Source organism: Lithobates pipiens, unplaced genomic scaffold, assembly GCF_037356315.1.
Source record: "Lithobates pipiens isolate NorthernLeopardFrog02 unplaced genomic scaffold, aLitPip1_a1.2 Scaffold_23, whole genome shotgun sequence".
NCBI lineage: Eukaryota > Metazoa > Chordata > Amphibia > Anura > Ranidae > Lithobates > Lithobates pipiens.
The window spans coordinates 324,769,273-324,913,451 of record NW_027507785.1 but is presented as its reverse complement, the minus strand read 5'-3'; the positions used below and the strand labels follow the sequence as shown (position 1 = coordinate 324,913,451).

Genomic DNA, 144,179 nt, shown 5'->3' with positions numbered 1-144,179 from the left:
GGGAGGAAACCGAAGTATCCGGAGGAAACCCTCACAGGGAGAGCATGCAAACTCCAGGCAGGTAGTGATGTGGTTGGCATTCAAACCCTTTTGCTGAATATATAACACCGTTAGTATATGATATTAGATTATCATTATTTTCATTATGTTATTACTATAAAAATGTATAACATTTTTTCTTATTAAAAGCATAACCTATAAGAATACTACAATAACAATATTTTTAAATGAATAGTAACAATAAAAAAGTTTTATTTATCATATTTGGATATTTTTGCAGCAGCTTGTCACTAATACCTAGATTTAGGGAGCACAGACTGTATTATTATAGCAGGGGGGGGGGGGGGGGGGAAGAAAGGCCTACTATAGCCTCTCTTTAATAGATAAAGGGGGGCCCTTTTAGGAATTCTATACGACAAAGCTCTGATACCAGGCAGGTCCTAATAAGGGGTTCTAGTCTCCCCTCCACAGATATACAATACCTGTGTGGCCTAATTCCAACCAAAGTTCCCATCCAAGGACTGGCTGCCCCTGTGACTCCAGGAAGATAGATCCGGGATGGACATCACAAATATTACTTTGAGTGTTTTTTTTTCCCCCCCCTTTTCCTGTTTTAGGACGATGATGAATCTGGCCGACCATTTATCTACAGAGATCCAGAGCAGCGTCACCATAGAATATCTCAATGGGTCCGGCCAGACGCTCAAGAGGAAAGTCATCCGCAACGCGCTGACCTCTCTGGGCCGCAACGAGTTCCGGGAGCTGTGCCTGAAGGTGAGCGATGGGAAACTCCCCCAAAACTTTGTCCTCAAACAGATCCAACTCTTCACCCGCTTCGTCCGAGACGGGAAGAGCTCCATCGTCCTCCAACCAGACAACGTCCAGCTGCTGATCTCCAACTGCCCCTCCGACAAGCTGAAGCACTTCATGAGGACGCTGATGATTAAACACGAAGCCGGGAAGAAGGAGAAGCCGGTAAACGACCGCATGCGGCTGTTGGCCGGGCTCCCCCGCACGTTCGAGACCATCAGCCCCGTGCAGAAAAAAGATGTGGAGCAAGCCAATGAGATGCGAGCCAAAGCCAATACGGAGACCCCCATAAAGAGGAAGGGGCTGAGCAACCGAGGGCCCAATGTAGCCAATGGATGTCCACAAAAACGGGCCAGGACGGAGTCTTCTGAGAACAGTCTGGTGAGTGTCCAATGAATGAAAGTTTGAGAAAAGTGGAAAGATAGCCATGGAGGGTTATCTTGCTGGTATTAAGGTTTGTGTAAATGATCCATTTTCCCTCTACACCCCAGAGGATCTCCACATTCTCCTTGGCTTGTAATGGAAGGAGGATTCAAATTGAAGCTCCACACCAATGCTAAGAGGTTGTCAGAAACCATGAAATCAGATTGAGACAGAAGTACAGTTAAATCACACTTGTTTAATAATAAAAGTAAAAAGAACACGCTTAGTCAAAACATAGTTCAGTTACCGGAATGGATAGTCAGCCAAGCCAGATGTCAGGGATCAATGTAGTGGACCAGCAAGCAGGATCTGGAGCCAGAAGGGATGTCGGCAAGCCTTGACCAGGAGATAGTTTCTGTGACGTTTGGTGAATGCAGAGGTCCATTGGGCTGAACGGCTTAAGTAGGCAGGACTGACAAGCAGGATATCATCAACAGCTGAGTGACTGTGGAGAGATGGGAGCTGGCAATTAGTTGACAGCCGAGCAGCCAGCTTAGAGAAGGAAGGGCTGAGCCCAGCCCTGACAGAGGTACACATACAACTTTATTTCACTAAAAGTCAGGGGTCCAACCCAAAAAGTGCCCAACGTGTTTCTGGGGTCCAAGAGTTCGGCCAAACAAGCTGCTGATGAACTCGCACTGGGAAGAACACCATTGTAGGTCCAGTTCACTTCTGGTTTGTTAACATTATTGTCAATCAAGCCCTGTGGGGCGCTCATATACCCTTGAAACGTATTGGATACTTGGGTTTTTTACCCTGTTGTTGTTTTTTTTTTTTTTATGCAATAAAAATGTATCTGCACCTTTCGGCAGTGGTGTAGCGCTTCAATTTCAATTCTCATTATGATGAATGAAAAGAGTGGGCCAGGGACAGACAGACAGGCTGGAGAGGAAAGGGCTAGAAAGTTCTGGAGGTTCTGCAGCCAGGAAATGAGTCTATCTGACTTGCTGCAGCTTCTAATGCACATCAGAGTAAGCAGCACAAGAGAGGAACTTGTGATGTATATGGTTTAACCACTTGCCAACCGCCTCACGTACAGCGGCAGAGGGGCTCTCCTGTGCTGGATCACATACCTAGTAGGAGATCCAGCGCTTCTGGGTAGGGGGCACACGCCGGCTGTGCTGTGATCTGTCACAGCAAAAGCCAATCAGTCGGCCAATGGATGACCGCCAGCAACAGCTGATTGTCCTGTAGTCCTCCTTGCCAGAGCTCCATCCTGTCAGCGGGGATGTGATAGTTCTTTGTTTCCCTGCAAAGCACTTCCCTTAGTGTCATTAGTACAGTGACAAATTGTTAGCACCGATCACTGTATTGGTGTCACTGGTCCCCACAAAGTATCAAAAGTGTCAGTTAGTGTCAAACTGCTCTCCGCAATATTGTAGTCCTGTTATAAGTCGCTGACCACCGCCATTACTAGTATAAAAGAAAAATAAATAAATAAAAATTCCAGTGTATATATCCCATATATTGTAGACGCTATAACTTTCGCATGAACCAATCAATATACACTTATTGGGATTTTTAATACCCAAAATATGTAGCAGAACACACATTGGCCAAAATTTTATGAAGACTTTTTTTATTGATTTTTTTATTTGATGTGTTTTATAGCAGAAAGTAGAAAAAAAATGTATTATTATTAATGTGTTTTTTTTTTTTTTTTTAACCACTTTGCGCCCACGCTATAGCAAAAAGGGGGTACATGGACGTCCTCCCGCCGCCATAGGCACACTTTATTTGCCGAGTCCTTGGGACTTGGCTGATCACAGAGCAGTATAAAGGGCCAATCGCAGCAGGCTTTTTACCACGTGATCAGCTGTCTGCCAATGACAGCTGATCACGAGAGTAAGCGGAAGCCAGTTTTCTGGCTTTTTTTTTTCTTCACGCTGTCAGCGTGAAGGAAAGATGAAAGCTATTAAATGGCTTCTGTTAGACATCGGCTCCCTTAGTGCCCTCCTGTGCTGCTAACCAGTGCCTCCTGATCAGTGCCACCTCATCAGTGCCCACCAGTGCTGCTAATTAGTGCCCACCAGTGCCTCCTGATCAGTGCCACCTATCAGTGCCTCCTGATCAGTGCTGTCCCACCAGTGCCGCCTCATCATTACCCATCAGAGCAGCCTATCAGTGATGCCCCACCAGTGCCACCTCATTATTGCCCATCAGAGCAGCCTATCAGTGCCCACCAGTGCCTCCTGATCAGTGCTGCTCCACCAGTGCCGCCTCATTATTGCCCATCAGAGCAGCCTATCAGTGCCCACCAGTGAAGGAGAAAAATTACCGGTTTGCAAAATTATATAACAAAATATGACAACGTTTTAGTTTCCTTTTTGAAGGAAAAAAAAAAAAAAAAAATTTTTTTTGTTTAGCAAAAAATAAAAACCGCAGAGGTGATCAAATAACACCAAAAGAAAGCTCTATTTGTGTGAAGAAAAAAAATTATAATAATTATTATAAAAATGTAATTTATAAACAGCGTTGCATGACTGCGTAATTGTCAGTGAAACGCAGTGCCATTTTGCAAAAAATCTTAAATCTTCCAAAGGGCAAGTGGTTAGAAGTGTTTTTATGTTTCCTTTTTATAAGGTGTATGTGTATATGTGACTGTAAATGTTTTCAGATTTCGGAGCTGCGTCCCAGCAAGAAGCCCGCGCTCAGCATGCCGCAACGGATGAAGCTCTCCACCGAACAGTCGCTGGTTCTCAGCACCGTCCTCAGCGGGAAAAACGTCTTCTTCACTGGCAGTGCAGGTTGGTCAGAACCACCTGAAATGGACCGGTCATCTGATATTCTCATGAAAAACTAATATATAGTTCTATTTTCTTTTTTTTTTCCATAATAGTGTGTGTGTTTGTGTGTGTGTAATACAGGGATATGCAATTAGCGGACCTCCAGCTGTTGCAGAACTACAAGTCCCATGAGGCATAGCAAGACTCTTAGAGCCACAAGCATGACAGCCAGAGGCAGAGGCATGATGGGACTTGTAGTTTTGCAACAGCTGGAGGTCCACTAATTGCATATCCCTGGTGTAATATATATACTGCCACCACCGAGGATACCATTCCAGACACCAAAAAGTGTATAGCGCAGTGAGAACTATATGTAAAAAAAAAAAAAAAAAATGTATAAATGTATATGGCGGAGTGAGAACTAATAAATTATTTATATATATAAATTAGTTCTCACTCCGCTATATATACATTTTTTTTTTATTTTTTTACATATAGTTCTCACTGCGCTATACACTTTTTGGTGTCTGGAATGGTATCCTCGGTGGTGGCAGTTGTCCTGTATAATATATAGTATTCTTTCCCTGTTCTTCATGTTGGTATTTTGTTTTCCCTCCAGGCACAGGGAAGTCTTATCTGCTAAAGAGGATCATCGGCGCTCTTCCTCCAAAAAGCACTTATGCCACAGCGAGTACAGGAGTGGCGGCCTGTCATATCGGTGGCACCACGTTACACGCGTTTGCAGGTTAGTAAACATCAAGCTACACGCCAGGCCCAAAGGAGTAATGCCCTGTACACACGGTCGGAAATTCCGACGGAAAAGGTCCAATGGAATTATGTTGTCGGAAAATCCGATGGTGTATGGGCTCTATCGGACTTTTTCCGTTGGAAAATCCAACGGAAAAAATTTGAGAGCAGGATCTAAAATTTTCGGACAACAAAATCCGATCTGACTTTTTCCGACCGTTTTTAGAGAATTCCTATCGGACAAAGTGCCACCCATGCTCAGATAAAATTACGAGACCAAAGCTATTGGCTACTGGCCTCTACGTAGTCCCGTCGTACGCAACCAACGTCACCACGTTCCCGAACGATCGTATTTTTCGACAACTTTGCCTGACCGTGTGTGTGTGTGTAACACCAGTTTCGGCCAAAATCCGCCTGGAAAAAATCAGCTGGATTTTGTGGTTGGAATGTACGACTGTGCGTACAGGGCATAGGACATTAATCCTAATTAAAGCGGGGTTCCACCCTAAAGTGGAACTTCCGCTGATCGGAACCCTCAAAGACAGGTATTTACACCCACTTCCGGGCATAGACTCCCACGGGAGTCTACGCCATTTCCTGTCCTGCCGCGCTGTCTGCTGGGACACACACTGGTCCCACAGACAGCGCGGACAATTCCTATTGCGCTGCACGACTCGCGCATGCGCAGTAGGGAACCGGGAAGTGAAGCCGCAATGCTTCACTTCCTGATTCCCTCACCAAGAATGGTGGCGGCAGCAGCCGAGGGCCTCGGCTGCCGACATCGCTGGAACCTGGGACAGGTAAGTGTCCATTTATTAAAAGTCAGCAGCTGCAGTATTTGTAGCTGCTGGCTTTTAATATTTTTTTTTTCCACAGTGCAGACCCGCTTTAAGAAAAAAAAGAAGAAAGTAAATGTAAGGTTTTCCTTCTCTGTGTAATTATGTAGCACAGAAACATCCCTCTCCTCCTGCTGTAGGCTTCTGCTGCAGGTGCCTCCTATAGCAAGCCATGTGCACTCTAGAGAAGAACCCCCCTTACTGCTGGCCCCACTTCTTTCATTGGAGTCCCTTGGACAATCGTTTTTTTTTGTGTTGTAGGTATCGGCTCTGGGAAGGCTCCCCTGGAGCAGTGTATTGAACTGGCGATGCGGCCCGGAGTCCGCCAGCACTGGATAAGTTGCCGTCACCTGATCATCGATGAGATCTCCATGGTGGAGGGCGAGTTCTTTGACAAGCTGGAGACCGTTGCCCGGTATGTACAGGCCCGTATTGGGAGTTTGTAGACCCAATAACCAGTTGATGAATATTGAAGGGGGACCGTGTCTCTTACAGAGCTGTACGCGGCCGGGACGAACCCTTCGGAGGGATTCAGCTCATCATCTGCGGAGACTTCCTACAGCTTCCGCCGGTCACTCAAGCCTCCAGCCAGACCAAGTTTTGTTTCCAGGTAAGAAGTTTTATCTGACCCCCAAATATGTCTAAAGTGTATCTGAACCCAACAACAAAAATTACTTATATGAGGTGGCTGGATCTAGGGGGGTGCTGGGAGGGCTGCACCCCCCCCCCCCAGATTTCAGTCTACTGCTGTCCACTGTTCTCTACCCCTCAGGGGCTCTTTACCACGTGATTAGGCCATATCCAATCACAGCTGATCATGGTGTAAATGGCAAAAGCCATGTATCGGCTTTTCCTCACTCACGTCTGACAGATGCGAGTAGAGGAGAGACGATCTGTGGCTCTCCTGACGAGGGGTGTATGCATATTGATTATCAGCGCAGGGCCCACCCAGGACACCAGGGATGCCCACCACTGATGACCGCCAGGTATGCCAATCGGTGCCCATCAGTAATGCCTGCCAGTGCCTCCTTATCTGTGGTGCCCATCAGTAGTACACATCAGTGCCACCTTTGAGTGCTGCCTATCGGTACCCTTCATTGCTGCATATTATTGCCCATCATCAGTGCTACCTCATCAGTGCCCATCAGTGAAGGAGAAAACGTACTTATTTACAAAATGTTATAACCAAAAGGAAGAAAAAAAAAAGTTCTAGCTGCAAAGGGTGGGCCAACTCAACATTGACTGGGATGCCATTAAAGCTCATGTGTGTGTAAAGGCAGGCGTCCCAATACTTTTAACAATCTAGTGCAAAATAAAAATAAATAAATTGGCTGGAGTGGTTAAAGAATCCCAAGCGAAAATCTTCTCACAAATCATACAATGTATGGGATGAGTCTGGAGGACGGAGGAGTTGGCTTTAGTTACATGGTTAGTAAGGTTGAATAAAGACACCAGTCCATCCAGTTCAACCTGAGTGAGTGTCTACAATTGTCCCTATCTCTGTACATTGTACATTCACATCAGTCCCTACCCTCAAGAAGCCCACAATCCAAGGTCCCCATTCATATACTAGGGCCAATTTTGGACAGAAGACAATTACCCTACCTTCATGTCTTTGGAGTGTGGGAGGAAACCGGAGTACCCGGAGGAAACCCACGCATGCACAGGGAGAACATGCAAGCTCCAGGCAGGTAGTGTTGTGGTTGGGGTTCGAACCAGTGACCTTATTTACTGCTAGGCGAGAGTGCTAACCACTACACCACTTAGTATCTGAATACTCAAAGTCTACCTGGCAGTGTTGGGTGTTGGGCCACCTATTGTATTTTGCAGGGCCTCCTGTTGCATTTTTTGTAATCTAAAATGTATATAAATCCAGCTAGGATGGTGGGAACCCCTCATAATGGGCACAGCGGGTGTACAGACCTGGGAACTCAGCACAGGGTTGGTGGGAACCCTAATAAGGGCACAGTGGGTGTACAGCCCTGGGAACTTGGCACTGAGATCTTATTATTACAGCCCCTGTCTGGGGATTTGGTTCTCCGGCATCCACCATAATGCGGGAATAACGCTTTCAGGTGGAGTGACCCTTTTAGGATTTGAGTATACGGTACATTGTGGCAGGTATTCCTGGGTCAGTTACACATGAGAAGAAAATGGGGGGGAGAATGGGGGGGTTATATAGATTTAGTATTTTTCCTGAGTAAAATGTTTATCTGTCTAGGGTCAGACCTCAGTGGCCGGAGCTGGGCACCACCAATGTTCTTCTCTAACTCCGTGCTGCTTTTTATTCTTCACAGGCGAAGAGCTGGAGGCGCTGCATCCATCTGACCATGGAGCTGACCGAGGTCAGGAGACAGACAGATAAAACCTTTATTAACCTCCTACAGGCCATTCGGCTGGGCAGGTAAGTCATGGACACTTACAGTCTGCACTGAGTGCTCCGTTTCAGTCATTTCATCAGTGGATCTGTTATTACGGGGGAGGGGGGATTATTCACTATTAAAGTGTATTTAACCCCAGATGGTTGCCATTAGTCTTTTTTTTTTTTTTCCCCAGTTTATTTTCACCTGGTGATCCTGCCAGTAACACGCCTCTGTCCCAGGATGACAAAACTCACTGTACTGTATATGGAGGAGCAGCTTTGTCAGGGGAGGTGTTCTGTAGTTCAAGGGGAGAGCTGGAAACCTTGTAACTGATAAAGGGTGCACACAGGAAGTCATTAACTTACAAGATTCTAGCAGGATCAATAGCTTGAAGAGATTATATATATATATATATATATATATATATATATATATATATATATATATAATTTCATATATTCATAATTTTGTAAACCCGAAAATTCTAAATAATAACTAACTTATGATTATTTTTATTTTGCTTTTGTAAATTCGTAATTTTGTAAATTCGAAAATTCATAAATTTGATAACCCGAAAATGGGAAAGAAAATCCAAAAACTCAAAATAATAACTAACTATTAATTATTTTTATTTTTCCCTTTTGTAACCTGTAAATCATTAATAAAAAGAAATATATATATAAAAAATTTAATTTTATAATAAAAATTAGAAACTTGTTTTTTTTTATTTTTTTATATATTAATATATAAATCTACAGTATATAAAATATTCAGTCCTGGGATGTCTGCCACATCCGCAGACCCATTGGGGTTGATTTGCTAAAACCGGAGAGTGCAAAATCTGGTGCAGCTCTGCATAGAAGCCAATCGGCTTCCAGAGCTTAATTGAACAAGCTGAAGTTAGAAGCTGATTGGCTAACACGTACAGCTGCACCGGATTCTGAGTGCTCCAGTTTTATTAAATCAACCCCATCGGGTGTCTGCACGTGTGCAATCCTGCCCTGCACGTGCACAAAACAACTGCAAATCTCTTCCAGTCTATGGGTGCTGGCAGAGAACTGTTGGAGTCTGTCTACATGTGAAGTGGGAGCTTAGTCATGTGTAGACCTTGCAGAGACTTGGTGTGTCTGCGCATGCGCAGGTTCTCAGCATAGTGGAGCAAGTTAAAGACTCTTGGGCTGGCAGGAAGGCGATGCTGGACTCCATGGAGCGGTAAGTATACAGTGTGTGCTTATTTCCATACAGGGACAATTATCCGGGGTTAGAAATATAATCTTAGCTAGGGTAGAGAAGTTCATTGTCGGGGTTAGTAAAGTGTGCCCCTCCCTGCATATAAGTAAAGTTTTGTGTGTTTTGTTTGTTATATATATATATATATATTAGTTAGTTTTGTTTTATATACTGAGAATTTTCCTCCCATGCCTGGCAGAACATGTGTGATATTTTTGGTTCTTTATCTTGCCTCATCCCAGATGTATAGAAGAGGTGACCAGGCAGCTTCTTCTGACCGCTAACCATAAAATCGAGCGGGATGGGATCCTGGCCACACGTCTGTGTACACACAAGGATGACGTGGATCTGACAAACGAGCGCCGACTACAGCAATTACCAGGTATGGCGATCCACGGCTCCCAGAATCCTCTGCTTCACTTTTTAAGATGCTCTTCTCCATCAGCATCCTTTTAATTTTCCCAAGATCCTCTGTCCTGAGCCATCCGTTACTTGTGTTATCCCTTCTCGATGGTTTACCACCATCCAGGGTGGATTTGATTTAAATCACTAGTAAAAAGGCTTGACTTAAATAAACTCGATTGAAATCATAATTTTTAAAGAACTATCATCTCTGTCCCACAGCGGCTCCCCCTCTGACCCCCGCTGTTGGCTCCCCCTCTGACCCCCGCTGTTGGCTCCCCCTCTGACCCCCGCTGTTGGCTCCCCCGCTGTTGGCTCCCCCTCTGACCCCCGCTGTTGGCTCCCCCTCTGACCCCCGCTGTTGGCTCCCCCTCTGACCCCCGCTGTTGGCTCCCCCTCTGACCCCCGCTGTTGGCTCCTCCTCTGCCCCGCTGTTGGCTCCCCCTCTGTCCCGCTTTTGGCTCACCGACACTCCCATTCACTTTAATGGGACAGCTGGTGATGTGGGGGTAGCACAACAAGGTGAGGGACGTGGCGGCAACAGATGAGTGGACGTCCGCTAACAGGCGCTGCCATGATGGATATGAAATGACAGGTGCTCTTTAAATGTAAGGACTTATTCTTACTGGCAGTTAGAATCTTTAATATTTGCAAACAAAATGAACGTTTCCTATTTAGAATAATCAGCTGTCAGGTTAGTAAAACAGCAATATCAGAACCGATCCAATCATACAGTTTGTAGTGTACATAGATTTGCAACACAATGGGATAAAGGAATATTCCTGAACTTTGTTTTATCTCGTGATTACTGTGAAAATGTGTGAATGTATCAATGCAGTGCATGTTATCTCAACTTGCAGAGCTTGGATTCATTGAATGAGTTTACCAAAAATTTAAATATTGCAGAATATACAGCCTCATGCTTCATTTCATGATGAATAAACTAAATGATTATATCTTAAATAGAAAAGCATTGTATTAAAATAAATTTGATGAAAAATCAAACAAATCAGATTTAATAAATATATTTATTAAATCTGATTTTGTTAGATTTTTCATCAAATACATTTTAATACAGTGCTTTTATATTTAAGATATAATTATTTAGTTTATTCATAATGGTATGTATGTATGTGTAATATATATATATATATATATATATATATATATATATATATATATATATTTTTTTTATCAATCTGTGTGTGTATTTATTAATGTATCTTAAATAGAAAAGCTGTTTATTAAAATACATTTGATGAAGAACAAACAAATCAGATCGAAATAAAAAAATCAATCAGAGATTCTCTCGAGATAGAATCTCTCCGATTTGATTTTTTTTTTTTTTTTTTTTATTTCGATCTGATTTGTTTGTTCTTTATCAAATGTATTTTAATAAACAGTTTTTCTATTTGAGATACTTTAATAAGTTACTTTATTTAAAATTTTTATCCACCCTGCCACCATCACAGGTGACATGCATACGTACGAGGCGTTGGACAGCGACCCGATGCTTGTGAAGACGATGGACGCGCAGTGTCCGGTTGGCCAGCGGCTGCAGTTGAAGAAAGGTGCTCAGGTGAGAACAGATGGAGATTGGTTTTTGTCTTCTCGCATCAAATCCTGAATAAATGATGTCTGCTACACGGAGGGGAGGAAGCCATACTCTAGTGAATGTCGCCCCCTAGAACCCTAGAGCATCTGGGGTGAAACTACAAATCCCATCATGCCCCTGATTTCTAGGGGTCATGCTTGTGTCTTTTTAAGTCTTAATGCCTCCTGGGACTTTTAGTTCCGCAACAGCCAAAGTGCCAAGGATGCCTATTCCCTTCCCTAGAGCACAATAACTTTTCCAATCCAGCTCACCTCTAGGTTATAATCCACAAAGGTGTGGCTTTTCCTTATATTTTTTTTTTTTTTATTATTTAATTTTTTATTTTTTATTTTTTTGCCAGCATCATTGTGTTCTTACATAGCAATCCAAAGCACCGTTTTCCCCAAAATTCCAGTATGAGCAGTGCAAGTATACAGGTGGAGCTCCAAAAAATTGAATATCATCAAAAAGTTCATTTCAGTAATTCAGTTCAAAAAGTGAAACTCGTATATTCTAAAGGTTCAGTACACACAGAGTGATATATTTCAAGAATTTTTTTCTATGGCTTACAGCGAGTGACAACCCAAAATTCAGTATCTCAGAAAATTTAGATCATTGTGGGAAAAGTTGAATATTTGTAGACTCTCTAATTGGTTAATTAACTCAAAACGCCTGTAAACGTTTCCTGAGCCTTTAAATGGTCTCTTGGTCTGGTTAGGTAGGTCACACCAGTGGTTCTCAACCCTGTCCCCAAGTACCCCCCATCAGGCCGTGTTTTGGGAATTTTTCTTAAATGAAATCGCTGTCCAAAACACCAAGCCATTGGCTCTGAATGAAATACTTGTATAGCGCACAATGCGAACTGAATCGCCTCTAGGCTCTGTGGCGAGCTTTGATCATCATGGATGTTGATTGGTAGAGCATTCCATAGCCGAGGACCTTGGACAGCGAATTTCCGATTCCCTCTTGGATTTATACTCTGATTTAATGCACTTGTGCAAGATAAAGGAAAACCTGCAAACATGGCCTGTTGGGTGTACCTGAGGAAAGGGTTGAGATCCACTTGATTACACCAGGGGTTGACAAATTTGCTTGGAATCTAGGAGCCAGCTTAAAAAGTTAGGAGCCAGGTCCGTGACGGCGATCCGGACCTGTCCCTGGCCTGATATGGAGACGAGTGAGGGGAAGATAGCAGCGCCGCCGTCGCCCCCCCCCCCCGTCTCCAAGTCATTGCCCATAGCTCTTAGATGGACATTTTATTAATTTTTTTCAAATGACAATTTTTTTTTCAATTGCATTTTAGTGTAAATATGAGATCCGAGGTCTCTCTGACCCCAGATCTCATATTTAAGAGGACCTGTCATGCTTTTTCTATTACAAGGGATTTTTACATTCCTTGTAATAAGAATAAAAGTGACACAACATTTTTTTTAAAAGAACAGTGGGAAAAAAAAAAGTTAAAATAAGCAGAAAAAATAATAATTTTTAAACGCGCCCTGTCCTGCCCGCATATAAAATCGGTGTTCGAACCACACATAGGAGGTAGCGCCGTGATCGGTAGAGCGAGAGCAATAATTCTAGCCCCAGACCTCCTCTGTAACTCAAAACGTGCAACCTGTAGAATTTTTTTAAACGTCGCCTATGGAGATTTTAAAGGGTAAAAGTTTGTCACCATTCCATGAGCGGGTGCAATTTTGAAGCGTGACATGTTGGGTATCAATTTACTCGGCGTAACATTCTTTCACAATATAAAAAATAATTGGGCTAACTTTTACTGTTGTCTTATTTTTTTATTAACTAAATTATTTTTCCCAACAAAAGTGCGCTTGTAAGTCCGCTGCACAAATACGGTGTGACAGACAGTATTGCAACAACCACCATTTTATTCTCTAGGGTGTTAGAATAAAAAATATATATAATGTTTAGGGGGTTCTAAATAAAGGGAAGAAGAGGCAGGTAATATAAAACAGGCAGAGGCATTGCTGGTTTGTCATACCAACGGCGACCACAAGAGGGCGCCAGATTCCATAAGGAATCATAGGACCGCAGAAGGCCTCAAAGCCACGGCCTAAATTTTCGGCCGCTGGCGGAACGGCCCGACGCGATCACGCTGGGGGGGTCCACAGAGACAGGATACCCCCAGCTGTGCTGCCCCAGGCACGAGGTCGCTATTTCTAGTCGCCAATGCGACCTGGCGCCCGGGTTTTGTCGAGCCCTGGGTTACACAATCATTGGGAAGACCGCTGAATTGACAGTTGTCCAGAAGATGGTCATTGACACCCTCCACAAGAAGGGTAAGTCACAAAAGGTCATTGCTAAAGAAGCTGGCTCTTCACAGAGTGCTGTATCCAAGCATATTAATGGGATGTTGAGTGGAAGGAAAAAGTGTGGTAGAAAAAGGTGCACAAGCAACAGGGATTACCGCAGCCTTGAGAAGATTGTGCCGCAAAGGCCAGCCAAGAATTGATGGGAGATTCACAAGGAGTGGACTACGGCTGGTGTCAGAGCTTCAAGAGCCGCCACCACACAGACGTATCCAGGACATGGGCTACAACTGTTACTTTCCTTGTGTCACACCACTCCTGAACCAGAGACAACGACATAAGCATCTTAAGGAAAAGAAGTATGTGTATAATTTCATGCAAAAGTGAAATAAAATCAAACAATAAAATATAGAAAGAAATTATGACTGCTGAGTGAATAACTGAAGGATGGTGAAAAAGTAAAAAGAGGGAAAGTGTTGGTATCCTCTAGGAGAGAAAAAAAAAAAATATATATATATATATATATATATATATATATATATATATATATATATATATATATATATATATATATATATATATATTAAAAAATAAATAAGAAGTGAATAAATAATAGTCTGGAGGAGGAGTGGAGAGGCACACAATCCAAGTTGCATGAGGTCCAGTGTGAAGTTTCCACAGCCAGCGATGATTTGGGGAGCCGTGTCATCTGCTGGTGTTGGTCCTCTGTGTTCTATCAAGTCCAAAGTCAGCGCAGCCCTCCACCAGGAAATTCTAGAGCACTTCATGCTTCCCTCTGCTGATCAGCTTTTATGAAGATGTTGATTTCATTTTCCAGCAGGACTTGGCACCTGCCCACACTGCCAAAACTACCAATACCTGGTCACATGATCATGGTATCACTGTGCTTGATTGGCCCGCAAACTGGCCTGACCTAAACTCCATAGAGAATCTGTGGGGTATTGTCAAGAGGAAGATGAGACACCAGACCCAACAATGCAAGCGAGCTGAAGGCCGTTATCAAAGCAACCTGGGCTTCCATAACACCTCAGCAGTGCCACCTTCTGATCGCCTCCATGCATTGATGACGCAGTTCATGCAAAAGGAGCCCCGACCATTGGGTGCATACTATACTGTACATGGACAGACTTTTTTCACTAGCCAACATTTCTGTATTAAAAATCCTTTTTGCTTTATTGGTCTTATGTAATATTCTAATTTTATGAAATACAGAATTTTGGGTTGTCACTGGCTGTAAGCCATAATCATCAAAATTAAAAGAAAAATGCTTCATCTATCCCTCTGTGTGTAATGCAAATATAATAAAATATGTAAGTTTCACTTTTTGAATTTAATTACTGACATTTAACTTTTTGCTCTTCTAATTTTTTTTGAGATGCACCTGTATTATGATCACATGCTCTGCTGATACTACTAGGCTTGTGCAATTCGTTTCGTAACTAATCGAAATTCGGCCGAATTTTGCATCTTTCGGACATTCGGATGCATCCGAATGTCCGAATAAAAAAAGAACAAATTACAAGGAATACGAAAGAAATATAACGAATGAATTTGACATGATTCTGTAATTCTTTAACCACTTGCTTACTGGGCACTTAAACCCCCCTCCTGCCCAGACCAATTTTCAGCTTTCAGCGCTGATGCACTTTGAATGACAATTGCGCGGTCATACAACACTGTACCCAAATGAAATTTTTATCATTTTTTTCCAACAATTAGAGCTTTCTTTTGGTGGTATTTAATTACAGCTGGGAGTTTTATTTTTTGCTAAACAAACAAAAAAAGATTCAAAAAAAAACTTTCTTAGTTTGTTATAAAATTTTGCAAACAGGTCATTTTTCTCCTTCATTGAAATGCACTGATAGGCGGCACTGATGGGCACAGTTAAGGTGGCACCGATGGGCACAGATAAGGCAGTACTGATGGGCACAGATAAGGCAGTACTGATGGGTGGCACTAAGGGGCACTAATAGGTACCACTGATGGGCGGCACTGATGGGCACTGGTAGATGACACTGATGGGCACGAATATGTGGCACTGGGGTGCAGCACTGTTGTTGAGGCAGATTTTGGGCACTGGTGGGTGCCACTGTGGGCACTGATGGGGGGGGCAATTTTTTATTAGTTAGGTGGCACTGGCAGGGGGCAGGTGGGCACTGATAAGCTGGCCGTGATCGGGGACTGATGTCCCGATCACTGCTGCCGGTGATCGGCTTTTTTTTTTTCTCCTCGCGCTGACAGCGATTACCGGCTCTGTTGTGTCACATGATCAGCTGTCATTGGCTGACAGCTGATCACGTGGTAAGGGGTCGGGATCGACCCCTTGCTCCGATCTGTGATCAGGCGAGTCCCAGACTCGCTGATCACAGAGCGCGCCGTGCGCGCCCCTCAGGGGGCGCGCAGGCTGCTCGTGCACGGGACGACGTCAATAGACGTCGTCCCGGCAAAGCAGGTCCGCACTGTAGCCGTCATCTCTAGTGGTTAAAGATCTAATGAAACAAAAGGTCAGCTCAAAAGTAAATTTTATAGTCCAATCAGCTAATTTAATTTTGTGCCGGAGGTTGGATTACTGGCAAAGTGCATTCCTGAGAACTGAGTGAGAAGGGGGTTGTATTGTATTTGAGCCGAGGAGAAGAGACGTTGTCATTGTGTGTGTTTCGGCAAACAATAACCAAATCAAAATATGAAATCTGCGCTTAGTAAAAATATTAAGATGAAGAGGATTATTTAAGAAAACAGCGGCTGAACACAATAACCCAGATACTAGGCCTAAATAACAAAAATGTGAATAACAGTGCAGCGCTTACTATTGAATAAATTTACATATAACTAAATACAATAAAATGGATTTTCAATGAAAAACCTTAGTGTTGGTGATTCCGAAAAACTGAACATCGGTGATGAAAGATATTATGCAAAAAATTATTTAGTCGTTAAACCAAAAATATGTTACTGCAAAAAAGTGCATTTACCAAAAATTGTTGCTAAAAAAGCAAACAAAAACATTCAAAAAAAAGTCCCCTGCCTTGAATGTGTGAAGGTGACTTTTCAAGGTGCTGCTGTGAAAAAGTTTACGGGGTCAAGCACCTTCACCTGTGATACACGGGATCAATTTTACTTTTGTTCACCTATATCTCATATGATAAATTATTATCTTCATGTGTATGGGACCTTGAAAAGTCACTTTCACACATTCAAGGCAGGGGACTTTTTTTGAATGTTTTTGTTTTGTGTTTTGTTTTTGTTTGCTTTTTTAGCAACAATTTTTGGTAAATGCACTTTTTTGCAGTAACATATTTTTGGTTTAACGACTAAATAATTTTTTGCATAATATCTTTCATCACTGATGTTTAGTTTTCGGAATCACTAACACTAAGGTTTTTCATTGAAAATCCATTTTATTGTATTTAGTTATATGTAAATTTATTCAATAGTAAGCGCTGCACTGTTATTCACATTGTGTATGTTTAACCACTTGCCGACCGCCGCACGACGATATACGTCGGCAGAATGGCACGGGCAGGCATATGGGCGTATATATAAGTCCCTGCCTTCCCGCGGGTGCCTGCGGCGGTCGGCATTCGTTCGGGAGCGATCCGGGATGAGGGGGCGGCCATTCATTCATGGCCACCCCCTCACGATCGCTCCCGACGAATAGAAATGCTCCGTGACGACATCACTTCCTCTCCTCACAGGAGAGGAAGTGATGTGATCTCTCCTCCGTGTCGGTATTTTTCGTTCCGGCACCGAGGAGAGAGGATCGGTGAGTTGCACCAACACACCACACGTACAGTAGAACATGCCAGGCACACTCACACCCCCCCCCCCCCCCCAGTCACAGTGACACCAATTGCATTTTTTTTTGCATTGGTGTCATTTGTGACTGTAATAACTGTTAGGGCAGTTAGGGTTAGCCCCCTTTAGTTCTAATGTGCCCCCCTAACCCCCCCCAATAAAGGTTTAACCCCGTGATCACCCCCCGTCGCCAGTGTCACTAAGGCTGGGTTCACATTGCAGCGGTTTATGAGAACGGATGTGATTCGCACCGCACTGCAGTGCAAATCACATCCGATCTCTGTGCGATTCGAGTTCAGCCATACAGATAGTATGGCTGAATTCGCGCCGCACCCGCCGCAAATTCGCACGGGACCCTTTTTTTGGTCCGCAGCAGAATCGGATCGCATGGGTGTTCACACCATGCGATCCGAGTTTGCAGATCGCACTGCGATATGCGAACTGATCTGGGGGTGTCATTAACATTTCACTGACACTCCCAGCAGTTCGCATAGGGCAGTGTGAACTGCCGCCGGGAGGCATGCGATGCGGGAACCCGCCGCGGATTCGTGGCGTTCCCGCATCGCTCCAGTGTGAACCCAGCCTAATAAGCAATCGTTTTTCTGATCGCTGTATTAGTGTCACAGGTGACGCTAGTTAGGCAGGTAGGTATTTAGGTTCGCCGCAGCTTTTTATAGCGCCAGGGACCCCCATATACTACCGCATAAAGCCCCCTGATTGCCCCCTAGTTAACCCTTTCACCAGTGATCACCATATAACGGTTACAGGTGACGCTGGTTGGTTAGTTATTTTTTTTATAGTTTCAGGGCACCCGCCATTTATTACCTAGTCTCACTAGTGTACCCCTAAATTTAGGGGTGTCTACTTTCCAAAATGGGGTCATTTGGGGGGCGTTTGTGCCATCTTGGCATTTTATGGCCTTCAAAACTGTAACGCCCTTAGAAAGCCTGAAGGCGGTGCTTGGTTTTCGGGGCCCCGTACGCGGCTAGGCTCCCAAAAAGTCCCACATATGTGGTATCCCCGTACTCAGGAGAAGCAGCAGAATTTATTTTGGGGTGTCATTTCACATATGCCCATGGAATGCGTGAGCAATATATCATTTAGTGACAACTTTGTGAAAAAAATAAATAAAAAAAAAAAAAGTTTGTAATTTTCCCGCAACTTGTGGCAAAATATAAAATATTCCATGGACTCAACATGCCTCTCAGCAAATAGCTTGGGGTGTCTACTTTCTAAAATGGGGTCATTTGTGGGGGTTTTGTGCCATTTTGGCATTTTATGGCCTTCAAAACTGTAATAGGTAGTGAGGCGTGAAGTCAAATATTTACGCCCTTAGAAAACCTGAAGGCGGTTCTTGGCTTTCGGGGCCCCGTACGCGGCTAGGCTCCCAAAAAATCCCACACATGTGGTATCCCCGTACTCAGGAGAAGCAGCAGAATTTATTTTGGGGTGTCATTTCACATATGCCCATAGCATGTGTGAGCAATATATCAATTAGTGACAACTTTGTGTAAAAAAAAAAAAAAAAAAAAAAAATTTTTTTTTTTGTCATTATTCAATCGCTTGAGGCAAAAAAATAAAATATTCAATGGGCTCAACATGCCACTTCTCAATTTCCTTAGGGGGTCTACTTTCCAAAATGGGGTCATTTGGGGGGGTTTTGTACTGCCCTGCCATTTTAGCACCTCAAGAAATGAGATAGGCAGTCGTAAACTAAAAGCTGCGTAAATTCCAGAAAACGTACCTTAGTTTGTAGATGTGACAACTTTTGCGCAAACCAATAAATATACAATTATTGACTTTTTTTTTTTTACCAAAGACATGTGGCTGAATACATTTTGGCCTAAATGTATGACTAAAATTGAGTTTATTGGATTTTTCTAATAACAAAAAGTAGAAAATATCATTTTTTTTTTTTTTTTTCAAAATTTGCGGTCTTTTTCCATTTATATCGCAAAAAATAAAAATCGCAGAGGCAATCAAATACCATCAAAAGAAAGCTCTATTTGTGGGAAGAAAAGGACGCAAATTTTGTTTGGGTACAACATTGCATGACCGCGCAATTACAAGTTAAAGCAGCGCAGTGCCAAAGTGTAAAAAGACCTCTGGTCATTTACCAGCAAAATGGTCCGGTCTGAAAGTGGTTAAAGATTCAATAAACAAACGACTTTCCAAACTACGAATCATTATCACGAATGTCTATACATACATACATACATAAATATCGAATTTCAACTAATACGAACGAATGAATTCGACACTCTACGAATAATAACGAATTATCCGAAAACGTATTAATGTAACATAACGAATATAACAGAACGAAATTATGTATTTTACGAATGACAACGAACCGAAACTAAACGAAATTTTCCATTGTGCACAAGTCTAGATACTACAACTCCCAAGAATCATTGAGCCTGCATACTCTACGTGCCCCGCTCCTTTTCCTGGTCCCCGCTATCGCTCTAGGAACCTGCGGGGAGCGCTGTTATGAATGTGTGCGCTGATTTCACATCACAAAAAGAAACGAGGGGCCCTGTTGCTATGTGCTACCGTATGTCCACTTGTATGGTGGGGCTTGCACCTGGACTCAGTGTGCAGGCGCCGTTCTTCTTCGGAGACTTTCAGAGTCTCCTTCTCCTCCGTACTGCGCAAGTGATGCGCCTGCGCAGTACGGGGCGGACACTATCCGAAATGTATATACTATACTATAGAAATGTCGCTGTTGTGAATGTGCAGAGGATGGTGGTGGATACAGTGCGTGAGGACATGTAGAGGCAGCATAGCCACCCTCATAGAAATGTTCTATTTATTTTCATTTAATTTTTTTTTTTTTCCCCCTCTCTAGGTGATGTTGGCCAAAAACTTGGACGTGGCTCGCGGATTGGTGAACGGGGCCCGTGGCGTGGTGGTTGGCTTTGAGGGTTCAGGAAAAGGTGCGTCAGATAATTCATAAGTCAATTGATGATCAGTTGCAGATTATACAAGGCATAAAGCCTCCCTTCCCCCACCTCCCAGAGGAATACATTTCTATCCTACTTGTTAGTTGGGACTGAATATTCTAGTTCGGAAATTAGCTGTTCAAATTACTTATTACAATCAACTATGACTTCATCTTAACCACATGCCCTCTGGAAGATTTACCCCCCCCCCCCCCACCCTTCATCAGTAGGCAGTGACAATTGCGTGGTCGTGCAACACTACTCAAATACAATTTTGTCCCCTTTTTTTTTTTTTTCAGAAAGCACTTTCTTTTGTGAAATTTGATCACCTCTGCGGTTTTTTTTTTTACGCTATAAACAAAAATAATATGAATTAAAAAAATAAAAAAAAATAAATTATATATATATAAAAAAAATCCCATAGTTTTGTAGACAAGTTTTTGGTGCAAACCAATCAAAATACGCTTATTGTGAGATATTATATTGTGATTGGTTTGCACAAAAAGTTGTCTACAAACTATGGGATATTATTTTTTTTATGTTTTACTAGTAATAGCAGTGATCAGCGACTTATAGCGGGACTGCGATATTGTGGCGGAAAAATTGGACACTAGCTGACACTTTTTGTGGGCACCAGTGACCCTAATACAATATGTGCAAAAAAAAACAATGCACTGTCACTGTACTAATGACACTGGACTGGGAAGGGGTTAACACCAGGGGCGATCAAAGGGTTACCTGTGTGCCTAGCCAGTGCTTTCTCACTGTGGGGGAGGTGCTTTTACTATGGGAAGACATTGATCCATGTTCCTGCTTTTGCAGAGGCACAGGATCCATGCCTTCCCTACTGACAGAATGACAATCTGCCTTGTTTACATAGGCAGACTGCCATTCTGCCAGTGTACTGCATAATTGGCGGGTGCCGGCAGACATTCCAGTCCGCGGTGCCCGCCGCTGGTCTCCCTCTGGGCATGTGCAATTTGTTTGTTTTCCGAATATTATATTATTATTTTTTTTATTTTTTTTTAAACTAATTTCAACAAATTCTTTAATCTGGAAATATCCGCATTGACAAAAACTTGTTTAACGATTTTTTTTTTTTTCCAAATATTTTTAAATTCGAAGATCGGAAAACCAGAAAATCTGAAATCCTAACTAATAACTTGACTAATAAATTAAAAAATATTGGAATTGGCTTTCAAATTTGGCTATTAGAGAACAGGAACGATTAAAAATTTACCCGAAGTTACGAATTATCCTAAATAACGAATGCCGCATTCAGACAAATGGAACGGAACAAATTGATAATAACTTTTTATTTTATTAATTTTGTTCCGTTCCATTTGTTTAAATGCAGCGTTTATTATTTCGGATAATTCATAACTTCGGAAAAATTTGTTACGGTCGCCAACAGCCAAATTTGAAAGGAAATTCCAATACCTATAATTTTAATAGTTGGTTATTTATTGTTGTTCTTTCAACTTTTCAAATTTTCTTCCTTTATTTTAGAATTTTATGATTATCATAACTAAAGACCCAAAAAACAAAAAAGAATAAAAAGGAAACAAACAACAAATTTTTTCGGCAGTTCACATGTCTAGAGCCCGCTGTGTGTGTGTGTGTGTGTGTGATCGGAGCGGGTCACTGGTGGCGCACAACGCGTGACCCCCCCCCCCGACTCAGAAGTGTCAGATCACATATACTAGGTACGTGATCCACTGATGTGTCGAATACTGTCCCCCATTGGATAGTGTCCACCCTGTACTGAGCTTGCGCAGTACGGAGGACAAGGAGACGCCGAAAGTCACGGAAGATGAACGGCACCTGCACACTGAGTCCAGGTTCAAGCCCCACCATCCAAGTGGACATAGAGTTAGAATAAAAAATAGCCAAGCAAAGCGAGGCCGTGCCCGAAGCGTGGCGAGCGAGGCCGTGCCCAAAGCGTGGCGAGCGAGGCCGTGCCCGAAGCGCGGCGAGCGAAGTGCGCATGCAAGGGCCCTGTTACTATGTGCAACCGTATGTCCACTTGGATGGTGGGGCTTCAACCTGGACTCAGTGCGCAGGCGCCGTTCTTCTTCGGAGACTTCTGTGTCTCCTTCTCCTCCGTACTGTAAAAGCCCTGCGCAGTACGGCTCGGACACTATCCGATGGCCGGACCGTTTTTGCCAGAACGCCGGCACAGAGCGGCCGACCCTGCCGCAGTACGTGTATGTGGGGCGGTCCTCTAGTGGTTAACGAAACAGTGGGATAGAAAGTGAGGTGAAGGGTTATATGGTATACATAATGAATAAACTCATTAAAAATAAGACGTATGGGCGGTAACTTGTAGACGGTCACAAATCGGATGGACTTTTTCTGAATGGATGAGCCAGACATCATCATCCAATCAGAAGAAGTCTTGTATTCATTGAAAAAAAAAAAATACAAGGCATTCTGTGAATGGTGGCAGTGCCGGGTAAGCAAAATTCCCCCCTCTCCACCCCCCGTGGCAGATGAGAAGTCGCTTGGCACATAACCCAGAAGATCACGGCAACTACTCCCGTGACTGTCTCCTTCCCCGGCAGTTGCTCGGGTATGAGATCTGGAGACTTGCATTGGACCAAGCTGGACTAATGTAAGTAAACAATACAGGTGACACCTGGACTTCAGCTTTTAATCCCCAAACTCCTACCTGGACCGACCAGGAGGGGGTGTCGGGGTCACACCTCTCTATTATAATACATGGGTGGACAGCAACAATTGTGCAGGAGAAGAGCAAAGAATGCCCAATGCATCATGGGAGCTGACCTTCAGTCACCTCCATCAATGCAGTATTATTTTATTTATGAATTTAAAAAAAAAAAATTATTTTTGGTTCCCAGCCCTGCCCAAGGTGCGCTTCCTCTGCGGCGTCACGGAGGTGATGAAGACGGAGCGCTGGGTCATCAAAGCTCAGGGCGGAGTCTATCTGAGCCGCCAGCAGTTACCGCTGAAGTTGGCGTGGGCGATCTCTATACACAAGAGTCAGGTGAGTCCTATTTCCCGGGGGGGGGGGGGGGGGTGATGTAATGGGAATCCCCAATTATTCACACTTTCCTTCCCATAGGGGATGACCCTGGACTGTGTGGAGATCTCCTTATCACGCGTGTTTGAGTGCGGTCAGGCCTACGTGGCCCTTTCCAGAGCTCGCAGCCTCGAGGGCCTCCGGGTGATGGATTTTGATGCCAAGGCTGTGACCGCCAATCCGTATGTGCTGCAATTCTACGCCAGGATGAAGAAGGAGAGGGCGCTGCAGCAGGTGAGACTCTGCTCCGGTATTGTTTTATGGCGCCCGTGAAGGGAGGCTGTGTTCTGGGGAACTGAAGGTACTACAGCTGGCGGGAGGATTGTGTCCAATCACAGGCTGGGGGGTGGGGAGGTGACCAAGCTGTATCTCCTAACTGCAGAAGAGAAAAGACAGGTCACCAACCTTGCTTAAAGTGCCACTAAACCCCGGTCTGCATTCACTACATCTGGCCTCCCACAGTACATGGAAAATATAAACTGCTAAAATAACTTTTCTCATCAGCAGTATATAGCAGTCTTGTGACTTCTATCGGTGTCTGGTTAAAGCTTGTAGGAGGAGCTTTCATACTGCACTGAGCTGTCCTATGAGGCTGCATGACCCCTGACCCTCTGTCTGGACAGTGCTGATTGGCCCTGTGCTGATCACATCTTCCCAAGAAAAAAACTTTAGCAATACACACCAAACTGAGCATGAGCAGCTTGTCACCTAGCCTCTGTTCTCAGGTGATGGATTGGGGACAGTGGAAGAAGGGGAGGATCAGAGAAGACAGGATCAAACAGCCTTTTTACACAATGTGGACAATTAACCCCTTACGTTCCACCGTGAGTATAACAAGCATGCTTTACTGCAAATGCAGACCGGTTTTCACTGTTGTGGGTTTAGTAACACTTTAAACTGGCCATACATTATACAATTTTCTTATTCAAATTCCTTTTAGATTTATCTTTAACTATGTAGTACAAGGGCCAACCTGATTGCATACACATGGAAAGTGTTTAGGTCTGACTTCATATTATATGATTTTAGTAAATCTAAAGGAACATTGCACAAGAAAACTGTATAATGTATGGCCAGCCTTAATTTATTCATTCTCTGCATTAAAGCGGAGCTCCACCCACTTTTACTACTTTGTCTTAAAGGAAAGACTGCCCCTCCACCACTGCACCACTCCACCCCTCCACCCCTCCATCACTGCACCACTCCACCCCTCCATCACTGCACCACTCCACCCCTCCATCACTGCACCACTCCACCCCTCCACCACTCCACCCCTCCACCACTGCACCCTCCACCCCTCCATCACTCCACCACTGCACCCCTCCACCCCTCCATCACTGCACCCCTCCATCACTGCACCACTCCACCCCTCCACCACTGCACCCCTCCATCACTGCACCACTGCACCCCTCCATCACTGCACCACTGCACCCCTCCATCACTGCACCACTGCACCCCTCCATCACTGCACCACTGCACCCCTCCATCACTGCACCACTGCACCCCTCCATCACTGCACCACTCCACCCCTCCATCACTGCACCCCTCCACCACTGCACCACTCCACCCCTCCACCACTGCACCCCTCCACCCCTCCACCACTCCACCCTCCACCCCTCCATCACTGCACCACTCCACTCGATTTTAGATCATTATTATTTATATTGTGTGTGTGTGTGTGTGTCCCAGACAAAGGGACTCATTCAGAAAGCACCGCGTGACTCACGTATGCGCAGTAGGAAACTGGCAGTGAAGCCTGAAGGCTCCACTGTGGGTTTCCCTTAGTTGGAATGGCGGCGCCTGCACCCAATCTGATGGACGGATTGGCCTGGGGGGTGCAGACATCACCGGCTCCCTGGACAGGCAAGTGTCCTTATTAAAAGTCAGCAGCTACAGTTGGAACACCGTTTTAAGATAATGGTGTGTGCGAGTCTATGGAAGCACACAGCCCAGCTTTAGAGTGTGTCCACATGGGGGGGGGGGCCTCCTTGGCACATGGCTTGCTGAAGGGGCACTTGTAGGAAGGAGGAGAGGAGCAGACCGCACCGGCAGGGGGACTCCAAAAGAGGAGGTTTTGGGGCTGCTCTGTGCAATATCATTACACAGAGCAGGTACGTATAATTTTCTTTTATATATATATATATATATATATATATATGTATATATAATTAATCTCCTGGCGTTTAAGATTTGACTTTTTTTTTTATATTTTTTTGTCCCTCGCAGAGCTGTATGGAATATATATATATATATATATATATATATATATATATATATATATATATATATATATATATATATATATATATATATATATATATATATATATATATATATATACATATATATACATATATATACATACATACATACATACATACATACATACATACATACATACATACATACATACATACATACATACATACATACATATAATTAAAAATCTCAATCACTTTAGATGCAAATTAAAGCATTTCATAAAATTAAAGTAAAAATACTCTCCTTCACAAGCGGCTTCTGGCAAGGATGACGGCAGCTACTTTGCCTTCTACCGGGATCCAGGGAAGGAGATGGAGCAAAACTTTGCAAGAAGTCGCTCCTACACCTCTCATAAGATTTTGGGCAATTGGCGTTCCTAGGATCCTGGGAAAATGCAACCTCCTACAGGAGCGATTAGAAACCCGGGGGTTTTTGTGCCCCCCCCCCCTTCTGTTATTTACTTTCCCTTTGGGGGGGGTAGAATATTTTTTTCCTGTAACGTCTACTTTAATATCTTCCTATTCTACACAATCAGAGTTATCCTGGAGTTAAGATTTGACTTTTTTTCCTTTTTTTTTTCCTTTCTTCCCCGCAGAGCTGTATGGATGATTTCCTGCTGGGCAAGGAAAATTGATGTCTTGACGCTGGTTGTTGCTTTACCTGTAAATATTTATTTAGTGTACAGAACCAAGTTTTATATATTTTTTTTAAATAAAGCTTTTTAAAAAAAAAAAAAAAACTCCTAAAGGGTCTGCCTTTTATTTTCAGTGAATTGAGTTTGGATTTTCAAAATTTACATGGTGTGTCCATTCCCCCTTGTTAACCCTCAAAAGTTGCATGAAAGTCATACCTGAATGCTATACAATGCAACAGTTGTGCAACAGTCCAATATCACTGGTCAAAGTCGTATCCAAGTTGTACCCATCCAAAGTTGCATCAAAATTGCTCATTACATTATGTTAATTGGCTGTCTATATCTGCAGTGCAAGATCATCTCGGGTGCTGCTGTCTAACAGCAAGTCTCACCAGATTTGGGGTGAGATTTGGTGATGTCACGACTGCGCTGCTCACTGTTCTCCTTGCTGGAGAGGAAGCTGTACCTGGGGATTCCGCAAGGGAAGATTCCTCCCACCTTGGACATGGGGGTTTGGACTCCCAGCTCTCAGTGAAGTGAAGGGTAGTAATCGGTGGGGGGCAGGCATTCTTTAAAGGAGTCTCCTCCCAGAGGTGTATGTGTCAGGGTGACAACGCAGACAGTTGATACCCCATAACAGGAAGTGTCTATCTGATTTCTGAGACAGTTGACACCTCCTATATCTGTTTAAAGTGCCGATACTATGCACATTAAAGCGCAACTAAACTCTCTAATTTTTTTTCTGTTTTCAATATGTTTAATGAGGTTTTTGGGTAAACAAGAAAATATAACAAACTTGTTGAATGCCCACCACGCAGGGGCTAGAGACATGTAAAAATGACCAATGAGCAATATCGTTCACTAAGTTATGTGATAATTGTGAGAGTGGGGGATGGTATCCAAAAATGACTACTGTATAAAGTGCCCTATCCCCCAAATTCATTGCCGGAGGGGAAGCTCTTCTCCAGCCCCTCCCCTCCATAGGAGGGAACGGTAGGAGTCAGAATAGTGAGAAACCAGAAAGAGAAAAGCGAGAAGAGCAAAAAGGCAGGAAGGAGGTCAGAGATAGGAGGGGAGGGGGGGGGGACAGGAAATCTCGGACGTGGGCGCCCCACACAAGGGAGTCAGACAAGGCCCAGACAGGACGCTTGGAGTGTGGGGAAACTCATAAGAGATCCATGGTTCCCAGATTTTGAGAAATTTGGCGTGTGAATCATTCACAATGCTGGACATTCGTTCCTGATGTAACATAGCAGTCATATGTGTCCTCACCCCTTGGAAATCTACTCGTTGGGTCTTCCAGGCCTGAGCTATGGTTCGTTTAGCCGCTATGAAGAGGTAAGTGGCCAGCGTCTGCTGAGGAGCGAACAGACCAGGTATTGGACAATGTAGTAGGGCTAGCCTGGCATCCCTTCGGATTGTTAGATGGAAGAGTGTCTGTCTGCAGCAAGCCAAAAACCCTAGACCCAAAACCCCACCAGTATTGGGCAGGACCACCAGGTGTGTATGAACTCCCCTCCGCTGTCCACAGTTGTGAAAGCGTCCGTCAGTACTTCCTGGAAAGGCCTGAGCTGTGCGGGCCGGGAACCCAGTACCTCATGAACTATTTTTAATCCTTCTGCTGCTAACATTAGTAAATGGATAGGAAGGTATATTATGTGTGTTCTGACATCTTTCTATCAGAACCAGAAGTTACTTTTCCAGCAATTTCAGCTCCAGAAGCTCTTCTAATGAAACGGACTACAAGGGCCAGACTTCCCTCCCCAGGACCCTGTCACCAGTTGGCTGGTTATCCTTCCTTGGACCTCTTTTTGGTCGGTCCTGACCGCTGCAGTTCGGGAACATTCCGCAAGAGCTGCAGTTTTGGAGTTGCTCTGACCCATTCATCTAGCGCCATCTGGTCCTTGTCAAAGTCGCTCAAATTTTACACCTACCCATTTTATTTAATTTTTTCAATTTTTTTTTTCTACTTTTCGACATATCAACTTCAGGGGCATAGTGTTCACTTGCTGTCTAATATATCCCACTCACTTTCATGTACCATTGTAACAAGATAATCAATGTAATTTGCTTTACCTGTCAGTGGTGTGTGTGTGTGTGTGTGTGTGTGTGTGTGTGTGTGTGTGTGTGTGTGTGTGTGTGTGTGTGTGTATATATATATATATATAGTGTGTGTGTGTGTGTGTGTATGTATATGTATATATATATATATATATATATATATTATATATAACCAAAAGGTGTCCAAAGACTGCAATATCATTCATAATGATCTCAAACTGTCCCCAGTCCTTGTCCATTGGTTTAACAGATGGTATATTTACCAATGTCTAAGTACAGGAAGATCACACACCTCTACAACTATATTAAAAATGACACTACCCAGGGCTGCCACACTTTGATTCCTCCTGTGTAAGAAATAACCCTAACAGTCTAGGCACCCCTGGCCTTTTCACTGATTGGATTGGTCATTAACAGAAATTGGTTCCTGGGCCCCCCTTGTGATCGGCGATCCGTAGTGTCTGTATTTTCCATTTGGCCTCATTCCAAGCTGCAGCATCACATCCACCTTCCATCCAAACCTCCCCCTGAAGAAGCCCCCAAAAGGGGCGAAACATGTCAGGAGCTCTCACTCCAGTTATTGCTGAGTGACCATTTTGGGTAGATAGGTTATACAGTCATATATACATATGTACAGCCAAATGTTTCTCTGATTGTGTTGTATGTAATAACCTTTTATATATCTTTTTTACATTTTTTGATGTTTTTTTTTTTTTTTTTTTTTTCAGTTATTTGCTATTTTGCCTGGCACCTTAAAAATCCCAACAAAACCTTCCCCCCTGTTCATACTTAGTAATCAGGGATGTTGGTGCCTTTTTGTTGACACTGTCGTCTATCCATTTCCATTATTATATATTAAAAATAGACTAGCGGTCTATTAGTACCACAACAATAAAGTACTCCATCTTAAATCTGTCCATCCACATGTGTCACATACCTGTCTGCAAGGCACCCCAGAATAGCCTATGGGAAATAGTAGGAATCTTCTGGCCCTCATATAGAGAGCGCTGGTTTCCTCCTGCCTTGTTCTGCAATTTAAGTGGTAGCTAAGGCCATTTGTTTGGTTTTTACCTATAGGTAAGCCTAAAAGGTTTACTTGTAAATCTCTCTGTGACGTCACCGGCGTATGCACTCCGAAGGAACGTCATGCCCATGCCGTTTCTTCCAAGTTCGGTGGTGTAAAACATGACTTGATTGCTGTCATTGTGGCTTGGTCATTCAAAAGACGAGCACACGAACCCCCCCCCAGCCCAGCCAACCCAACCCTTTATCATCCTCCTTTGTCTCTCAGAGTATCGTGAAGTCATCAGCATCTGCTAAAGTGCCCTGTTCTGCCGCCTCCTGGGCGCCCTCTCTGTCTTTTTATGGTTGCACATGGAAGGAGAAGCACAATATAGGCAAAAAAAAAAATTCCCAGCAGACTTACCAGCCAGCCAGCAAAAGAAACAAATTTTCCTGTCTAACAATTCAGGGTAAAAACAGAGGCTTTTGTTGCACTCATTTGCAAATCTATGTGGAAGGCACAGCGCCCCACCAAGGCTTCTCTGTAAAGTGCGGCCCCCACTCTCTATATATATTTAGTTGCAGGTTTGTCCCTACATAGGATAAACATCCCATAAAGAGACCCAGTCACCGGCTACAACTTTCCAATTTACCGGATTTTATTGAAGCATAAATGTATCACAGGGATTTCTATAATGCCGACAATTTACACATTTATATTGCACGTTCATATCGGCCCTCTGGGATCTTACAATCTATAGCCGGCCACAGAAGGAGTGAACCTTGGCTGGTTCAGCAGGGACAGGCCTGAGATTCAATCTATCCATGGGCAGGCTGGTTGTACTGAAATCAATTGACTTCAGTACAACCAGTCTGGGATTTTTTTTTTTTTTATGTGATCGCTGCCGGCAGCTATAGCCACCAGCAGTGATCATTCTGTTCTACCGGCAGGGAAAGCTTCTCAATGGAAAAACACAATAGCACTATGGGAGGGAATTTCCCCATCTGTGTTGATGGGGGAAATCGAGCAATTTTCTTTCCGTCCACCCATTGCATAATCTATGGGCTGCTAAAGGCTCTAAGGTTGGCCATAGATGTGCTTTTTTTTTTTTTTTTCAATCAGCCAGTGAGAGGATCAAAAAAAACTAATGGAATCCCCACCCCCAACTATTCACATAAAACAAACACACCGACAAGTATTGTTAAGTTTTAAGTCAAATTTTATTACAATATCCAATAAAAAAAAATCCCACAGATGGGACTATATGACAAATGTAGAAAACCCTATACAGTAAAAGGCATTGCCACCATTGGTGGCAGATGAGCCCATATAGGGGGTAAGAGGTAGTACCAGTACACTGGGTGTGGGGAAGTGAGGGCAGATGAAACTTGGGGGGGAAATTCCACGGGCCACATTCACCCCCCACCCAGGGTGGTAGCGTCCCTTCTTGGTGGTAGATGAGTGGGGGGGTATTGGGTTGTGGGAGGGGCAGTTGATCCAGAGGAAGGCGAAAAACCCCAGCAAAGCATGATCCAATGTGCTCCAGCTGGGGAAAAAATTCCTTCCTGACTCCCCTGAGAGGCGATCGAATATTTCCTGGATCAGCCCTGTGTTGGTGGTAGATGAGTGGGTGTAGCAGAGCCTGAGGCATTGTCACCCTTGGTGGTAGATGATTGCATGTAGGTGGGGGCAGGGGGTATTACCAGTATGCTGGGCATGGGGGAGTGAGGGCAGATGAAACTTGGGGGGGGGGGAAGTTCCACTGGCCACACTCACCCCCTACCCAGGGTGGTAGCGCCCTCTCTTGGTGGCCGATCAGTGGGTGTAGCAGAGCCTGCTGCATTTTCACCCTTGGTGGTAGATGATTGTATATAGGTGGGGGCAAGGGGTATTACCAGTATGCTGGGCGTGGGGGAGTGAGGGCAGATGAAACTTGGGGGGGGGGGGGAAGTTCCACTGGCCACACTCACCCCCCGCCCAGGGTGGTTAGCGTCCCTTCTTGGTGGTAGATAAGTGGGTGTAGCAGAGCCTGAGGCATTGTCACCCTTGGTGGTAGATGATTGCATGTAGGTGGGGGCAAGGGGTATTACCAGTACGCTGGGCATGGGGGAGTGAGGGCAGATGAAACTTGGGGAGAAGTTCCACTGGCCACACTGACCCCATTGTTAAGTTTTAAGTCAAATTTTATTACAATATCCAATAAAAAAATCCCATAGATGGGACTATATTGCAAATGTAGAAAACCCTATACAGTAAAAGGCATTGCCACCATTGGTGGTAGATGAGCCCATATAGGGGGCAAGGGGCCGGGAACATACCAGCTTTCATGTCAATAGCTGTGTTCCCCGCTGCGCTCCGTCACATACAGCCCTTCCCCCTTGTCCGGGGGAACTTTGATAGACAGATCACCCCTCCCAGGATTGGACGGGTGATCTGTCTATCAAAGTGTCCAGACAAAGAGGAGGGGCTGTATGTGACGGAGTGCGGCGGGGAACACACAGCTATTGACATGAAAGCTGTTATGTTCTCGGCGCTCTAATCAACCAGGCGGCGGCTCTCCTCTCTCTTCCCCTACACAGGCTGGCTGCATTGGGGACACGGGCTGTGTTGGGGACACAGGCTGCACTGGCAGACATGGGCAGGCTGCATTTTTGGGCATGGATAAAGTTGTTTTTAATATTTTATTTTTATAACTTAATTCTGCATAAAACATTTAAGTGTCATTTCATGAGATAATTTATGAGGGCGTGTTTAGGGGCGGGATTATGGGCGAGACATGGTAGGGGTTGGCCAGGGCAACTGGTGGCGAGTAACCCTTGAGGCCTGGCTAGTAGCTCAGGACTAGAAATTTGGAGCCCTGCTATACTGACTCACAGACTTCTATTATTACCTGTACTGAGCCCCATAGACTTCTGTTATTACCTGTACTGAGCCCCATAGACTTCTGTTATTACCTGTACTGAGCCATAGACTTCTATTATTGCCTGTACTGAGCCCCATAGACTTTTGTTATTACCTGTACTGAGCCCCATAGACTTTTGTTATTACCTGTACTGAGCCCCATAGACTTTTGTTATTACCTGTACTGAGCCCCATAGACTTTTGTTATTACCTGTACTGAGCCCCATAGACTTTTGTTATTACCTGTACTGAGCCCCATAGACTTCTGTTATTACTTGTACTGAGCCATAGACTTCTGTTATTACCTGTACTGAGCCATAGACTTCTGTTATTACCTGTACTGAGCCCCATAGACTTCTGTTATTACTTGTACTGAGCCATAGACTTCTATTATTACCTGTACTGAGCCCCATAGACTTCTGTTATTACCTGTACTGAGCCCCATAGACTTCTGTTATTACCTGTACTGAGCCCCATAGAGTTCTATTATTACCTGTACTGAGCCCCATAGACTTCTGTTATTACCTGTACTGAGCCCCATAGACTTCTGTTATTACCTGTACTGAGCCATAGACTTCTGTTATTACCTGTACTGAGCCATAGACTTCTGTTATTACCTGTACTGAGCTATAGACTTCTGTTATTACCTGTACTGAGCCATAGACTTCTATTATTACCTGTACTGAGCCCCATAGACTTCTGTTATTACCTGTACTGAGCCATAGACTTCTGTTATTACCTGTACTGAGCCATAGACTTCTATTATTACCTGTACTGAGCCATAGACTTCTATTATTACCTGTACTGAGCCCCATAGACTTCTATTATTACCTGTACTGAGCCCCATAGACTTCTGTTATTACCTGCGGGTTTGGTGAGCTTTCAGAAAGTGCATCACACCTGTAGGATATAATAGAATTCTATAGCAAAGTGCCGCTAACCCACAGGAAAGCCTCAGGCGCACTTCGCTGAACCCACGGTGCAGGTAAACTGCAGCACATCAGTGTGAAAGCAACCTTAGGCCTCGTTCATACAATCGGTCCCTGCTTTGCTGGGAAGCAAAATCCAGCACATCCCCCGCTGACAGGACGGAGCTCTGCCTTGTTTACATAGGCAGAGCTCTGTTCTGTGTCTCTCCTCGCTAATCAGCAGGTGTCGGAGGACATGCATTGGTCGGAGGACATGCATACTTACCTCCTCTAAGCAGCTGCACAGAGCAACCCGGATCCTCCTCTTCTCGGGTCCCTCATCGGTGCTCCTGGCTCCTCCTCCCTCCTGTTGAGTGCCCCCCACAGTAAGCAGCTTGCTATGGGGGCACCTGAGCCAAGTCACCAGGGCCGCTGTTGGAAATCATGGGGCCCCACACAGGCTACCTGATGGGGCCCCTTTCAACCACACCCTCGACCCCACCATCTGACCCCGGCTCAAAACAAAATGCAGGTTTGTTGCCATTTACATATATGTGTGTGTTTGCAATTGCACAAAGGACTGGGGGCAGTTTAAATGGTATTTTATTAAAAATAAAAAAACTCTTTCTTTCTTTTTTCCATTCACCAAGCAATGTACAACATCCCCTGTGATAGCATAGGCCACGACAGGTCCTCTTTATGGAGAGATTTGGGGTCTTTTAGACCCCCTTATCTGTCCTCTGACCTCCAAAGCACCTGATCAAACCAAGATCAGTGTGATCAGATGCTTGTTCAGGCCGGTAATGGATTGTTTACATGATAATCAAACCGGAAGTGATAAAATTCTCGCCACTCCTGGTTTGTGACGTCACACAGGAACGACATCCATCCCTCCCACTGTGTCTCAGGAACTGGATGCTACTGGTCCCATCTTAAAGGTGGTGGTTGGGGGACCCCCTTCCACTGCCTGGAAAAAAAAAATCCAGCAGCTTCATAGCCACTAGGATTACTTTTACTTTGTGCACAATTGCTGGGGCTAAAAAAATGATATCATTGCTGCAGTGATGACCGAGATATCACCCTTCCAATCCGGAGACGTACTGGTACATCGCTGGATGGGAAGAGGTTAAAGTGGATCTGTTTGGGGGGCAGTAAAAATGCTGCTCTGCTGCACATTTTTACTGCTCCCCCAAATGAAGTGTAAAGTAGCAGCATCCAGTGGCGTAGCGTGGGGGAGTGCAGGGGCGCCAGTATGTGTCACTGCCTGCCTATAATAAATAACAATAAAGAAGACCCCTGTGCCTGAGACTGTACTGGTCTAAATACCACCCATCGTGCAACTTTGTCCATAGGCAGTGTCATCTGTCTGGAAACTCTGATGCAGCCGGCTATGTTGGGGCCTTGAAAAAAAAAAAAACGTTGGTTTCCTCCTTCGACCTCTTACAATATATCTGAACTGTTCACTTGTGATGTGGAGCATCAACTTCAGATCTCTAGTCAGCAAAGGGGACCTTATTTCAATTCTGTTTGTAACATTTAAACCACTTGCTGCCTGCTGGGGCATTTTTTTATTTTTTTTACTTTTTCACTTAGAACCCCCAAATATTATAGTGCCTTGAAAAAGTATTCGTACCCCTTGAAATTTTCCACATTTTGTCATGTTACAACCAAAAATGTAAATGTCTTTTATTGGGATTTTATGTGATAGACCAACACAATGTGGCATAATATATATATATATATATATATATATATATATATATTTGTGAAGTGGAAGGAAAATGATAAATGGTTTTCAACATTTTAAATATGTGAAAAGTGTGGGGGGTATATTTGTATGGCGCCCCCCTGAAGTCAATACTTTGTAGAACCGCCTTTCTCTGCAATTACAGCTGCAAGTCTTTTTGGGGGTGTCTCTACCAGCTTTGCACATCTAGAGAGGGACATTTCTGCCCTTTCTTCTTTACAAAATATCTCAAGCTCTGTCAGATTGGATGGAGAGCGTCTGTGAACAGCAATTTTCAAGTCTGGCCACAGATTCTCAATGGGATTTAGGTCTGGGCACTGCCTGGGCCATTCTAACACATGAATATGCTTTGATCTAAACCATTCCATTGTAGCTCTGGCTGGATGTTTCAGGTCGTTGTCCTGCTGGAAGGTGAACCTCCGCCCCGGACTCAAGTCTTTTTCAGACTCTAAACAGGTTTTCTTTTAAGATTGTCCTGTATTTGGCTCCATCCATCTTGCCATCAACTCTGACCAGCTTCCCTGTCCCTGCTGGAGAAAAGCATCCCCACCACATGATGGTGCCACCACCATGTTTCACAGTTGGGATGGTGTGTTCAGGGTGATGTGCAGTGTTAGTTTTCCACCACACATAGCGTTTTGCTTTTAGGCCAAAAAGTAAATTTTTGGTCTCATCTGACCAGAGCACCTTCTTCCACATGTTTGCTGTGTCCTCCACATGGCTTCTAACAAACTGCAAACAGGTCTTCTTATGACTTTCTATCAACAATGTCTTTCTTCTTGTCACTCTTCCATAAAGGGCAGATTTGTGGAGAGACGACTAATAGTTGTCCTGTGGACAGATTCTCCCCCCTGAGCTGTGGATCTCTGCAGCTCCTCCAGAGTCACCATGGACCTCTTGGCTGCTTCTCTGATGAATGCTCTCCTTGCCCGGCTGGTCAGTTTAGGTGGACGGCCATGTCTTGGTAGGTTTGCAGTTGTGCCATACTCTTTCCATTTTCCGATGATGGATTGAACAGAGCTCCGTGAGATGTTCAAATGCTTTTAGGACAAAAAGTTAAATTTTGGTCTCATCTGACCAGAGCACTTTCTTCTAAATGTTTGCTGTGTCCCCAACATGGCTTCTCACAAAGTGCAAACAGAAGATTCCTATAGCCTCATACACACGATCGGACTTTGTAAAAAAAAAAATCCACGAGAAAGTTTGTACAAAGGGCGTCGCCCGTGAACTTGTATTGCATACACACAGCAGGACTTTTTCAGCCAACTTCCACCAAATCACATGGTCTTTCTGCTCTTTACCGCCACCTCTGGTCAACTTCTGTATTGTTGTCTGATCTTTTGCATTGGTTCGGAGCATGCGTGTTTGTACTTTGTACAAAAGTCCTATGGTTTTCTGTACACGCGATCGTATGATCGGACTTTTGTTGCTGGAAAGTTTGTCCGTTCGCACAGCCAACAAAAGTCATGAAAACCAAAAAAAGTTTGTCCGATGGAGCGTACACACAGTCGGAAGTTGCCTTAAAACAGCTAATTTGCATGTTTGTTGTCAAAAAGTCAGATCGTGTGTATGGGCCTTATGGCTAAAGGCCCGTACACACGATCAGACTTTTTGACAACAAACATGCAAATTACCTGATTTAAGGCAACATCCGACCGTGTGTACGCTCCATCGGACAAACGTTTTCAGTTTTCATCGGACTTTTGCTGGCTGTGCGGACAAACTTTCCGGCAACAAAAGTCCGATGGAGCAAAGTCTGATCGTGTGTACAGAAAACCATCGGACTTTTGTACAAAGTAAAAACACGCATGCTCAGAACTAATGCAAAAGTTCAGACAACAATACAGAAGTTGACCAAAGGTGGCGGTAAAGATCAGAAAAACCACGTGATTTGTATGCAATCCAAGTTCACGGCCAACGCCCTTTTTTTTACAAAAATCCACAGGAAAGTTTGTACAAAGTCCGATCGTGTGTATGGGCGTTATGGTTTACTTTCAACAATAGAATGTAAATATATTCCTGCGCTATTATGTGAAGACAAATACTATAACTGCGGCAAACACCAAATGTGGGTCAATCCATACTCATACACAAAAATATTTTAAAAAGATGACTGGTGCTGCCCTGTTTATACAAAGATGAAATAACTCAACCCTCCTAGACTATTGAAAAGCACTGTGCAATGGTGCTAAAAGGTATATGTGCAAAATAAGTAAATAACAATCACATATATAAATACTGACACATAAGGTGATATAAATAGTCTTCCAACAGGTGTACTAATACAGTGACTTATTTCAAAGTGCAACGTGACAGGGAGAAAATATATTGCAACCTTGCAGGATTGCTAAAAATAATAATAGTAAAATAATAATAAATGGAACAAGTGCAAATAGATTGTGCAAAAATTATTAAGTCTCTTTTTCTCCCAATAGGCTCAGGAAAGAAGAAAGGGGAGGATTCCGGATAGTGTAGTTTGTAAACCAAATGACCTTTATTTGTAAAACAAGCGATGAACGTACTCACATTTCGTTACTAACATATAAACAAGACTCCACGAGCGGAGACCTCATATGCAAACGTCAGTTCCGCTGCCTGTCCGTCCCTACGTGTGTCGTCACGGTCACGGTTTTATTTTGGATATTTTTTCATTTACATATAAACCCAGTGGTGAATAAATACCACCAAAAGAAAGCTCTATTTGTGTGAAGAAAAAAAAGAAAATGATACAAATTTCATTTGGGTACGGTGATGCATGACTGCACCATTACCAGTTAAAGAGGAAGTAAACCCGGATGGCTGTTACTTCCTCTTTGTCTCCCTGCAAAGGTAAAGCATAATGGGCTACTATGCATCGCATCGCATCGCATAGTAGTCCATTATGTGTCACTTACCTGACACAGGAGCAAGCGATGTTACCGCTGTCCCCTGTAGCACGGAGCGTCCATCTTCTTCCGGGTATCGCTGCTCCGGCCACTCACAGCACCGGAGTAGCGATGACGTCACTCCCGCGCAATGCGCACGGGAGCCGCCGCTAACGGCATATCGGCGTTAGCAGCGGCATGCCCAGTGCGCCTGTCTTTTTGTAAATATCTCCTAAACCGTATAGGTTTAGGAGATATTTCTTGGACCTACAGGTAAGCCTTAATCTAGGCTTACCTGTAGGTCAAAGTAGTTTGTAAGCCCTTGTACACACGGTCGGAGATTCCGACGGAATGTGTCCTATCGGACCGTTTTGTCGGATATTCCGACTGTGTGTGGTCTCCATCGGACTGCTTCCGTCGGAATATCCAACAGACCAAGTTTTCCAACTTGTTGGTAAAATTTTCCGCCAAAATGCTCCGATCGGACATACTCCGATCATGTGTAGAGAATTCCGATCGGACAAAGTTGCCACGCATGCTCAGATCAAATTCCTACACCAAAGCTATTGGCTACTAGCCTGAACGTAGTCCCGTCGTAAGGAAATAACACCATCACGTCGGATTTTCCGACAACTTTGTCCGACCGTGTGTATGCAACAGTTTCGGACAAAATCCGACGGATTTGGTTGTCGGAATCTCCGACCGTGTGTACAAGGGCTAAGGGTTTACAACCACTTTAAAGTAGCGCAGTGCTGACTAGCAACAAATGGATTGGTCATGAAGGGGGGTAAAACCTTCTGGAGGTCAAGTACTTAAAAAGTTGTTGCAGTCGAAAGAGCGGGGATTCATTTTCTTTCTATTTTTTTTAATATTTAATATTTTAGAACAAACAGACACCGGCAGACAGGATCTCTTCACACTTGTAAAGTTTAATCGCGTCATTTAGATACACACAATTTAGATACTTTTTTGGTAAAGTTGTTTCTATATCATTTCATATTCTACAATGTGTACAAAATCTACAGATCAGTAAATCTATCATCCGTGTCTAAGCCACATTGCACATCATACTTTACAGACTTGACCTACAAAACTATTTTTTATTTATTTTTTGCTTTTTTTTTTTTTTTTATGACGGCGTCGGGGTCAGCCGCAGTCCTCCACCCACATGGGGGGGGGGGGACTACAAGTCCCAGCATTCCCAGGCACCCCACAGCATGCTGGAACCTGTAGGCGATCGGGGTGCTGCAGGATGTAGAATCCCCATGGCACGCCGATCCCACGCGGTTTTATTTGTACATAAAACTTTTGACGTGACACAGATTTGTTACTATTTACATTTAATGGAAGCGGCGACACTCTATACAGCAGGGGGAGGCAACCCAGGGGGGCCCTCCAGCTGTTGTGGAACTACATTTCCCATGAGGCATTGCAAGGCTGGCAGTTACAATGACTCCCAGAGGCATGCTGGGACTTGTAGTTCTGCAACAGCCGGGGAGCCCCAGCTTTCCTACCCCTGCTCTATACAGTGACACTGTGATCATGTGACGTGCGTCGCTCAGACTGATTTATTAAAGGGCCAGTCTAGCCGGAACTTCTATCTCAGTTTTTTTTTTTTTTGGATAGATGCCGACGAGCTGAATAATTCACCAAATTCTGATCATTCTTGGTGATTCCCCAATGGCAAGAATCTCCTCCCCCCTTGTTCTCACTCCGGCCATCAGAGAGTGTGAGCCTGCCTTATAAATGGGCTATATAGGTGGGCGGAGCCAGAGACAGGGGGGGGGCGTAGACATCGTTTTGCCGATGTGCCAGCAAATACAGAAAGCCATTGAGTGGTTCAGCCAACAATATCCATCACAAGTGAAGTTATGGGTGGAGTGGCCCTTTGGGGCCCCATTCACACTTGTGCATTGCCATTCGTTGTAAATGGAACTCCAAATGGAAAACAAATCAATGGACATAAATTGATTACAAATTCTAACAAAGAAATCCAGGAGTCATAAATTCAACCTTCACAATGACATAAATCACATGATATGAATACGGTCTTTATTCATATCATGTGATTTATGTCATTTCGATTGTTACATTTATGACTCTCTGTATTTCTTTGTAAGAATTGCAACAATGTATGTCCATTGATTTGTTTTCTTAAACTTATGATTATCAATATAAACATATTAATCTTTTATGATCATATCTGTATCCTATTTTATTTTGTTTATGCTTTAAAAATCACGGAGCACCACTAGGGTTTAATGACATCAAATTAAATCAAAATTAATTACATTTATTTATATTTATTATCCGTACCCACAACGACATGTTTCATTTAAAGTCCCATTTCCATTCTCTCTTTTTTTTTTTTTTTTTAAGGGCCCTTCAACGTGCGAAAAAGCTTCCACGCATGCGTGGAAATGTGCGCGAAAATGCGCAAAAATACATACTAAAAGCCCTGTCTGAAAAAGTAGATGCTCAAACAGGAGTATTGTGTGCAAGAGGCCTAAATGAAACCCCTATTGTACAGTGGAGTCCAGCAAACCATAGTGTACTACAACGCATGTGCCATGCATAGCAGTGTGCTGCCATTCATTGTGTAAATGGAAGATGTATTGTACAGTAGAGTCCAATGTACCATAGTGCACCACAACGCATATACTGAGCATTGTGATGGGTTGCCATTCATTATAAAGGGAACCCCAATGTACAGTGGAGCCCAACCTATTGTAGTTCACCAAAACACTTGTAACATGCATTGGGGTGCACTGTCATTCATTGTAAATGGAACCCCTATTGTACAGTGGAGTCCAGCAAACCATAGTGTACCACAACGTATATACCATGCATTGTGATGTGCTGCCATTCATTGCAAATTAATTGGGTTGCACCGATACTAGTATTGGTATCGGTGCCGGTACCGAGTATTTGCACAAGTATCGGTACTCGTGCAAATGCACCGATACCTGAAACCGATACTTTCAGGCTCGGCTCTTTCAGCTGTCAGCGGGTCTCCCCAGTGTTAACCACTTCCCGACCGGCGCACGCCGATGTACGTCGGCAGAATGGCACGCACAGGCAAACGGGCGTACAGGTACGTTCCTTTAAATTCGCCGCCGTGCCATCGTGTGCACACCGTCGGTCGGGACCTCCGCGAGTCCGAGCGCGGGTCCCGCGGACTCGATCGCCACGTGGGGAGGAAGAACGGGGAGATGCTAAAGTAAACAAGCATCTCCCTGTTCTGCCTAGCAACAGTGACTCTGCTCCCTGCGATTGGAGCAGAGATCAGTGATGTGTAAAACACAGCCACGCCCCCCCCCCCACAGTTAGCAGTTTTTTGTTTATAGCGCAAAAAAAAAAAAAAAAAAATCCCAAAGGTGATTAAATACCACCAAAAGAAAGCTCTATTTGTGGGAAAAAAAGGACGTCAATTTTGTTTGGGAGCCACGTCGCACGACCGCGCAATTGTCAGTTAAAGCGACGCAGTGCCTAATCGCTAAAAGTGGTCCGGTCTTGGCCAGCAAAATGGTCCGGGGCTTAAGTGGTTAAAGAAGTCCGGTGTTCTGGCAGATAGTGTCCTGCCATCATATAGTGTCCGCCCCATACTGCGAAGCTGAACGGCGCCTGCGCCGTGAGTGGAGGTGGTAGCCCCACCATCCAAGCGGGCATAGGGTTGTGAAAATTAGAGGGCCCCTCGCGGGCGAGCTTCGCTCGCCACGCTTCGGCCTCGCTGCGCTCGGCTCTTTTTTATTCCTACTCTATGTCCACTTGGATAGTGGGGCTAGAACCTGGACTCACGGCGCAGGCGCCATTCATCCTTGGCTATTTTTGGAGTCTGTGTTGCTGTGTACTGCGCATGCGCAGTACACAGGGGACACTATCTGATGGGGGACCTTATATGATGGGACACCGGTAATGGGAGCTGTCAAAAAAAATAAAATAAAAAAAAAGCAGCTGGAAATGTTTATTACCAACATTGTTCAGCCGAGAAACACTAAAATAAAAAAGAAACATTGTTTCTTTTTGTATCTTTCTGTTTCTTCAACTGCAGATCAAAGGGGTGAACAAATGTTACTCTGTTTAACCCCTTAATAACCCTTCATTTACTCTAATAAGCCTTAATTAACTCCTCATTCTCCTCCATTTAATTATTATTTTCCTGTTTTTTTTTTCTTTTGTTCACGTCTATTTTATAAACGATAAACAATTAAAACTTTTTTTTTTTTTGTTTGCTTTGTTAGTGAATATTTTTACACATATATATTAACATATATTTACAGATTTCACATTGAAAAAGCGCCAAATTAAAAAAAATGTATTTAATTTGTAAATAACTTTTCAATGCTTTGTACCATTGCTGACAGCTGAAGTGAAAACAAAACAGTTTCAGTAGGTATCGGTACTAAAAAAAAAAAAAAAAGTATCAGTACTTGTACTCTATTCTTGTACACTAAAAAAAAAAAAAAAAAATGGTATCGGTGCATCCCTACAAATGAACCCTCATTGTACAGTAAAGTCCAACACACCATAGTGCACCACAACACCTGTACCAGGCATTGTGTTGCACTGACATTCATTGTAAATGGAACCTGAATTGTACAATAGAGTCCAGCAAACCATACTCCACCACAACGCAAATACCATGCATTGTGGTGCACTACTCTATGGTACAGTAGAGCCTAGTGTATTGTAGTTCACCAAAACACATGTGCCGTGCATTGTGGTGCACTGCCATTCATTATCAATAGAACTCCACGACTGTACACTAGAGCGCAATGTATCGCAGCGCACCACAACACAGTGGGCGGCACGGTGGTGTAGTGGTTAGCACTCTCACCTAGCAGTAAAAAGGGTTGCTGGTTTGTATCCAAACCACAACACTACCTGCCTGGAGTTTGCATGTTCTCCCTGTGCCTGCGTGGGTTTCCTCCGGGTACTCCGGTTTCCTCCCACACTCCAAAGACATGCAGGTAGGTTAATTGGTTTCTGTACAAAATTGTCCCTAGTATATGAATGGGGACCTTGGATTGTGGGCTCCTTGAGGGTAGGGACTGATGTGAGTGTGCAATGTACAGGGATAGGGACAATTGTAGACACTCACTCAGGTTGAACTGGATGGACTGATGTCTTTATTCAACCTTACTAACTATGTAACACAAATAACATTCATTGTGGTGCACTGACATTCGTTGTAAATGGAACCCCCCAGTAGAGCCCAACTCACCATAGTGCACAACGCATATACTGTACCGTGCATTGTGGTGTCCCACCATTCATTGTAAATGGAACCCCCCATAGCCCAATGTACCGCAGTGCACCACCACACATATAACATGCACTGTGGTGCGCTGCATCTTCAAAAAAAAAAAAAAAAGAAAAAAAGGGGGTCACGTCAGCTTTTTCATCCATAGTGGTACATTGGCGGCCCATTCATAACAAACAGGCTGTGTTAATGCAATGCGCATTATAATGTGCTATAAAGCAATGCAATGGAATGCGTAGGTGTGAATGGGCCCCCCCCAAATAGTCTGAGCCTCGCAGTTCATCGCTTCCGGGTGGTTCCGGTCCGGAGAGAGACATATAAATGTTACACACGATTCTAAAGACTACAAAACACTATTAAGGCAGCTTGTGCTAGTGATAGGTGGGTATATGTTGACACCTTCAGGGTGTTGCGTTACAATTCAAAGTGGAGTCACCGACTACAGGGGCGGAGAAAAATCAGCCTAGAATTCAAGCAGCGAATGTAACACCCCGAGGGTTCCATTACACAGAGTTAAAGCCTAATTGAATTTTCAGTTTAAATTAGTTAAATACATTAGAGATGCGAGGTGTGCAAAGTCCTACCCTTCATATTTACTTATTTTTTTTGAAGCAGCCACAGCCTGAGCAGGATAGCCTGTCCCCTGCCAGCATGCTGCTTCGTTTGTGTGGTAACAGAGGTTTTTCTTCCCTGCTGAGTCAGCGGCAAAGATATCCAATCAGCAAAGGAGCACGAGCTCTGCTGATTGGAGAGCTCCAGCTATGACTTAGGTGGGGAGGGGCGGGAACACATTATAAAAAATAAAATAAAAAAAATGGGGACCAATAAGCATGAGACGGTGAAGGTACAAATAACAGAAAAGGTGGCGCATGTCAAAACTATTAGGAGATCCAGAGATAGAGGAAGTTCGAATTTTTATGCAAATGATGACTTTTCCTGTAAAAGTCAAGGTTGGTCACCGCCCTTTCAATAAAAGACACCACCCATTGTAAAAAAAAAAAAAAAAAAGGACCAATAGGAAAAGAGTCCTATATAGAGATGCACAATCCTGACAGTGCTTAGACCAGATATACCTTTGGTGTAATGACCGCCATAGGTGGTGCCGGGCATAACCAAAGTTAACCCCCTTCCTGTCCAGCCCGTTAAGTGCGCCTTGCCACCTAGTGGGCAGGATAGTCTTTTCCGCTCATGTGACCACTGTGGTTGGCTGCCACAGTGGTCACATGATCGGAAGCTTGTCCAGATCATGACTATAGACCGAGAGCTTTCTGTGACCGCTCGGTCGTGGTGCTGATTGGGCACAGAAGCCTTGGCTGTCCTTGGGTTAATAAGTGTTTCATGGGCAGCAAGAGAGCAAAGAGTAAGAGCCACCCATACTCAAAATGTGTGTTTTTATGGTTTATTGTGAAGTGTCTCGGGGGGCCTTGCAGGGTCCACCCTTCTGCAGGGGGGCAAATCAGTGATGACCTAGTTGAGTCACCCAGGGAAAGGGGCCCCAGAATCTTAAGCAAGACCAATAGGAAGGCTTTAGAGGTTGTTTCTGGGTGTGGGGGGGGGGGGCTTCTAACCGAGCACTGCACATGTGCCCATGCCAGCCGGTACCCCATCACTGCAGAATTTCTTCTAGAGCTTAAGGCTTGGGTACTCAAGCTGGGGCCCTCCAGCTGTTGTGGAACTCCAAGTCCCATGGGGCAATGCAAGCTGTTGTGGAACTCCAAGTCCCATGGGGCCCTCCAGCTGTTGTGGAACTCCAAGTCCCATGGGGCCCTCCAGCTGTTGTGGAACTCCAAGTCCCATGGGGCAGTGCAAGCTGTTGTGGAACTCCAAGTCCCATGGGGCCCTCCAGCTGTTGTGGAACTCCAAGTCCCATGGGGCACTGCAAGCTGTTGTGGAACTCCAATTCCCATGGGGCCCTCCAGCTGTTGTGGAACCCCAAGTCCCATGGGGCACTGCAAGCTGTTGACCATTACAAGCATAACTCCAAAAGGCAGAGGAGGCATGATAGGACTTTTAGTTCCGCAACAGCTGGAGGGCCACAGCTTGAGCACCCATGACCTAAGGGGACATCACCACTGGACAGCCAAGCGTTCATGTCTCACGGGAGGTAAAGTGAGGAAGAAGAAAGAAGACTCTGTGTTTTCACGTGACTAATCTAAGTGATTAAAAGGGGGGATTTAACCACTCCAGGATTTAGAGAGTTGGAGATGCATCTTAAAAACTTCAACAAAGTTTTTTGGACACATCCAGCACCCCTCCCCCTGCTGCCGCTACGACCAGTAATTTCCAGCTGTCAAAATGTCAGCCGGTAATTGCTTTGTATTACACAGCAGGAGCTGATGTCAAAATGCAGCCAATTCTAAGTAACACGACACTCACAGAGAGTTTGCAAGTGTCACGGAGTAAATGCAATAAATCAATGTATTGTTTCATTGTATTTGCTATTTCCTTCAGATATCGATTAAATGTGTGACCTTTGACCTACATATAACACTTAAAGAACCCTTACGAGTACTTATTTTTAACAATAAAATCTATTTAACCCCTAAGTTAACCCTAATTAGCCCTAATTAACCCCTCCTTCCCCTTCTCCTTTTTAATTTTCTGATGATTTTCTTATTTCTATTTTTAACCATCAATATTTTTCTTTTGCTTTTATTTGATACTTTCTTTAGTGTCGCATAACAAGCACATGTGCAAAAAAAAAAAAAAAAAGAAAAAAAGAAAAAGCCTGTGTCATTTTTGAATAACTTTGCCATATTTTGTGATATAATTTTAGCGTCAGGACATAATATAGAATAAAATGTACACCTTTTATTTACAGTAAAATACTTTTTTTTTTTTTAGTAACACCGGTCAAAACAGAATCTCTCTTTTATGTATTTTTGTTTATTGATTCCATATAATATATTTTTTTTAACCAGTTCCTGCCCGCGCTATAGCCAAAAAGAAGGCTGCAGTGCTGCTCGCCAGTTCTGGGAGAATGTCCATGGACGTCTTCCCACGCGCCCGCCTCCGGCGCACCCCCCGGGGCTCGCTCCATGACTACTGTGTCCTTTAGGACACAGCTGATCACAGTAAAGGGCCGATCACAGGGGCTCTTTACCATGTGATCAGCTGTGTCTAATCACAGATGGTCACATGTAAACAGACTTGCTGGTTATCGGCATTCCTTTCCTCCGCTGTCTCTGTTTGAAAAGAGGAGAGCCGATAACCGGCAAGTCTAACAGGGCACAGTGAGTACATTATCAGTGCAGCCTCGTGTGTTCCTCCTCACCAGTGTGAAAAGGAGAGGAGAACACAGGAAGCGCCACCTGAGTGTAGTATTTAAGGTAAGTAATTTAATTACAAGGTAAGTAATGCACTTACATGACAAAAGAAGGCTCATCTGTATGTGGGTATGGGGAGTAGCTCTCCCGGCATCTGAGACAGGCATCCATCCACGTGTATGGCAAGATGAAAGGGGAACCCTGATCCATCCTGTGGCCACCAGGAAGTCGGCCAGAACTAGCGTGGAACGCAAGGAAGTGACGTCACCAGAAGCGGAGGAACCTCAGGGAGAGAACGGCTGCATAGGCAAGGCAAATTGCCTTGGTTTTTATCTTGTAAATGCACTACTTACCTTGTAATTAAACTGTACCTTAAATACTACACTCAAGTGGCGCTTCCTGTGTTTTCCCCTCCTTTTCTTGCTGTTTACAGAGCTGGCTTTCTCCGAGGACAGCTGCTGCCTTTTATCCTACTTTAAGAACTGACCCCTATGGACTAACATTGTTTATCTGTTGCCCACTTGTATGCCCGCAGCCACACCATCTTTTGCGCTTTGACAGTTTTCTTTTTGTCATTGCCTCCTAACCAGTGCCTAACAGTGCCCATCATTGCAGCTTCGTGAGTTCCTTCTCACTGATGCTCATCAATGCAGCCTATCAGTGGCCATCAGTGCAGCCTCGTGAGTTCCTCCTCACCAGTGCCTATCACTGCTACCTCGTGAGTTCCTTCTCACTGATGCCCATCAGTGCAGCCTACCAGTGCCCATCATTGCATCCTATCAGTGCCCATCAGTTCAGCCTCACCAGTGCCTATTAGTGCCCATCATTACAGCCTCGTGAGTTCTTTCTCACTGATGCCCATCAACGCAGCCTATCAGTGCAGCCTCGTGAGTTCTTCCTCACCAGTGCCTATCAGTGCCCATCACTGCTGCCTCGTGAGTTCCTTCTCACTGATGCCCATCAATGCTGCCTCGTGAATTCCTTCTCACTGATGCCCATCAGTGCCCATCATTGCTGCCTCGTGAGTTACTTCTCACTGATGCCCATCATTGCAGCCTATCAGTGCCCATCATTGCTGCCTCGTGAGTTCCTTCTCACTGATGCCCATCATTGCTGCCTCGTGAATTCCTTCTCACTGATGCCCATCAGTGCAGCCCATCAGTGCCCATCATTGCTGCCTCGTGAGTTACTTCTCACTGATGCCCATCAGGGCAGCCTATCACTGCCCATCATTGCTGCCTCGTGAGTTCCTTCTCACTGATGCCCATCAGTGCAGCCTATCAGTGCCCATCATTGCTGCCTCATGAGTTCCTTCTCACTGATGCCCATCAGTGCAGCCTATCAGTGCCCATAATTGCTGCCTCACCAGTGCCCATCAGTGCAACCTATCAGTGTTCATCAGTGAAGGAGAAAAATTACACATTTGCAAAATTTTATAACTGAAATAAAAAAAAGTTATTCGTTTTTTAATTTTTTTTTAAATTATTGGTCTTTTTTCATTTGTTTAGCAAAAAAAATAAAAAATAAAATCCCCCAATGGTGATTATATAAGATCAAAAGAGAGCTCTATCTGTATGAAGCAACAACTTCATATGGGTACAGTGTTACATGACGCGCAATTGTCATTCAAAGTGCGACAGTTCTGAAAGCTGAAAATTGGCCTGGGCAGGAAGGGGGTAAAAGCGCCCGGTATTGAAGTGGTTTAAAAAAAAAATGCAAAAAAAAAAAATTGTACGGTATGAATTTGTTTTCTTAAATGATGACAAAGTTATTGATAAATAAACAGGCTCATGTATTGTTCTTGTCTGTAAGGGGTATACAGATATGAGGGTTAAACTGGTTAAGTGGGGTTTTTTATCTTCTATGGCAGCGAAAGGTTCAGGAAGGTGGTGGGGGGGGGGGGCTAGGGGTCGCAGCCTGGAAGGTAATTTCAAAAATGGGGGAGTGTACAGTAATTTGTTTGCCTGGAGTTCAGTCTTGAACGCACACAATAAGGCGGAGGAATCTGTAGTATTGATTGTGATTGCACATATAAAAATAAAAAAAGTTGCCAAACTATAAAACAACTCTCAAATATACCAAAAATAAATACGTCGCTATTTCCAGTTCTAAGAATAAATTAGCAGTTTAGTGTAACCAGCTCAGGAAATCTCCTACAAATCCTAAGAAGAAGGGAGCATAGATGGAGGGGGAGGGGAGGGGACACACACGGGACAATAAGTTACAGCTAAATAAAGCAGCAGCTGTCCTGGGTTTGTGGTGTTCTAGTGCCGCAAAGGAGCACCGTACACATCGCCTGAGATCAATGACTGCGCCAATCTGTAGATCGGCCGCCGCGGTGCTGTACTGTCGGGTCTCTTTCAAAGTCAGGACCGTTCCCAATTGAGGATCCTCTGATTTACCACAGTAACCAATGGGTACAGATATTTACCAGAGTGACAGTAGAGTAGCTTGGAATTGATTGGTTGCTTTGGAGCGATAATGATTTCCTCTTTAGGGTGATAATTATTTCCTCTAAAATAAATTATATTTGTATTTAATATCATATATATTATATATATATATATATATATATATATATACACACACACATGTATACATATACATACACACACATATATATATATATATGTGTGTATTTATATATATATGTGTGTATTTATTTATTATATATATATATATATATATATATATATATATATATATATATATATATATATATATATATATAAATTCTGTATATCTTTAGTTCTTCAAATGCTCTTTATTCTAAATTCATGTTTTTAAAATTTTATATATATAATAATTCTTATATATATTTATTTTATTTACGTATATATATATTCTCTTCAAATGCACATTATTCTAAATTCATTTTTTATTAAACTTCTTTAGTATATATATAATATTTATTATATATATTTTATTTATATACATATATATATTTATTTTACTTATATCTTTATTCTCTTTAAACACTTCTTATTCAAAAATAATTTTATCTCTATTGTATACCTTTTTTAATCTATAGAAATTAAATTTTATCATACATATTATATATATATATATATATATATATATATATATAAAATAAAAAAAAATCTTAATTAGCCTTAAATGCTCTTTATTCTATTTATATATATATATATATATATATATATATATATATATATATATATATATATATATATATATATATATATATATATATAATACGTTTTTTTTATTATAAATAAATAAATAAATCAGCATTTAAAGCTAAGATATAAGATGAAATAATATCTCTCTCTCTCTCTTTATATATATATATATATATATATATATATATATATATATATATATATATATATATATACACACACACACACACATATATATATTTGTTTTTATTATATACATATTAATTTAAATGATATCTTTATTTTAAATGCTCATTAAAGCTGAACTCCAGGCAGATATAAAAGACACAGAAATGATTTCAGCTTCGTATTCAGTCTGCTGCTACTCCTTTCACTGCCCAATCACAGGCTGGGGGAGGGACAAGACCAGTAAGTGTTTGTGAACCACAGCAGAGAATCATGTCCACCCCCCTGCCGGACAGGGCTGCGCTGTGTGGCAGAACTGTGTAGTTCTCAGGACTGGATGGACAGAAGAAATACAAATCCATTAGCAGGTAAAACAGCTCATTTTCATCAGGATATTTGTCTGGAGTTCCACTTTAAAGATAACCGTTTATTTATTTATTTATTTTGCACTATTCAAGTATATCAATGTTCCATTTTCAATGACTACATTTGTGCAGGCCTGATCACACATTCCATCTCCCAGCTACTGAGTGTGCATAACATGCACCTGTAGGTAATTCCCCTCCTCTGCTGTGTGCTATGCACACTCTGGAGCTGTAAGACAAGTGCGTGTGTTATCAGCATGACACAGCAGTGACAATGGAGGCCTCACAGCTCTCAAGTCATCATTTCCACTTGATTGCACTTTTCCCTGTGGTGGGAAGTCTGTAACAGTGGTGGAAAAAGAAAAGCCGTGCCTCCATTATTTTTTTTTGTGGATAAGATAAATTTATGTCTAAAATCTTACAGCAATTTCTCTTCATGGAAGTGAGGCGAATACTCAAAAGTGGGGAAGAGGGAGCTAAAAAAAGGATAGATATTTTATTCTGCAATTATAATTTCCTCCCCATGACTTCTAAAGAGTCCCTGTATTTCCCTCCTCTGTTCCTCTTACTTTATACCCCTCCCCTCTGCTCCGCCCCCTTTTTATTTTATTGCACTTCATCTGTTCCACACAGATAAATATACCGTACTTCCACTCTATTTAGCTCTATCACACTTCACTATGCCCAAGTCCACTCCACTCCACTCCACTCCACTCCACTCCACTCCACTCCACTCCACTCCACTCCACTCCACTCCATTCCTTACACCACACTGCACACCTCTCTAATCTACTAAATCCCTATCAATCCTATTGCACTACACTATATTCTATTCCATTATATGTATTCCACTTTACCCATTCTACTTCATTCTACCCTACTGCACTCCAACTGTTTCAGTCTACTTGGTTCTACCCCACTATCCCCTCCGCATAATTGCTCTACCCTGCACTCTGTACCATTCTCTCCACTCACCACTTAACAATCTACTCCGTTCCATGCGACTGTAATCCACTCTATTGCACCCCCACTGCATTATCCTGCCTTCTATTTCCTATTCCATCCTCCTCTACCTAACTCAATTCTTCTCTCTTCTATTTCCCTAGAATACTCTCTTCTCTATTGCACTTCACTCTATTCCAGCCCACTCTATTCAGCTCTACTGGGCACCACTCTACTCTATTCCATTCTACTCTACTCTTCTCCTTTCCACTATATTACTTTTCTCTCCATTACACTTCACTCTATTCAACTCCACTCAGTTCTACCCTATTGCACCCCACTCTACTCCATTCCATTCTCCTCCATTGCACTTCACTCAACTATATTCCATTCTACCCTATTGCACTGCACTCTATGCTACTATATTGTCTTCTGTTCCAGTCTACCATACTGCACACCACTTTATTGTACTCCACTCTATTACACTCAACTCAATTCTACCCTATTGCACTCCACTCTACTCCATTCTATTCTACTCTACTCCTTTCCACTATATTACTCTTCTCTCCATTACACTTCACTCTATTCAACTCCACTCAATTCTACCCTATTGCACCCCACTCTTCTCCTTTCCACTATTCTACTCTCCTCTCTATTACACCTCACTATATTCAGCTCCACTCAGTTCTACCCTATTGCACTCCACTCTACTCCATTCCATTCTACTCTACTCTACTCTACTCTACTCTACTCCTTTCCACTATATTACTCTCCTCTCTATTATACTTCACTCTATTCAACTCCACTCAATTCTACCCTATTGCACCCCACTCTTCTCCTTTCCACTATTCTACTCTCCTCTCTATTACACATCACTCTATTCAACTCCAATCAATTCTACCCTATTGCACTCCACTCTACTCCTAGAATTGAGGTAGAGTTGAAGAGAAGGTAGAGTTGGTAGGTAGAATTGAGTGGAGTTGAATAGAGTGAAGTGTAATAGAGTGGAACTATTCTACTCTCCTCTCTATTACACTTCACTCTATTCAACTCCACTCAATTCTACCCTATTGCACTCCACTCTACTCCTTTCCACTATTATATTCTCCTCTCTATTACACTTCACTCTATTCAACTCCACTCAATTCTACCCAATTGCACCCCACTCTACTCCATTTCATTGTACTCTGTTGCACTTCACTGCAACATTCCATTCTACCCTATTGCACTGCACTCTATTCTACTAAATCGTCTTCCGCTCCAGTCTACCATTCTGCACACCACTTTATTGTACTCCACTCTATTACACTCCACTCTAATCCATTCTACTCTGTTGCACTTCACCCCACTCTATTCCATTGTGCTCCACTCTACCCCCTTCTAGATAATTACACTCCACAGCATTCTAGTCTGTTGTGCTCATCCACTACTCTATTGCACTATACTCTGCTCTTTCATACTCCACTTTATTCCATTTTGCTCGCTTGCACTTCACACCACTCTATTTCATTCTACTTCATTGCACTTCACTTTATTCAGTTTTACTCCCCCCCATCTTTACTATGGCACATCACTCTGTTCCACCTCATTCTCTACTTTATTGCACTCCCCTTCTTTCTACTCTATCCCATTCTACTCTAATACACACCACTCTTTTGCACTGCACTCTTTTCTACACTGTTGCGCTGCATTCTTTTTTTTTACCATATTGCACTCCCCTCTACAGTAAGCAAATTTGCTCTATTCAATTCACTCCAATCTTTTCCCATTTTCTCTGTTCCTCCCTCATATTACTATTGCACTTCATTATATTCTATTCTACTTCATTTTTATCTACTTTATTCCATTCTACTCTATTGCACTTTACTCCACTCTCCTGTATTACACTTCATTATGTTTCCTTTCACTCATTCCAGACATTTCTCCTGCCCTCTCCTTCAGCTATGATGAGAACTTTAAGCCATTTTCATTAAGAGACCCGAGATATGAAGAAGGTCTGGAGGATTTGCCTGGAATGTCCCGAAGGTGAAAGAGACCCGCGTATATCATCCAGCGACCAATCACGTGACTTGTTAGCGCGCCAACGTGGTAATGAGGCTGGCACACATTTCAAAGAAATCCATGGTGTGGCTACCGATCCTCGGGCTGGCCAATGAGAAGGAGCCAGAAATTGAGCCGTAGAGAGATCCGCTCTGGGAGTCGGATGTGGTGGAATCGATGCTCAGCCTTGGCCGCTGCAGACCCGCCCCTGAGCAGGAGCGATGGAGAGAGGAGGAGCCGGACTTGTGATCCATCAATTCATCTGTCAAGAAAAAAAATAAAAAATCTCAGTCTGACCAAAATCCTTTACAGGGAATGAGCGGTGTATATATTTTCTTTAATAATTTGTTAATAATCACCTCTGACATTTATCCTGATGGAATATTACAGAAGGAGATTTATCGTTTTAAATATTATTTTTTTTTAAATATGTAGCTTTAATTTAGGGAAATAAGAAATATTGAATATTATTATTTTTACTTTAATTATTCAACCACTAGGTGGTGCAATTGGCTTGTTTTTATGTTTTTCCATTTTTGGTCACCTCCTTTTCTGCAAAAATCAATAGTTCAAGATGTAATTTACTGTAAGGCAGTGGTGGCCGGTGCTCAAAAATTTAGGGGGGGGGGGGGCGTTAAACCAATGACACCCAATCGGGTCTCAGGAGCCGCTTCCTGATTGGCTGGGAGGAGAATCAGAAAGACGATAGTGAATATTAATTTGCTATTGTCACACACTGGGTGGGCTTTGGGCGCAGTGCTCTACACCCCGAGTCCACCCTCACTTTAAGCCAATTAGAGCCTCGGGCTCTAATCATGTGCTTAAAAAAAAAAAGAGCACATTGGAATCCATGTCTCCGTCGCCCTGCATGTAGATTAGGGGGCCGGACGCATGGATTGGGGGGGCACCGCCCGAGCACCCCCTATGGATGGGCCGCCACTGCTGTCAAGGATACAAAGAGCAGGCAACCAACAGCAGGTATGGCTGGGTCTCTTAACTGCACTTAGGAAACTAAAATCAGACTTATAGTATTATAATAAAAGGACGTTAATAGAAAAACAAAACACACCCAAACACAATACACAACAAACGTGATGAGATAAGTGAACCATAAACCAAGTGACAAAAACATACCTAGCAAACTAACCAAGAGACAGAAATCCTAACAATAATGCAATATATACAGTACCTTGAAAAAGTATTAGTACCCCGTGACATTTTCCACATTTTGTCATGTCACAACAAAAAAAAACTGGGTATGGTTCTGGGATTGGTATGGTGGTAGGACTGGGTATGGTTCTGGGATTGGTATGGTGGTAGGACTGGGTATGGTTCTGGGATTGATATGGTGGTAGGACTGGGTATGGTTCTGGGATTGGTATGGTGGTAGGACTAGGTATGGTTCTGGGATTGGTATGGTGGTAGGACTGGGTATGGTTCTGGGATTGGTATGGTGGTATGACTGGGTATGGTTCTGGGATTGGTATGGTGGTAGGACTGGGTATGGTTCTGGGATTGGTATGGTGGTATGACTGGGTATGGTTCTGGCATTGGTATGGTGGTAGGACTGGGTATGGTTCTGGCATTGGTATGGTGGTAGGACTGGGTATGGTTCTGGGATTGGTATGGTGGTAGGACTGGGTATGATTCTGGCATTGGTATGGTGGTAGGACTGGGTATGGTTCTGGGATTGGTATGGTGGTATGACTGGGTATGGTTCTGGGATTGGTATGGTGGTAGGACTGGGTATGGTTCTGGGATTGGTATGGTGGTAGGACTGGGTATGGTTCTGGGATTGGTATGGTGGTAGGACTGGGTATGGTTCTGGGATTGGTATGGTGGTATGACTGGGTATGGTTCTGGGATTGGTATGGTGGTAGGACTGGGTATGGTTCTGGGATTGGTATGGTGGTAGGACTAGGTATGGTTCTGGCACTGGAAAAGTTTTGGACCCCCACCAGGCCATCTTAGTTTTGGGACAAGGATGGCTTCTTTGCATGCCGAAAATGTAGGGCATGTAAAAAGTTTCTATGCCTATGAGAGGCCCGGATATTTTTCTTGGTCTTCCAGAACTTGCTTTAACTTCCACTGTTCCTGATGACTGCCATTTCTTAATTACATTCCGAACAGAGGATATTGACATCTGAAAATGCTTTCTTCTTATAGCCTTCTCCAGCTTTGTGAGCATCAACTATTTTCAGTTTTCTAGACAACTGCTTAGAAGAACCCATGGTGCTGATTGTTGGGGCAAGGTCAGATGAGTCTGGCCATTTAAAACCTTTGAGATTGACATCACCTGGTCTTCCCAGACGATGGTTGAGAACAATCCATGACACTGGCAGGTCTCAGCTTTGCAAAGGGGGCAGTGCATGCTATAAATTCTGAAGGGTGCCCAAACTTTTGCAGACGCCATTTTTTAGTTTTCTGTAATTTTGAAAGTGTAAATGATGGAAATAAAATCTAACTTTTTTTTTACATATTATAAGAATGTCTAATCTGTAATTTGATGCCATTTGGAGATTTTTCCATCTTTCCTTGGCTTCGTTATGCAAATTAATACACATTTTTACCTGGGGTGCCCAAACTTTCGATCCCCACTGTAAAGCAGGGTTAGGTTATAAAAAAATATCCCAAGCTTTGAGCATCTCACGGAGCTCTGTTCAATCCATCATTGGAAAATGGAAAGAGTATGGCACAACCGCAAACCTACCAAGACCGTCCACCTAAACTGACCAGCCGGGCAAGGAGAGCGTTCATCAGAGAAGAGCCAAAAGGTCCATGGTAACTCTGGAGGAGCTGCAGAGATCCACAGCTCAGGTGAGAGAATCTGTCCACAGGACAACTATTAGTTGTGCTCTTCACAAATCTTTATGGAAGAGTGACAAGAAGAAAGACATTGGTGAAAGAAAGCCATAAGATGTGCTGTTTGCAGTTTGTGAGAAGCCATGTGGGGGACACAGCAAATGTGTGTAGGAAGGTGCTCTGTTCTGATGAGACCAAATTTAACTTTTTTGGCCTAAAAGCAAAACGCTATGTGTGGCAGGAAAACTAACACTGCACATCAACCTTAACACACCAACCCCACCGTGAAACATGGTGGTGGCAGCATCATGTTGTGGGGATGCTTTTCTTCAGCAGGGATAGGGAAGCTGGTCAGAGTTGATGAGAAGATGGATGGAGACAAACGCAGGGCAATCTTAGAAGAAAAGAGTTAGGCCGCGTACACACGGGCGGACTGTTCGCCCAACTTAGTTTGTCAAACAATCCGACAAACAGTCCGCTCAAAATTTGCATGAACGGACTTGACCACACACGATGAACGAACAGTCCGCTGAAAGCGTGCGCGATGACGTGAACGGCACGTACGATGGGACGAGAAATTTGACGTCCAATACACTGCAATGCAACCTTCGCCGTGTAAATCCTTTCTGAGCATGCGCAAAACTTAGTTTGTCGAACAAGCCTACACACGAGCGGACTGTCCGCTGAAACCAAGTTTCAGCGGACTGTCTTACGGAAATTCTGAAAAACTTTGTTCGACAGACTGTCCGCTGAAACTGTCCGCTGAAGCCCACACACGAGCGGACTGTCCGGTGAAACACTGTTCAGCGGACAAAGTTGGGCGAACAGTCCGCCCGTGTGTACGCGGCCTTAGAGTCTGCTAAAGACTTGAGACCGGGGCGGAGGTTCACCTTCCAGCAGGACAACGACCCGAAACATACAGCCGGAGCTACAATGGAATGGTTTAGATCAAAGCATATTCATGTGTTAGAATGGCCCAGTCAAAGTCCAGACCTAAATCCAATTGAAAATCTGTGGCAAGAATTGAAAATTGCTGTTCACAGACGCTCTCCATCCAATCTGACAGACCTTGAGCTATTTTGCAAAGAATGGGCAAAAATGTCACTCTCTAGATGTGCAAAGCTGGTAGAGACATCCCCAAAAAGACCTGCAGCTGTAATTACAATGAAAGGAGGCTCTACAAAGTGTTGACTCGGGGGGGCGCCATACAAATGTACCCCCCACACTTTTCACATATTTATTTGTAAAAAAAAAAATTGAAAACCATTTATTATTTTCCTTCCAGTTCACAATTATGAGCCACTTTGTGTTGGTCTATCACATAAAATCCCAATAAAATACATTTACATTTTTGGTGGTAACATGACAAAATGTGGAAGATTTCAAAGGGTATGAATACTTTTTCAAGGCACTGTATATCGGTATAAACAACATGCTAACACCTGTAAAGGTAATCTTGGCTGGACTGACCTTCTAAGCAGGGGGCTCCAACTTTAGTCAGTTTCGCATTACCGATAAACTCCACAATTATGTACCAATTTGTGTTGGTCTATTACATACAATCCCAATAAGCTTGTAAGTTGGAGACATCCTGTAAGGATGTTATTCCAATAAAATATCTTCCCATTTTTGGTTGTAACATGACAAAATGTGGAAAATGTCAAGGGGTATGAATACTTTTTCAAGGCACTATACAAACAAAAGGGGAGCACAGATTAAAAGTGGGCGGCACAGTGGTGTAGTGGTTGGCACTCTCACCTAGCAGTAAGAAGGGTCGCTGGTTCGTATCCCAACTACGACACTACCTGCCTGGAGTTTGCATGTTCTCCCTGTGCCTGCATGGGTTTCCTCCCACACTCCAAAGACATGCAGGTAGGTTAATTGGCTTCTGTCCAAAATTGGCCATAGTATATGAATAGGGACCTTGGATTGTGGGCTCCTTGAGAGTAGGGACCGATGTGAGTGTACAATGTACAGGGATAGGGGCAATTGTAGACACTCACTCAGGTTGAACTGGATGGACTGGTGTCTTTATTCAACCTTACTAACTATGTAACAGGGTAAAACTGGGGGTGCAAGGAACAATCAGGAAGGGTTAACCAAGACTGGGATCAGGCATATGAAGAGCAGGTACAAGACAGCAGGCCACAGAATATGGGCACAGGGCAGGAGGAGGAGCAGGATCAAGTATCTGGCTAGCAGGCGAAACACTGAAGCAAGAGGTTATAGTAGAGGAGGAACTAAATACCCTCCCAGTAGCAAGCATCAGGTGGAGACTAGTTGCTGGGATTTGCTGGCTACTGGGAGACACCCACTGGTAGACACAGAAACTACAACCTTCCACTCTGGGAACCACAGTGCCACCAGCAGGTGATCCAGATCCTTACATTTACACACATAAGCAAATCATAAGTAAAGAGGCGACTTCTCCCTTATTTAATGTCTTTGTTTGTGGCATTTGTTTGTTGGTCATTCAAATTTCACATGTTGGTAGAGTAACTCTTCCTCTATAGAATCTCTTCTTCTTTTTCATCACAGGTGAATAATGGATTCCAGAAGCAACATGCTGTCATTGAGTTCTTGATGAAGGAGGGGGTGCGGGCTGTCTGACATCCACAGAAGGCTACAGAACGTTTATGGCGATGACACCATCGACTAGCAATGTCTTATCATTGGTGACTCTTGTCAATGGCATCATCTCTGAAGACATTCTGTGAATGTTGGACAGCCAGCACCCCTCCTTCATCAAAAACTCAATGAGCGCACGCCGCTTCTGCTTGAAATCCATTTTTTACCTGCAACGAAAAAGAGTTACTCTACCAACATGTGAAATTTGAATGACCTATGTAAGTTAATAAAAAAGTTATGTCTACTTTTTCACTACTTTCGGAATAACTTTTGTTTGATATAAACTGCTGCTTATTCCTGTTTTTTATCCATGTGCATGTGCCATAACTCATTTAAGCAGGGGCGGACTGACAACTCATGGGGCCTCCGGGGAATAGATTATGGGGCCCCCGGGCAATAGGAGATTATGGGCCCCCCCCAGGCAATAAGAGATTATGGGGCCACACAGTATACACACACAGTATACAATCACACAGTATACACATACATGCACACACAGTATACACAGACATGTTTCTATTGGCTGAGAAGGTACCGGAGAGGCGGGGCAGCTATAATCTCTGGATTTTTAGACCAAAAGGATGTCGGTAAAGGACATTTCAGAGACAGATGTAAAAAAAAAAACCCCCACGGATTTTTACATACTGCCCCTGGTTTTACTGAGGCTGGCAACCCTGATGAGGCCCCCTAGTGGCCCAGGGCCCTCGGGCACTGCCCGAGTAGCCAAATGGTCAGTCCGCCCCTAAGTAACCAGGGACTTATCCAGTGTGTTTCAAGCCTTTGTTGGACACCCAAGAGTGAAGGGCCCTTCCTCACGTACCATCTATGCTTTTGAAGTCCAGAAGATAACTGCGATTGTCCACCTGGTAGAGCTGGAGGCTCATCTTCACATAATTCCCCGTCACGGGGTTCTTCCTCCGTACTCGCAGGTGATAAGGGTTCACCACCTGAGAAAGGAAATGATGAGACAAATTAGAGAAACTAAAAAAAACAACCTCTGACGTCAGGAGAGGCTTTGAAGCTCAGCCAGAGACAACTCTGTGTGTTGGAGTTCATGCCTAAGCTTGTCCTTTCTCAAGAGCCTCTTTACCGACAATTGGATATCTGCATGGGGGTTGTACGGTCCTCTCAAATTCCAGTGGGATAATGAAAGGTGATCCTGTTTCCTCCCACAATACAAAAACATACTGATAGGTCACCTGGCTTCCACCCAAACTGGCCTTGCTGTGTGCTAAAATGACAACGGTAGGCACGGATGTGGATGAGAATACCTGGCTCGCAGTCTCCACTATAATGCACCCCAAAGGTGTTCTTTCGGGATGGGGTCGGGGCCATCCCCAAACTGTTCCCACAAAGTTGGGAGCATGAAATTGTCCAAAATGTCTTGGTATGCTGAAACAAACAGGAGGACTGAGGGTTGGGACTTTAGATGAAGCACATAGGTGTAGAAAATGTAAATTTATTGGAAATCATTAATATGTTACATGAGGGTAATCATGAGTAGACATAGATAACCAAGAGAACCCCTAGGGCTATCACTGGCGGGAGCTGAGGTGGTTAGGGCGGCCCGGGACTCAACAAGGATGATTTCCAAGAAAGGAAATTACAAAAGATGAAAATAGTCATAAAATGACCATAAGTGCTGAAACCAAAAAAAAAGAAAATAGAAAAATATATACTGGGAACTCATATATTGTGTTATATTGGGTCATATATCCTATACTTGGTAATGGGACGCTAATGAGTGTGTAGCTAGAGTTCAGTTAGTGAGAGTCCCGGGCCACCCTAACCACCTCAGCTCCCGCCAGTGATACCCCCAGGGGTTCTCTGATTCATGTTGGTACACTCCTACTGCATAGATACATAGAATGTAAGTACTTTTGAGAGTGGTTTGGGGTGGGGGTGTTTCCTAAGTAATTTTACCTCCTATTTATTCCATCTTAATCTCTTTTCCTTGACAGGGTCAGACCATATAGATATTCTTTTCATTATTATACTACAGTATTCAATTATCCACGTGCATGCTCCTGAAGAATGGATAAATCCACAAAATGCATAGAGCTATTATATGCTGTGTTTTTATGCCCAATTATATATTTTACCTGACCAAATCATTACTTGTATTATGCGATTTGTATTACTAAGTGGCAAATTATAATTGCTGTATGTATATCTACTGAATGAATTGCATTGGTTATCTATGTCTACTCATGATTACACTCATGTAACATATTACTGATTTCCAATAAATTACAATTTTCTACACCTCATTTAAAGTCCCAACCTTCCTTTTTTTCTTCAGGTCTTGGTATGCTGACGCCTTAAGAGTTCCCTTCCCTGGAACTTAAAGGCCAAGCCCAACCCCTGAAAAACAACCCCCACACCATAATCCCCCCTCCATCAAATGATTTGGACCAGTGCAAAAAAACAAGATTCATAAAGACATAGATGAGCGAGTTTGGGGCGGAGGAACTGTATAGAGTCCCGACCTCAACCCGATAGAACCCCTTTTGGATGAATTCGAGCGGAGACTGAGAGCCAGGCCTTCTCGTTCAAAATCAGTGCCTGACCTCACAAATGCCCTTCTGGAAGAATGGTCAAACATTCCCATAGACACATCTCCTAAACCTTGTGGACGGCCTTCCCAGAAGGGTTGAAGCTGTTATAGCTGCAAAGGGTGGGCCAACTCAATATTGAACTCTACGGTCTAATGCCCCTTACACACGGCTGGATTTTCCGCCGGAAAATGTTTGATGGGAGCTTTTTGTCGGAAATTGTGACCCTGTGTAGGCTCCATCGGACATTTTCCCCCTACACACGGTCGGATTTTCCAAGGGAAAATGTTCGATGGGAGCTTTTTGTCGGAAATTCTGACCCTGTGTAGGCTCCATCGGACATTTTCCATCGGAATTTCCGACACACAAAATTTGAGATCCGGATCTCAAATTTTCCAACAACATAATCCGTTGTCGGAAATTCCGATTTCCGACGCACAAAGTTCTACACATGCTCGGAATCAAGCAGAAGAGCCACACCGGCTATTGAACTTCAATTTTCTTGGCTCGTCGTAGGTCACCGCGTTCTTGACATTCAGAATTTCCGACAACATTGTGTGACCGTGTGTATGCAAGACAAGTTTGAGCCAACATCCGTTGAAAAAAAAAATGCAGTGGATTTTGTTGTCGGAATGGGCGATCGTGTGTAAGCGGCATAAGAGTGGATTGCCGTTACATGTGCGTGTAAAGGCAGGCGTCACAATACTTTTGGTAATATAGCGTACATATACGTGATTCTGCACAGAATGGCCGCCCTGTAGCAGTTAATCTGCTATAGGGCAATCGTTAACTGGTTAAAAGGTATCTGAGCACTGTACAGACCAGAAGTACTGATTGCTAAAACTCCATCTATCATAAACAGTTGCCACATTTTTAAATAAAAGATGTGTTTTTACTTTTTTCATGCTTCGTTGCAGCTCAGCGTTGCTGATATTCTGCAGACCCTGATCACCTGCAGGTTGCACTGTGGTTCCCCCCGGCAGAGGGCTGTAATTCCAGTGTCCACCAACGGGTATCTCCGAGCAGCCAGCACACCCCAGTAATCAGTTTCCACTTGATGCTGGCTGCTGGGAGGGTATTTCGGTCCTCTCCTACTCAGTGTCTCTTGCTCCAGTGTTTTGCTTGCTGCTAGATACCGCTAGTCTGTTCCTGCTCCTGTCCTGTACCAGTGGCGGAACTACCAGGGTCGCAGCAGTTGCACTTGTGCCCCAGCCCTGGCATTTCACCATTGTGGGCAGGCGCTGTGCCCACCGCTTTCAGGCAATGATCGTGACATTATGTCCTGGAAATAGTGGTACACTATGGGAGGGCGCTGCCCACCGCCGCTAATTACAGGCAGCGTTTAGGTCAGTGGGGACAGTATACACTGTGCCTGAGCTGAGCACTCACTCAGGGGAGAGCTTCACCCATTCCTCCAAGCAGATCTATGTCAGGAGGAGGATTGGAGGAGGAAGTCAACTGATCAGCTGACGGGCCAGTTCAGTGAAGGGGGAGGAGCTCTCCCCTTTGTGAGCAGATGTGAAGACAGCATCCCCATGTCAGGAGAGCCACTACTGGAGGCACTGTGAAGCCAGACAGAGCACTGAGCAAGGAGGGGGTCCCACTGACAACAGGAGTGCCGGTGTCACAATCCCATCCCCCCCACCATCCCTCTGCCACTGATCCTATTCCTCTGCCACTGAACCCATCCCTCTGCCACGGATCACATTTCTCTGCCACCGATCCCATCCCCCACCACCATCCCTCTACCACTGATCCCATTGTTCACCATCTCTCTGCCACTGATCCCATCCCCCACTACCATCCATCTGCCACTGATCCCATCCCCCACTACCATCCATCTGCCACTGATCCCATCCCCCACTGCCATCCCTCTGCCACTGATTCCTGAAAAAGGCTCACCTTCCATTCAAAGTCCAGCTGCTTCATCGCCCGGTAGACCTCCGCCATGATATCATGAGGTTTGCTCTGACTGCGGATTCCCAGGTGCCACTTGGCTTTTTTCACGGCTAGGGGTTTGGGTTTAGTAGTGTTCAGGGCATCCAGAGAGCACCGGGCCTTGGGGCTGTCCGCCACCAGGGGTGGCATCCGCTCTGGGTGTGGTTTGACACCGGGGGGAATATGCATGTCGTCCATGAAGGAGCCAGTTGGTGGGCTGGAGGCAAGGTAGAACTCACTGGCTTGGTTCATTATCCTACGGTTGTCTATGACCAGATGGTAGGCCACGGCGAGCTGGTCCTGAGGATCACCGCTGTACAGGCTGTTCATCACCTCTGACTCCGTACATTCGAACTTCTCACACACCTCCTTCACCGCCTCGTCATCGATTACGTTGGCATCGTAATTGGGGTCTTCAGGGAACAAGTAGCTGGGCAGGTCTTGCTTGAACCATTCGTGTTCTCTGCCGGCACAAATGTTTTTTTTTTTTTTACAAAATTTAGATTTTAAAGAAAATTTTTTTTTTGATATTTGAGAAGTGCAGGATCGACTCCTGCACTTTCCAAAAATCAAACCTTTTGTAAAGATTCCCATATGTGCCCTGACTTTTTGAAGACACCTGAACCATCACTGGTCATCCGGGGGGATTTTTTCAACTTTCTGCACATGTTAAAATAAAAATACTTTAAAACCCCAAGCATTGCTGTATACTTTTTTCCTGGAAGCAGAGACTGCAGAGAATAAAATGGTGGTAGTTGCAATTTTTTACGTTGCAAGATATTTGCACAACTGCTTATCAAATGCATATTTTCAGGAACAAATACACCAAAATACATTTTAGAGCAAACACGCACAACGTAATACCCAATGTTTGATAAAATATAAAAGATGATGTGTTAAGTAAATTGCATGAATCTGTGAAATGAATAAAAACTACAGTACCCAAAATTCTCCATAGGCAACATTTTAAAAGCCAGATTACAAGTTATCAGTTTTGAGTTGGATGATTTAGCACCATGAATGATGAGCACTAGAATTATTGCTCTCACGCCAATGTTCATGATGATACCTCGCATGTTTGGTGCAATTTATGTCTACATACACATTCAGAACCTACCTATTCACATGTTTGAATTCAGGTGTGTACAGGAGAGATGGGGTGGTTTGAATTTTTTTATTATTATTTGTTTTATTACAATGTATTTTTTTACACTTTTTTTTAGCTAACTTTATTGTTATCACTAGGGGGCGCTAACAAGCCTTCTATGTAATAGCACTGGGCAGGTAACAGGCCATCTTTATGGAGACCTCAGGGGTCTCATACAACCCAATGTCTCCCCTGCCCTCTACTGCAGCTAATCAAGCACAGATCATGGCCAGATCTAGGGGGGAACTGGGATGGGCTGCATGTCCCCAGATTCCAGTTATGCCCCCCCCCCCCAAGGTAACAGTTGCGTCCTGGACACACATGCATAGATGCTGTGACTAGTCCACTGAGCTCCTCAGATTCTCTTGATACAACCTTGATCTGCACAGTGTGTAGTTGGCTGCTATGATGCAGTTCTGACCTGTGAAATCCCCAGATGTAAATGGCAGCACAGCTGCAGTAACCAGCTACACACTGTACAGATCATGGTTGTGTCAAGAGAATCAGATCTCAGCTATGTGCATGGGGAAGAGCAAATCTGCCGAGTGCCCTGCCAAAAGTGACCCCTGTCCTCTGCCCTGCTGACCCCGTCCCCTGCATTGCTGACCCCCTGTCCTCTGCTCTGCCAACTCTCTGTCCTCTTCCTTGCTAACCCCTATTGTCCACCGTGCTGATCCCTGTCCTCTGCTCTGCTGACCCATCCATTGCCTTGCTGAGCAGTGTCCTCTTTCCTATCAACCCCCTGTACACTGCCCTACTGACTTCTGAACACTCCCCCCACTAACCTCCCATCCTCTACCCTGCTGACCCCTTTACACTACCCTGCTGACCCCTGTACAATACCCTGCTGACCCCTGTACAATACCCTGCTGACCCCTGTACAATACCCTGCTGACCCCTGTACAATACCCTGCTGACCCCTGTACCATACCCTGCTGACCCCTGTACCATACCCTGCTGACCCCTGTACCATACCCTGCTGACCCCTGTTTCTCTGGACGGCTGATCCCCTGTACACTGCCCAACTGCTATAATTCCTACAGCTACTTTCCAATTAGCCAAGATGGGGTCACCTATTTTATGTCAGGTCACCTGAGACCAGGTGACAGATGCACTCCGTAGGAATCGGAAGTGCACCGCTAGGTAGTGGACCTTAGGACTGACTGCTGCGGATTGTACCCAGGGAGATTAAGGACACAGGTCTACAGGATCACTAACACAGATCCCAATGGGAGCTGGAGCATAGATTCCCCAGGGCACGGAGTCTAAGAGCCAGCGGGTGTTCGCCAGAGCCTCCAGTGGTGAGGATGGACTTCGCTGCAGTCTGGCTCCAGGTCGCGACCCCTAGGGTCTCACAGCTCATGCTCAAAGTAGACTACAGGAGAAGGAAGCAGCAGGCTGGAACAACAAGGATAGTAAGGGGATACGGCAGAGGTCAGGGCAACTAGTAGACAGGAACAACGGAGTACACGCCAAAGGTTCAGGGTAGGTTGGAGACATGCAAGACAGGGATGGTTGGAGACATGCAAAAGGTCAAGGCCGCAAGCAGACAGGAATCGTAGGGAACACACCAAGGTCGATAACAGAGACAAAACGTAGAGCACACGGCAAGCAGGAACCAGGAAGCCAAACACACAATGAATACACAATGGTTGATCAGCACTGAAGGCCTGCAGTGCACAGGTTAATATAGGGTTCCCTGATAGGGCCTGGGGTGGAGCCATGCTTAGAGGAGAGGTTATAAAAACCACCAGGTGGAAGTGGCTGGCCTCTTAGTCAGAACACATGAGGGGAGGTAAGCAAACACAGGAAGATCACTGCATAACCAAGACATTTTATAATTAACATCACCGCCCTCCAGGATGCAAAGCACAGGACGGGGGACAATTCTGACCAACTGAACCTGCAACATATTTCTCTCCATCATTGTCCACCCTGCTGATCCCTGTCCTCTGCCCCACTGACCCCTGTCCTCTGCCCTGCCAACCCCTGTTGTCTGTCCTGCTGAACCTACCCTACTGACCCCTGTACTCTGCCCTGCTGACCCCATCCACTAGCTTGCTAAGCCATGTCCTTTTTCCTACCAACCCCCCTGTACACTGCCCTACTGACTTCTGTACACTCCCCCCGCTAACCCCCCCATCCTCTACCCTGCTGACCCCTGCCCACTGCACTGCTGACCCCTGTACACTACCCTGCTGATCACTGTACAGTACCCTGCTGACCCCCGCATAGCTGACCCTTGTTAAATACCTTGCTGACCCCTGTTCAATACGTTACTGACCCCTGTACAGTACCCTGCTGACCCCTGTACACTACCCTGCTGACCCCTGCACAGCTGACCCCTGTTCAATGCCCTGCTGACCCCTGTACAGTACCCTGCTTACCCCTGTGCCCTGCACTGCTGACCCCTGTGCAATACCCTACTGACCCCTGTCCTCTGCAAAGCTGACCCTGTACAATACCCTGCTGACCCCTGTCCCCTGCACTGCTGGCCCCTGTAGAGTACCCCTGCAGAGCTGGCCCCTGTTCAATACCTTGCTGACCCCTGTAAATCATCCTGCCGACCCCTGCTCAATACCCTGTTGACCCCTGTGCCCTGCACTGCTGACCCCTCTACAATACCCTGCTGACCCCTGTCCACTGGACGGCTGATCCCCTGTACACTGCCCAACCTCTATAATTCCTACACAACTTTCCAATTAGCCAAGATGGCGTCGCCTATTTTATAATTGACATCATCGCCCTCCAGGATGCAAAGCACAGGACGGGGGACATTTCCACCCAACTGAACTTGCAACACATTTCTCCCCATCATCCGAAAACCAATTATATTTCCTACAATCAAAACAAGCGGCGGGAAGCTGAGAAGAGAAAAGAAAAAAAAAAAAATGACGGCTTGGCAGAAAATTTGGCCCTCAAAGACTTTCTGAAATCCCTTCCTGGGGGGGGGGGGAGGGGAGGAAAGGGAGATTGAAATGTTCACAGCTGACTGGTTGTCATAAAAGAAGAAACGAGTCCTTTAATGTATTGGGTCTTAGAGTCAGGATGTGGGAAATTACCCATAATCCCCCTTTCATGCTATAATACACTCTGCTATGGTTACATTGTACTTGTCATAACACAACATGGAATTAAACCCTTCACATCTCCCCTTACAAAAGGGTAACCTCAACCCCGGAGCGTCGGGGTCACCGGGGGGGCAGGCGCGCTACTCCAAACTAATTCCCTAAAAAAAAGAATTTTAGAAGTGAGAAGTTATTTAACTTTCGGGATGGTTCCAAATGTTTGCCGGAGAACATTTAACCCCCTCAGTACTGCCGCAGAAAAAACGGAGAAGAGTGCTGCTTATTATTGGTGCTGGAGAAAAACACATAGGGGGGCGGCCTGTACACCCGTGAATGGTTGTGACCGGGGCGGTCATTGGACGGCTCAGATAACAGGCACAATGTACAGAGTTTATCAGGGTGGCTCTGTACCTTGTGATTGCTGTGAACCAATCACAGCCATCACACGTGTAAACACGGCCTGTGTTTTCAAATATTCAGCCTATTTGCAATGGGGGAAGAGAGCTCAGCTTTGTACATAACATGCGTTTTTGTGTATAAACCCTTGAATTTTTACATGCCGTACCTCATGTCTTTGATAGTGGCGCGTTTCAGTGGATCAACCTGCAGCATGTGCATTAATAAAGTCGCCACAGATCGGTTCAGGTACTCGGGGATGTAGAAAACTCCGCCTCTGATTTTTTTGAATAGGGTGGGGACGTGTTCGTCGTCAAATGGCAGCGTTCCGCAGAGGAGGGCGTAGAGGATCACCCCGCAGCTCCAGATATCCACCTCGGGGCCGGCATACAATCTACAGACAGATCAGCTACAATTAGTTGACGCTTGTGGAGTTTATTGGTAATGCGAAACTGACTAATGTTGGAGCCCCCTGCTTAGAAGATCAGTCCAGCCAAGATTACCTTTACAGGTGTTAGCATGTTGTTTATACTGATATACAGTGCCTTGAAAAAGTATTCATACCCCTTGAAATCTTCCACACTTTGACATGTTACCACCAAAAAATGTAAATGTATTTTATTTTATTGGGATTTTATGTGATAGACCAACACAAAGTGGCACATAATTGTGAAGTGGAAGGAAAATGATAAATGGTTTTCAATTTTTTTTTTACAAATAAATATGTGAAAAGTGTGGGGTATATTTGTATGGCGCCCCCCGGAGTCAATACTTTGTAGAACCTCCGTTCTCTGCAATTACAGCTGTAAGTCTTTTTGGGGATGTCTCTACCAGCTTTGCACATCTAGTGAGGGACATTTCTGCCCATTCTTCTTCTTTGCAAAATATCTCAAGCTCTGTCAGATTGGATGGAGAGCGTCTGTGATCAGCAATTTTCAAGTCTTCACAGATTCTCAATTGGATTTAGGTCTGGACTTTGACTGGGCCATTCTAACACATGAATATGCTTTGATCTACACCAGGGATCCTCAAACTACGGCCCTCCAGCTGTTGCGAAACTACACATCCCATGAGGCATTGTAAAACTCTGACATTCACAGACATGACTAGGCATGATGGGAATTGTAGTTCCTGAACAACTGGAGGGCCATAGTTTGAAGACCCATGATCTAAACCATTCAATTGTAGCTCTGGCTGTATGTTTCGGGTCGTTGTCCTGCTGGAAGGTGAACCTCCGCCCCGGTCTCAAGTCTTTTGCAGACTCTAACTCTTTTCTTCCAAGATTGCCCCGTGTTTGACTCCATCCATCTTCTCATCAACTCTGACCAGCTTCCCTGTCCCTGCTGAAGAAAAGCATCCCCACCACATGATGCTGCCACCACCATGCTTCACGGTGGGGATGGTGTGTTCAGGGTGATGTGCAGTGTTAGTTTTCCGCCACACATAACGTTTTGCTTTTAGGCCAAAAAGTTAAATTTGGTCTCATCAGAACAGATCACCTTCTTCCACATGTTTGCTGTGTCCCCCACATGGCTTCTCACAAACTGCAAACAGGACTTCTTATGACTTTCTTTCTCCAATGTCTTTCTTCTTGTCACTCTTCCATAAAGGGCAGATTTGTGGAGAGACGACTAATAGTTGTCCTGTGGACAGATTCTCCCCCCTGAGCTGTGGATCTCTGCAACTCCTCCAGAGTTCCCATGGACCTCTTGGCTCTTCTCTGATGAATGCTCTCCTTGCCCGGCCGGTCAGTTTAGGTGGACGGCCATGTCTTGGTAAGTTTGCAGTTGTGCCATACTCTTTCCATTTTCAGATGGTGGATTGAACAGAGCTCCGTAAGATGTTCAAAGCTTGGTATATTTTATTATAACCTATTATAACCCCTGCTTTAATCTTCTCCACACATCCTGACCTGTCTGGTGTGTTCCTTGGCCTTCATAATGCTGTTTGTTCACTAAGGTTCTCCAAGAAACCTCTGAGGGCTTCACAGAACAGCTGTATTTAAACTGAGATCAAATTACACACAGACGGACTCTATTTACTAATTAAGTGACTTCTGAAGGCAATTGCTTCCACTAGATTTTAGTTAGGGGTATCAGAGTAAAGGGGGCTGAATACAAATGTACCCCACACTTTGCACATATTGCTTTGTAAAAATATTTGAAAACCATTTATCATTTTCCTTCCACTTCACAATTAGGTGGCACTTTGTGTTGGTCTATCACATAAAATACATTTAAATTTTTGGTTGTAACATGACAAAATGTGGAAAATTTCAAGTAGTATGATGACGTTCTCAAGGCCTTGTAGATGCAACAGCCATTCTTATATGGAATACTGCAATTAGTACTTCCGCCACTAGATGGTAGCGTATGTTTAATGCTTGAATAATGTTACGTTCTTTTCTGTGAAACTAAATGGTTATGATGTAATTTCCTGTGTCTGTCATTTTACAATAAACCAAGAAGGGCTCAGCCATGTTTCTAGCACCCTCTTAACTAGTAAGAGTGGCTTTCCAACAACAGGACATCATGGGCCTATAGCTAACTCCATGCTCAAACCATCTTTATTTACTGTATATAGTTCCTGTCTTCTGTATTTCTCACCTTCCTGATATAACTTCTGGTGCGGCATAATTTGGGGATCCGCAGCTGGTCCGCAGAAACTCTCCATCTGACATCATATTAGAAAGACCTAAATGAAACAAAAGGGCAAAACAACTATGACATCCAGTGGAGTCACTATGGGAGTGCGGGGGGGGGGGGGGGGGGTGCACCCAGGTGACACCATCCTGAGGGCAGGGTCTAGGTGAGGGTACCAGGGGGGTTGGGGGTGTCAGGGAGGGTGGCCGATCGCTCATTGAGCGCTGGTGTCTGTGGGGGGGGGGGGGCGGGCCTATACTGATGGAGGGGGGGTCTGTACTGGGGGAGGGTGGTCTATAATAATTAAGGGGGGTCAATACTGAGGGAGCGGGACCTATACTGATGGAGGGGGGTCTGTACTGGGGGGGTCCATATGGAGGAGGGTCTATATGGATAGAGGGGGGTCTGTACTGGGGGTCTCTACCCTGGGAAGGGGGGTCTATACTCATGGAGGGGGTCTGTACTGGAGAGGGGGTCTATACTTAGTGGAGGGGGGTCTGTATTGAGGGAGGGGGATCAATTTATAATGAGTGGGGACTATACTTGGTGGAGGGGGGTCTATACTTAGTGGAGGGGGAGTCTGTACCGAGGGAGCGGGGTCTTTACTGAGGGGGGGCTTATCTTTGGTATAGGGAGGTCTGTACTGACAGAGGGGGGTCTATACTTAGTGGAAAGGGGGTCTGTACTGAAGGAGGGAGTCTATACTTAGTGGAGAGGAGGTCTTTACTGAGGGAGGGGGGTCTATACTTAGTGGAGGGGGAGTCTGTACCGAGGGAGCGGGATCTGTACTGAGGGGGGACTATACTTGGTATAGGGAGGTCTGTACTGATGGAGCGGGGTCTATACTTAGTGGAGGGGGTCTGTACTTGGTATAGGGAGGTCTGTCCAAATGGAGCGGGGGTCTATATTTAGTGGAGGGGGGTCTGTACTGAGGGAGGACTATACTTGGTATAGGGGGGCCTGTACTGACAGAGGGGGGTCTATACTTAGTGGAAAGGGGGTCTGTACTGAAGGAGGGAGTCTATACTTAGTGGAAAGGGGGTCTTTACTGAGGGAGGGGGGTCTATACTTAGTGGAGGGGGGAGTCTGTACCGAGGGAGCGGGATCTGTACTGAGGGGGGACTATACTTGGTATAGGGAGGTCTGTACTGATGGAGCGGGGTCTTTACTTAGTGGAGGGGGGTCTGTACTTGGTATAGGGAGGTCTGTCCAAATGGAGCGGGGGTCTATATTTAGTGGAGGGGGGTCTGTACTGAGGGGGGACTATACTTGGTATAGGGGGTCTGTACTGAGGGAGGACTATACTTGGTATAGGTGGTCTATACTGACAGAGGGGGGTCTATATTTAGTGGAGGTGGGTCTGTACTTAGGGAGGGGGGTCTATAATTAGTGGAGAGGGGGGTCTTTGCTGGGGGGGTCTGTAATAAAGGGGGACTATGCTTGGTGAAAGAGGGTCTGCACTGAGGAAGGGGGGGTCTATTCTGATGGAGGGGGGTCTGACTGGGAGGGGGGGGGGGCTATACTGAGGGAGTGGGGTCTATACTGATGGAGGGGGGTCTGTAGGGAGGGGGTCTAAACGGATGGTGGGGTGTCTATACGGATGGAAGGGGGTTTGTACTGGGGGTGTCTATACTGAGGGAGGAAGGTCTGTACTTACAGGAGGGGGTCTGTATTGAGGGAGTGGGGTTGGTCTATACTGAGGGGGGACTATGCTTGGTGCAGGGGGGTCTGTACTGAGGAAGGGGAGGGGGGACTCTGTACTGAGGGGGGACTATACTTGGTGGAGTGGGTCTGTACTGACACAGTGGGGGTCTACATTTAGTGGAGGGGGGTTTGTACTGAGGAAGGACTATAATTGGTGGAGGGGGGGGGTCTGTACTGACAGAGGGGAGTCTATATTTAGTGGAGAAGGGGTCTCTACTGAGGGAGGGAGGTCTATACTTAGTGGAGAGGGGGTTGCACTGAGGGAGGGGGGGCTGTGATAAGGGGGGACTATGCTTGGTGAAGGGGGGGGTCGCACTGACAGAGGGGGGGGTGCAATACTTAGTGAATTGTGGGGTCTGTAGTGAGAGGGAACTATAGTTAGTGGAGGGGGAGGGGGAGGGGAGTGGTGGCACCATGTTTTACCGCACTGGGTGACACCAACACTAGTAACGCCACTGATGATGTCATAAAATGTAACAATTAATACTGTATAATGGATTCAAAACATATATTTTTATTAATTTTGTTTATTATCATTATTTTTTTTTTATGAATTGTATTTTTTATTATTTTTCTTATATACATTATAAATAATAAAAGATACAATTCATTTAAAAATTGCATTTTAATAAACTTAACAAAAATATTTCTTTACTATTGCGTCAAAAAACGAATATCTATATCTAAAGGTATATCTATCTATGTATAGATAATTAGAAAAAAAAATATTTTTTATTTTTTTTCGGATGAAATAAGAAATAAATATTTTTTAATCATTTTATTTCTAGAATTTTTTTTTTTTTGTCTAATTTTTGAGCTGCTTCCTATATAAAAGTCCTTTTTGCAGAAGCAGATCACAGTTTCTGTCTCCTGCATATTTGGGCTCTTTCAGTTCCGCAGCGACCCAATCAATAGTGAGAACTCTCTATAAGCAGGTTTAACCCTCGTGCAGCCAGATTAATGTATAATAACTCCTGATTGGCTTCCGGGGGGGGGTCTCTACATTTCTCAGTGTGTTGCATTCCCTCTGCAGCCTTCTCAGGATCCGGGCCTGTTCTCAGCAGCCTCGTGAAGGTCGCTCGGCTGGCTCAGGCATGCGGCATTCTGGGAAGGATCTGCACACTGACAACCTTCAGCCTACGACCTTGTGCTTGGCTGGATTCCCGCTCACATACCGAAGTCAGCAATCTTGGCATTCATGTGTGCATCCAGCAGGACGTTCTCAGGCTTCAGGTCCCGGTGAACCACCATGTGTCGGTGGCAGTAATCCACGGCCGACAGGATCTGCTGGAACAGGCGCCGCGCTTCGGGTTCCTCCACCTGTGACGGGGGAAGAGGAGACGTTTGTTTTGTGTACGGCCGAGCAGGACTAAAAATATACCAAGGACTTATTTATAAAAGGTGCAACAAAGGCATGCTTTGGGGTAACAAAAGTTTTAAGTAAAAAAAAAACAAACAAAAAAAACCTCACAGGCAAGGATCACACTTTTGTGCAGCGGTAACGCATGTTCATTGACGCACGTTATTCCGCATGCTGCATTATTGCAGTTTCATTTAACGACTTCTGGACCGCCCACCGTCGTTATATATACGTCGGTACTTTGGCGTTGAATACTGTTGTTATGCAGCAAATAGCTGCCAGAAACCTGCTATATTCCTAAACGGCGGGTGGTCCCCTTTCATATAAAAGTGGTCTCTGCGGCGGATTCACTGCAAGATCACTTTTATTGGCGGCGGGAGAAGTGCCCACGCCCCCTCCCACCCGATCCTTTCCCCTCAGAGGCACTGCGTCGAGTGGAGGGAATGATGGCCTCCACTTGACTCAATGACGTTGGATGGCGGAAGCCCTAAACGGCCTTAAAAGGGACATTTTTTTTATTGAAAAACAAAACAAAACAAAAAAAATAATAATAATAATAATAATAAATGTTTTATATATATGTTGGAAGGCTGGCTGTAGGCCAGCCTGTATTTGTGGGAGGAGTCGGAGACTATATAACCCTCCTCCTCTGTCAGGGCCAGGGTTGGGGTTTTCTAGGTGGAGGCAGCGTTCTGCCCAGCATTTTTCTGTCACAGCGTTCTGCCCAGCATTTTTCTGTCACAGCGTTCTGCCCAGCATTTTCTGTCACAGCGTTCTGCCCAGCATTTTCTGTCACAGCGTTCTGCCCAGCATTTTCTGTCACAGCGTTCTGCCCAGCATTTTCTGTCACAGCGTTCTGCCCAGCATTTTCTGTCACAGCGTTCTGCCCAGCATTTTCTGTCATAACGTTCGGCCCAGCATTCCTGTCATAGCGTTCTATCTAGCTTTCCTGTCATAGCGTTCTGTCCAGCATTTCTGTCACAGCGTTCTGTCCAGGTGTCGGTCATAGCATTCAGTCCAGTTTTTTGTCACAGCATTCTGTTCAGCATTTTCTGTCATAGCGTTCGGCCCAGCATTTCAGTCATAGCGTTCCGTCTAGCTTTCCTGTCATAGCGTTCTGTCCAGCATTTCTGTCACAGCGTTCTGTCCAGGTTTCGGTCATAGCATTCAGTCCAGTTTTTTGTCACAGCGTTCTGTTCAGCATTTTCTGTCATAGCGTTCGGCCCAGCATTTCAGTCATAGCGTTCCGTCTAGCTTTCCTGTCATAGCGTTCTGTCCAGCATTTCTGTCACAGCGTTCTGTCCAGGTTTCGGTCATAGCATTCAGTCCAGTTTTTTGTCACAGCGTTCTGTTCAGCATTTTCTGTCATAGCGTTCGGCCCAGCATTTCTGTCACAGCGTTCGGCCCAGCATTTCTGTCACAGCGTTCGGCCCAGCATTTCTGTCACAGCGTTCGGCCCAGCATTTCTGTCACAGCGTTCGGCCCAGCATTTCTGTCACAGCGTTCGGCCCAGCATTTCTGTCACAGCGTTCGGCCCAGCATTTCTGTCACAGCGTTCGGCCCAGCATTTCTGTCACAGCGTTCGGCCCAGCATTTCTGTCACAGCGTTCGGTCCAGCATTTCTGTCACAGCGTTCGATCTAGCTTTCCTGTCATAGCGTTCTGTCCAGGTTTTGGTTATAGCATTAGTCCAGTTTTCTGTCACAGCGTTCTGTTCAGCATTTTCTGTCATTACGTTCGGCTCAGCATTTTATGTCATTACGTTCGGCCCAGCATTTTCTGTCATACGTTCGGCCCAGCATTTTCTGTCATTACGTTCGGCCCAGCATTTTCTGTCATACGTTCGGCCCAGCATTTTCTGTCATACGTTCGGCCCAGCATTTTCTGTCATACGTTCGGCCCAGCATTTTCTGTCATACGTTCGGCCCAGCATTTTCTGTCATACGTTCGGCCCAGCATTTTCTGTCATACGTTCGGCCCAGCATTTTCTGTCATTCGTTCGGCCCAGCATTTTCTGTCATAATGTTCGGCCCAACAATTCTGTCATAGCGATTGGTCCAGCATTCTCGGTCATAGCATTCTTTCTAGCTTTCCTGTCATAGCGTTCGGTCCAGGTTCGGTCACAGCATTTAGTCCAGTATTTCCGTCATAGCGTTCGGTCCAGTATTTCCGTCATAGCGTTCGGTCCAGTATTTCCGTCATAGCGCTTTGTCCAGCATGGCGGTCATAGTGGTTTGCCCCTGGGTTCCTGTCATATCATTCTGCCCGGCATGTCTGTCATAGCGTTCCGCCCCAGGTTATCTGTCAGTGTTCTGCCCCTGGAGTTCTGTCATAGCGTCCTGCCAGCATGTCTGTCATAGCGTTCTGCCCCGGGATTTCAGTCATCGTTCTACCTAGGTTAACTTTTAGCATTTCTGTCATGGCATTGTCGTGACATTTTTCTGTCAGTATTTCTGTCATAGTGTTTCTGTTCAGTGGTTCTGTCATGGTGTTTCAACCTCTGTGTTTGGCTTCAGAGTTCGCAGAAGGGCGTTCACTTATGACATATTCTGGTTAGGTTTGTCTGCATTCATTGTCATGTCTTATCGTATCTGTGTTCATGTTTGTACCGGGGTCAGTTAGCTAGGGCTCGCACATCGGGATCTGTCACGTCTACAGATCCATACGGGCTGAGGTTTCGTTATTAATGATTGTTGACCACAATCTTCTCGCCTGTATACCATACGTCATACGATGCATGTTCATTCACCACACCTGTACGTCTACCCACCACGGTCTGTGGGTACTCTAGGCCTGAGTTTCTGTTAATTACCTGTCTCTGCGCTGCAGGTTACTCGGGTTAACTCACTATTTCTCAACTCACACACGGGGGGGGGGGGGGTTCATCATCAGGTTCATTCATGCGCTGTGGTCTTGACTTTTCTGCCAATGTTCTCATTCTTAGGTAGGCAGAGGGGCGTTGTTGTTGTTCTCATGTCTGGTTGTCTGTCTTTCCTTCTAGTTGCGTTTTCAGGTTGGGCCGTCTTGGCATCCATACCAATATCAACCATGCCTGCACTCACGTACAGATGTCTTTTCGCCACTGGCGCACCCTCAGGTTGGAAGCAGACAACAATTTTCTTTAGTGGACATCCTGTTGCATAGAGGCCCTGTTTACCGCCCTGGGATTCATACTCTCAGGGTGTGTCCAAGCCACGGTCCTTAGATGGTAGGTTGGGCGACGTCGTCACCATTCTGGATTCCACTCTCAGCTCCGATCTCTTGTCTAGGAGGTTGCCTGGAGTACTGCTCAGGGACGTCAGTCCAGTCATCTTTGCTCCTCCCCGGTTTGTTCCAGGTGGGGAGGGGGGTGCTTTAGTCACTTTGGGCATGGCTGGTTCATGCTATGGGACTTATTCCCCTGGGTTGGAGTCTGTTTCTCCTTCCTCGGTTCAGGATTCGGTCTCGGTTGGGAGGTCTCGGGCAGTAGCATGACCTGCTCGCATCCGGTGGGACCAGTTTGTCTTGGTGTGGCCATGTTGATGATGCTTGCCATGGCATCTACTCCATCACATCCATCAGGCAGCCAGGTTTCCTCTCCTATCACTGGTATTTTTGCCACTCACCCTCTCACATCCTCTTACCAGGTATGGGAAGGGGTGTTTTCACGGTGCTTCTTCTGGTGTCTGTTGTAGGGGTTCTTCGGGTCAGCCCTTGCTCTCTTTTCCCCACGTATCCTCTCATTCATAGCAGTTCATTCTCATGTCCGGGTCACCTTGGGCATCAGGCTCATCCTATCCTTCACGGGACGTTCAATTGGGTTTGCGTAGCTTGCAGGCTCTAAGGAGGTTCCTTCTCATCTCCAGGTCTGGAGTCGGTGGGTTCTACTCTCACAGCGGATACTTACCGGTTACTTACGGTTGGCGTTTGGGCATACGTCATTTTAGGGATGGGATCTCTACCTTCCCTCTCCCACCTAAACTTGTGTCTTTTTGCCCTCTTTTCAGGCATACTGACCATCCAGGCCATGGCACACCTCAGGCCTTGTTTCTTAAGTAATATTGCATTTCCCACTTGAAGACTCCGATTACAAGTTGGAAGGCTGGCTGTAGGCCAGCCTGTATTTGTGGGAGGAGTCGGAGACTATATAACCCTCCTCTTCTGTCAGGGCCAGGGTTGGGGTTTTCTAGGTGCCCACCCACCCGTTTCCCCCAGGTTATTCACTCATACTCATAGTATTTTTCTTATTCTTACATTCAGGGTATGCCCTCTTTTCAGGCATACTGACCATCCAGGCCATGGCACACCTCAGGCCTTGTTTCTTAAGTAATATTGCATTTCCCACTTGAAGACTCCGATTACAAATATATATACATACACACACACACACACACACACGAAAGTATGTGAACCCTTTTGGAAAGATATGGACTTCTGCACAAATTGGTCATAAAATGTGATCTGATCTTCATCTCAGGCCGCGTACACACGAGCGGACTGTATGGCCTACTTAGTCCGTCATACAATCCGACGGACAGTCCGTCATACTTTTGACTGAACGGACTTGACCACACACGGATGCACAAACAGTCCGTCGAAAGCTTGCGCGATGACGTGTACAGCACGTACGACGGGACTAGAAATAGGAAGTCCAATACACAGCAAAGCACCCTTCCGCCGTGTAAATCCTTTCTGAGCATGCGCCATTCTTAGTCCGTCGAACTAGCCTACTGACGAGCGGATTGTCCGCTGAAACCAAAGTATGACGGACAGAATTTCGAAAAATCCGAAATACTTAGTACGCCAGACTGCACGCTGAAAAAGTCCGCTGAAGAACACACACGAGCGGACTGTCCACTGAAATGTTTTTTTTGACGGACTAAGTAGGCCATACAGTCCGCCCGTGTGTACGCGGCATAAGTCACAAAAATAGACAATCACAGTATGCTTAAACCAATAACAAACAAAGAATTAAATCTTACCATGTTTTTATTGACCACACCATGTAAACATTCACAGTGCAGGTGGAGAAAGTATGTGAACCCTTGGATTTAATAACTGGTTGAACCTCCTTTGGCAGCAATAACTTCAACCAAACGTTTCCTGTAGTTGCAGATCAGACGTGCACAACGGTCAGGAGTAATTCTTGACCATTCCTCTTTACAGAACTGTTTCAGTTCAGCGATATTCTTGGGATGTCTGGTGTGAATCGCTTTCTTGAGGTCATGTCACAGCATCTCAATCGGGTTGAGGTCAGGACTCTGACTGGGCCACTCCAGAAGGCGTATTTTCTTCTGTTTAAGCCATTCTGTTGTTGATTTACTTCTATGCTTTGGGTCCGTTGTCCTGTTGCAACACTCATCTTCTGTGGAGCTTCAGCTGGTGGACAGATGGCCTTAAGTTCTCCTGCAAAATGTCTTGATAAACTTGGGAATTCATTTTTTCCTTCGATGATAACAATCCGTCCAGGGTCCCGACGCAGCAATGCAGCCCCAAACCATGATGCTCCCACCACCATACTTCACAGTTGGGATGGGGATTTGATGTTGGTGTGCTGTGCCTCTTTTTCTCCACACATAGTGTTGTGTGTTTCTTCCAAACAACTCAACTTTGGTTTAATCTGTCCACAGAATATTTTGCCAGTATTACTGTGGAACATCCAGGTGCTCTTGTGCAAACTGTAAATGTGCAGCAATGTTTTTTTTGGACAGCAGTGGTTTCCTCTGTGGTGTCCTCCCATGAAATCCATTCTTGTTTAGTGTTTTACGTATCATAGATTCGCTAATAGGGATGTTAGCATATGCCAGAGACTTTTGTAAGTCTTTAGCTGACATTCTAGGATTCTTCTTCACCTCATTGAGCAGTCTGCGCTGTGCTCTTGCAGTCATCTTTACAGGACGCCCACTCCTAGGGAGAGTAGCAGCAGTGCCGAACTTTCTCCATTTATAGACAATTTGTCTTACCATAGACTGATGAACAGCAAGGCTTTTGGAGATACTTTTATAACCCTTTCCAGCTTTATGCAAGTCAACAATTCTTAATCGTAGGTCTTCCGAGAGCTCTTTTGTGCGAGGAATCATTCACATCAGGCAATGTTTCTTGTGAAAAGCAAACCCAGAACTGGAATGTGTTTTTTATAGGGCAGGGCAGCTGTAACCAATACCTCCAATCTCATCTCATTGATTGGACTCCAGTTGGCTGACACCTCACTCCAATTAGCTCTTGGAGATCTCATTAGTCTAGGGCAGGGGTCTCAAACTGATGGCCCTCCAGCTGTTGCAGAACTACAATTCCCATGAGCCATTGCAAGGCTGGCAGTTACAAGCATGACTCCCATAGGCAGAGGCATGATGGGACTTGTAGTTCCGCAACAACTGGAGGGCCGCCAGTTTGAGACCCCTGGTCTAGGGGTTCACATACTTTTTCCACCTGCACTGTGAACGTTTACATGGTGTGTTCAATAAAAACATGGTAACATTTAATTCTTTGTGTGTTAATAGTTTAAGCAGACTGTGATTGTCTATTGTTGTGACTTAGATGAAGAGCAGATCACGTTATATGACCAATTTGTGCAGAAATCCATATAATTCCAAAAGGGTTCACATACTTTTTTTTGCAACTGTATATACACAGGGTTCAAAATTTCAAGTCCTGAGCCACTAGCCAGGCCTTTAGAGTTACTCGTTGCCAGTTGCACCACCCAAACCCTACCATGCCCCACCCATAAGTCTGCCCCTAAACACGCCCTTGTACATTTTCTCATGAAATTACACTTTTACATGTTTTAAAGAGGAAGTAAACCCTGATGGGTTTACTTCCTCTTTCATTCCCTGCAAAGGTAAAGCATAATGGACTACTATGCATCGCATAGTAGTCCATTATGTGTCACTTACCTGACACAGGAGCCAGCGAAGTCACCGCTGTCCCCTGTAGTCCGGCGCATCCATCTTCTCGGTGGGGTCTCGCAGCTCCGCCGCTGTCATTCGGCAAAGCCGCGATGACGTCACTCCCGTGCATTTGCACGGGAGCCGACACGCGCGGCATCATCGTCGTTGACGATGCCGCGCTCAGTGCGCATGCGCATATCTCCTAAACCGTATAGGTTTAGGAGATATTTCTTGGACCTACAGGTAAGCCTTAATCTAGGCTTACCTGTAGGTCAAAGTGTGTTGTAAGGGTTTACAACCACTTTAAGCAGAATTAAGTTCCAAAAATAAATATTAATAACAACTTTAACAGTATTAACATAAATCCTATCAGTACCCATCAGTGCATCACTGTGCCCATCAAATGCAGCTTTACGGTGCCCATGAATGCAGCCTCACTGTGCCCAACAATGCACTCACCCTGTGCCCCTGAATGCAGCCTCACTGTGCCCATGAATGCAGCCTCACTGTGCCCATTAATGCAGCCTCACTGTGCCCATTAATGCAGCCTCACTGTGCCCATCAAATGCAGCTTTACGGTGCCCATGAATGCAGCCTCACTGTGCCCAACAATGCAGCCTCACTGTGCCCAACAATGCAGCCTCACTGTGCCCAACAATGCAGCCTCACTGTGCCCAACAATGCAGCCTCACTGTGCCCAACAATGCAGCCTCACTGTGCCCAAGAATGCAGCCTCACTGTGCCCAAGAATGCAGCCTCACTGTGCCCAAGAATGCAGCCTCACTGTGCCCATCAAATGTAGCTTTATGGTAACCTTCAATGCACCCTCACTGTGCCCATCAATGCAGTCTCACTGTGCCCATCAAATGCAGCTTTACAGTGCCCATCAAATGCAGCTTTACTATGCCCATCATTGCAGCTTTACTGCCCGTGAACGCAGCCTCTCTGTGCCCATCAATGCAGCCTCACTGTGCCCATCAATGCAGCCTCACTGTGCCCATCAATGCAGCCTCACTGTGCCCATCAATGCAGCCTCACTGTGCCCATCAAATGCAGCTTCATGGTGCCCATCAAATGCAGCTTCACTGTGCTCATGAACACAGTCTCACTGCCCATGAATGCAGCCTTACTGCCCATCAAGGCAGCCTCACTGTGGGACGTGAACGCAGCCTCACTGTACCCGTGAACGCAGCCTCACTGTACCCGTGAACGCAGCCTCACTGTGCCCGTGAACGCAGCCTCACTGTGCCCGTGAACGCAGCCTCACTGTGCCCGTGAACGCAGCCTCACTGTGCCCGTGAACGCAGCCTCACTGTGCCCGTGAACGCAGCCTCACTGTGCCCGTGAACGCAGCCTCACTGTGCCCGTGAACGCAGCCTCACTGTGCGCCATCAAATGCAGCTTGTTACAGCGTGCCGCCGAACACAAACCCAGCTCCGTGACACACAGCCGTGTGTGTGATACACAAGAGGAGAAGGAGAAGGAGGGGAGAGATGCAGCCTCAGCTCAGGTCAAAGCTGCGCCAGGGCAGTCCGGCCCTGCCGCTCTGTGTCCTCCGGATGACAGTTTCCTGGCTGATCGCTTTAGCCAGGAAACGGTCAGCCGTGTCCACCCCCGCTCCTCACTCGTCCTGCACTAAATTCCACTCACAAAATGCGAGCAGGTGAGTGGAATTTTTGAGGGCTGAGATTATATATATATCTATCTATCATTTATTTATTTTTATTACTTTTATTGCTATCCAGGGAAAAGCAAACATCCCTTGTAATAACAATAAAGTATGGCATTTTATGGAGAGATGTGGGATCTATAAGACCCCACATCTCTCCGCTACAGAGAGAGATAAAAAAATAAATAAAATAAAATAAGAAAAAAATTTAATCTAATCTAATCTAATGCTTTCTAAAAGCAAAAAATGGCCTTTGTTTTACATTGGCCTTGAACCAGAAGTGACATCATGGCATCTCTTTGGGCCTTCCAGGCCATAGACACGAGCCAATGCCATCTCTCTCCTCTGATAATCTCTATGGCCAGCCGCCACAACCGCCGGATCGGATACCCGGGCTTCCCGATGAGCCAGGTAAGCCCGAGAACCATGGCGGGAGGGCTCTAAAAGGGATCTAAAAGTGATCCAGCGGCTAATCAGCAGCTTGGATTACTTTTAATCGGAAAGAGCGGTGGATGAAAAATTTTTTTATATGGAGTTATTGCATCTGGCTGCAGCCATAAACCCCGATATACCATCATTAAAATCATGACGTCATTATATATATATATATATACACACACACACACACACACACACACACACATATACACATGATATAAAAAGTCTACACACCCCTGTTAAAATGTCAGGTTTTGTGATGTAAAAAAAAAAAAAAAAAAGAGACAAAAAATTTATAATTTCAGAAGTTTTTCCACCTTTATTGTAACCTAAAAACCTTGCTTGTATCAGTGGAGGGGACGGGCACAAATACAAGAACTGACTACGAATGAGTGAAAAGTGGGGCGATCGCGCCCAAAAACCAAAGATTCTGGGCTCTGGGTTAGGAGATCAGCTAATTTTTGGGGGGGTTAGACTGGAGTTCTTCTTTAAAGTATCTACCCCCTTTTCTATGGGTAATCTTTGAATTGGCTGAGCAGAAATATTCAGACAACGGGGGCACCACCAGGACAGGGACAGGATGGAGATTTCCCAGCATGCTGGGCACGCTTCAACTCACCCGGCCATTTTTGCATATATAGTCGAATAACTCTCCTCCAGCGACATACTCCATCACCATGAAGAAGTCCGTCGGAGTGCTGATCACCTGGTACCTTTTGAAAAAAAAGAAATCCAGTTTTATAAAATTTTATTATGTATTATTTTATTTTATTTATTATATAATTATTTATATTTTTTCAATAATTATTTAGTTAATGTTTTCCCATTTTTATTTTTGTTTTGCTTTTTGTTTTTTTAATATAAATCAATGTGCTTAAAGGGTAGCTCTACTTTCTTAAAAATAGCAATTATACTAACATATACAATTGCTATGCAAGTAATAATAATAGAATAAAATATTAATAGAATAGAATAATAATAAGTAAGAATAATAATAAGTAATTAAATGTTATTAAAAATTAACCTTTCCTTTTAATCTGCAGCAGCTGTCAGTTTCTGTCAAATGCAATACGACTACCTGAAGGCGTTCTGTACACAGAACACCCAGCAGAAATGTCATTTCCTGCTTGTGTGATTGGCTCACTGATTTTCCCAGAAGCCTGCACTAAGATACAAGTCAGATTTTTAGGCATCCCCTGCAACACAAATGTCATTTTTGATGAGATACTCCTAAAGGGAAATCACATCTAAAGGGATGCCGACCCTGCCACTTTCCTCATTAAAGGCTTGCGGGTGCAGCAGCTGATTGATTATTATAAAATCACTCCCATTCGCATTCACTGTTCGTATGGACACAGAGAAACAACAATTTCTTCAGAAGAACGAAAGGTAGGAATCTGCAACACACTTTGTTTAAATCCCTGCTATGTACAGAGATCACCCAGAGGGGAGGGGTTTTTCCTCAACAAAGGCGGAGTTACTCTTTGAAGAACACCTTCACCGTTAGTAAAGTTGTCCTTCTAAACAGATCTCCTATGGCAAATGGAAGGTTCGCTTTTCTGCCAGCCCCCTTTGAAGGATAACAAGTTTTCTTCCTGTACAAATGAAATAATTATATATATATAATTAATCATATATATATATATATATATATATATATATATATATATATATATATATATATATATATATACATATACATATACATATATACACACACATACAGTCTCTCTTACGCAAGAGACCTTGTTGATAATAATAAAAAACATTTTATATATATAAAGCTAGAGGCGATTCAGTTCGCATTGTGCGCTATACAAGTATTTCATTCATATATATATATATATATAAACAAAGGGACACATTCTCCAATGCAAAAATCGTATCAGTTGCTCTCAAGGTATAAAAAGGTTACAAATAGCAGCTATATTATTATATTTTTAGATTGTAAGCTCTAATGAGCAGGGCCCTCTGATTCCTCTTGTACCAAATTGTAATGTAAATGTAATGTCTGCCCTCATGTTGTAAAGCGCTGAGGAAACTGTTGGCGCTATATAAAACCTGTATTATAATAATAATAATAAAAATAAATATATATATATATATATATATATATATATATATATATATATATATATATATATATATATATATATATATTTATTTATATAAAACGAAGGACGCAATCTCAAAATGTAATGTCCTTTTATTCCAAAGTGCAGTAACATGCAATGACATGTAGAAATGGCAGTGACTGTATAGCTTCAAGCATCCCTGCTCTTCATCAAGCTGTCAGAGAGATATATATATATATATATATATATATATATATATATATATATATATATATATATTATATACACACACACACACACACACACATATACATATATACATACACACATACATACATATATACACATATACACACACACACAGTATCTCACAAAAGTAAGTACACCCCTCACATTTTTGTAAATATTTTCTTCTATCTTTTCATGTGACAACACTGAAGAAATGACACTTGTCTACAATGTAAAGTAGTGAGTGTACAGCTTGTATAACAGTGTACATTTCCTGTCCCCTCAAAATAACTCAACACACAGCCATTAATGTCTAAACCGCTGGCAACAAAAGTCAGTACACCCCTAAGTGAAAATGTCCAAATTGGGGCCAAAGTGTTAATATTTTGTGCGGCCGCCATTATTTTCCAGCACTGCTTTAACCCTCTTGGGCATGGAGGTCACCAGAGCTTCACAGGTTGTCACTGGAGTCCTCTTCCCCTCCCCCATGATGACATCACAGAGCTGGTGGATGTTAGAGACCTTGCGCTCCTCCACCTTCCGTTTACATAGTTACATAGTTAGTAAGGTTTAATAAAGACACCAGTCCATCCAGTTCAACCTAAGTGAGTGTCTACAATTGTTCTTATCCCTGTGCATTGCACACTCATATCAGTCCCTACCCTCAAGGAGCCCACAATCCAAGGTCCCCATTAATATATTAGGGTACATTTTGGACAGTAGACAATTAGCCTACCTGCATGTCTTTGGAGTGTGGGAGGAAACCGGAGTACCCGGAGGAAACCCACACAGGCACAGGGAGAACATGCAAACTCCAGGCAGGTAGTGTCGTGGTTGGGATTCAAACCAACGACCCTTCTTACTGCTAGGCGAGAGTGCTAACCACTACACCACTGTGCTGCCCTGAGGATGTCCCACAGATGATCAATAGGGTTTAGGTCTGGAGACATGCTTGGCCAGTCCATCATCTTTACCCTCAGCTTCTTTAGCAAGGCAGTGGTCATCTTGGAGGTGTGTTTGGGGTCATTATCATGTTGGAATACTGCCCTGCGGCCCAGTCTCTGAAGGGAGGGGATCATGCTCTGCTTCAGTAGGTCACAGTACATGTTGGCATTCATGGTCCCCTCAATGATCTGTAGCTCCCCAGTGCCGGCAGCACTCATACAGCCCCAGACCATGACACCCCCACCACCATACTTGACTGTAGACAAGACACACTTGTCTTTGTCCTCCTCACCTGGTTGCCCCCACACACGCTTGTCACCATCTGACACCAAATAAGTTTATCTTGGTCTCATCAGACCACAGGACATGGTTCCAGTAATCCATGTCATTAGTCTGCTTGTCTTCAGCAAACTGTTTGTGGTCTTTCTTGTGCATCATCTTTAGAAGAGGCTTCCTTCTGGGACGACAGCCATGCAGACCAATTTGATGCAGTGTACGGTGTATGGTCTGAGCACTAACAGCCTGACCCCCCACCCCTACAACCTCTGCAGCAATGCTGGCAGCACTCATACGTCTATTTCCCAAAGACAACCTCTGGATATGAACTATAATGGCCTGTTCTGAGGGGAACCTGTCCTGTTAAACCGCTGTATTGGTCACCGTGCTGCAGCTCAGTTTCAGGGTCTTGGCAATCTTCTTATAGCCTAGGCCATCTTTATGTAGAGCAACAATTCTTTTTTTTTTCAGATCCTTAGAGAGATCTTTGCCATGAGGTGCCATGTTGAGCTTCTAGTGACCAGAATGAGAGAGTGAGAGCGATAACACCAAATTTAACACACCTGCTCCCCACTCACACCTGAGAGTGTTGAGTTATTTTGAGGGGACAGCAAATTTACACTGTTATACAAGCTGTACACTCACTACTTTACATTGTAGACAAGTGTCATTTCTTCAGTGTTGTCACATGAAAATATATATATACATACACACACACACACACACACACATTTTTCGATTTTAGAAAATTAAAATACAGTATAGCCTGTCCCCTACACATGAGAATTTGTTGATGACTAAATAAAAAAATGATAATAATAATTAAAAAAAATATATAAATAAATAATGATAATAAAATAATTTATATATAAATAATGATAATAAAATAATATATATATATATATATTAATTTTTTTTTTGCATAACACACTTATAATATCTCTGAATATAAACTGGCAAAAACTGCCGATCTCCCACAGTTGATTACTCAACAAAGCAAAGATTTCAGCATTATTTCATCCACTTTGCAACATTGTATATTTACTGACACACACGTCAGGATCCCTTTAAGGAACAAACATCTATTCCTGCAGTAGGTGGTGTAAGAAGAGATGTGAAATATAATATAGGATATCCTCGAATAGATTGTATCCTGTCTGCAAGGACACATGGGAACTCTCCAACCTCCGGACATACACAGACAATGGTGGCGTTAAAGGGAGCCTGCCATTACAAATACACACTGAAACCAATATAAGCTCCTAATAGAGGGAGAACTCTGGCTTTTCCTATGAGCCCGAGTCCCACATGTCCCCTACTGAGTCAGGGCTGGGTCTTTCCAAACAGAAACAAGCATGAGCTTTAGTGATTGCTGAGCTACAAGTCTGACTCAGTAAGGGGTGTGACCTCTGCAGAGAGACCGCTGCTTCCACACAGAGAGCAAGGGTCCTTCTCTGCAGCATGCTGGCAGAGGACAGGCTTTTCTACTCAAGCCGTGGCTGCTTTCTAGCAAACATTAACCTGTAAAACTTTGCAACACTTTTTGTTTTGATGCAACTGAAATGTACACAGCTAGTAAGTGCACTTTGACATTTTAAAACATTTTTTTTTTTTTTTTTTTTTACAGGATTCCATAGAGAATAAAATAATTTTTGAAAGACAAAATTGCCAGAAGAAAGCCTAATTTTTCACACGATAACACCAAATTTAACACACCTGCTCCCTATTCACACCTGAGACCTTGTAACACTAACGAGTCACATGACAAAAAAAAAAAAAGGAGGGGCATCGTTCAGTTAAGCTTTCAAAATAAAAGATAAAATCAAAATGGTTCCTATGCACAGCTGCTCCAGATTATTATTATTTATATATATTATAATATTATTATTATTATATTATTATTTATATATTTTCTTTGGAATATTGTAAAAAAAATAAAAAATAAAAATAAAGATTAAAAAAAAAAAAATGAAAATGCATTTAGCAAAAAATTAAAAATAAATGTTTTGCCACAAATAAAAACTAAATACATTGTATTCAATCATTTTCCCTGTTTATTAGGACACTAAAATGATGTTCCTGGTACAAAGCGTGGCAGAGATATTTGAAAATGCAAACTCTTTTTTTATGTTTTTACATTTGCGCATTATTTTTTTATGAGGCACTAAAAATACCAACTGATTAAAATAATAATAATAATGGTAAAAAAATAAAAAGAATGAATAGCTAAGGGGAAAAGGGGAGGAAAAAGTTAAAGTGATAGTAAAGACATTTTTATTTAAAGCGGAGGTCCACCCTAAAGTGGACCTTCCGCTCATCGGAACCCTCCCCCCCTCCGGTGCCACAATCGGCACCTTTCAGGGGGGAGGGGGGTGCAGTTACCTGGATAATCCAGGTAACTGCACCCACTTCCGGGATAGCTCTCTGCGGAAAGGGGCGTAACTTACGCCCCTTTCCGCAAGTGCCCGCCCCTTCCCGCAAGTGCCCCGCTGCCTGCTGGGAAACACACAGCTCCCAGAGGCAGCGGGGAGCGTCCTTATTGCGCAGCGCGATTCGCGCATGCGCAGTAGGGAACCGGGAAATGAAGCCGAAAGGCTCCACTTCCTGATTCCCATACCCAAGATGGCGGCGGCAGGACCCGACAGACGACCTAGCGATCGGCTTCGGGTGCCGACATCGCGGGCGCGCTGGACAGGTAAGTGTCACTATTTTAAAAGTCAGCAGCTGCAGTATTTGTAGCTGCTGGCTTTAAAAAAAAAAAAAAACGCGGAGTCCCGGTGGACTCCCTCTTTAAAATAACAAACATGTTATACTTACCTGAACTGTTCAGTTGGTTTTGCAAAGAGCAGCCCGGATCCTCCTCTTTTCGTGTCCCCTCGCCGGCACTCCTGGCCCCTCCCTCCTGCCAAGTGCCTCCAGAGCAAAAAAGCTTACTCTGGGGGCACCTGAGCAGACTCGCTCCTGAGCCGTGGTTCTGCAGGTCCATTTAGAAACAGAGCCGCGTCTCAACCCCACCACCTCTCTGTCCTGATCGGTTCACTGGCTGTAGGTTGAGTCTCCGGAGACCCGGGACCCTCTCGTGCACATCACTGGAGGAAGATGGGGCTCAGGTAAGTATTAGGGGAGCTGCACACAGAAGGTAAAAAAAAAAAAAAACTTTGAGCCTTTAGAACCACTTTAGGGCTAAGGGGAGTTAAAGAATAGCTAAAGGCAATTTTTTTTTTTAAACTTTGAGATAGAGAGGAGATGGATTAAAACCCCTGTCAGTTTTTATTGCTGTCTGTGTCCCCGTTAGGAAGATTTACCCTCTCTCTTTCTCCTGTTTACTGTTATCACCGAGAGACCAAAATGAAACTTTTTGTCCTAAAAGCAAAACGCTATGTGTGGCGGAAAACTAACACTGCACATCACCTTGAACACACCATCCCCACCGTGAGACATGGTGGTGGCAGCATCATGTGGTGGGGATGCTTTTCTTCAGCAGGGACAGGGAAGCTGGTCAGAGTTGATGGGAAGATGGATGGAGCCAAATACAGGGAAATCTTAGAAGAAAACCTGTTAGTGTCTGCAAAAGACTTGAGGCCGGGGTGGAGGTTCACCTTCTAGCAGGGCAACGACCCGAAACATACAGCCAGAGCTACAATGGAATGGTTTACATCAAAGCATATTCATATGTTAGAATGGCCCAGTCACAGTCCAGACCTAAATCCCATTGAGAATCTGTGGCAAGACTTGAAAATTGCTGATCACAGACGCTCTCCATCCAATCTGACAGAGCTTGGGATATTTTGCAAAGAAGAATGGGGCAGAAATGTCCCTCTCTAGATGTGCAAAGCTGGTAGAGACATCCCCAAAAAGACTTGCAGCTGTAATTGCAGAGAAAGGCGGTTCTACAAAGTATTGACTCCGGGGGGCGCCATACAAATGCCCCCCACACTTTTCACATATTTGTAAAAAAACATTTGAAAACCATTTTTAATTTTCCTTCCACCTCACAATTATGTGCCACTTTGGGGGTTATTTACCAAAGGCAAATCCACTTTGCACTGCAAGGGCACTTGGAAGTGCAGAAGCTCTGCTGATTTTATCATCCAATCATGTGCAAGATAAAATGCTGTTTTTTTATTTTCCTCGCATATCCCCCCTCGGATCTACAGCGACTTTACTTTCAAGTGCTCTTGCAGTGCAAAGTGGATTCTCCTTTAGTAAATGACCCCCATATCTCATAGAACAGGGATATGCAATTAGTGGACCTCCAGCTGTTGCAGAACTACAATTCCCATGAGGCATAGCAAGACTCTTGGAGCCACAAGCATGACACCCAGAGGCAGAGGAATGATGGGACTTGTAGTTTAGCAAACAGCTGGAGGTCCGCTAATTCATAGTGCGATGTGTGCGGGGGATACGTACAGTTTGATTATGTGAGGGTGCCGGAATAACTTGAGGTTCTGGATTTCCCGCTTGATTTTACCGACCACGTCCAAATTACGAATCTTCTGTCTGTTTAAGATTTTCACAGCCACCTTATGTCCGGTCAGCTGGTGTTCCCCCACTGGAAGGAGAGATAAGAGACTGTTAGAGCCACCACTTGTCTGTATTATTCATAGAATTATCTATCCATCTTATATATCTACATTTATCCTTTACATATCTATCTATAAACTGTGGCCCTTTACTTGAACTTATCTGGCCCAACGATGGGGCGCTATTCCTCCCACTGACACCAATGATGGGGCGCTATTTCTCCCACTGACACCAATGATGGGGCGCTATTTCTCCCACTGACACCAATGATGGGGCGCTATTTCTCCCACTGACACCAATGATGGGGCGCTATTCCTCCCACTGACACCAATGATGGGGCGCTATTCCTCCCACTGACACCAATGATGGGGCACTATTCCTCCCACTGACACCAATGATGGGGCACTATTCCTCCCACTGACACCAATGATGGGGCACTATTCCTCCCACTGACACCAATGATGGGGCACTATTCCTCCCACTGACACCAATGACGGGGCGCTATTCCTCCCACTGACACCAATGACGGGGCGATAGTCCTCCCACTGACACCAATGATGGGGCGATAGTCCTCCCACTGACACCAATGATGGGGCGATAGTCCTCCCACTGACACCAATGATGGGGCGATAGTCCTCCCACTGACACCAATGATGGGGCGATAGTCCTCCCACTGACCCCAATGATGGGGCGATATTCCTCCCACTGACACCAATGATGGGACGCTATTCCTCCCACTGACACCAATGATGGGGCGCTATTCCTCCCACTGACACCAATGATGGGGCGCAATTCCTCCCACTGACACCAATGATGGGGCGCTATTCCTCCCACTGACACCAATGATGGAGCACTATTCCTCCCACTGACACCAATGACGGGGCGCAATTCCTCCCACTGACACCAATGACGGGGCGCAATTCCTCCCACTGATACCAATGATGGGGCGCTATTCCTCCCACTGACACCAATGACGGGGTGCTATTCCTCCCACTGACACCAATGATGGGGCACTATTCCTCCCACTGACACCAATGATGGGGCACTATTGATCTTTTATTAAAAAGAATCAAGCGACCAATTTTATACAAAAGTAAAAAACAAAACCATATTATAAAACGTCAACAGAAAACAAAGGAATACACATCAACGTCCAGAATATATACAATATATACATAGTCCATTAGCAAAACATGTTTAGAAAAACTATTTACATAAAGCAGCAGAGAGGGCCTAAGAGGCACAACCCATCACCTATGTACACAGCCATTTATTAAAAATGAAAAAATCTCGGGTGATAAGAGACAGACAGCCACACCCAGGAAAGAGACTCCTGGCAGTCATCGAGGCTTGAAACCCCTCCACGCCTTCAACCAAGCCCCCTGACTCCGCTTGTCTCTCTCAAGCACCCGAATCTTCTCCACCTCATGCAGAATGTCATACACCACCACCTCAACAGGAAGGATTTTATGCCGATTGCTGACCTGACACCGTGCGTTCCAGGTGAAATAACGGACTACCAGGCAAACTAGAAAAAGTGTATCCAAACAAAAAACCCCACCAGTATTGAATGCTCCGTACGCCCTCTCAGCATAACCCAGCCTGGAGAGGAAAGGAACACCGAGGGCCCGCCCCACCTGTTTGCACACCTCTATGTTAAAGGGGCAATGAAGCAGAAAATGGTCCATAGTCTCCTCCTCATCCGCACACTCCTCCCGAGGACAGCTACGATCCACCCCACTGCGGAATTTCAAATTGCCCCGAACATAGAGCCTCCCATGGAAGCACAACCAGGCCAGATCCCTAAATTTAGGGGGTACTCTGTCCAAATGAATCAATCTTAACCCCACCCTCAAAACTGGGCCTGGGCAATCCCTTAAAGCCAGTGGGTCATGAAAGACTTCACTCAAGACTCGACTCATAAGGACTTTCCTCGGAACCGATCTGAGATCTTCAGCCGACAATCGCCACTGCCGCAGTAACTTCAGGCACGGAGCAACATAGACTGGTAGCTGACCACGATGACCCCTGAGATTCTTCACTTGGCCACCTTCTTCCCAAAGTCGTAGAAAAGGCCTAAACCAAGATCTAAATATGCCTACCCATCCAGGAGGTTCCACTGCAAGCATATTACCAATGTTAAATTTGAGAAATAGCAATGAAAAGAAAAGAACTGGGTTGACCATACCTAAGCCACCCTCCCTCCTGGATAGATAGGTGACATTCCTCTTGATGGGGTTCAGTCTGTTCCCCCACAGCATCTGGAAGAACACACTACTGACCCTAGCATAGAGAGACACTGGCAAGATGCAGACAAAGCTGACATACAAGAAGATCGGAATCAGGTAAGTCTTAATCAGATCAACCCTTTCCCTCAGAGATAACTTCCATCTCTTCCAGCTGACCACCTTAGTATTGGCAATTTCCAGTCTGCCTTCCCAGTTTTTGAGGCCATAATCGCCGGGTCCAAATTCAATGCCTAGAATCTTAATTTTTTTCTTGGGGCACTGGAAAGATGTCCGGGAGATCAAACCCCTCACCTTCCTTTCCCATCCAGAAAACTTCACTCTTTTCCCGATTGATCTTGGAGCCTGATGCTTCAGAATACCGTGATCTCAGAGAGACCACCTCCTCTGCTTCATCTGCCCCAGTGACAATCACTGACACATCGTCCGCATAGGCAACAACCCTCAAAGGTGGCTCACCCGGGAGCCCCACTGGCACCCCACACAACATGCCGCTCTCTAGCCTCCTGATGAAGGGGTCGATTGCAAACACATAGAGCAGGGGACTCAGAGGACAACCCTGGCGCACCCCAGAGCCAACCTCAAAGGACTGCCCAACCCAACCATTAACAAGAGGAAAGCTTTCTGCCCCCTTATACAAGACTTTTAACCAATCGACAAAACCACCCGCAGACCGTACTTACTAAGGAGCAACCACAGGTACTCATGGTTAACACGATCAAAAGCCTTTTGTCTGACCCAATGTCAGCAAATACTTTCCCCAGCCAGCAGCCCTGCACCGCTCCAAGGCCTCCCGGACAGCTAAAACCGCTGTGAAGGTGCATCTACCCTGGACCGAACAGTGCTGATGGCGAGAAAGCAAAGATTCTGCTACTGACGATAGATGCCAGAAAAGAATCCTTGCCAGTATCTTTCTATCGACATTAAGAAGGCTGATGGGGCGCCAATTCTCAATCATCGAAGGATCTTTACCCTTTGAAAGAAGAATCACAGCCGAGTGCCTCATGGAAGGGGAAAGCACCCCCTCAGCAAGGCAACTGTTAAAAACCTCTACCAAATGTGGGGCCAGAATAGACTTAAAGGCTTTGTAAAACTTAGCTGTCAAGCCATCCGGTCCAGGTGACTTTTTGATGGCAAGCTGATCAATTGCCCTCTTCACCTGTGATGTCCTCTGTCAAATTCATCAATGGAACATCTCCACCATTTAGACCCGGAGTAGAGTCCAAAAAGCTGTCCATCTTGTCACGGTCAAGCTCTTTCCTCCCAAGAAGGTCAGCATAAAAGGACCTCACAACCTCCAGGATCCCTGACCTGGACTTTGCCAAGGAACCTGTACTGTCCTTAAGGCCAACAACCGGTTTAACAGCTACACCTTGTTTGCAGTTCTGGTAAGGGTCAGGCGAGTGGTACTTCCCATAGTCCCTCTCCAGAACCAAAGAGGCATGCCCGTCATATTGACACTTCCTGAGGAGGAGTTTCACTTCGGAGATTGCCCCAGGATCTCCTCCTCTCGAGACAAGAATATCCAGCTTCCTCCGTAAACGTTGGTAGGTCATGTATTTATTAAACTGCTTTCTATTGGCTAGGCCCCTGAAGAATCCAGCGATCCTCTTTTTGGTCAGCTCCCACCACTCAGCCTTGCTGCTACAAAAGTCCAGGATGGTCACCTGAGCCTGAAAGAATTCCTCAAAGGATTGTCTAAAATGTTCTTCCTTGAGTAGAGTCGAATTCAATCTCCAGATGCCCTTGCCCCTCTGAGGGGCGTCTGAAGCATTTAGGACCACAGATAGCATACAGTGATCAGAGAACTCTACTGCCTGCACCACTGGGGGCGAGAAAGCAGAGGTCTCCTTAAAAAAAAAAAAACCTATCTATCCTACTCTGACTACTACCTCGATGAAAGGTGAACCCGATGTCATCCGGGAGGTGCTTAATGTGCACATCCACAAGACCAGCATCCCTAACCATACTATTTAAAAAAACGCTATCATATCCCAGCCTGTCCTTGAAGTCCTTCCTGTCCTTGGGCCTAGTTATTGTATTAAAGTCACCTCCAAAGACCACTTGCCGGGATGTAAAACGTAATGGCTTGATCCTTGTAAAAAGGCATTTCCTGTCCCACTTTGTGTGCGGCCCATAAACATTAATTAGGCGCAGGTCCTGCCCCCCCACAAGGACGTCTAAGACCATACATCTCCCAATCTCCACCTCAATAACCCGCCGGACATTTACCATACCGGTTTTAAACAACACCGCCACACCGCCGTAAGGCTCGGCCGCAAGAGACCAGTAAGATGGACTATACCTCCACTCTCTCTTGGCCATATGAATATCTGCCAAGGAGGTGAGCCTAGTCTCTTGCAAAAATAAAATTTCAGCGTCTAATTGGCTGAACAAAAAGAAGGCCATGGAACGAGCTCTTACTGACTTAATGCTGGCGACATTTATTGTCACCGCTTTTAACGGAGGGGGAACCGCCATTTGGGTTATTGGGTGGATTGCTTCTTAGCTCCCCTCTGCTGCTCATCACCAGAAGCCTCTCTCTTTCTTGAGGCTGCCTCAAACTCCATTTCAGAATCGGAACTTCGTTCCGAAGAAGCTCCAGATGAAGAAACATACCATTCAGAGGACCTATGACGGTTGGAGACAGGCACTGGAGCCCGTTTCGTCCTCACCGCCTGCTTCCGCTTCCCAACCTTCCTTCTCTCCTCCAGGTACTGCAGAGCTTCAGAGATGCCATAATCTCAGTTTTTTTTTCTTTGGAGTCTTCACAGAAGACTCCTTTACAGAGGAAGAAGCAACCTTTTTAGTACCTGCTACCATTCCTGGTGGGGGTGGTGTTCCCTTTGAGACAGACTTAGAAGGGTTAGACACCTGGGGGGTAACTTACCCGGGGGGCACAGACTTGGAAGGCTCTGACACAAGAGGAGAGGATACAGTAGGCTGGGGGGACACAGAGACAGATACAGAAGGAATACTTACAGACACAGGAGGGGTGGCCACAGGAACTGGAGAGGGATCCTGAGCAGGATCAGGAGAGTCAGTCACCGCAGAGGAGGATGGTACACCAGGGGCCTCACCCTCCATCCTGTCCAGCCCTGACAAGTCATCCATTACCTCCTTCTCCATATTGTGCCAGGCTTCAGGACATCTGCTGTAGGGATGGCCAAGGCGCAGGCACAGGTTGCACCTGATCATATCGGTGCAGTCCTTGGCCATGTGACCCTGACCCCGACACACTGAACATATCAAGGCTGAACAGGAGGAGCTCAAATGCCCCTTTTCTCCACAGCGGTGACACAGCTTCGGCTGACCAGGGTAACAAATAGCCATCCTATCCCTCCCTATAAAAGCCGAGGAGGGCAGGTGACGGACAACATTCCTATCCCTGGCCAACCTGACTGTTACTGACCAACCCCCAGTCCAGATGTTACGCTCATCAAGGATTTTGCTGGGCTTAATCAAAACCTCCCCATAGTCCCGCAACCAAACCTCTAAATCCTGAGCAGGGACGCTCTCATTGGTCAGAATGATGGTGATTTTTTTAAATGTTGACCTCTGAGAGATTGCAACTGGGGCCAGACCTTCCCATTCAGGTCTTGACCTGCACCGAGCCTCATATCGCTCCCAGAACAGGTCAAGACCCTCTGGCCTGGTGAAGCCAACTGTATAATCCCTCGTCCCAGACACATGTATAAAGGCATACAGGTCATTTGCCCCAAAACCCATTTCTAAAATGAGATCCACCACCGCACGCCGCGCTGGAGGGACTGCACCACCTTCCCATTTCAGAATTACTACATTACGTTTGGGACCCCCAGCAGAAGCCAGAGACCCAAGACCAGATCCCGGGGTGCCCAAAGTGGTAGCCTGTAGGGGAAAACCCCGCTTGGGTGCGGAGCTACCAGGAGCAGAGAGTACCACCTGAGCAAATGTAGGTTTATCAGGGCCAAGGCTCCACACTGAAGTCACATTAGTCTGTAAATTATTAGCATCATCAACTGTCTGAACTGGATTAGCAGAATCCGCAGCAGGACGATTGTCCATCACACTGGTGCTGGGGTGATTGTTATCAGTCACAGAAACGTTCACTCTCCCATCAGCCACAGTCACTGCTGCAGTACCAGCTGTCTCCTGATGCTGCGCTGTAGAGTCCTCAGCAGCAGTGGGGCAAACAGCTTTGGATTCTGCTAAAGAAGGGTTAATGGGCTCTGCTGACACCTGTAGTTCATCCACAGAATTTACACTTTTTAAATGTAAGTTTTGCTGCATTGCAAAATCATCATCCGGCACAACAGGGCTGCACACAGGATTAGCAGTCTGACTGTCATTAGGCACATTGTCATTATCAGTGAAAGGCACAAACACAGTCTTGTCCACAACATGGGGCTTCGCTGGCTTTACCTTATCAGGTACATTATCTGTAATGTCCTCCTCATTAAACACCAACCGATCCCCCGCATAGGAGACTCCATTACCTGGGTGGCCCTCAGCATGCCTCCCGAGTCCTGGGAAGGCATGGGGCTGCTTACCTCTCCCTGGGGGGCCAGGGGGGCGGAATTGGGGGTCTCCTCCTCCACCTCCATCTTTGTCACCCTTCCAAACCTCCTGTCGTTACCAAACTTCTCCCTGAAGGGCCCCTCTCTACCTTCCATCATGGCCACAATGGTCTCTCGATGTTCCACACTGACTTTGGCCAATTGTCTCTCCGGATCCATGGATCCTCGCTTCTGGCTGTGTAAGCCCTCACGTTGCCTTCTCAGACGCTTCAGCTCCGCTCGTAGCTTGTACAGCTTATCCCTCTCCCGATTCAGGACCTTTATCCCGGCCACCACTCGCTCCCAAATGGCTTGCGAGCCTTCGTCCTCACCAGGGGCAGAGAGATCTGCTTGTCCACAGGAAGGCATGTCACCCGACGGCCCAGGAGATGGCTGAGAACTTCCAGCAGGAGAGGCCCTGCTGGCCTCCATGGCTTCCCCAGAAAGGGGCCAGGAGAGCTGGGAGAGATTTCCTCACCACTCCCCTCTCACACCGATCAGCTGGAGGAGCTGCAGATACACCTTCCTCCTGACACACCTGTGATGGGTGGGGCACTATTCCTCCCACTGACACCAATGATGGGGCACTATTCCTCCCACTGACACCAATGATGGGACACTATTCTTTCCACTGACACTAATGATGGGGCTATATTCTTCCCACTGACACCAATGATGGGGTACTATTCCTCCCACTGACACCAATGATGGGGCACTATTTCTCCCACTGACACCAATGATGGGGCACTATTCTACCCACTGACACCAATGATGGGGCACTATTCCTCCCACTGATACTAATGATGGGGCACTATTCCTCCCACTGATACTAATGATGGGGCACTATTCCTCCCACTGATACTAATGATGGGGCACTATTCCTCCCACTGATACTAATGATGGGGCACTATTCCTCCCACTGATACTAATGATGGGGCACTATTCTACCCACTGACACCAATGATGGGACACTATTTCTCCCACTGACCAGTCTGTTCCCCTAAAGTTTGAAAAACTGTCCCTTTCCTTGGAGACCCTTGACTTATCTATCTACCTGATGATGTGGCGCTGTCATTCGGAGTGGCGGTTCAGGAACATGGTGTCACTAATGTTTTGTAAATATGAAATAACACGGTCGGCAAGGTGTCAGTCTCCCAGCGGCTGCCAATTCCTCGAGACATTCCAAACATCATTAGCAGAGCCCTGAAGGAACCTTTTATAATTCCCAGAGCTGTAAAACGCACAGGTGGATGGGGCTGAGTGTCGCCGGGGGTGGGGAGCGGCAGACTGAACTCCACTGTGAACCCTGAGAGATCCGAATCAGGAGACGGTATTTTTCAAGAAACGTGCAAAACGAAGACCATTTACACAGCGTTCATATGAGGTTCACCTCTAATGAACAGCCAACCCCTGGCTCCCCGTATGAGGGCGGAGAAGAGTACCCGTCATTATTTTCTGAAATAAAAACAGAATTCTGTCTGTGATGTCACTTTCGATGATCTGGTTGGGTGTTCGGAGACTCTAAATAAATGATCCCTACCGTGGATCCTTCCTCTGACCCGTATATATCACTACAGGACACAGCGGTGACATAGGGAGGTTTTGCATTGCAGGATCTCTTCACAATGAACCCGAAGCTGCTTATATTTTGCCTTAGACCCTCCCTCCCCCCTCATCAATATGCTAAAGGATATTTTTCCAATAAATTTCTTCTATTTTCATTATATACCTTATTTTAGTCCCAATTATGTCATCACTGGATCTCTGTGCTTCTCTATACAGTGCAGGCAGATCATGGCAGTTGGGAGGGGCCAACAGGGTTCTGTACAGAGCTTCCTGGCAACATCACAGTACTCGGTGCTCCTGATGCAAGCAGTGGGCCGGCTTTTGGGAGGAGTTATGCAAATATCAAAATAACTTGACGGGTATTTGTCAGCCTGGAGAAGGTGTTCCTAGGCAGGCTGCATTTGCATAGATAAGGCCCACATGTGACGATGAGCCTCTATGACTGAGAGAACTGAAATCCAATGAATGAAAGAGGCGGGGCCAGGGACCCTCCAAGCCAGGCGAGGAAAGGGCTAGATGATGATAGACGTCCCCCAGCCAGGAAATGAGGGCGGGGCTCTACCTGACTCACTGAAGTTTCGAATGCAGATTGTGAGAAGCTCACAGTGTGCAATGAAAGCAGAGTAAGCCATTTTAGTCCTGGAGACTAAAGGGAAGGCCACAGGTCAGTATGAAGACTTCACGTGTCCTTCAATAAACGAGAAATACATTTTTGATTGTATAACAAAAAAAATTAAAAATGGAAAAAAACAGGGCAGGCTCGACGGACCGCTTGGTCATCTTCTATGTTTCGATCACCCAGCTTCCAGACAATGCGGAAGTCTATACACGCAGCCCATACACCTCTACACCGGCCTTCTCATATTCTACTGTATATGTTGTCCAAACCAGACACAGACGGTTCCACCGAGTCACATCTCATCACCAACCACCGGACTGGGAAACAACCGGACTGGGAAACCAGAATGACCGGTATGTGATATCTCACAGATCTGTGAACACACAACACATTGTAGAGATAAGCTTTATAATAAATAAAAACGAGAAGCTGTACTTTGGCAAAAGAAGTCAGATTTGGTCTGAAAATTCCTCTATCATCTGGTGGAGAACGCGGGCAGTAACCTTCTCCAACCACACAAAACCTACTAAAGACTTTTTTTTTTTTTATTCTGCATTCCATTGCTAAAATTCCATTACAGTTCAGTGATTACAGCGAACAGTTGCTGTGGACACAATGACACCCAGAAGGTTCTTATAGGGTCTCCTGGAAGATGAAGTCTCTAGCCAAATGTATATGCATAATGGAGCTTTTCATCCGTTTATAAACTATATTCTGAGTATGGCATTACATGGCACACCGACCTGCCTGTGGTAACTAATATTTGCTGTGTCTGATTAGCTCTTGGCACACACTGTATGTAGGTGGCCCTTTTCCTGTAGATGACCGTTTTTTCTTAGGTGGTCCTTTTCATGTAGGTGACCGTATTAACTTAGGTGTCCCTTTTCCTGGAGGTTGTCATTTTTACTTTGGTGTTCCTTTTCATGTCGGTGACCATATTTACTTAGGTGGCCCTTTTCATGTACTGTAGGTGACCATTTTTACCCAGGTGATCCTTTTCATGTAGGTGACCATTTTTACTTTGGTGGTCCTTGTCCTGTATATGACCATTTTTACTTAGGTGGCCCTTTTCATGTACTGTAGGTGACCATTTTTACTTTGGTGTTCCTTTTCATGTAGGTGACCGTATTTACTTAGGTGTCCCTTTTCCTGGATGTGGTCATTTTTTCTTTGGTGTTCCTTTTCATGTCGGTGACCATATTTACTTAGGTGGCCCATTTCATGTACTGTAGGTGACCATTTTTACTTTGGTGTTCCTTTTCATGTAGGTGACCATTTTTACTTTGGTGTTCCTTTTCATGTAGGTGGCCATTTTTACTTTGGTGTTCCTTTTCATGTAGATGACCATTTTTACTTAGGTAGTCTTTTTCATGTAGGTGGCCATTTTTACTCAGGTGATCCTTTTCATGTAGGTGGCCATTTTTACTTTGGTGGTCCTTGTCCTGTATATGACCATTTTTACTTAGGTGGCCCTTTTCATGTACTGTAGGTGACCATTTTTACTTTGGTGTTCCTTTTCATGTAGGTGACCGTATTTACTTAGGTGTCCCTTTTCCTGGATGTGGTCATTTTTTCTTTGGTGTTCCTTTTCATGTTGGTGACCATATTTACTTAGGTGGCCCATTTCATGTACTGTAGGTGACCATTTTTACTTTGGTGTTCCTTTTCATGTAGGTGACCATATTTACTTTGGTGTTCCTTTTCATGTAGGTGGCCATTTTTACTTTGGTGTTCCTTTTCATGTAGGTGACCATATTTACTTTGGTGTTCCTTTTCATGTAGGTGACCATTTTTACTTTGGTGTTCCTTTTCATGTAGGTGGCCATTTTTACTTTGGTGTTCCTTTTCATGTAGATGACCATTTTTACTTAGATAGTCTTTTTCATGTAGGTGGCCATTTTTACTTTGGTGGTCCTTGTCCTGTAGATTACCATTTTTACTTAGGTGGCCCTTTTCATGTACTCTAGGTGACCATTTTTACTTTGGTGTTTCTTTTCATATAGGTGACCGTATTTACTTAGGTGTCCCTTTTCCTGGAGGTGGTAATTTTTACTTTGGTGTTCCTTTTCATGTAGGTGACCATTTTTACTTAGGTGGTCTTTTTCATGTAGGTGGCCATTTTTACTTTGGTGGTCCTTGTCCTGTAGATGACCATTTTTACTTAGGTGGCCCCTTTCATGTACTTTAGGTGACCATTTTTACTTTAGTGTTCCTTTTCATGTAGGTGACTGTATTTACTTAGGTGTCCCTTTTCCTGGAGGTGGTAATTTTTACTTTGGTGTTCCTTTTCATGTCAGTGACCATATTTACTTAGGTGGCCCATTTCATGTACTGTAGATGACCATTTTTACTTTGGTGTTCCTTTTCATGTAGGTGACCATTTTTACTCAGGTGATCCTTTTCATGTAGATGACCATTTTTACTTAGGTGGCCTTTTTCATGTAGGTGGCCATTTTTACTTTGGTGGTCCCTGTCCTGTAGATGACCATTTTTACTTAGGTGGCCCTTTTCATGTACTGTAGGTGACCATTTTTACTTTGGTGTTCCTTTTCATGTAGGTGGCCATTTTTACTTTGGTGGTCCTTGTTCTGTAGATGACCATTTTTACTTCGGTGGTCCATTTCATGAAGGTGACCATTTTTTCCCTTTTTGTGTAGATAACCATTTTTACTTAGGTGGCCCTTTTCATGTAGGTGACCTTTTTTACTTAGGTGGCCCTTTTCATGTAGGTGACCTTTTTTACTTAGGTGGCCCTTTTCATGTGGGTGACCTTTTTCAAGTAGGTGGTCCTTTTCATGTAGGTGATCCTTTTTATGTAGGTTTGCCCTTTTCATTTCACCATTACTACATTGAATATATATTGTACAGCCAACAGCCTCGACGTCCTTGTGCCCAACCTGCAGAATGAAGGCCACATGTGGCCCTTTGGTACTTGTTGTGCAGCCTCAATCCAAATATACATTCCTTCATATACAAAGTTGAGTACAAAATTGTGGTGCAAACAAACCTGTCTGCGGGTCTCGAATATGTTTGTTTGATTTCTTTCCACAGTAGGTCTCAGCACACATGTACTGTAGGAGGCCCTTTGTATGTAGGTGGCTATTTTCATTAATGTGACGCTTTTCATGTAGGTGGCCATTTTCATGTAGGTGGTCCTTTTCATTTAGATGATCCTTTTCAATAATGTGACGCTTTTCGTGTAGGTGGCCATGTCCGTGTAGGTTTTCCTTTCCATTTAGATGACCCTTTTCATTAATTTGATGCTTTTCATGTAGGTGTTCATATTAAGGACCCTTTTTGTGTAGCAGGTAGCTCTTTTCACGTTGGTGATCCTTTTCTGATAGATGGCCCTTTTTGCAGTAGGTCCTTTTTATGTAGGTGACACTTTTTTCATGAAGGTGACACCTTTTTCGCGTAGGTGGCCCATTTTAAGTAGGTGGCCCTTTTCATGCAGGGGGCCCCGTTCAAGTAGAAGTTTTTGTGTACGTAACCCTTTTCATATAGGTGATCCTTTTCAGATAGGTGGCCCTTCTTGTCGGTGGCCCTTTTTGTGTAGGTGCCTCCTTTTCAAGTAGGTGACCCCTTTTCATGTAGGTGGACCTTTTTATGCAGGAGAAGCTGTTCATGTAGGGGACCCTCTGCTCATGTAGAGGACCCTTTTTGTGTAGGTAGCCCTTTTCATGTAGGTGACCCTTTTTCTGATAGGTGACCCTTTTTATGTAGATTGCCTCTTTAAATACAGGTGACCCTTGTCATGCAGGAGGCCTTTTTAATTCATATCCATCGTCCTTCTACAGGATGACATACTGTTACATTCAGTATACACTGTACAGACAACATCCTCTACATATTTGTGTCCAACCTGCAGCCTGAGGGCCACAGGTAGCCCTCTGATACTTGTGTGGCCCCTGGACCCCCAGCAGTCAGTAGTAGAAGCAGAGGGACTGCAATGGTAGAATTCTCTCGTAATGTGTTCCCTGTCTCTCTCTGTGTCCTGCAACAACCACAGCAGTCATTGACCATCTCCTTCTTCTGTAGTATCTCATGCAACATTATTTGTATCCCTAGGCACAGGAAGTGCTCTGCTACCTTTTAGGTGAAATTCCAGACAACAGATAACATTTTGGGGTTCCTTAGGTAAATAAAATTGACCTACCGCTCTTATGACCACTTCACACTTGTGCTGCTGTCCCTGGCGATGACACTACTGAGTTGTCTCCAGCAGTGGGATCACAAATGTTGCATGGCTCAGAGGAGCAAGTCAGTTGCCCATAGACCCCTCTTCCAAATTGATGTATTAGTAAGAGCAGAAAGTCAGCCCCCCACCCCCCCCCCCCATATTGATAAAGATAGCAAGTCAAGCAGACCCTCCTCCATATTGATAAGAGCAGCAAGACCATCAAACTCCACACTGATCAGAACAACAAGACTGTCGTCTGCCACATTCATAAAACAAGCAAGTCAGCCCCAACAACCCCTGCCCCCCTCCCAAAAAGATGCATCAACAAAAGTAACAAGTCATCATCTGACTCCATATAATAACGTACTGGTAAGAGTAGCAAGACAGCTACCCCCCTATTTTGTATAAGACCAACAAGACCATCTCCCCCACATTTATAAGACCAGCAAGGCATTTACCCCCCCCATATTGATAACACTGGCAAGACAGTCACCCCTCCCCATAATGATAAGACTGGCAAGACAGTCACCCTTCCCCATAATGATAAGACTGGCAAGACAGTTACCCCTCCCCATATTGATAATACTGGCAAGACAGTTACCCCTCCCCATAATGATAAGACTGGCAAGACAGTCACCCCTCCCCATATTGATAAGACTGGCATGACAGTCACCCCTCCCCATAATGATAAGACTGGTAAGACAGTCACCCCTCCCCATAATGATAAGACTGGCAAGACAGTCACCCCTCCCCATAATAATAAGACTGGCAAGACAGTCACCCCTCCCCATAATGATAAGACTGGCAAGACAGTCACCCCTCCCCATAATGATAAGACTGGCAAGACAGTCACCCCTCCCCATAATGATAAGACTGGCAAGACAGTTACCCCTCCCCTTATTGATAATACTGGCAAGACAGTTACCCCTCCCCATAATGATAAGACTGGCAAGACAGTCACCCCTTCCCATATTGATAAGACTGGCAAGACAGTCACCCCTCCCCATAATGATAAGACTGGCAAGACAGTCACCCCTCCCCATAATGATAAGACTGGCAAGACAGTCACCCCTCCCCATAATGATAAGACTGGCAAGACAGTCACCCCTCCCCATAATGATAAGACTGGCAAGACCGTCACCCCTCCCCATAATGATAAGACTGGCAAGACAGTCACCCCTCCCCATAATGATAAGACTGGCAAGACAGTCGCCCCTCCCCATAATGATAAGACTGGCAAGACAGTCACCCCTCCCCATATTGATAATACTGGCAAGACAGTTACCCCTCCCCATAATGATAAGACTGGCAAGACAGTCACCCCTCCCCATATTGATAAGACTGGCAAGACAGTCACCCCTCCCCATAATGATAAGACTGGCAAGACAGTCACCCCTCCCCATAATGATAAGACTGGCAAGACAGTTACCCCTCCCCATATTGATAATACTGGCAAGACAGTTACCCCTCCCCATAATGATAAGACTGGCAAGACAGTCACCCCTCCCCATATTGATAAGACTGGCAAGACAGTTACCCCTCCCCATATTGATAAGACTGGCAAGACAGTTACCCCTCCCCATATTGATAAGACTGGCAAGACAGTTACCCCTCCCCATAATGATAAGACTGGCAAGACAGTTACCCCTCCCCATAATGATAAGACTGGCAAGACAGTCACCCCCTTCACATTGATAAAACCAGAAAGACAGTCAACCCCCTATACCGATGTATCAGTAACAACCCCCTCCTTGACAGATTGATGGGTGTTATCTATCTATGTTATTTTAACAAATTTTGTAATAAATCATTTTTTATATTGTTTTGCGTCTCTTTCTGATACCGTTAAAGTCAGTGAATTGCCTCCTTTTTTTCAAAGATTGATGGGTATCAATAAGAGAAGCAAGTCAGCCCCCCCATCCTACATGATGATGAATAAGGAAGAGCAGGAAGTCATGCACCTCCCTATATGGATAAGAACAGTAGACAGTCACCCCCCATAATGAGACCAACAAGACAGTCAATCCCCATATGTATCGATCAGCAAGTCAGCACCAAGCCCCTCCCTGCCAGGAGCATTAATAAGAGTGGCAACTCAGCTTCCCATCCCTCATAATGATGTATTAAGAAGAGCAGCAAGCCATTCACCAACCTATGTTGATAAGATGTGCAAGACAGGCGCCTTCCAAATTGTTGAGACCGACAAGACACGCAACCTCATATTGATAAGACGTTGATGGCAGCCTATATACTGGAGTATCAGCAAGTCAACAACCAAAAACCCCTCCTTGACAGGCCAACAAGTGCATCAATAAAGAACAGCATGTCAGCCCCCCAATCCCTTATTATGATGAACTAGTCAAAGGCAGCAAGTCATTCACCCCCTTACATTGATAAAGTCTGAAAGACAGCCAGCCTCTGAGTTGATAAGACCAGCAAGACAGTCACCCCCAGATACTGATGTATTGATATATATCCCCGAATCTGGGGTCCATAGCCCCGAGTCTCTGCAGTGGTCCTCAAGGGGAGGGGATTGTGATTCTTTTTGATATTTTTAACATGGATTGATTATTATCTGTCTGTGTGTTCTAAACACCATCACATATATGCGCACTTTAGTTACTTGTATGCATCTATTTTGCACCAGTTGTATGTCAATATGTTATTTAGACTACTCTTTGTGTCAATATTTGTTTTCCTTTATGCACAGGTTTGCACTTGTGTTTTGATTCATTTACTGTTTATGAGTACATAGTCACCTTCATGGAATCATTCCCAGGTTTAATTTCTAGCGCTGCACATTCATTCACATTCACACTTTTCACAATCAGTCTTATTGTTGTGTTGGCAGCTCATTTTCTTTGGCGGCGCAATTGATTTATTCACCTATACTGACCTATCAGCAACTTGACGACAACTACCACTTCCTAGATGGTGCATCAGCAAGGGCAGCAAGTCGGCCCCCATCAGTCATAATAATGAATAAGTAGGAGCAGCAAGCCATACACCTCCCTTATATTGATGGGGTCTGCAAGACAGCCAACCTCCAAAAGGATAAGACCAGCAAGACAGTCACCCCCCGGATACCGATGTATCAGCAAGTGCAACATGTCAGCAAAAACATCCCCCTTCTAGACAGGTGCATCAGCAAGTCAGCCCCCATCCCTCATAATGATGTATCAGTAAGAGCATAGATACAGTAGTAAGGGCAGCAAGTCATTCTCCCCCTGCCAGCAACAACCCCCTTCTAGACAGGTGCATCAGCAAGTCAGCCCCCATCCAAGAACCGCAGGCCAGCCCCATCCCCCCCCCCAAATCATTAAAAAGACCGACAAGACAGACACCCACCCGAAAAGATGAGTCAGCAAGTCAGCCCCCCATATCTCTAATTCAAATATCTAAAAGGGGAAGCAAGTCATAATGATGTATCAGTAGTAGCAGCAGGTGGTCAGTCACCTCCCATAGCGATAAGACCAGCAAGACAGTCCCCCCAACCCAAGAGCAGCAAGTCAGTCCCCCCAACCCAAGAGCAGCAAGTCAGTCCCCCATTCTCAAATCAATATCTCACAAAGAGCAGCAAGTCAGACCCCCATCCCTCATGATGACATAACCAGCAAGACAGTCACCCCCTTCATAATGTGGTATCATCCATAAGAGCTGCAGGTCAGCCCCCCCCATAGAACAGCAAGACAGTCCCCCCAACCCAAGAGCTGCAAGTCAGCCCCCATTCTCAAATCAATATCTCACAAAGAGCAGCAAGTCAGACCCCCATCCCTCATAATGACATGACCAGCAAGACAGTCACCCCCTTCATAATAATGTCATCCATAAGAGCAGCAGGTCAGCCCCCCCCCTCCCCCCCGCCATAGAACAGCAAGACAGTCACCCCTTCATAATGTGGTGTCATCCATAAGAGCTGCAGGTCAGCCCCCCCCTATAGAACAGCAAGACAGTCACCCCCCCCATATTGATGTGTCAGCAAGAGCAGCCCCCATCCCTCATAATCGTATATCAGAGGGAGCAGCAGGTCATGCACCCCCCATTATGATGTGTTAATAAGGGCAGCAGATCACCCCCCCCCCATATTGATAAGACCAGCAAGACAGTCCTCCCCCCATACTGATGTGTCAGCAAGAGCAGCAGGTCAGCCCCCCCCCCTATAGAACAGCAAGACAGTCACCCCCCTCCCATATTGATGTGTCAGCAAGAGTAAGCATGTCAGCCCCCCCATTTCTCAAATTGATATATCAGTACGAGCAAGCCATGCACCCCCTTACTGATAACCCCAGAAAGACAGTCACCCCCCCCCCCCCAAATTGATGTGTCATCAAGAGCAGCAAGTCAGCCCCCCCATTTCTCAAATTGATATATTAGTAATAGCAACAAGTCATGCACCCCCATATTCATAAGACCAGTAAGACAGTCACCCCCCCCCCCCCCCATAATAATGATGTGTCATCAAGAGCAGCAAGTCAGCCCCCATCCCTCGTAATCGTATATCAGAGGAAGCAGCAGGACATGCGCCCCCCATTATGATGTGTTAGTAAGGGCAGCAGGTCACCCCCCCATATTGATAAGACCAGCAAGACACCCCCCCCCCATATTGATAAGACCAGCAAGACACCCCCCCCCCCATATTGATAAGACCAGCAAGACACCCCCCCCCCCATATTGATGTGTCAGCAAGAGCAGCAGGTGAGCCCCCCTCCCATCTCTCAGACTGATATAGCAAGTCAGCCCACACCCTTCCCCCCTCTATTAATAAATGGATAACTCAATAATCCCCCATAATAATATCAGTCAGCCCCCCTCCCCCTCTGTAATGGTATCACCCCTCCCCTGCTGGACTCCCCAGGCGGCGGACCGGTAGAAGTACACGGGGGGGGGGGGGGGCACTGTGTTGCCGTGTAACGTTACAATGTATCTTTTCCCAGTGCTATTCACAGAGGCCGCTGCGCTCGTCCTAGAGGGCGCCCCCGTGCTGACCGCTCCGCGCTACGCCAAGTGCGTATCCCCGGCTCCCCTCTCCCCCGCTCCGCATATACTCAGCTTTTCACTTTGCCGAAGGTGCCGACCCCCAGGGTGTCCCCCAGGACGTAGTGTCCGATCTTCACCCGGCCATCGTGCTTCTGCTTTTCAGCCATCTTTGCATCCTTCTCCTCGTACCCACAATGCAGCTGGGAGGAGAGGGAATGCCCGGCTGGCTCCTCACAACTGGCATTTGTCAAACGTCACCCAGAGCTGACCTGACAGGCTGAGCAGCTGCTGGGGGCCCTTAAAGGGCCAGGAGGGGGGAGGTGTCCTATTTCTGAGCAGGGTGGGAGGAGGGGTGCCATGGCACCTGCCTGACAGAGAGACGATGATGGGATGGGGGGAGTGGGGACCACTTCCAGAGTCACACACCGGGTGGGGGTGATAGTTCAGATGGAGGGGGGCAACTTCCAGGGTCACACCACATGGGGGTGATAATTCAGATGGGGAGGAGACCACTTCCAGGGTCACACCATGTGGGGGTGATAGTTCGGATGGGGGGGACCACTTCCAGGGTCACACCATGTGGGGGTGATAGTTCAGATGGGGGGGACCACTTCCAGGGTCACACAGTGTGGGGGTGATAGTTCGGATGGGGGGGACCACTTCCAGGGTCACACCATATGGGGGTGATAGTTCGGATGGGGGGGACCACTTCCAGGGTCACACAGCGTGGGGGTGATAGTTCGGATGGGGGGAGACCACTTCCAGGGTCACAAAGTGTGGAGGTGATAGTTCAGATTGGGGGGGGGGCACTTCCAGGGTCACACCACATGGGGGTGATAATTCAGATGGGGAGGAGACCAATTCCAGAGTCACACCATGTGGGGGTGATAGTTCGGATGGGGGGGACCAATTCCAGGGTCACACCGTGTGGGGGTGATAGTTTGGATGGGGGGGACCACTTCCAGGGCCACACCACGTGGGGGTGATAGTTCAGATGGGTTGGAGACCACTTCCAGGGTCACACCGCGTGGGGGTGATAGTTCGGATGGGGGGAGACCACTTCCAGGGTCATATCTTGTTGGGGTGATAGTTCAGATGGGGAGGAGACCACTTCCAGGGTCACACCGTGTGGGGGTGATAGTTCGGATGGGGGGACCACTTCCAGGGCCACACCACGTGGGGGTGATAGTTCAGATGGGTTGGAGACCACTTCCAGGGTCACACCGCGTGGGGGTGATAGTTTGGATGGGGGGAGACCACTTCCAGGGTCATACCATGTGGGGGTTATAGTTCAGATGGGGAGGAGACCACTTCCAGGGTCACACCGCGTGGGGGTGATAGTTCGGATGGGGGGGGAACCACTTCCAGGGTCACACCGTGTGGGAGTGATAGTTCGGATGGGGGGGACCACTTCCAGGGTCACATCGCATGGCGGTGATAGTTCGGATGGGGAGGAGACCACTTCCAGGGTCATACCTTGTTGGGCTGATAGTTTGGATGGGGGGGCGACCACTTCCAGGGCCACACCATGTGGGGGTGATAGTTCGGATGGGGATGAGACCACTTTCAGGGTCATACCTTGTTGGGCTGATAATTCGGATGGGTAGGAGACCACTTCCAGGGTCACACTGTGTGAGAGTGATAGTTTGGATGGGGAGGAGACCACTTCCAGGGTCACACCATGTGGGGGTGATAGTTTAGATTGGAGGGGAACCACTTCCAGGGTCACAACGTGTGGAGTTGATAATTCGGATGGGGGGGGCACTTCCAGGGTCACACCGTGTGGGGGTGCTAGTTTGGATGGGGAGGAGACCACTTCCAGGGTCACACCATGTGGGGTTGATAGTTCGAATGGGGAGGAGACCACTTCCAGGGTCACACCTTGTGGGGGTGATAGTTTAGATGGGGGGAACCACTTCCAGGGTCACAACGTGTGGAGGTGATAGTTTGGATGGGGGGAAACCACTTTAAGGGTCATACCTTGTTGGGAGTGACAGTTTGGATGGGGAAGAAACCACTTCCAGGGTCACACCATGTGGGGGGTGATAGTTCGGATGGGGGGGACCACTTCCAGGGTCACACCGCATGGGGCTGATAGTTCGGATGGGGGGGGGGTGACCACTTCCAGGGTCACACGCCATGGCGGTGATAGTTCTGATGGGGGGGAGAGACCACTTCCAGGGTCACACCGCGAGATGATAGTTCGGATGGGGGGGAGCTGGGGGGGGGATCGAATCATCTGGTGGGGGAGGGAATCTGCACCCGGTTTCCGGCTAATCTGCCCACCCTGGGGGGTTCCAGCCCCTCTTGGTGTACCTAGAGATTGCAAGAATTAAACGTTTTCCAAAATTTTGATAAGGATTGGAAGATTTTGGCAACATTTTGGTGAAATCCAATGGGGCCAAAAGGAAGGAAAAATTAAAGCAGATTTTTTTGAAACCCACTGGTGTAAATCCAGGATGAACAAAGGTTCGGACCAAACCCAGAAGAAAGCTATCACTCCCACCCACCTCATTGGCCTAATATTGCCACAAGGGGGAAATGCTTTTGGCGTCATTGACCTAATATGGTCACATGGGAGGGGATGCTCTTGACATCATTGACCTAATATGGTCACATGGAGGGGAGATGCTCTTGACATCATTGACCTAATATGGCCATATTACGTCAGTGATAGTGTGCTGACATGCCCATGTGGCCATATTAGGTCAACAATGTCAAAAGCATCCCCTCATGTGGCCACATTAGGTCAACAACCTCAATAGCATACCCCCAAGTGGTCATGTTAGGTCAACAATGTCAACAGCATCCCCCCCATGTGGCCATATTAGGTCAACGTCAAGAGCATCCCCCATGTGGCCATGTTAGGTCAACAGCACCCCCCCATGTGGCCATATTAGGTCAAGAACGTCAAGAGCCTCCTCCCCGTATTGCCCTGTTAGGTCAACAATGTCAAAAACATCCCCCATGTGGCCATGTTAGGTCAACAACATCAAGAGCATCCTTCCCATGTGGCCATATTAGGTTAACAACGTTAAGAGCATCCCCCCATGTGGCCATATTAGGTCAATGATATCAAGAACATCCCCTTTAATATGGCCATATTAGGTCAACAATGTCAAAAGCATCCCCCCATGTGGCCACATTAGGTCAATAACCTCAAGAGCATCCCCCCAAGTGGTCAACAATGTCAACAGCATCCCCCCCCAGGTGGCCATATTAGGTCAATAGGTCAACGTCAAGAGCATCCCCCATGTGGCCATGATAGGTCAACAGCACCCCCCCCCCCCCCCGTGGCCATATTAGGTCAACAACGTCAAGAGCAGCCTCCCCATGTTGCCCTGTTAGGTCAACAGTGTCAAAAGCATCCTCCCATGTGGCCATATTAGGTCAACAACGTCAAGAGCAGCCTCCCCATGTTGCCCTGTTAGGTCAACAGTGTCAAAAGCATCCTCCCATGTGGCCATATTAGGTCAACAACGTCAAGAGCATCCTTCCCATGTGACCATATTAGGTTAACAATGTCAAGAGCATCCTCCTCATGTGGTCATGTTAGGTCAATGATATCAAGAGCACCCCCCCCCCCCCATGTGGCCATGTTAGGTCAATGCTATCAAGAATATCCCCTTTAATGTGGCCATATTAGGTCAACAATGTCAACAGCTTGTCCCCCATGTGGCCATATTAGGTCAATGATGTCAAGAACATGCCTCCCATATAGCCATATTAGGTTATTAATGTCAAGATAGAACATCCCTTTAATGTGGCCACATTAGGTCAATGGTGTCAAAAGCATCCCTCTCTATTTGGCCATATTATTATTAGAATGCAGGATTTATATAGTGCCAACAGTTTGTGCAGCACTTTACAATGTATATAAGGTCAATGGTGTCAAGAGCATCCGCCCATGTGGCCATATTTGGTCAATTATTTCAGGAGCATTCTCCTCCCTCACCCGCTGCCCCTGTGGTCATATTAAGTGAACAATGCCAAGAGCATTCCCCTCATGTGGTCATATTAGGTCAATGATGTCAGGAGCATGCCCCATGTGGCCATATTAGGTCAATAATGTCAAGAGCATCCACCCACATGTGGCATATTAGGTCACTGATGTCAAGAGCGTCCACCCACATGTGGCATACTAGGTCACTGATGTCAAGAGCATCCACCCACTTGTGGTATATTAGGTCATTGATGTCAAGAACTTCCCTCCCAATGTGGCCATAGTAAGTAAATGATGTCAAGAGCATCCACCCACATGTGGCCATATTAAGTCAAAGATGTCAAGAACATCCATCCCATGAGGCTATATTAGGTGAATGATATCAAGAGCATCCACCCCCAAGTGGCCATATTAGGTGAATGATGTCAACAGCATCTACCCACATGTGGCCATACTAGGTTATTGATGTCAAGAGCATTGTCCCCACGTGGACATATTACACCAATTATATCAAGCACATGAACCCCCCCCCCCCCCCACACACACACACGCACACACATGTAGCCATACTAAGTCAATGATGTAGAAAAAAGAACCCCCATGTGGTCAATATTAGGTTAATGATGTCAAAAGCATCCCCCTAATGTGGCCATATTAGGTCAATGATGTCAACAGTGTTCAACCCCCCCCCCCCCCTACACACACGCACACACACACACACACACACACATGTCAAGGTTATTGATGTCAAGAGCATTGTCCCCATGTGACCATATTATGTCAATGATGTCAAACACATGCCCCCCATGTAGCCATACTAAGTCAATGATGTCAAAAACACATGCCCCCCATTGTAGCCATATTAGGTCAAAGATGTGAAGAGCATCCCCCCTCTGTGGGCATATTAGGTCAACAATGTCAAGAGCTTCCCCCCTATATGGCCATATTTGGTCAACAATGTCAAGAGCATCCCCCCATGTGGACATATTAGGTGAACGATGTCAAGAGCACGCCCCCCCCCCCATGTGGAAATAGTTCAATAATGTCAAGAGCATCTCCAAACATTTGTGTATATCTGTGGGGCAGGGAATGCCCAGGCCTTAGCTTATTGGGTGACAGCTTGCTCCTGGTCATCCTTAGCTGTCCCATGCAGTACTGTTTTTTCACCACAAGATGTCCTCAGTCTTCCAAGTTGACTGACAATGCCACCCAACCTGGGGTCTAAGGAGATCCTGTGTGTCTGTGTGTTGGGGGGGGGGCAATGGGTGGGTCCACTCCATAAAGGGGGTGTGGTCACAGCAACCTTCATTTGCTATGTGCGGGGGGTGACACTTGTTTTTTGCATGATTGGGACTGCCAACCTCCTTGTGAACATAGGATGTTCAAAAATAGGGAAAAAAGTGATGTGAACACAGCCAAGAACTGCACAGGCACCAGGATTTACAAGATTGTGTCATTTCTAAGTCAGCATCTCAGTCCAGGAAGTAGATGGTGATCCTGAATGATGCCTGAACACAGGCATGTACTGGCCATTGGGACTACCGGGAGTTTCCCGGTGGGCCGATGGCTCAGTGGGCCAGTTTCAGTGACAGGCAGTTTCAGTGAAAGCCTCCCCCTCCCCTCCTGTATCCTGCCTCCTGCACAAATACAGTCCCCAGCGGCTGGCGGCTAATGGGTCGGACTGGGCAGTGACTGACGCCAGTTATGGGGTGAACTTGGGCAGGGGGGAGGGACTGGCACCCGTATATAGCAGCAAAAAGTTGCTGGCAGGGGCGGTCTTAGCTCACCTCTACTAGGCTGGGCTCGGGCCGGGTACGGTCTCAGCTCGGCTGTGCTGGGGAGTGTTGTGGGTGGTCTCAGCTGTGCTCGGGCGTAGGGTGGGCGGGCTCCAGCAGAGGGGGCAGTATCAGCTCTCCTCGGCTCGGCTGTGCTCGTACGGGTTCAGCTGTGCTCGGGAATTGGGTGGACGGTCTTGAGCAGAGGGGGCGGTCTCAGCTCTCTTTGGCTCAGCTGTTCTCAGACAGGCTCAGCTGGGGTGAGGCACAGTCGGAAATAAATTAGGACAATAACTGTCATGTTTTAGAATTAAGCTGTTCTCCACTATGATTACAGTGAATGAATGGCTGAAGACTTTTTTATTCCCTATGACATGGAGTCATGTCTGCAGTCTCTGACCCTCTCCTGTATTATGTACGCAACCTCTGATCATGTTCGCAACCTCTGATCACATCTGCAGCCTCTGATCATGTCCGCAACCTCTGATCATGTCTGCAGTCTCTAAACATCTCTTGTATCATGTCTGCAGTCTCTAACCATCTCTTGTATCATGTCTGCAGTCTCTAACCATCTCTTGTATCATGTCCGCAGTCTCTGACCATCATTTGTATCATGTCTGCAGTATCTAACAATTTCTTGTATCATGTCCGCAGTCTCTAAACCATCTCTTGTACCATGTCTGCAATCTGTGAACATCTTCTGTACCATGTCCGCAGCCTCTGACCATCTCTTGTACCATGTCTGCAATCTCTGACTATCTCTTGTACAATGTCTGCAGTCTCTGACAAACTCCTAAAGTGGAGCTCTAATAGGAAGGGGTGGAGCCTAAGGAGGAAGGGGTGGAGTTTACAGATGAAGGGGTGAATATTAAGCAGGAAGGGATGTGGCAAATTTAGATGGGGGGGTGCCCAATTTTTGTCTTGCCTAGGGCAGCACAAAACCAAAATACACCACTGCCTGTACTGCCTATAATAGAAATAAAGTAGAACGCCTAATGGCCAGTGAAAGGGAGGGGACTTGGGTGGCCATCGGTTTTGGCCAGCGTGGGTTTGTCCGGCCGGTATAGGAGAGGCCTGTCATCTGCACTGCCCATCACCTTACTTCATAGTGTGCAACTTGGCTTAGCCTCAGCGCCCCTGCTTTGCTGAAAGGCAGCCAATGGCTATGCAGCAATGTCGGTTTCTCAAATTCCAGCCAATGAGGCTGTAGAAATGTTCCTGCATGATGTTAGCCCTCCCACTTCACTTATTCACTTGCTTTTGTGCGTGTTTGCAAAATAAAGTGGGCCGGTCTGGATGAAGTCCAGGGCCAAATTTTTGTCCCAGCCCAGCCCTGGACTTTTGTTTAAATGTTAAATGTTAAAAGTTAAAATGCACAATTCAGGCCTGAAGATTACTTTTATCCCAAAACATTATGGGATCTATTTATAAAATAAATTGTGGCATGAATGTGACAAACATTTGCACAGCTGCAACAAAAAAAACAAAAACGCTGTATTTTGTGTAATATGAGTATTTCCAATGAGCCTAAGTTTCAACTAGTGGCCATAAGGCAGTACTTTTCCTGAAAAACCTCAATCAGGAAAAGTATTGAATTGTGGCCACTAGATGGCACTGATGATCATAGGAAATGATCACATTACACAAAACACTGCAATTTTTTTGCTGTGCCTTTATATTTTATATATATAAAAAAGAGACCTTGGGGAATAAAATGATGACAGTTGCAATTTTTTTTTATGTTTAACTGGCAGTAGAGGAGCAGCTGCAGTCACACAGTGCTGTTGCTGCTTCTGTGTGTGTGTAGCCCTTAGGCCGCGTACACACGCGCGGACTGTTGGCCCAACTTTGTCCGTCCAACAGTTTGAGCGAACAGTCCGCTCAAACTTAGCATGGACGGACATGGCCACACACGACGAACGAACAGTTTGCTGAAACCGTGCGCGATGACGTGAACGGCACGTACGACGGGACGCAAAATACGACGTCCTATACACTGCATTATAACTTTCGGCTTGAAAATCCTTTCTGAGCATGCGCGGAACTTAGTTTGACGAACAAGCCTACACACGGGCGGACTGTTCGTTGAAACAAGGTTTCAGCGGACAGTTTTTCGGAATTTCCGTAAAACCTTGTCCGTCCAACTGTCCGCTGAAACTGTCCGCTGAAAGCCCACACACGAGCGGACTGTCCGCCCAAACACTGTTCAGCGGACAAGGTTGGGCCAACAGTCCGCGCGTGTGTACGCGGCCTTAGGCATGCGCAGGGGGTGTGCCTAGTGTGTCTGGGCACACTGTAATCACTCCGTGCAGTTCTGATTCCCCCTACTGCCTGGGCTTCCCCCCGTGTTGTGCCCCCTCACCGCAGTGCTGTTGGCTTCCCTCCTCTCCCCCCCCCCCCCGGGAGATGTTTCAAGTTCGAGAGCGGGGGAAGGCACTAAACAATATGTAATTTACTGGCCCCTTCGTTTCGGGGTGTGCCAAGTGTGTCTGGGCACATTGCAATCACTCTGTGCAGTGCCGATTCCCCCTACTGCCTGGGCTTCCCCCCGCATTGCGCCCCCTCACCGCAGTGCTGTTGGCTTCCCCCCTCTCCTCTGCCCCCCCCCCCGCCGCTGCAGGAGATGTTTCAGGATGGAGAGTGGGGGAAGGCACTAAACAATATGTCATTTACCGGCCCCTTCCTTTTGTAAGTGAAAACACTTACGTACTGTGTTCAATCATAGCTGAAGCATAGTAAACTGCAGAGAGCACTTCCCTTCTGAGGCTGCAGAGAAAGGCATGTGTGTTTGAGCTTTGGGGTGCACACCTTTAGTGTAGCCGCAAAGAATGCCTACACAGACACATCATAACAGAGACTCTACTGTAAAACTGTTACAGCCAGTGTTAGTTCTTCCACCATCCACTAGAGGGCCCCTGGGGGAACATGATTGCAAGAGAGGCTGTGGAATATCATGGAGGATTGTGGGAGGTGTAGTTTGCAGGAAAAATATAGCTAAACCACAGGTTGGTTGGAAAACTATAGTTCCCCAGAGAGGGACATTAAAAGGGTGGGACTGTTGTAGTTTCCTGGCTTGAAGGAGAAAGATTGCTCTATTTCTGCGAAGAGACCAGGGCTGATACAGACTGTGACCCACCTGAGGGCAGTGAGGATAGCAAGTGGTCAATCTCTATCTGGGAGCAGAGGAAACAAGAGTGGATGCTATCCTTGAGCCTTGAATCATGTTCTAGACTGTGGGGCACTTGCTGTGCAGTAAAGAGCCACAAGAGAGATAGAGGGAAGTCCTTTTGTGCCTGGGGCTTGGATGGAAAGCCTCAGTTTACACAGGACTGATAAGTAGCCACTGGCCAACCACACACTGCAGCCTAATACAGGGCCATATTTGCTGGCTAGGAACACTTTACCTTTGCATACACCAAGTGACATTACCCAGAGAGGTCCAACACAAGGTTTTGGTCCCCAACGAGCTGGCCAGCAGAAGGTTTAGCACATGTGCACTACTGACTGCTGATTGTTGCTTTGTAGGTTAAAGAGGTGGACTATAAAGTGTTAATGGTGTTAGCACTACATATAGTATGTCACACAATATTCTCACTATTGTTTATCAAATTTATCTTTTCAGTAAAAAATGCACTTAAATTAATTTTAGCACACACAAACATAATAGAATACCCAATTTTTTGGGGTAAAATCGAAAAAAATTAGGTTGTGTTGATAAATTCCAAACATGCCAAGCCTTGAAATCAAACATGCCAGTGCAAAAAACATACAGTACCCAAAATTGTCCATAGGGGGCACTTTTAAAATAAATATTTGGAGCTTTTAAAAAAAAAAAATGTAAGCATAGATTTATAGCTATCGCAAGGGGGCTGATGGGGAAGGGGGGCGGGGGTCACTTACAAGTGTATAGAAGCCCCCCAAAGCACTAATATAAAAGCCGTTAGCTGGGAGTAAAATGTCTAGAAACTCCTGGCTGCCATAGTAGGAGTTACATTGGCAGCAGCTTAAGGGTTAAATAGGTCAGTAGTGTTGATGTTTCCTATTTCTAAATATAAACCTGTAGGGGGAGGGGGGGGCACTGCCAGAGTATATGCCAAGCCCTGTGTGCTCTGAAATGGAGCTGGCTGCTATACTGGTGGGGGAGGGGGGGGGGGGAATCAGATGGGCTGCCAGGAAGAAAACACTTAGAGGGTCATCCAAGTGTGATATTTCAGTTATAAGATGAGTCCTGAGTATTCCCTTCTGATGGCCATAGCAGTTCATTCAGCAGCATTGAAAATATTAAAGTTTCCCAATTCACACGTACTTAAAAAAAATGGCAATTGTTTATGATACACAGATCCTTAGCAATGAATGTCGTCCATTTAGCGTTTATATCTATGTTAAAGCCAAAGTCTAAGCATATTCCCCCCCCCCCCCCGCAAGCTTTACAAAAGCTGCAATGCTCACCACCTCTCCAACGCTGGCACTGTAGTAATTCCTTTTCACCACTAGATGTCCCCAGTCTACTGAGTTGAATTTTGCCCAGCATCATTCAGCTTGAAACAGTGAGGACATGCTTCTCTCCTGGCCATCTTCTCCGCTTGTCAAGCAGCTCCTCTCCTGGCCATCTCTACACCCCCTTTAAGCCACTCCGATCCCCACCATTTCCTCTCCCTTTCAAGCAGCTCCACTCTTGGCCATCTGCTTCCCTTGTCAAGCCAATCCACTCCTAGACATCTCCTCCAGCCTGTCAAGCTGCTCCGCTCCTGGCCATCTCCTCCCCATCAAACCACCTCACCCTTGGTCATCTCCTCCCTCCTGTCATGCCACTCCACTTCTGGACATCTCCTCCCTCCTGTCATGCCACTCCACTTCTGGACATCTCCTCCCTCCTGTCATGCCACTCCACTTCTGGACATCTCCTCCCTCCTGTTACACCACTTAAATTCTATCCATCTCTTACCCCTCTCAAGCCACTCCACCCCTGGCCCTCTACTCTCCCTGTCAAGCAGCTCTGCACCTGGGCATCGCTCCCCCCTCTCAAGCCACGCCAACCTTAGCAATCTCCTCCCTTCTGGCAAGCCCCTCCCCTTCTGGCCATCTCCTCCCCCTGTCAAGCCACTCCACTTCTTGCCATCTTCTCTACCTGTCAAGCCACTCTGCTCCTGAACATCTCCTCTCACTGTCCAGCCACTCCACTCCTGGACATCTCCTCCCCCTCTCAAGCCACTCCACTTCTAGCCATCTCCTTCCACTATCAAGGGGGAGGAGATGTCCAGGAGTGAACATCTCCTCTCCCTGTCAAGCCACCCCACTCCTGGACATCTCCTTCCACTCTCAAGCCACTCCACTTCTGGTCATCTCCTTTCCCTGTCAAGCAGCTCTGCTCCTGGCCATCTCTTCTCCTTGTCAAGCAGCTCTGCTGTTGGCTATCTCCTCCCCTGTCAAGCCCCTCCACCTCTTGCCATCTCCTCTACCTGTAAAGCTACTCCATTCCTGAAAATCTCCTCCCCATGTCAAGTTGCTCCACTCCTGGCATCTCCTCCCCCTGTCAAGCCCCTCCACCCTTGGACATCTTCTCCCTCCTTGCAAGCCCCTCCAGTTTTGGTCATCTCCTCCCCCTGTCAAGCCCCTCAACTTCTTGCCACCTCCTGTACCTATAAAGCTACTCCACTCCTGGAAATTTCCTCCCCCTGTCAAGCCACTCCACCCTTGGCCATCTTCTCCCTCCTGGCAAGCCCCTCCATTTCTGGTCATCTCCTCCCCCTGTCAAGCCCCTCAACTTCTTGCCACCTCCTCTACCTATAAAGCCACTCCACTCCTGGACATCTCCTCCCCCTTTCAAGCTGCTCTGCTCCTGGCCATCTCCTCTCCATCAAGAAACTCCACACTTAGCCATCTCCTCCCCCTCTCAAGCCGCTTCACTCCTGGCCATGTCCTCTTCCTGTCAAGCAGCTCTGCTCCTGCCCATCTCCTCCCCCTGTTAACCCACTCCACCATTGGCCATTTCCCCCAGCTGTCAAGCTGGCCATCTGCTCCCCCTGTTAAGCCGCTCTGCTCCTGGCTACCTCCTCCCCCGTCAAGCCACTCCACTTCCAGCCATCTCCTCCCCCTGTCAAGCCACTCTGCTCCTGGCCATCTCCCCCCCCCCCCCCTGTCAAACTACTCCACTTCTGGTCATCTCCTCCCCCATGTCAAGCCTATCTGCTCCTGGTCATCTCCCCCCCCCCCAGAGAAGAGTGGCACATGTAGCATGCAGAGGCAAATTATATGTGTGACAAAATTGTGCTAACAGAGGGAGGGGCTTAAAACTGGAGCCTACTCACTTTCTACAATATGGTGTAGTCCTTGTACCCACAAGAAATTATTTTGTAGTCAGAGTCTTCATTCGGAAATACGATGACCCTAACTACCCAAGGCCTGAGGTGTGCCTTGGCCTGGCTGGACAGTATGCCTAAAAGAGGGCATACCCAGAATGAAGACGTATGAAATGTAAATGAAATGATGAAAGCAATGGGGGAACAGGTGGGTGGGAACCCAGAAATGAGCCGACAAAGGCTTTGATGGAGGAGGAGGGATTTAGCGCCCACAGACTCCTCCTACAAATTCAGGCTAGCCTGCGGCCAGCCTTCCAACTTACTACCGTGCCAGAGAGAGGAGAGAGTCTAAAAGACATGTACAGACCATGGAGGGCCTTAAGTTACCCCAACCTTTAGATCCTCCATATATACCTTATTTATCGGTGTATAACACGCACTTTTTCGCCCTTAAAATCGTGGGAAAATCGTGGGTGCGTGTTATACGCCAATCCCCCCGCCGATCTGCGCTGTCTGTGGAGCGCCGCCGACAATTACCGAGCTGAGCCGAGTGTACTGTGTACTCGGCTCCGCTCTCAGTCACGCCCAGTCCCGCCTCCTAGCCTTTACGTCCCGCCATTGGCCCGGTTTTGTGTCCATCACAGGAGCCAGGACAAGGGGCGGGACGGGGGCGTTACTGCGAGCAGAGCTGAGTAGCCGAGTGCCCTCGGCTCGGTCTATCTCGGCGGCGGGAGGAGCCGAAGATCACGACGGCGGCGGCGGGAGGAGCCGAACATCTCGGCGGCGGCGGCAGGAGCCGAAGATCTCGACGGCGGCGGTGGGAGGAGCCGAAGATCGCGGCGGGAGGAGCCGAAGATCGCGGCAGGAGGAGCCGAAGATCGCGGCGGCGGCGGTAAATTTAAAACTTACCATACTGCAATTTTGTGGAAGGCTGCAGGGGGACAGTGTAGGGCTGCAGGGGGACAGTGTAGGGCTGCAGGAGAACAGTGGAAGGCTACATTGATGGGCATTTAAAATGTAAGGTTTTTTCCTTAAACTTGCCTCCTAAAAGTTTTTTTCCTTAAACTTCCCTCCTAAACTTGGGGTGCGTGTTATACGCCAGCGTGTGTTATACACCGATAAATACGGTACTTAGATGACCGCCATTGATTTCCATCCATCCTCTACAGGTATGCCTCTGTTGGGGCATTCTGATAAAGTGAACGGGTCCTTTAAACAGTTCCTGACACTTTGGCTCTTATAAAAAAAGAAAAGCATTGAAACTTTTTAAAATTTTGGTGGAAATTAAATTTTGCATTCAAAAGGAGAAACCCGGTCCCGTCTCCAGCAGACAATGGCGCACATTTTTACACATTCCCGAGTAGATATTAAGAATCATAAGAGCGCTCAGCTCCATTCACCCAAGCGTGCGATTAACACAAATACATTTCTGTGTGGAAATTCCATTTTTTTTTCTTCTTTGCAAAACGTAACACGTTTATGGATGGGAGCCCCAAGGCTTATGAATAAAACCTTTGACTTTCTTCCCCGCGTTGGTATAAATCCTGAACTCAAATGAAAATATGAACGGGCTCGGGTCGTGTGATAACTATTTCCTTTGCTTTGACTGTGTCTGTTTAGAGGAATTAGGTTATTAAGGCAGCGGAGGGAAGGCAGAAATGAAATTCCATCCTTTCTATGGAATATTTTCATGGAAAGAGGGGAGCGTTGGTGTCTTCCATTCAAATTTCCTTGCTGACTCAGCTCCTAGAGTCCTAGGTTGGTGGGTACAGCACAAGGTCTATCTGTGCAAGCCTCAAGGACATCTAAATATTTTACTCCTTAATATACGGGGCTAGGGATCACATCTCCAATTGACCATAACGTTACCCAAAAATGTCTCAAATAATACAGATTAGCTGCATCGGGAGATAAAGAAGATGTGTGTATCAGAGTCCAACCACTCAGCTAGGGGCTATCTCCTACCAGAGGGGAGACCACAAGGGACGTACAGAGCGTCCACAGTTATGTACAGTATATTCACAACAGATCTGCTCTGCATATATACTGTAGTAATCACCAAAGGTTTTAAGGCCTTCCTGCATCCTTCCGTCGGCCCTTTAACTTTGTCTTTCTGCTGGAAAGAGGAGGGGTTTGGACTTTACAACCCTGTGCTCACTGTAATCCTTCAGTTTAACCAGCTGGTAATCACCTGGTTGTAAGCAGTTAGTAGCCACCCAGTTGTAACCGGTTGGTAATCGCCTGGTTGTAACCAGTTAGTAGCCACCCAGTTGTAACCGGTTCATAATCACCCACTTATAACCAGTTGGTAACCAGTTGCTAATTACCAAGTTGTAGCCAACTGTTAGTCACCGAGTTGCAACCAGTTGACTCCCGATCATAACCAGAGACCAGGAGCTATCCTTTGACAGTTCGGTCACTGTACTTGGAGCTGCCAGAACAGAAACTTCAGCTGCCATGGACCTTAGTAATCACTCAGTTGTACCAGTTGGTAATCACTCAGTCTTAACCATTTGGTAATCACCCAGTGTGGTCAGTTTGTAATCACCCAGCTGTACCAGTTAGTAATCACCCAATTGTGGCCAGTTGGTAATAACCCAGCTGCAACCAGTAGGTAATCACCCAGTTGTGGCCAGTTGGTAATTACAGGGTTGTAACCAGTAGGTTATCTGGACCAGATCATCTACAGACTACCAATGGAAAAATTACTTTATGAACTGGACAACAACAAACTAGATGTGTAGACAGCAGCGTCTTGGCTTTTTTTTTTTTTCTTCCTGTATATTGGGCAGTAGATTCTATAGAATCTTCTATAGAATCTACTTTAGAATAAACTATATTCTAAAAAATATAGTTTTTGTCAAGCCCCTCAACTTCTTGCCATCTCCTGTACCTATAAAGCTACTCCACTCCTGGAAATTTCCTCCCCCTGTCAAGCCACTCCACCCTTGGCCATCTTCTCCCTCCTGGCAAGCCCCTCCATTTCTGGTCATCTCCTCCCCCTGTCAAGCCCCACCCCCACCCTACCAGAGGGGAGACCACAAGGGACGTACAGAGGGTCCACAGTTATGTACAGTATATTCACAACAGATCTGCTCTGCATATATACTGTAGTAATCACCAAAGGTTTTAAGGCCTTCCTGCATCCTTCCGTCGGCCCTTTAACTTTGTCTTTCTGCTGGAAAGAGGAGGGGTTTGGACTTTACGACCCTGTGCTCACTGTAATCCTTCAGTTTAACCAGCTGGTAATCACTTGGTTGTAAGCAGTTAGTAGCCACCCAGTTGTAACCGGTTCATAATCACCCACTTATAACCAGTTGGTAACCAGTTGCTAATTACCAAGTTGTAGCCAACTGTTAGTCACTGAGTTGCAACCAGTTGACTCCCGATCATAACCAGAGACCAGGAGCTATCCTGTGACAGTTCGGTCACTGTACTTGGAGCTGCCAGAACAGAAACTTCAGCTGCCATGGACCTTAGTAATCACTCAGTTGTACCAGTTGGTAATCACTCAGGCTTAACCATTTGGTAATCACCCAGTGTGGTCAGTTTGTAATCACCCAGCTGTACCAGTTAGTAATCACCCAATTGTGGCCAGTTGGTAATAACCCAGCTGCAACCAGTAGGTAATCACCCAGTTGTGGCCAGTTGGTAATTACAGGGTTGTAACCAGTAGGTTATCTGGACCAGATCGTCTACAGACTGCCAATGGAAAAATTACTTTATGAACTGGACAACAACAAACTAGATGTGTAGACAGCAGCGTCTTGGCTTTTTTATTTCTTCCTGTATATTGGGCAGTAGATTCTATAGAATCTTCTATAGAATCTACTTTAGAATAAACTATATTCTAAAAAATATATATATATATATATATATTTTTTAATGCTCTCTTTGCAGACCAATACTATATATAAAAAATGTTTATTGAAAAATATTAACTCACATAAAAATATAAAAATCAATCATGTTTTATGTACCAAGACATTCCCATATATCACATTTCAACCTCCATAGATACCCTCACGTTCCCATTGCGCAATAGGCTTCATTGCCTTCACAATCAGGTACAGTGTCATTATTCCCATTCTATTGATGCCAATTCCTGCAGCTGAGGATAATTCTCAACACATTTCTTAAAGCACAGATTTGCTTCATCGGGAGAATTGGAGGTGTGTATCAGACTGGCTATCTACTTCAAAAAGGGTTGACCACAGGAGACATACAGAGGGTCCAAAATGATGTGTATTTACAACAGATCTGCTTTGCATGTATAGTAATCACTGAGTGTCTTAACTCTTTCTCTCCCCTTCCCAGAGGCCTTTTAACTGGGTCATTAAACTGGGATGGGGTTGGGAGTGGGATGGACTTCCCGATAATGTGATCACTGTGATTGGCTGTCATGGTGGTCATATGATTGTTAGCCCACCCTGCTGACTCCCAATCATTCATAACCAGAGATTGGGAGCTGTCTGTGACAGTTCGGTCACTGTGCTAAAAGCTCAGCCACCATAGATATTGGTAGTCATACAGTTGTACCCACTTGTAGCTAGTTAGTAACTACCCAGTTGTACCAGTTGGTTATCATCCAGTTGTAAGCAGTTGGTAATCACCGAGTTGTAGCAGTTGGTAATCACCCAGTTGTAAGCAGTTGGTAATCACCCACTTGAAACCAGTTGGTAATAACCCAGTTGTACCAGTTGGTAATCACCTAGTTGTAACCAGTTGGCCATCACCCAGTTGTAATCAGTTGGTAATCACCCAGTTGTAGCCAATTTGTATTCACCCAGTTGTACGAGCTGGTAATCGCCCAGTTAATAATCACCCAGCTGTAACTAGTTGGTAATCACTCAATTGTACCAGTTGGTAATCACCCAGTTGAAACCAGTTGGTATTTATCCAGTTATACCAGTTGGTAATCACCTAGTTGTAACCAGTTGGCAATCACTCAGTTGTAAACAGTTCGTAATCACCCAGTTGTGGCCAGTTGGTAATAACCCAGTTGTACCAGCTGGTAATCGCCCAGTTGTCCCAGTTAATAATCACCCAGCTGTAACCAATTGGTAATCACTCAATTGTACCAGTTGGTAATCACCCAGTTGAAACCAGTTGGTAATCAACTCGTTGTAACCAGTTGGCAATCACCCAGTTGTAATCAGTTGATAATCACCTATTTTTATCCAGTTCGTAATCACCCAGTTGTACCATTTAATGATCAACCAGTTTTAACCAGTTGGTAATTAGGGATGAGCCGAACACCCCCGGTTTGGTTCATACCAGAACCTTCGAATGGACCTAAAATTTGTACGAACTTTAGAACCCTATTAAAGTCTATGGGACTCGAATGTTCAAAATCAAAAGTGCTAATTTTAAAGGCTAATATGCAAGCTATGCAACAGACAACACCACCACTAAGCGGTATGTTCAGGTGTATACTGTGCTGGAGGCACACAACACCCACTAACTCCTGCAGATGGCTGTATTAGAGAGCAACAGCAACAAAGGGTAGATACAGGTGTATACTGCGCTGGAGGCACACAACACCCACTTTAACTTCTGCAGATGCCTGTATTAGAGAACGACAGCAATAAAGGGTAGATACAGGTGTACACTGCAATGTGCTGGAGGCACACAACACCCACTAACTCCTGCAGATGCCTGTATTACAGAACACCAGCAATAAAGGGTAGATACAGGTGTATACTGCGCTGGAGGCACACAACACCCACTAACACCTGCAGATGCCTGCATTAGAGAACACCAGCAATAATGGTTAGATACAGGTGTATACTGCGCTGGAGGCACACAACGCCCACTAACTCCTGCAGATGGCTGTATTAGAGAGCAACAGCAATAAAGGGTAGATATAGGTGTATACTGCGCTGGAGGCAAAGAACACCCACTAACTCCTGCAGATGGCTGAGAAAAGAACACACTGACCCTGCCTATCTAGCTCTTTCCTTGCACGCCAACACACTACACAAGGCCGCCATGCTGGTGGCCTTATATAGTGTGGGGCGTGTACTAAACCCCCTGAGCTATAATTGGCCACAGGCATCTCCTCGCTGCTGGTGCTGTGATTGGCCAAGCATGCGGGGTCACAGTGCATGCTTGACCAGCAATGCACTGCGATGGCGTAGTGCAGTGATGGCGAACCTTGGCACCCCAGATGTTTTGGAACTACATTTCCCATGATGCTCAACTACCCTGCAGAGTGTATGAGCATCATGGGAAATGTAGTTCCAAAACATCTGGAGTGCCAAGGTTCGCCATCACTGGCGTAGTGCATTGTGGACCGTTTGTGCCACACGAATTTAGTGCGAACGGTCCACAAAGTTCTGAATTCGCCGAACAGACGAACGGCCGATGTTCGAGTCGAACACCAAGCTCATCCCTATTGGTAATCACCCAGTTGAAACCAGTTGGTAATCACCCAGTTATACCAATTGGCAATCACCTCATTGTAACCAGCTGGCAATCACTCAGTTCTAAGCAGTTTGTAATCAGCCAGTTGTGGCCAGTTGTTGATCATCTAGTTGCACCAGTTGCACTAGTTGCAAAACACCTAATTTGGGCGGCACAGTGGTGTAGTGGTTAGCACTCTCACCTAGCAGTAAGAGGGGTTGATGGTTCAAATCCCAACCACAACACTACCTGCCTGGAGTTTGCATGTTCTCCCTGTGCCTGCGTGGGTTTCCTCCGGGTACTCCAGTTTCCTCCCACAATCCAAAGACATGCAGGAAGGTTACCGTATATACTCGAGTATAGGCCGACCCGAATATAAGCCGAGGCCCCCAATTTACCCCCAAAAAAACTGGCAAACTTATTGACTCGTGTATAAGCCGAGGGTGAGACATGCCTGTCCATCCCTGTGTGTGTGTCCGTCCATCCCTGTGTGTCCGTCCATCCCTGTGTGTCCGTCCATCCCTGTGTGTCCGTCCATCCCTGTGTGTCCGTCCATCCATCCCTGTGTGTGTGTGTGTCCATCCATCCATCCATCCCTGTGTGTGTGTGTCTCCATCCATCCATCCATCCATCCCTGTGTGTGTGTGTCTCCATCCATCCATCCATCCATCCATCCCTGTGTGTGTGTGTCTCCATCCATCCATCCATCCATCCCTGTGTGTGTCTCCATCCATGTGTGTGTGTGTGTGTGTGTGTGTGTGTGTGTGTGTGTGTGTGTGTGTGTGTGTGTGTGTGTGTGTGTGTGTGTCCAGCCTACCTTTGTCCCGAGCCTCCGTCCCGTGCCTTGCCTCCTTGCCTCCGTCCCGTGCCGTGCCTTGCCTTGCCTCCTTGCATCCGTCCCGTGTCGTGCCTTGCCTTGCCTTGCCCCCGTCCCGTCCCGTCCCGTGCCGTCCCGTGCCCTCTTCGTCGGCGGCCATTGTAAAGTTCAAAAGCTGCGCCGCCGCCTTCGCCTGTGATAGGCGGAACACTGAATTTCCCAGCAGCCTGTGTTCCGCCTATCACAGACGTCGTATCATCCTCGTCCGTAGTACGAGGATGATACGACGTCCGTGATAGGCGGAACACAGGCTGCTGGGAAATTCAGTGTTCCGCCTATCACAGGCGAAGGCGGAGCCGGAGGCGCGGCTTTTGAATCAGAATGGCCGCTGTCTGTCTGCTCGACACGCTGATCGAGCGGGCAGACAGCGATGACTCGAGTATAAGCCGAGGGGGGCACTTTCAGCCTCAAAAAAGAGGCTGAAAATCTCGGCTTATACTCGAGTATATACGGTAATTGGCTTCTGTCCAAAATTGGCCCTAGTATATGAATGGGGACCTAGGATTGTGGGCTCCTTGAGGGTAGGGACCGATGTGAGTGTGCTATTGTAGACACTCACTCAGGTTAAACTGGATGGACTGGTGTCTTTATTCAACCTTACTAACTATGAAACTATGAATTGTATCAGGTAGTTATAAATAGTTGGTAATCATCTAGTTGTAGATAGCTGGTAATCACCCAGTTATAGATAGCTGGTAATCACCCAGTTGCAGCCACTGAGTTAATCATAAGCAACATGAGAGAGTAGTACATACCGTATATATGTGCAGCATGAAGGTACAGGTCAGTAGTGATGGACGAACTTCCGACGGGACGTTTCGCGAACGCGAAACGCGAACGGACACAAACGTTCGCGAAAACGACCGTTCGCCGCGGGCTCCATTGACTTCAATGGGAGGCGAATTTCGCAAACCTTTAGGTCGAATTTGCGGCCACGGGGTAATTATTAGGGGGTAGCACGTAGTCCCACCACCTGGACAATAGCATAATACATGTATGAGGTGAATTTGGGATCGATAACTACAAGCATTTTTTTTTTATTTGGGAAATTGTTCTGACAATTCAGGACTATGGAGCTAATGAAGGCAATGGAGGAGAGGGAAGGTCAGGGACCAGGGTAGGCAAACAAGAGGGTGCAGGAGATACAGAGCACTGACAGCAGCACCGTAATACAGAGCACTGACATCAGCACCGTGACATACAGCGCTGACAGCAGCTCCGTGACATACAGCGCTGACAGCAGCTCCGTGACATACAGCGCTGACAGCAGCTCCGTGACATACAGCGCTGACAGCAGCTCCGTGACATACAGCGCTGACAGCAGCTCCGTGACATACAGCGCTGACAGCAGCACCGTGACATACAGCGCTGACAGCAGCTCCGTGACATACAGCGCTGACAGCAGCTCCGTGACATACAGCGCTGACAGCAGCTCCGTGACATACAGCACTGACAGCAGCTCCGTGACATACAGCGCTGACAGCAGCTCCGTGACATACAGCGCTGACAGCAGCACCGTGACATACAGCGCTGACAGCAGCTCCGTGACATACAGCGCTGACAGCAGCTCCGTGACATACAGCGCTGACAGCAGCTCCGTGACATACAGCGCTGACAGCAGCTCCGTGACATACAGCGCTGACAGCAGCTCCGTGACATACAGCGCTGACAGCAGCTCCGTGACATACAGCGCTGACAGCAGCTCCGTGACATACAGCGCTGACAGCAGCTCCGTGACATACAGCGCTGACAGCAGCACCGTAAGCAGCCCCAGGAGGAAGTCAGCACAGCACAGGGATGGTGTGATCCCCTCATAATAAGAACCCCCAGGAGGAAGTCAGCACAGCACAGGGATGGTGGGAGCCCCTCATAATAAGAACACCCAGGAGGAAGTCAGCACAGCACAGGGATGGTGGGAACCCCTCATAATAAGCAGCCCCAGTAGAAATATGACACCGCTCAACCTCTTCAAAGAGGAGGGTAGGGGCATATAGTACGGTGTGCTTTTTTGGGTCAGGGAAGTGAGCCAAATGAATTAAGAAGGTCTGTGTGCTTGATTCCAAAAATTGTTTATAGACATATACATGGTCTACTGATCACATGTGTTGAATTCCTCCGAGATCCATGCCTCATTCATTTTTAGAAATGTGAGGTAGTTAACACTGTGGTGAGCTAGGCGAGTACGCTTATCGGTCACAATCCCCCCTGCTGCGCTGAACGTCCTTTCGGACAGGACACTGGATGAGGGGCAAGCCAACAGTTCGATTGCAAATTGGGCAAGCTCTGGCCAGAGGTCAAGCCTGCCCACCCAGTAGTCTAGGGGTTCATCACTCCTCAGAGCGTCCACATCGGCCGTTAACCCAATGTAGTCGGACACCTGACGGTCTAGGCGTTCCCTGATGCTGGATCCGGATGACACCTGTCGATGGGTCGGCTGAAAGAATGACCTCATATCCGAAGTCACCAACACATCTTCAAACCGGCCTCTTCTTGCAGGCGCTGTTGGATTGGTACCCGCAAATCCTTCTCTGGGAGTGGGAATTGCTCCTCTGCCAGCGCACGCAAAAGCAGAATGCAGCATTTCTCGAAGCAAGGCCTGGAAGTGCTGCATTCTGACAGCCCTCTGCGACGGCGGTAACATTTCCGCCATTTTGTGTTTGTACCGGGGGTCTAAGTACGTTGCCACCCAGTACTGGTCCTTGACCCTCATGCTTTTTATACGGGGGTCCCTATTAAAACACTGGAGCATGAAGGCCCCCATTTGCACTAAAGTGGAAGCGGTGTGGTGGCCTGGCTCCTGCTCATCATCCAGGATAATGTCGTCCTCTTCATTCTCCTCTCCCCATCCTCGCACAACAGGGATCCCAGAAAGGTTTAAAGCATGCTCTTCTTGCTCCTGCTCATCCGCCCCGGCACCATCCTCCTCTGACTCCTCATCAGACTCCTGTTGTTGACTTGTCTCAGATAGAGTAGCCCCCCCTGGGAATTCATCCAGCATTGCGACTTCCTCATCTTCCCGCTCCTGCTCCTCCACAGCCTGATCAATGACACGACGCAATGCACGCTCCAGAAAGAAGGCATAAGGTACCATGTCACTGATGGCGCCATGGCTGCGACTGACCAGTTTGGTGATCTCCTCAAATGGCCGCAGAAGTCTGCATGTGTCGCGCATGAGCAGCCACTGGCGCGGTGAAAAAAAACCCAGCTCCCCAGAACCGTTTCTTTCGCAGAGTTCATACAGGTAGACGTTAACTGCACGTTTCTGCTGGAGCAGCCTATCAAGCATATAGAAGGTTGAGTTCCATCGCGTCGGGCAATCGCAAATAAGACGTCTGACCGGCAGATGGTGTCGCCGCTGAATGTCAGCAAGGCGAGCCATGGCCGTGTAAGATCTTCTGAAATGGGCCGAGATTTTCCTTGCCTGCCGCAAGATGTCCTGGACCCCAGGGTATTTGACAAGGAATCGCTGCACGACCAAGTTTAAGACGTGTGCCATGCACGGCACGTGCGTGATTTTGCCCTGTTTCAATGCGCTAAGCAGATTGGCACCGTTGTCACACACCACTTTACCAACTGTCAAATTGAGCGGTGTTAGCCACTCATCTGCCTGTGAACGCAAAGCTGAAAGGAGTGCCGGGCCAGTGTGGCTCTTTGCTTCCAGGCACAACAGACGCAGCACGGCATGGCAACGTCTCACCTGGCATGTGGAATAGGTTCTGGGGAGCTTGGGCGGTGCAGTGGAAGAGACGCTAGCAGCGGAAAAGGAGGAGGCAGCTGAGGAGGAGAGGGAGGAGGATGGAGTAGGAGGAGGAGAAGAAGAGTCAGGCCTGCATGCAATCCGTGGCGGTAAAACCAAATCTACACGGGTGCCACGGGTTACATGCTTGACGGCCGTCAGAAGGTTCACCCAGTGGGCAGTAAAACTGATATACCTTCCCTGCCCGTGTTTGCTAGACCACGTGTCTGTGGTCAGATGTATCTTGGCACCGACACTGTGTGCCAGAGATACATTCACTTGCCGCTGAACATGGCCATATAGCTCTGGGATGCCCTTCTCTGAGAAATACTTCCTTCCTGGGACCTTCCATTGTGGTGTTCCAATGGCCACAAATTTGCGAAAGGCCTCCGAGTCCACCAGTTTATATGGCAGTAGTTGGCGGGCTATGAGTTCTGACAAGCCAGCCGCCAACCGTTGGGCAAGAGGGTTATCCGGCGTCATCATTTTTTTACGCTCAAACATTAGGCCCACGGAAGCCTGCCTTTTTGCAGAAAAATGTGAGCTTGGCGTGATGGAAGGTGGAGTGGAGGACAATTGTGAGGAGAGAGGAGAAGGAGAAGTAGAAGACGAGGCTGGACGGTGAGAGCCTGCAGTGTGGCTTTGTGTGTTCCGTTGCTCCCACTGGGCTCGGTGATGGCTGCTCATGTGCCTTCTTAAGGCGGTCGTCCCTAGGTGAGTATTGGGCTTACCGCGACTAACGCGTTGACTGCAAAGATTGCAGATGGCAACGCTATTGTCAGCAGCGGACACGTTAAAAAAAGCCCACACTGCGGAGCCATGTGCCGGTGTCCTGGGAGCGCCAGATGTGACCGTACATGGTCGATGACTCGCTCCTGATACATTTGCAGTCTGCTTTGTCCCTGCTGTGCAATGTAAGTCATTGCTGCTTCTCCTCCCTATCTGCTGGTCCATATCTCCCTCTGAACTCCCCTCCTCTTCCTCTCTTGTGGGCACCCACGTGACATCACTAGACACGTCATCATCAACGTCACCTTCCCCACCGCTATAAGTAGAGATCTCGGAGTAGGCAGCAACACCGGGGACCAACCTCCTCCTTGGGCTGATCTGGGTACTGGCGTCAGACTGCTGAGTAGCGCTTGTTGCTACCTCCTCTTCCTGATCCAATACCAAGAGTGGCTGCGCATCAGAAATGTCCTCTTGATATGGATCGGAAAATAATTCCAGTGACTCAAGCGGAAGGTATGTGGTGGTGGTGGTGGTGGTCGTGTTGTTGGTGGTAGTGTCTTTGGGGGTGCACATAGCAGAGAGTGAAGAAGAGGGTGCAGATCGAGAGGATGAGGAGGGTGCAGAAGAGTAAGGCTGAGCGAGCCACTCAACCAAGTCTGGTGCATCCTTTAAAGTAATTGAACGCACCTTCTGCAACTTCCCACTTTGGCTCAAGCCTGTTGCTCCTGCCCTACCCCTACCACCCCTGCGGAAGGGCCTGCCTCTTCCTCTGCCTGTCATTTTTTAAATGACCCTGTGACAAAACTCTTAGTCCCTATACCGATGAAGGACTGCTGCAGTATAGGGCAGCGGTCAGCAGTGGTGCACGTCAACCCTATCTATTGTGGACCGATAGCGGTCCTTACAGAACAGCAGACTGTACCGCACTCAAGCCTATGTACCGTAGCACCCTATACCAAGTTACCAGTCCTTATAAGAACTTTTGTGGAACAAGCAGGTTGTGTGTTAGTGATTAGCAGACTGTACGTCAGTCCCTATACCGCTGAAGGACTGCTGCAGTATAGGTGAGCGGTCAGCAGTGGTGCACGTCAACCCTATCTATTGTGGACCTATAGCGGTCCTTACAGAACAGCAGACTGTACCGCACTCAAGCCTATGTACCGTAGCACCCTATACCAAGTTACCAGTCCTTATAAGAACTTTTGTGGACCAAGCAGGTTGTGTATTAGTGTTTAGCAGACTGTACGTCAGTCCCTATACCGCTGAAGGACTGCTGCAGTATAGGGCAGCGGTCAGCAGTGGTGCACGTCAACCCTATCTATTGTGGACCGATAGCGGTCCTTACAGAACAGCAGACTGTACCGCACTCAAGCCTATGTACCGTAGCACCCTATACCAAGTTACCAGTCCTTATAAGAACTTTTGTGGAACAAGCAGGTTGTGTGTTAGTGATTAGCAGACTGTACGTCAGTCCCTATACCGCTGAAGGACTGCTGCAGTATAGGGCAGCGGTCAGCAGTGGTGCACGTCAACCCTATCTATTGTGGACCGATAGCGGTCCTTACAGAACAGCAGACTGTACCGCACTCAAGCCTATGTACCGTAGCACCCTATACCAAGTTACCAGTCCTTATAAGAACTTTTGTGGAACAAGCAGGTTGTGTGTTAGTGATTAGCAGACTGTACGTCAGTCCCTATACCGCTGAAGGACTGCTGCAGTATAGGTGAGCGGTCAGCAGTGGTGCACGTCAACCCTATCTATTGTGGACCGATAGCGGTCCTTACAGAACAGCAGACTGTACCGCACTCAAGCCTATGTACCGTAGCACCCTATACCAAGTTACCAGTCCTTATAAGAACTTTTGTGGACCAAGCAGGTTGTGTATTAGTGTTTAGCAGACTGTACGTCAGTCCCTATACCGCTGAAGGACTGCTGCAGTATAGGGCAGCGGTCAGCAGTGGTGCACGTCAACCCTATCTATTGTGGACCGATAGCGGTCCTTACAGAACAGCAGACTGTACCGCACTCAAGCCTATGTACCGTAGCACCCTATACCAAGTTACCAGTCCTTATAAGAACTTTTGTGGAACAAGCAGGTTGTGTGTTAGTGATTAGCAGACTGTACGTCAGTCCCTATACCGCTGAAGGACTGCTGCAGTATAGGTGAGCGGTCAGCAGTGGTGCACGTCAACCCTATCTATTGTGGACCGATAGCGGTCCTTACAGAACAGCAGACTGTACCGCACTCAAGCCTATGTACCGTAGCACCCTATACCAAGTTACCAGTCCTTATAAGAACTTTTGTGGACCAAGCAGGTTGTGTATTAGTGTTTAGCAGACTGTACGTCAGTCCCTATACCGCTGAAGGACTGCTGCAGTATAGGGCAGCGGTCAGCAGTGGTGCACGTCAACCCTATCTATTGTGGACCGATAGCGGTCCTTACAGAACAGCAGACTGTACCGCACTCAAGCCTATGTACCGTAGCACCCTATACCAAGTTACCAGTCCTTATAAGAACTTTTGTGGAACAAGCAGGTTGTGTGTTAGTGATTAGCAGACTGTACGTCAGTCCCTATACCGCTGAAGGACTGCTGCAGTATAGGTGAGCGGTCAGCAGTGGTGCACGTCAACCCTATCTATTGTGGACCGATAGCGGTCCTTACAGAACAGCAGACTGTACCGCACTCAAGCCTATGTACCGTAGCACCCTATACCAAGTTACCAGTCCTTATAAGAACTTTTGTGGACCAAGCAGGTTGTGTATTAGTGTTTAGCAGACTGTACGTCAGTCCCTATACCGCTGAAGGACTGCTGCAGTATAGGGCAGCGGTCAGCAGTGGTGCACGTCAACCCTATCTATTGTGGACCGATAGCGGTCCTTACAGAACAGCAGACTGTACCGCACTCAAGCCTATGTACCGTAGCACCCTATACCAAGTTACCAGTCCTTATAAGAACTTTTGTGGAACAAGCAGGTTGTGTGTTAGTGATTAGCAGACTGTACGTCAGTCCCTATACCGCTGAAGGACTGCTGCAGTATAGGTGAGCGGTCAGCAGTGGTGCACGTCAACCCTATCTATTGTGGACCGATAGCGGTCCTTACAGAACAGCAGACTGTACCGCACTCAAGCCTATGTACCGTAGCACCCTATACCAAGTTACCAGTCCTTATAAGAACTTTTGTGGAACAAGTGAGTTGTGAATGTTTAGCAGACTGCAGCAGAAGGGCAGCAGTCAAGTATAATATCCTTTCTATATTTGGAAGAAAGAATATTATACATGTACAAGCCTATTACTGTACCACTGATACCAGTCCTGAAAAGAACCTTTGTGGAACTAATAATAACAGCAAGTCTTTAAAATTACCCTCACTGCCTGACAACACTGCTTCCTTCCTGTCCCTATACAAATTGGCAAAAAAAGAGAACGATTAGTGGTTACTGGAACAGCTCTTTTGTGGACCTTGATAGTAACAGCTAATGATGATGATGATGATGATGATGATGAAAGACTAATCTGGCTGTCCCTGTAGCATACACCGTCCTTTCCCTTTCTCTAAACTAACAAAAGACACTCAGGCTGCTGCAAGAATCAGCAGCACAGCAAACCTATCAACACCTAACACCTATACCAGTCCTGAAAAGAACTTTTGTGTACCAAATAGCTAGTGGTTTATCTCTCCCTACTCCACACAGGAACCTGTCCCTATCGTAACAGAAGAAAGAATGTAAAATGGCCACCGGATCGGGTGTATTTATAGGTTAGGGGGAATGTACAAGTGTCCATGTGCTGTCATGTCTCAATTGGCTGTCCTGTATCACATGATAAACGTGTCACCAAAGGTTAAAGTTCTTGTATACATTAAACACGTAAGTCCGCCGCGGCGAACGACGGAAAAAGGCGTTCGAACGTGCGGACCGCGAATGTCGGAAATTCGCCGCGAAACGACCGCCGGGCGAACCGTTCGGCCATCACTACAGGTCAGTGCTCCCTCCATGGCACTAGGGGACACAGTTCCCAAAGTTTGCTTTGTCCCTACAATAACTCAGGACGGAGCAATCACAGGCTGAAGAAGATTCTTTTAACCACTTGCTTACTGGGCACTTAAACCCCCCCCCCCCCCCCCTCCTGCCCAGACCAATTTTCAGCTTTCAGCGCTGATGCATTTTGAATGACAATTACGCGGTCATACAACACTGTACCCAAATGAAATTTTTATCATTTTTTTCCCACAAATAGAGCTTTCTTTTGGTGGTATTTAATTACAGCTGCGAGTTTTATTTTTTGCTAAACAAACAAAAAAAGATGCAAAATAAAAAAAAATAAAAAAATCATGTTTAATAGTTTGTTATAAAATTTTGCAAACAGGTCATTTTTCTCCTTCATTGAAGTGCGCTGATGAGGCGGCACTGATAGACTGCACTGGTGGGCACTGATAGGCATAGTTAAGGCAGCACTAATAGGCACAGATAAGGTGGCACCGATAGGCACAGATAAGGCAATACTGATGGGCACAGATAAGGCGGCACTGATGGGCACAGATAAGATGGCACGGATGGGTGGCACTAAGGGGCACTGATAGTTACCACTGATAGATGGGACTGATGGGCACTGATAGGTGGCACTAATAGGTGGCTCTGATAGGTGGCACTGCTGGGCACTGATGGGCACTGGTAGATGACACTGATGGGCACGGATATGTGGCACTGGGGTGCAGCACCGTTGTTGAGGCAGATTGTGGGCACTGATGGGTGGCACTGTGGGCACTGATGTGTGGCACTGTGGGCCCTGCTGGGTGGCACTATGGGCACTGATGGGTGGCAGTGACGGGGGGGCACTTATTTATTCATGAGGTGGCACTGGCAGGGGGCAGGTGGGCACTAGTAAGCTGGCAGTGATCGGGACTGATGTCCCGATCATGGCCGCCGGTGATCGGCTCTTTTTTTTTCTCAGCGCGAGGAGGAATAATAGCCGATTACCGGCTCCGTTGTATCACATGATCAGCTGTCATTGGCTGACAGCTGATCACGTGGTAAGGGGTCGGGATCAACCCCTTGCTCGGATCCGTGATCAGGCGAGTCTCATAGAGTCGCCGATCACAGAGCGCGTAGACGTAGTCCCGGCAAAGGAGGTCCGCGCTGTAGCAGTCATTTGGCTATAGCGCGGATCTCTAGTGGTTAAATGCCATTTTGGACTTCATTCTTTGAACAGAAAGAGAGCTGTGGCTGGTAGGTAGGTAGGTAGGTTTGCCGGTCTAGGACAGAATAGCGTGCTTTTTTTGGTAAAGGTGAGCTTACACTTTAAGCTTTTTCAGAAAAATTCAAAAAACGATAAAAGAGGTTTAGCATAAAATCTGGCGCAGAGACCAACGCTGGTGAATAAAATGAAATGTTTGCACATTTAACCCCGCGATATAAAAGCGTCATTTAGCGTTCCTGAAATCCTGCGGTAATTAGGAATATATAAAAGCTCCCATTTAGCCGCATCTTAAACTACAGGAAAAAAATAAAAAAATAAAATCTCGTGTCTACCTTTCATTAAATCATTTTACAACTTGAATGGCTAAATATTTTCACCGAGGATTAAAAATAATGTCGCTTTAAATAAACATGTGCTGTGAGTCGGTTTTATTCTCCGTATCCAAATGGCCTTTTTATTGCCTGGGCCGGTTGGAGCGCGGGGTCTCCGCCGCGCAGGTGTAACAACACAGGAGTCAGTCAATGCGAGAGAGTTACGTTATCGCGACCCGCCTAATGAGCCTTTCAATGGCTCTCGTCTCCGGAAAAAGTTTTTTTTTTCTAGGCTGCCCAGAGGCAGAGCGAATGGCGGGGGGGGGGGGGGGGATGGAAAAGCCGCCATAGGGTCTATGAAGCCATTATTGCAGGTGAAGTGGCCCCAGTCTTTTTCCAAATCCTGGTGAAGGGGTAATAAATCTGTCACTTTTTTTTTTTTTTTTTGGATGGAGCTACATAAATTTATGGTGATCCCAGGCACCACCTCATAAAGCCTTTACATGTCAGTGGACTTGTTTTGAGCGGATCTGCCGCAAAGCGGAAGCGGAGACCGCACACAAACAGTCATCAAACGTGGAAATAAGGACTTGGCTAAGTGGCTGACGTACCGGACCCATGGAGGAGGCGCAGAGCTTTGGATTTAACCTTAATAGGGAATATTGGAGAAGCCGGATTGGAACAAGGTTGCCATTGAGCTCCTGCAATGGAGGACTTCTGGTTCCAGCATGACCTGGCAGCCACGGCGGGTAACGTGCGTGCTACTGCATCACATAAAAACGCCGCGCATTGGTGTGCTGTGGTGTTATTCATTCTTAATGGCACCCCAGTGCACCCTGCCAATGGACATGTGTTGCGTTGAAGCACAACTCATGTGCGCTGCCGAAAAATTTGTTTGTTTTCCTTTCATTCATTTATTTTTTTCATATTTCGGGTCATTTGTTATGATCGCAATTGGTAAATTTGTAAATTCGTAATTTCAAAAATTTGTAATTACCTAAATACGAAAATTCGTAAATTAGAAAATTCGTAAGTTCAAAAATTTGTAATTACCTAAATACGAAAATTCGTAAATTAGAAAATTCGTAATTTCAAAAATTTGTAATTACCTAAATACGAAAATTCGTAAATTAGAAAATTCGTAAGTTCAAAAATTTGTAATTACCTAAATACGAAAATTCGTAAATTAGAAAATTCGTAATTTCAAAAATGAGAAAATTCGTAAATTTTGTAAATAAGAAAATTTGTAAATTCGAAAATAAGAAAGAAAATCCAAAGATTCGAAAGAACGAAAATTCTAAATAATAACTATTCATTATTTTTATTTTTCTCTTTTGTAATCTGTCATTTCAAAAATTCGTAATTTTTGTAAATTCAAAAATTTCGTAAATTCGATAACCCGAAAATAGGAAAGAAAATCTGAAGATTTGAAAGATCGAAAATCCGAAAATTCTAAATAATTAACTATTAATTATTGTTGTTTTTCTATTTTGTAATCTGTCATTTCAAAAATCGAAAATTCGTAATTTTGTAAATTCGAAAATTTCGTAAATTCGATAACCAGAAAATAGGAAAGAAAATCTGAAGTTTTGAAAGATCGAAAATCTGAAAATTCTAAATAATTAACTATTAATTATTCTTATTTTTCTCTTTTGTAATCTGTCATTTCAAAAATCGAAATTTCGTAATTTTGTAAGTTCGAAAATTCGTAAATTCGATAACCCGAAAATAGGAAAGAAAATCTGAAGATTCGAAAGATCGAAAATCCAAAAATTCTAAATAATAACTAACTATTAATTATTTTTATTTTTCTCTTTTGTAATCTGTAATTATTAAAAATTCAAAAATTAGTAATTTTGTAAATTAGAAAATTCGTAAATTCGTAAATTCAATAACCCGAAAATAGAAAAGAAAATCTGAAGATTCGAAAGATCGAAAATCCGAAAATTCTAAATAATAACGAACTATTAGTTATTTTATTTTTCTCTTTTGTAATCTGTAATTTCAAAAATTTGAAAATTTGTAATTTTGTAAATTCGAAAATTCGTAATTTTGTAAATTCGAAAATTTGTAAATTCATAAATTTGTAAATTTGATAACCCGAAAATAGCAAAGAAAATCCAAAGATTCAAAAGAACGAAAATCCTAAAATTTTAATAATAACTAGCTATTAATTATTTTTATTTTAATCTTTTGTAATCTGTAACTTCAAAAATTAGAAAATTCATAATTTTTTAAATTCGAAAATTCATAAATTCGAAAATCCGAAGATTCGAAAGAATGAAAATCTGAAAATTTTATATAATAACTCACTATTCATTATTTTTATTTTTCTCTTTTGTAACCTGTAAATCATTAATAAAAAGAAAATATTGAATAATAATAATGAAATCTATATATATATATATATATATATATATATATATATATATATATATATCAAATTATAGGTAACAAATACAAACTTATCCGACGTTACGAATTATCCGAAATAACGAATGCCGCATCTAAACGAATGGAACGGAACTAATTATTAATAAATAATCTGAAAAAAAGAAAGAAAATCTGAAAATAAGAAAGAACGAAAATTCAAAATAATACCTAGCTATTTATTATTTTTCTTTTTCTCTTTTGTAATCTGTAAAATACTAATAAAAATAAATTGTGAGAGTAACGAATACGAATTTATCCGATGTTACAAATTATCAAAAATAATGAATGCCACATCTTAACAAATGGAACGGAACTAATTAACAATAAATAATCTGAAAATCAAAAAAATAAGAAAGAAAATCTGCAAATAAGAAAGAACAAAAATTCTAAATATTAAACTAACTATTAATTATTTTTATTTTTCTCTTTTGTAATCTGTAAAATATTAATGAAAAAAAATTGTGAGCGTAACGAATACGAATTTATCTGACGTCACAAATTATCAGAAATAACGAATGCTGCTTATTATTATTAATTTGTTACGTTCCATTCTTTAGGTACAGCATTCGTTATTTCGGTTAATTCGTAACTTCGGATAAATTCATATTAGTTACGTTCACTAACAGCCAAATTTGAAAGGAAATGTTAATACCTATAATTTTATAGTTAATTATTATTTCAGGTTTTGGACTTTTCGGCTTTTTGGATTTTCGAATTTCGAATTTGCGAATTTACGAATATTCGAATTGAAGAATATTTGAAAAAATTTGGTAAACAGATGTAGCGCCCTGGGGTTTAGTCAGGGAGCTCCTCACCAAATTCCTTGTCAGGAGTAGCAACTGTAGATAGTTGTTAGAGATTCATTGATTTCTCCCCAAGTTTGGCCTTGTTGTACTTTTCTCTTCTGCCACTAGGTGGCCGGGCACGTGGTGGCATTAGATGTGAGAAGGACACTTCAAGGTCAAGTTATGGGTATATGGGATATCTCAGCCAATGGGCCGGGGTTTTCTTGAATCCCTTGGCCTGCTGGGAGAACCTATATATTTGGGTAAGGTCAGGTGATCTCTGTTCGGTGCCACCAGGACTGCTGTCTGGGTGTGTTGTACACCCTGGGCTGCTAGGCCAGAGATTGGGCATCTTGTTACAGGCTGTGTATCCAGAAGTAAGAGTGCAGCGCAGGGTTGGGATTGCGGCTTGCAGTCCAACCAAAAGTGACAGTTCTTCCGGCCGGAGAACCTGTCATGGTCGGAGGTAGGAGGGAAGCTGTCGCCACTAAGGGTCCAACCACCTTTACCAGGGACCACAGTGAGTAACCGATGCAAGTACCGGAGAAGTATTCTCACCAAACGGGCGCGGTGGAGAATTGGGAAACTTCAGGCGGCGATCGAGCCAGGGACCCAACCAGCGGAGGTGACGGTTGGAGAGCAGCCTTGTGTGCCAAGCCAAGGACCGAGCCTCTTAGTAGGGGTGAAGCTTGAAAGGTATCGGGGAGTGCCAAGCTAGGGACCCAGCAGGGAAACGTGGGTGATGGTTGAGGGAGATACCACCACCAAAGCCTTGAGGAGCTCCTGGAATTCAGAGTCAGTGAATTAGAGAGTCCAGTGAGAGAACAAGAGCTCAAGGGGCTGAAGAGCTACAAGTGGACATTGTAGTGAAGCCGAGAGAACTGTTGAACTTCGCTGTTAAATACTGTTGCCATAGGAGACGGCAAACCTGCACGTGCATAAGTGGCACCTTGCTGGGGCCTTTCCCTGTACGGCTGTCTTCCTATTGAAGTCTTGGAGTCTGCCAATTGAAATTGCAACCACTTAAGGGTGTCCTGGCCCTAATCCTCTTTCCCTTGCAAAATATAAAAAGGACTGTTAAAATAAATAAAACCTCTTTTGCATCCAAGAAGCGTCTGGCGCCCTATGACTTACACCATCTTTGCACCCACTATGCCTCATAACCCACCACATATTGAAGAATGTCAGCGGTCTGTGGCTTCAAAGGTTCTCATTAGACTGGAAGAGGTTAGAGCAGGGATCCTCAAACTACGGCCCTCCGTTGATGTTTTTAGCGATCCAGAAGGGGGCAATTCTTCTCAGCGACCACAAGTGTAAGAAGAATTCCTCCCACTGACCATCACATTAATGTATCATGAGATGTAGCTATAGGAATTTTAGCAGGGGTTCCCTCAGACCAGAAAGTTATTTGAAGGGTTCCTCTGTGCTGAAAATTTCGAGAAAGGATGCTCTAGGGTGTCTGGAAAAAAAATTTTTTTTTGGGGGTTCTAAGTAATTTTCTAGCAAAAAAACCCCAAAAAAACAACAAGCGTCAAAAAGAGGCTTGGTCCTTAAGTGGTTAAATTGGTCTAAAGATAAGATTAAAAAATGTCACATATCAGTGATGGAGAACCTTCAGGACCGTTTTTAAGGCAGGGGAAAAGGAACAGCTGCCCTGGGCCCCATCAATGTAGTGGGGCCCAAAGCAGCTGCCTAATACTTGCCAACTATCCCAATTTAAATTCCCTTATCCCTTGGAGTTTTAGTCCCGTGCTGTGTCCCGATATCTCAGTGTAAACTTCTGCTGCTGCTGCCCAGCTCTGCCCTATTGCCATGTACAGATGACTCACCTGCAGACCCTGAGTTTACATATAAATAACCTGCATTTATATGTAAATAGCCATGGACCGCGGCATTGATATTTAAATAGAGGTGGTATTCATATGTATATCATGTCTCCCTGAGGTCACATCCACCATCACTTTTGCTGAATGCTGCCCACTGGGGAGGTAAAGGAGCATGCTTGAAAGTCCTACCTACAATTGTGGTCGTTAAGCTTAACATCATATTTTGCAAAAGTAAGCAAATTGGAGATGGATTCTTCAAAATATCATAGTGCCACAGCACCCTGAATTTTTGGTGCATGTGAATATGCAGACAGGCAGTGAGGAGATGATGTGCTGTAACCTTTATCAACCAATCAGCGAGTAGTAATGCTATGCACTAACCTCTTGCAACCAATTCGTGAGCAGTAATAATGTGCAGTAACCTCTAACAACCAAGTAGTGAGTGGTATAGATGTTCAGTAACCTCTAGCATTCAATCAGTGAGAAGTATTGATGTACTAACCTCTTGCAACCAATTCGTGAGCAGTAATAATGTGCAGTAACCTCTAACAACCAAGTAGTGAGTGGTATAGATGTTCAGTAACCTCTAGCATTCAATCAGTGAGAAGTATTGATGTACAGTAATCTCTAGCAACAAGCAGGAATAATGTGCTGTAACCTCTAGAAAATAACAGTGAACCATGATGTGTGCTGTAATCTCTAGCAGCCAGTCAGTGAGCGGTAATGATACACTGTAACCTCTGGCAACCAATCACTATCGCTGCCTGATCTGATTCAGTAAACTGATTTTTGCAGAGAGCGAAATTGCATGGAAGAGGGGGCCCAAGAAAATGTTTGCCCCGGGTCCAGTCAATATTAAAGACGGCCCTGGGAACCTTGGCACCCCATATGTTTTGGAACCACATTTCCCATAATGCTCAACTACATCCGCAGAGTGCACGAGCATCATGGGAAATGTAGTTCCAAAACATCTGGGGTGCCAAGGTTCCCCATCACTGTTATATATAGTACATTTTATTTTTAATTCCCAAATGCAATAAAGAAGATGTCCGGGTATATCAAGGTTGGCATTGTATAGAAAGGTCCCAGAGATGCAGCAGATTGGACTGCAGGCCCTCCTTCTACATTGCAGAGCTGTTTGGTGCTTATTTAAGGCCAGTAAGTCAGAGGACATCAGGTTGTCACCCTGGCAGGGGCCACGCCGAGGCTGCCGGGAACTCATATTACTGAGCTGTTAATATTCTAGACTCCATGTCTCCTGCACTCAGCCCCCTGTAACTCTGATCTGGGTTAGTCTTTCCCTGGCTGAACTGTACGGAATAGTCATCTGAGAGCCGGCTTATTAGAAAAAGTCCTCCGCATATGAAGTTTAATCAGCTTATATTTTGCCTTCCCTGCTTCCCCCCCCTCTCCCTCATCAACATGCTGGTTTCATAAACCCTTTGCATTTTCATTAATACCTTATTTTAGTCCCTTTGATGCCGTGACTGGGTCTCTGTGCCTCTAGATGCCATTCATGGCTGGTGGGAGGGGGCAGGAGGCTGTACATGGCCTCCTGAAAACATCCCAGCAGCTGCTCCTTGCCTCAGTACTCCTCTCAGTCAGTGGTGGCCCATCCATTAGGGCCACAGGGGCCGCCCCCCCCACCCCCTATCCAGGTTCTTGGCCCCCTAATCTACATGTAGGGTGTCAGACACATGGATTCCAATGGGG

General features: G+C 45.5%; 2 protein-coding genes and 1 long non-coding RNA gene across 4 annotated transcripts in view; 1 reads left to right on the top strand and 2 right to left on the bottom strand.

The window, feature by feature from the left end:
• The window catches only part of PIF1 (PIF1 5'-to-3' DNA helicase), a 28,574-nt gene extending 2,386 nt beyond the window's left edge, over positions 1–26,188 (top strand). The window contains exons 2-14 of one of the 2 annotated variants that reach the window (XM_077450647.1): positions 618–1,191; positions 3,851–3,980; positions 4,579–4,704; positions 5,804–5,957; positions 6,038–6,152; positions 7,840–7,946; positions 9,378–9,517; positions 11,010–11,116; positions 20,063–20,150; positions 23,018–23,163; positions 23,242–23,433; positions 23,925–24,023; positions 26,057–26,188. In XM_077450647.1, the coding sequence (XP_077306773.1) occupies positions 618–1,191; positions 3,851–3,980; positions 4,579–4,704; positions 5,804–5,957; positions 6,038–6,152; positions 7,840–7,946; positions 9,378–9,517; positions 11,010–11,116; positions 20,063–20,150; positions 23,018–23,163; positions 23,242–23,433; positions 23,925–24,023; positions 26,057–26,095 (2,017 nt within the window). In that variant the 3' untranslated portion in view covers positions 26,096–26,188. The remainder of the gene's footprint in view (positions 1–617; positions 1,192–3,850; positions 3,981–4,578; positions 4,705–5,803; positions 5,958–6,037; positions 6,153–7,839; positions 7,947–9,377; positions 9,518–11,009; positions 11,117–20,062; positions 20,151–23,017; positions 23,164–23,241; positions 23,434–23,924; positions 24,024–26,056) is intronic. The other variant, XM_077450648.1, reaches the window with a different exon arrangement.
• Positions 26,189–38,488: 12,300 nt separating this feature from the next.
• LOC143926686 (uncharacterized) lies at positions 38,489–48,686 on the bottom strand. Its single transcript, XR_013262118.1, has 2 exons — positions 47,494–48,686; positions 38,489–47,385 (listed from the first exon to the last, which is right to left on the bottom strand). It is a non-coding gene; the product is annotated as an uncharacterized LOC143926686 (long non-coding RNA).
• Positions 48,687–49,479: 793 nt separating this feature from the next.
• Positions 49,480–108,423, bottom strand: PRKAA2 (protein kinase AMP-activated catalytic subunit alpha 2). Its single transcript, XM_077450651.1, has 9 exons — positions 108,220–108,423; positions 89,907–90,048; positions 82,592–82,685; positions 72,816–72,960; positions 69,901–69,988; positions 67,464–67,688; positions 62,648–63,146; positions 59,011–59,137; positions 49,480–53,022 (listed from the first exon to the last, which is right to left on the bottom strand). The coding sequence occupies exons 1-9, from the start codon at positions 108,311–108,313 to the stop codon at positions 52,793–52,795; spliced, it is 1,644 nt and encodes a 547-aa protein (XP_077306777.1). The 5' UTR covers positions 108,314–108,423; the 3' UTR covers positions 49,480–52,792.
• Between the last annotated feature and the right edge of the window lie 35,756 nt (positions 108,424–144,179).

What these genes read in the sequence shown, in the direction of transcription:
- PRKAA2 (XM_077450651.1), bottom strand. Translation starts at nt 108,313, where the DNA reads ATGGCTGAAAAGCAGAAGCACGATGGCCGGGTGAAGATCGGACACTAC. An exon ending in CACCTTCGGCAAAGTGAAAA is followed by an intron (nt 90,049 to 108,219) that starts GCTGAGTATATG and finishes CTCTCCTTCCAG; the next exon opens with TGGGGGAACACCAGCTGACC. An exon ending in ATATATGCAAAAATGGCCGG is followed by an intron (nt 72,961 to 82,591) that starts GTGAGTTGAAGC and finishes CCCCCGTCACAG; the next exon opens with GTGGAGGAACCCGAAGCGCG.